The following is a 144179-nucleotide window of genomic DNA, read 5'->3' as shown; positions in this document are numbered from 1 at the left end:
TGCTGATGGCAGTGTCTGTGGAAGGCTTTGGGTTAGTTTTGGGTGCAGGCGGATGGTGTCGGGAGACGTGAAAAGAGTGATGGGTAAAGCAGTATGGGCAGGCAGGGACTACCAGGGGCAAAACCTGCAGCTGCCTGGGGAAAGGATGGAGCTATCCGCCGAGGAAGAACTCCAGGCTGGTGCTGGGTGGCGTGGTGGATCATTGGGCATCAATTCTGGTTTGGCAGTGGAGGTCTCTGAAATCTGCCAGACACACCCAAACAACTAGAGATGGCTCTGAACAGAAACCCAGGCTCCCAAGAACAGACCCCATCTGCCAAACCCCCAGTGCCAAGACACTCAAACGCGGGGGTTTGAAATCTGGCAGCAGGAGATGCGTCGTAACCCTAAACCAAAAGGCAGTGGGTGTGTGAGATGCATCGTGGCTCCTGGCTTGCCTGGCCTCTCTCTTAGCTCTACCAGGCTGTCCATGGCTTCGCGTTGCTCTTATCTGTAAAAGCATATGGCACATGTGCCAGGTGCAGAATCTGAGATGTAACTGACTCATTCAGCGAGACAGTGGGTGCGAGAGCCAGTGGGACAAAGTGCAGAACCCAGATGCCTGTACTAAAGACTAGACAGCTTGATATTCTCAGCTTGATAAGGTGCCATGGAAAGTGGGAGCTCTTTGAAACGGGGAAACTGAGGCTTAGCCATCTTAGCAAAGCACTTTGAGATCTTCAGAGGATGAGGGCTGTGTAATGGCTAAGGGGCTATGTAGCAAGTTACAAAACTTACTTCATTTTCGCAGCACTCCTGTTGAGGGGGAGGCATTACCTGTACCCACTTTGTAGACTTTCCCAAGGTCACAGAACTGGTCCATGGCAGTGCCAAGGTTAGAACCCAGGAGTCCTGGCTTTCACTAGACCTCACCCCCACCCTCCTATATGGCTCTGACTCTGATTCTAGAGTCCAATCGAAATTGAGGGTTATGGGACAAGGTCAAGAGTTACTGAGCACCATGTGATCTGAGCACGGACCTAGGACCTGAAACAAGCATCTCCCAAGACGATTCAGCTTCTGAGTTTTAATTCTGGCTCTGACACCAACTCCTTCTGTGGCCTTGGGCAAGTCTCTTCACCTCTCCCTGCCTCTGTTTCACCATCTGTGAAATGGTGGTGATCAGACTCCCCTGCCTCACAGGGCTGAAAGGACTGTTGCAAAGAGCTTTGGAAGTGACAAGTGGTCACTTAGGGCGTGTTAAAACCCTGCAGCACTGCGTCACAGAGCCTGGGTCAGCTGACTCGGGCTGTGGGGCTATCAAATTGTAGTGTTGACATTCCCGCTTGGACTGGCACCAGGTCTCTGAGCTCCCCCCGGCCCTTTGTGGGGTTTCAGAAGCTGGGCTCCAGCCCAAGCCCAAATGTCTACACTGCAGTTTTATAGCCCCACAGCCTGAGCCCCGCACCTCAGTGTTGAGTGTTATGATCCAGAGAGGTAAAATCAAAGGCAATAATCTGCTCTCCAAGGATTTTATCATCATCCCTGTATTGATAGAGCTGCCTATTCATTTTTCGGTTGTACAGTATGTGCCTTAGGCTCTAGTCACTTCAATGGATAATTCCTTGGAGCCTGGAATTAATTTCAAATTCCCTTGGCTTTAGCTCCCAGGTTGCTTTTGCAGTCACTGGATGGCAGCACAACCAGCCTCTTCGGTTCTCGAGGCACAGCAGTTATCTACTGTAATACTTCTGGCTAATAGTATAAGCATGTAGTGATAACAAGCACGCAGTGCAGGGCACCCCAAGTCTGAGTGCTCAATTTATGTCTACTTCACTTTGCATCCAGTTGAACCAAAGGCAAAATACATGTAATGGGGAAGTGGAAGTAAACATCCTTGGGGAGTTGTGTCATTGCATTTTGGTGAGAATAGTGTGCGTGCACGCGCGCGTGCGTGTGTGTGTACACAAATGCTACATTAAAATCACATTATTAAGGTTGCAAAGTCAAGCACTCAAAAGTTAGGAAATGCCACAACTTTATTTCCTCCCCTTTGTGCACAGTCTTTAATTCCATGATCACATACTAGTTTTTCCCCAGGACCCCATGCCTCATTGGGTTCATATAGATATGTGGGTGGGTGGATGGGGAGGCACTGTCCTTTACTCGGGGCGATCTGAAATGTTCAGCTGGGTATCACAGCCCCTGTACTGCTCATCTCTAGTGGGGGCTGTCCTTTGGCTAGAGCAGGTGGAGCTGAGTTGCTGCCGGTGTGAGGTTCTGACTTACCACATAGGGACAGATGAGAAGTTCTAAGTGGCTGTGTTTTTGTTGCAGTACATTGTGGGAAGTTGAAATTATCCATAAAACCCTGCTTCTTTTTTAGCAATTTTGCCTCCCTTATACTAAAAATAATTTATTCCAGAGTTGCCAGTTAACATGAGATTTATTCTTTCTTTCTTTCTTTCTTTCAAAAAATGTTTATTACTGAGAGTAATAATACTGTTTTTGCTAGCTGTTTGATACCGCTCCTAGACAGGAAAAGCACAGACAGTTATTTGCATACTTTATGGTACAGGAATCAGAGAGCTAGACTACTTCATTTACAGAATTTTTTGACTGTATTTTTAGGGACAGGGAACACGTCTCAGTGGTATTTTTATATATGACTTTCTCCTGCCTCTTCATGCCCTGCCGTGCCCTGGAGGTGGAGTGAAGCCAGTGCTCCTGTATGTCCTAAGCCAGTGGTTCTCAACAAGGGTACATGTACCCCTGGGGTACGCAGAGGTCTTCCAGGAGGGGTGCATCAACTCGTCTAGATAGTTGCCTACTAGTTTTACAATGGGCTCCATAAAAAGCACGAGCAAAGTCAATACAAACTAAAATTTCATAGGACTTGTTTATACTGCTGTATATATTATCCACTGAAATGTAAGTACAATATTTATATTCCAGTTGATTTATTTTAGGATTATATGGTAAAAATAAGAAAGTCAGCAATTTTTGAGTAATCGTGTGCTGTGACACTTTTGTATTTTATGTCTGATTTTGTAAATAAATAGTTTTTAAGTGAGGTGAAACTTGGCGTACGCAAGAAAAATCAGACACCTGAAAGGGGTATAGTAAGTTCGGAAAGGTTGAGAGCCACTGGCCTAAGCAACAGTTAAAGCATTGGATTTAACAGCATCCTAGTCTCATTTGTTTCATTTTCGGTGGGTGCAGAATTAAGGCCTTGATCCTGCAGGAATCTCCACACAAGTGGATCCTTGTGCCCTCATGGAGCCCCATTGAAGTGACTGAGGTTCCAGCCATTGTATTCCCTGTGTGGAGCTTATTACAGGACGGGGACCTAAATAGGGGACCTTGTTATTGTTACAGTGGTGTCTGGATAGGCATTATACAAACACTGTTAAAGACTGTCCCTGCCCTGAGGAGCCTACAATGTAATAGAAAAGATGAAGGGTGGGAGGGGAAGTGACTTGCCCAAGGTCCAGCAGGTGCTCAGTGGCAGAGCCAGGAACAGAATCCAGGTCTCCTGATTCCTAGGCCACTGCTTTAGCCATTAGGCCACTCTAACCCCAACAAGTAGACCTTGGGACTATTTATAGTAAGTAACATAAATCAATAGAGTAGGACTTACTATATATATAGCAGAGGACTTTTCAGTGCATTCATGGCCTGATTTTCAAAGCCACTGAGCATCTGAACTACCTCTTTGCTTCAGTGGAGTCGGGGGCATTCAGCATATCTGAAAACCAGCCATTAACATCCACTGCGGGAAATGGCGTCTTTTTGAATGAGAATATTTTGAGTCATTGCGGGAGACAGTTTCACTTCACTGTATGGAATAATATTCATCCACACCATATAAGTGATGTAGCCTGGAGGAAACCTGTAGGTGATGCCAAAAAAAAAACCATCGAAAAGTCTCTTTTGTTCTTCCTTTTGAAACCCTGAAATGCTGAAGGAGCTTGGGGTGCCCAAGCCCAGATTGTGGTGCAGTGACTTAAAAACCATCAGTGACGTTTCAATAATGAAAGGCCACTCTGGAGAATTACAACCTTGTCTAATGTTAATTTCATGAGAAAAGAGAAGGGGCATCAAAAGCCGTGACACGTGAAACCCGGGGCTCAAATTGTTGTCCATGGTCAATAAGATGAGTGGGTGTCTTTTCCGCCAGCCACGAGAAATTGGTACCATAACACACTGGACATGACGTGGCTAAGTCCCTGATGCTGCAATGAGATGCATGTAGGTGGACCCCCATCCCCTACACAGAGCCCCATGTAGCTCTTCACGGGTGCAGGGGTCTGCCTGAGTGCATCTCATTGCAGGATCAGGGCTGTATACAGCGAGCTGGTCCTGCTCCTGTTGAAGCGAATGGAGGTTTTGCTGTTGTTTTCAATAGGAACAGGCCTGCAGCGTACAACATCAAGTAAAAGGATGTTTACTTCTACCAGGAGCAGTTCTGTTGCTTCTGGAGCAAACTCAGCTCTCAGATCTGTCTGCCTACCTCCCATGGAAGTCAACAGGAGTTGCCTGTGTGGAGGTGAAGGCAGAATTTGGTTCTTTCTATTTCCAGCAGGGCCTGTAATTCGCCCTGAGTCAAGAAGTCCCCAGAACGGAAGGAGCAATTTCATCTTCACTGAATATCCTCCTAACATCTTCACCGAGCACAGTGGTCAGCTTCATATTTTCTCTAACCTCCACATAAATGTATGTGGGCTGCATTATGATCTGCTGGGGTTAGTTCTGGCTCGGCACTGCCTGCCTTATATGGCTTGTCAGATGGGGACTACATGCTTGGCTCGTTTGTTTAACCCTTTCGGTGGTCAGGGTGCACCGCCATTGTCACTATTCTTAAAAATCACGTACAGCCCCTAAAATGACACGGTGCTTTATAAATGTATAGTGAGACCCGGGCAAAGGGCCGGCATTCTGAGGCAGGTAAGGCCAACAGATACGGGAGAAATATTCCAGGAAAGGGGCGGCATGGGGAATTCATAGCAAGAGAAGGAGGTAGGAAGGATTATTTTAAAAATGTGTGTGTGTGGGGGGGTGGCTTTGAAGGTGGGGAGGCTGGTGAGCAAGAACAGGGAACTGTTCCAATGTAGTGGGCCACATGAGAGCTAGAAAGGAACCTCAGGCAGAGAATTCAAAGTGAGAGGGGACAGAGGAGGGAAGGAAGGCTGAAAGTGAAACTGATGTAGAGGTGTTCTCTTGCCCCCTGTTCTTTCCTTTGTGACTGTTCCTTGCTAACCCTGCCCTCCTTGCAGGGCCTATCCTCTTATAGGATCTTTTTTTCCCCCATCATGCTTTTCTCAGGCTGGGCCTTTAAATAGGGCAGAGCCAAACCTGCACGGCCCTAAAACTCCCTTTTGCACCTGGCTGCTGCTTGCAGCACCTTCGTCCTTTGCAGTGGGTGAGCGCTCTCGATTCCAGGCCCGGCTTCCTTCTCCGGGGGCTGAGGAGATGGCATAGCCTCCTAGGATGATGCTGGGGAGCCTCCAATGGGATGCTGGGGAGATAGAATTGGATGTGGCAGGAGACGTCATGAGGAGTTTATCAGCAGAAGGAGATCGATAGAGCTCACCCAATAGACCAGCCTGTAGGGGTGGTTTGTGGAGTCATAGATTGCAAGGCGACAGGGGACCCCTGTTGTCAGTTGAGTGTGCACAACACAGGCCATAGTGTGGGCAGGTGGGTGAGAGGCAAAAGCAAACCAAGGGAAGAGACGACTGCCCTGGGGAGAGGCTGGCTGGTCATGTACATTGTTGTCACTTGGCCCTGCCCCTCAGCATGGGAGTGGACCGTGTGGAGGGCCAGTTTGGGGGGGGGGGGGGAGTGAGAAGACAAAGGCTGAGGGGGGAGTCTGAAGGAGGAGGGCCAGCGAGCGTGTGGGGGTAGGGCAGGGGCGGAGTGAGCCTGTTTCATGGATCCACCGACGGTTGCTGGTGATACGTCATCTGAATTAACCACGCAGGGGAGAAATTCACCGGCGTGCAGAGGGCCAGCTCCCTCTGCCTGTGCGGTCACCAAGCCAGGACTAGGCCGATGGCCCATTGCCACTCTCTTGTGCTGCCACCCTACCTTCAGGGCTGAGGGGGAATTCCTCCATACGGCAATAAGGGAAAACCTGTCTTTTGACTATACAAATGTCCCCCTTTAATGTATTTGTCCCTTCGTTTTGACATGTCTCCATTACAGGCCACATTCCGGCTGTGCCTTAAAAAACCTGTAGACCCACCCAAAGTCACCTTTCCAAAACGGGGGTGAAGGAACGTGCCCTAATAGTGGATGCCATCGAACCTTGACACAGGTAACCCACCCCCCCACACCCCCTGGTATTGAAAAATAGCCCCACCCTCTCAGGGAGAAGAGCTTCACAGAGAACACCTCCCGGTACAAGCTTTCTGTGAGGCTTCATGTGATGATTGCAATATAAAGGGCACGACAGATGCATCTCCTGTCTGTTTCCTCAATAATAATAATAATAATTAATAATCTGTTTTGGTAGCACACAGACGCTCCAGCTGAGCAGGCTGGGGAGGGATATGAACACAGAGAGACAGTCCCTGTGCCCAAGAGCATATAGTCTCAATCAGCAGTGCCCAACCTGTGACCAACGGGCCTTTCATGGCTCACCAGGGCATTTGATAAGGCCTGCGGCTTGCTTCATCACAATATATTGGTGGCCGATTCATTAGCGTTTTGCCGTCATGTTGTCATCTTTTTAGCTTACCCAAGTGTATAAATAGAGAACACTGTACAAAAAAACAACCTATCTAAATAAATACGAAACAAGCTGAACTTAAAATATAAATCAATACAGGTGATTTTAAATCTTATTAAAATATGTAGAATCTCTTTGGCCCCCACAAGGTTGTGCTTAAGTTTATGTGGCCCTCCTGTGTAATAAGGTTGGGCACCAGGGGCTAAATGGCCAAGATAGACACAAGGTGGGTAGGAAAACAGAGGAAGTGACTTGCCCAAGGTCACATGGGACGAGAACATAGGTCTTCTGATGCTCAGGCCAGTGCCGACTTAGCTAGCCCATACTAATCGCTACTGTTGGCACTCCCCGTCTGATACAAGTCCAGCTGCCACACGCTCACTGTGAACAGCAGTAGTAATGCATTCTGATCCCTACCCCTCACCACTGCCTTTGCCGACTTCACCCTATTTGACGCTGCCAGCGTCCTCCCAGTCTGCTTTGCCCCTCTGTGTGTTCAGCTGGATGTCTTCAGGGGCAAAGCATGGCCTAATTGTGATGGGTCCGTCGCCAGTTCACAAAAGCAGCGCGGCGGTACTAATAAGCCAGGTCCAACTTCCTGAGCTCTTCACTGGCATGAGCCGGGGAATGTACAAAGAGGACCAAGTCCCAGAATTCAGCTCTTTGGTTCCACCCACTCCACTCCCTGCAAAAACACAGGCCCGGAGGAAGGCTCCTCTGGCTCTCTTGTGGATGGAGATGAGCGAACATGCTGCAGAGCTGGCCCTAACACACAGACACGCCACCATGCTCTGCTAGATCTGACTCCTCTCCACTCGTGGAAGCAGGGGTGGGAGCGCATGGCCTAGTGTTTGTCTCATGTTTAGAGTTAGTGGTTTCCTGTGGCGCACTGGGTCTGATGGCAGCCTCGCCAAACTGCCTGCTTCTGAGCTGCCCTGCAGCAGCCTGTGACTTGACTTGCCTGGTTTTCTGACAGGACGACATTGTTCTGTTTTTTTGCTCGGCGGAGGAGAATGCATAAAAAATTGCTTCTTCCAGACAGCCCGCTCCTGAAGGGCAATGTCAGCTCTTTAAAGGCTGCGTGCAGCCTGTGGGTAACTGCAGACCTCCAAGAGGCTGCGGGGTTCTCTTCAGATCTCCCCTCCCCCTAGGGAAGGTGGTTTTTTCAGTGTGTGAATGGGGCTAGAGCTGGTAAATGCAGCTTGGTGATGCACAAAGTATAAGTGAGGGCAGAGAACAGGGGCCTTTGCATCTTTTCCTGCTGCCAGCAATCGATAGGCTTGTGCAATTGGTTTTCCAAAGTCGGCTTGTTGTTATTTTTATTTGTATAATCGTAGCCCCTAGGAGCCCCAGTCATGGACCGTTTGTGCTAGGGGCTGTACAAATACAGAACAAAAAACTGTCCCAACCCCACAGGCTACCATCTCCAAATGCATTCGCTGGTTTTGAGGGTTTTTGGGGCTCCAACTTTTGTAACACCAGAAAGGGGCCTGATCTGAAGCCTGCTGGAGAACTTGGAAACATTTGACTTCACCGGGCTTAGGATCCAACACGTTTCAAAGGTGGGGAGCATCCAGGGTTCCACCTGAAGTAAGTGGGACCGGGGGGTGCCCAGCATTTCTCAAAATCAGCTTCAGTTTGGGTCAAATATCCGTGGCCTCGGTGACTGCAATACAGTGCAGCTATTTAATGGGTTCAACTAAAGAAAAAACAAATGCAGATCCCTTTTCATCCGAGTCTCCCAGAAGTGTTTAAAATCTCAAACTGTGTGTCCACTAATGAAGATAGCTGTAGCAATCTTCTGAGGAGCAATCCTAGAGGAGCTGTTACTGAATATTCATATTGCAACAGTATCCAGAGAGACTAATCAGAAGTGGGACCCCATGGTCCTATGCACTGAACCAACACCTGTGAGACGTGGTCTCTGGCCTGAAGAAATGTGCTCATGTAGGAGTATATAATATCTATATAGCTAGACGTATCTCTCTCTATTGGGTGAGTTGTTTGATCTAACAGTTATTAGCATGGACATCTATAACTGTTTTTTTTTAAATACACCCATTCCACCAGACTTTGGGCACATGTACATACCCTTAATGATGGCTGAGTCTCAAACCAAAAATCCAATTTAAAACAAAGGAATAATTTTAGATTCTTTTGTACTTTTTATGAGCTCACCGTTTTACCCAATTTTGGCTCCATTTCACTTCACAGCTCTTAAGCTAACAACCTCCTCCCCCACCCAACCGTTCATAAACTGATCTAATACTTTTTTGTCTTCTAAAGTTTGTCAGAAGTTCTTAGAATGTGGGATAGGTGCTTCGTATTTCCATGTGTAAATAGTCATAAATAAATAAAATATATCAGCCTATCTGTTACACACTCATAGATGCATATGAATGTACATAATGAAATGCAATGCCTAAACTAGTTGTTAATTTCCTTGAAACACACTGTAAGCTTCTGGTACAGTATATAGATAACACATGGAATACCCATCAATTTCTAGACCACATAATGAGCCCTTGCATTTGACTGCATGAACAAAATTGGAGTATTTAGATTTAGAGACACACCCATGGGAAAAATGCAGCAATTTAAAGCAGGGGGAATTTTATCATAAAGAAAACAGCTGGGGATAATTTCAGAGATGAGTATAACAAGGAAAGCACTCAGGGGCAGGAGCCTTGGCTACACTTAGGTTGCTTTGCACCACTTCTGGAGCAAAGCAATTGTAAAGCCAACTTATCTGTGCCCCGGGAGATTAACGCAGTGCAGAGTAGAGTAAACCTGGGGTAGCAGCTTCTGCTCCACCTTGGCTGGTGAGTTAGGGGGTGTGGCCCGGGAAAAGGAGGTGTGACCACTTTTCTCTGCACCTTAGTGATCCCCAGCTGGCCTAATGACCTTAGGGGACATTTGTAGTTGGTGTAAATCCGAGCAGCTGCGTCAGGGGTCCAGCCCGGCATACAAGGATCAGGGATAAGGAAGGGGACTTAAGTCATCTCTGCTCCTTGTCTCCACTTTCTAAATTGCACTGTGTGCTCCGTGGGCAGGGTTTTCCAGAATGCGCCTCCTTGGCCTAACTCTGCTTTCCATGAATTCAGTGGTTTTGAAAGTCACAGTCCTTTTTCCTCAATGAAGGATGGGGGCCAAGGAATCAAAAAATAGCATCATGGCACACGTTCATGCCACGTACTTTTAGTCTTGTTGTGTCAAACATGAAAAATGTTGCACTATAGGAAAAATAAGTCTATTATCCACCGTTTGCACATGCATCAATGACTTCAGTAGGATCAAGGCATGTGTAGAGAGAGGAGACGAAATCCCTGCTTTATAAAGCGGGGCAAGGTTTGAGGAATCTTCTGTCCCCTCCAGTTCACCATAGACCCTGACGTAAGCCCTGTCAAAGGACTCGTGAAAATGGCCAGCGGTCCTGGAGCTTTGCACGCTTATAGCACTGCAGGGCCAGCCGGCAACACGCAAAGTGGAGAAGTGGGGTCTGGGGAAAGGGGAGCGTGTTGACATTGTGGTCTGAGAAGATACAAGGCGATACGTTGTCCTTACTCCACAGGCCCTGCAAGTGATGGCTTGCGTTGAACCTTTTAAAAACTCATTTGATATTTCCCCCTTCCTTTTGTGCTGCAAAATGATCAGCATACCTTCCCCTCCCAGCAACTTTGTGTTATCACCCTGGAGACAGGGGTTCTTTTAGTTAGTCAGAAACGGATCAGGCACTGGCTGCTGTCAGAAGATGAGATATTGGACTAGATGGACCATTGGTCTGACCGAGTATGGCCACTTTTATGAAGGGCAAACAGAGTCCCAGGGTTTTGAGCCACAGTAAATGAGATCAGCTCTCACACATCTCAGTATTAATATTCCGGGAGTCCGTAATGTCTAATACGTCCAATACCGCGGCACTCTTATGTGAAAGCCAAGACTGGGGCCCGCAGGTACGTGCAGCAAAATGTGGTGAATGCCGGACTGTATAAATGCTGTTAGATCACACTTGTATGCCCTGAAAATACCACAAACCTTGGTACTTTTTGCCTGCAGATTTCATTCAGACTTAATTTACTATGAGTTTCACTTCCTCAAATGCCTTTTTTTGGAAGAAAAATCTCTCCGCGTTTTAGTTAGTCACTTCTCCACCTATAGGGCCCCAATGAAACTAATTCTTAACCTGACATGATAGTGAGTAGGTCTCTGCAAAAAACACACAGAGAAAGGATAATATTTGAGTGGTGATTATCACCAGGACATGATCACATGTGCCCACCAGATAACACTGCAGACTATAGGCATAATACCAGCCTTGCGTCAACTTGGTTCTAGAAACTAATGATGACTCAGAAAAATAAAGGGCCAAATTCTGTTCTCATGTAAGACCCAAACTAAAACCTCTTTCAAACCAACAGCAAAACCCCCATTGACTTCATTGGGCCTTGGATCAGACCCCTAGACTGGGATAAATATGGAGGAAATCCATCGGTTTCAACAGAGTTACTGTGAATTTAGTATACCAGTGTAGTGGAGAACCGAATTTGACCCAATGGGATTTTTGCCTGATTAAAGAGAGCAGAATCTGATGTGAGTGGAGTTACTCTGGATTTACACTGCTGCCAGTGAGAACAGAATCTGGTTAACATTGACTAACTGACCACTAACATGGAGGGACCTAATAACCAATTGGGAATACCTGAAGGGTGTAAACACTAAGAAGAAACAGGAAATATTAAGGTTGGTACAAGGGGCCTTTGTCTGGGTGTGTACAGTGGGGACATTACTGGAAACCAGTAATAATATGGGGGATTGACTGAGGGCAAAGAGGAGAGCATGAGAGGGAAATTTAGGTTCAATATCAGGAAGTTTCCTGACCCTGAGAACAGTTAAAGTGGGATGCTCTTCCAAGGGAAGTGAGTAGAATCATAGAAATCTAGGGCGGGAAGAGACCTTGAGAGGTCATGTCGTACATCCCACCATGCTGAGGCAGGACCAGGTACACCTAGACCATTCTTGACAGGTGTTTGTCTAACCAGTTTTTGATGGGGATTCCACAACCCCCTGGGAAGGCTATTCCAGAGCTTAACTACCCTCATAATTAGAAAGCTTTTCCTAATATCTAACCTCAATCTCCCTTGCTGCTGAGTAAGCCCATTACCTCTTGTCCTGCCTTCACTGGACAGTGAGTGCAGTCGATCACCGTTTTCTTTGTAACAACCCTTAACATATCTGAAGACTGTTATCAGGTCCCCCCGCAGTTCAAGCACTTGTGGTAGTTAAAAATCGTGCTGTTCAAAGGATTGGGAAATGGACTGTAGGCACCAATCGGACACTGGCAAGGGAGTGAACTAGATGACCTAAGATTGGTCTTTCTCATCTCTGATTTCTAGGATTCTCTGGGCGGAATTTCGAAGTGATGTGTCATTACTTCAATTTGCGGGAGTGTGTGTGTGTTTTTCACCTTTGGCGTGGGCATGTGTATTGGGCCAAATCCTCAATAACTACTCACACGAGTCAATACTACTCGCTGTGAGTAAGGAAAAAGGTAAGCCCAAAACTTACGAGTGTAAGTGGAAAATTAGTTATTGGTAAGGTAGTAGCTCTTAAGAGTCCCAGTCAGGAACCAGGCCCCCTTGCACTATTCAAACACAGAACTAGAAGACGGTCCCTGTCCCAAAGAGCTTATAATGTAAATCTAAGACAAGAGACACCAGATGGATACAGACAGACCGACACTGGAGCACAGGGAAACTGTGAGACAATATTGGTCAGCATGACTGGCGGTGGTCTCCGTGCACCAGCTGCCTCATCGTTGTCAAATTTTCTGTAGGCATCAAGGCAAAGGAGAGTTTTAAGGAGGGATTTGAAGGCCTTGCAGATGTTGACGCTATCAGTTCAGAAGGATCTTTAATTTATATTTTTACTAATAACCCTGCACCATCTAGTGCCACAGGATTTTATGCAGAACTTCCCTGGGAAACCATTGGGGAAGTTTGCTTAAAATGTGATGGCCCAACGTGCATCTCCCAGGAATGTTGTGAGGTTTATTTCCTGACCAGGGGAAATTTACCCCTTGGAGAAGGCCAGTATAGAGTCTATGTCCCATTTAAGCCTTATTTTGAGGGCCATGTAGCCAGATCCTCAAAGGTATGTAGGCACCTAAAGATGAAGATAGGCACCTAGTGGGATTTCAAAAAGGACCAAAGTGGGTTGGGCACCAAACCTGCTTCGATGCCTAAATACCTTTGAAAATCTGGCCCTTTGCACGTACCCACCCGTGGATATCAAAGCATCGTCATTAATAATCAGCTGGTGACTATTACTCCTGAAAAACAAGGTGCCAGTCCCCGCTGTTTTACCCAGGCAACACTCACGTTTAACCCCCAATGAATAAGCACTACCCAGCATGAGCAAAGGCTTCAGACTCAGGAGCCTGCAAGTTTGATGGCCTTCTCCTCCCTGGAATGCGATTCTGCACCTTTAAAGAATGATGGATGGCTGTAGTTCCTCCTCTTCAGCTAGCAGTGTTTATTCTGCAGCATGTGCTTTGTGTCTTGCTTAATACTAATTCACATAAAATCCCAGTGAAGAAGAGCCACCCATCTACACATATGGAAATAGTCTCGACACGCAGTAACAATAATCATCCAAGAGAGCTGGGAGTTAGAAAGCTATGAACAGCTAAAAATTATGATACAGACAAGTGGTAAATGTGGGAGAAAAGGCAGTTAAAAGGAGAAAACCACTGAATGTAAATGGGTTATTACTTCAATCAACCAATTAGAAATCTGAAGTCTCTCTTCTGTCTCTTCTAGGGCAACAATATAATTAATTAAAAGGAAATGTCTGAATGCGTCTAAGTTCTGCTTCTGTATGTCATTCACCATAGGGTCCGGGAGAGTCAACCAGGCCTCCCATGAACTAATAAATATAAACCATAAAAAAAAAAAAAAAAGAAGAAGCCACAAAGATGTTTCATGCCCCGTTGACATCACGGGTCAGCTGACTCTTCTCTTCCACTCAGTGAATGACTAGCTGGAGTCTTTTCTGTCTCAGAACCGGGGTTGAGTTAACACTCTTTCAGGCCTCATAGGCGACCACAGAACCACAAGCAAACTGCAATCTCCAATTTAGAAGAGTACCTGTACCTCAGCGAGGAGGTTTTTCCCCCCCACCCCAGTTGTTAACACCAGCTGTATTTTTGTCTGTCGAGGGTAAGTTCCATTCATTCATTCATTTTGCTCTCCATACCTTACGCCGCCCTCTGTCTATCTCTTTGCAAACCCTGTTTTCTTCTCCCCCTTTCGTACTAATGATCCAGCGTGCATATGCTTCTGTTGAAAACCTTGTGGCTAAGCATTCCTGTGGCACGGCAAAGCCAGATTCTTGGTTACAAACAGGCACTTAGCTTCCTTGTGGATTTCTCTCTCTCTCTCTCTCTCTCTCTTTTGTATTTCAGTTCAAACTTATTTTTTCAAGACTAGCGGGGGGAATATAAACAAACCACAAGGACTGGCCGAGGAATCATCTTGGGCTGGGGTCATGGCTTCCAACAGCATCTTTGACTCGTTTGCAACCTATTCGCCCACCTTCCTCCGTGGTGAGTAGAACCCTTGTTTTCATCTCCTTCAAGGCAGGAAATGTTGTTGTTTGTCGCTGAAGAGCGGCCTATTTTAATAACGTCGCTGGCACATCTTCAGTTGCATGCTAGCTGCTCACACAGGGGGGCTGTCATGGAATGAGTTTTCTGTTGTGCGTGTGACCCAGGCTTAGAGCACTCCATTGCTGTGTGAAATGATGAGCTTCTGGATCTTCTCGGCTCTTCTGTCCAGGCCCTGCCTTTTCCTTCAGGGTGACTTTTTCACACGGTTGTTGACTCACCAGGCGTGGCATGAAATCGGTTGTAGGACCATGAACATTAACTGAGTGGTAATTTGTCCAGAGGGCATTACTTGGTGCTAGATATATGCTATATTTCTTTCAGTCCTACTCTGCCTGCATAGCCCCATGTGAGCCAAAGTAGCTAGTATCCAGGCACTGTGGGGATGGATGCCTTAGAATAGGCATAACCAGCAGGTGAAAGGAAAGAACTTAAGTCATCAGGTAAGAACTGCAAAAGTTAATAGCACTCAACATTTTCCATTTCTAAGGGGGAAGCTAGCTTTCCAGGGCACAAGAGGGTTTGAGGATGGTTGCTTTAAAGGTAGGCTTGAAAGACTTTGCTATAGTATGTGTGAGCATCTAGTGTTTCACTGTTGAAAGGTACTTCAGAAATGTAATTGCTTTGGACAAAGTTTATTCCACCTACTCTTTCTGCTCCAACCCTGCAGCAAATGCACAAAGATGAGACTTTATATCTTCCTGTTATCACAGAGGAACCTTACACTTCTGACATTCAGCATGGATGTTTAGCTCCGTCCTAGAGCATAGCTGAATTGGGTCTTGTTTACAGAGAGCAAACGTCGGATCATTTTCCGCTCTTTTTTTTCTGTATCGATATAAACTGGGGACCACAACTGAGTTGAAAGCTTTACTAGGCCAAACAATGAACGTTTTATTTGTAAATTTCAGTACTAACATCCAAAAGAGTCTGGTTTCAGAGTAGCAGCCGTGTTAGTCTGTATCCGCAAAAAGAAAAGGAGGACTTGTGGCACCTTAGAGACTAACAAATTTATCTGAGCATAAGCTTTCGTGAGCTACAGCTCACTTCATCGGATGCATGCAGTGGAAAATACAGTGGGGAGATTTTATATACACAGAGAACATGAAACAATGAGTGTTACCGTACAGACTGTAACAAGAGTGATTATGTAAGGTGAGCTATTACCAGCAAAAGAGTCAGAGTGTGAAAACTGTTGCTTGAATCTGAGTGCCCTCACTTCATTTTTACTCAGCACTTTTGCCTGCGTAAAAATAAAGCACAGCGCCTAGGGTTTGACCCAATGAATTTAAAAACTAGACTGCATTTATGTTTTGTTGTATGGGGAAGGCACCTTTTTCTGCAGTGCATCAGTATGGAAGCAGGCTCCAGAATACCATTCTGTCGCTCTGTTACTTGGGAGAATACTGCAAACTGGGACTGTGCCATTTTTTCAACCTATTGGTGTAGAGGGACCACCTCGTGCTCTGTGACATATTGCTAAAATCGGGGGTGTTTCTCAGCGTTACCTGCTTTTGTAAATCCAGTAAACTGCACAAAATCAATTTGTGCTATTGCAAGTCCTGTTGTCTGGGAGGCTGGTTACAGAATACTTTAAAAACGCAACTCATCAGGACATAAAGAATGTGCAGATGGTCTTCTCGCTGACTTATTTTGAACTGGGGAGCTTGGCATGTTCTCAGTTCTAAAACATTTGAATGAAAACCAGGATGGACTCGATCTTTCATTTCTTGCGCAATCCAAATAATCCCTCATTAATTCCCTGAGAGTTGAAGACGCCTCAGGAATGCAGGATTAGACCTTAACATTAGAGTACTACAGGTATGCCAGAACACTGTAACTTGTGGGGGTTTGTTGGATTTTTTTGTACTTGTTTTGTAGCTGTATTTCCAAAACAAGATAAAACATTCAAGCTGATTCCTAAGAAAAAGCATAAAAAAAAAAAGAATTCTCAAATAGCAACTTAACACAATATACTGAAACTAAATGGATGAAAGAAAACGGTGTCAAAATCAATCAACTTGATACCCATCTACTAAAATGATTGGGGATAAATCTTAAGTTGAATGTTATCTAGAATTAGCAAAATACTACAGAAGTTACTGGACCATATCAGGGTTTTACCAGTGTCAGAGACCAGAATTTGGCATAGTCCTTCAACAGTCCAAAAGGTTACATGATATTAAATGGATTAACGTGATTATATCTGTCCCAGTACATTTACTGTATTTGAATTTTCTTCTGAGCGGAGTGTGTTGGAAAGTGAGAATAATGAGCCAAATTCTATTTTTAGTTACATTGGTGTAAATCCAAAGTAGTTTCCTTGACCTCAGCAGAGTTACTCAGGATTTACAACGGTGTAAATGAGAATGGAACCTAGTCCAAGGTTGGCACTTATCAAAGTACTGGGGTACAGTGTGAATATTCAGCAATAAATACAGTAGATCTTTATATCCTCCGCTATGAGATGGTGTCATTATGCATCCTTTGTACTCCACAGAGCTAATTAAAGGCAGTCCTATGGCAAGAAAATAAGAGAAGTTTATAAAAAACATTTGCACAGTTCTTTTTAATCTGTGCTTTTCCCGCCACAAGCCAGATGAAGAAATGCTGAGGATCGGTCATAAAAAAAAAAGAGAGACAGAAATATCACATCTTGAATTCAATTTCCATACAAATAGGAACTTATAAAAGTAATAAACATTTCTGTTTCAGACATAATTTTATTAAAAGGGGAGAGAGAAAAAAGATTACACTGAAGATGAAGAATAGCTAAATTGGGAAACATTTGTTTACAATTAGGACAAGAAATCCTTGTTTCTTTAAGAGATTAGATGTGTCTTTTCCAGTGCAGTTGGGTGCATAGCTGGATCTGGGTGATTACTGTTTTCATTTGAATTCCAAATAGCTTTCTGATTCAACTACATTCATATTGTGATTGCTTTTCTGTGCCTGTCCATGCAAATGGCTATTTGTTTGCACAAATATTTAAGGAATGAAACAAACAAATCCAAAAGCTATTCACTCTTCAGACTGGAAATGCTTCCCCCCCTCCTTTTTTGCAGTATTTTTCACTTACCCAATCATGAAGCAGAAGCAATGCCATGTGATTTAGGATAACCAATCACAATCCAAGTAACTGGCAGAGGCTGAAATGTAATTGCATAAAGTGAACAATTTTGGATATAAAATCTAATTTAGAAAAATGGGCTGTTTGAGGGGAATTTGAGACCAGAGAACGACTGACTATATAGGAGAAACTCTTTGCCTACAAATAATTCTCCCAGCTCTTCACATAAATGCAGAGTGAAATGTAATGAAGGTGCAGAACACTCCTACAAAGTCGGAGAATGCCTCACTCTTGCTTAGAAGGGAGGAGTACGCATGTAGGAGAGATACAGCCAAATTTTCATAAGTGTCCTGGTGCCAAGATCCTCAAATGCCCACTGATTTCAATAGGTGTTAGGCTCTTACATACCTCTGAGCATCTGAGCCTCAGCTCCCACACAGTCACCAAAATAAGTGACACGTTGGGCTATCTTGAAAATCTGACCAATACTACAGGGCCAAATTCTGCTCCTAAATTTGCTGATTTAAGTTGGGAGTGACCCCACTGATGTCTAGTGCTTAATGCTTCATTCCTGCACACCATGAATAATCAACGCTCCCAGTGAAACAAGGGGAGGTGAGGGCATACGGGGAAGACTGGATTTCTTCGCCCCCGCAGATACATTCTCTTCCGTAGGCGTCACATGATCACAGAGTATTTTCCATGTCTTCCGTGAAGAAGAGAAGTTATTGAACTGTGCTGGAGGGAATCTTTCTCCAATCTATGTTACTCATCAAGGCCGTTGACACTGAGGACTGTGGCTGGTTGCAAGAACTGTTGCCCACTGTAATTTGCTCTTGAACTGCTTGAAGTAGAGCCATTAGGTCAGGCTTGACAAAGCCCTGGCTGGGATGATTTAGTTGGGGATTGGTCCTGCTTTGAGCAGGGGGTTGGACTAGATGACCTCCTGAGGTCCCTTCCAACCCTGATATCCTATGATTCTATCCCGTTGGCAGCTCAGTCTACCTCTCTGAGCATAGCTCATCCAACCACAAACGTCACATTCATTAACCTAACTTGTGTCATGCCAGCCAAGGCTTGAGAAATGATCACCTGGGCCTAATTTCTTCCCAAGCACCCTCAACTCCACAGGAACTTCAATGGAATTAGTGCCCACCGGGCAGTTTAAATATAGACTGCGAAACAGGTCATAAGCAATCGTCCATGGGGCCGGCAAAACTCCATTGCTTCACAGAGACGGGTCTTAAAGGTAGTCAATTTCACTCTATCCTTAATCAGACCTTTCACTGGAGATCCAATTGGGAAGGGAACTTAGAGAGATGGAATGAAATTACCTGGGTTGAAATTGGGCCAGGGCAGGGGGTTTAGCAGCCCTGCTGTTTCAAAAAATACAATGGGATCTTTAAGGGCCACAAGGACACTAGCAGACACATCCTCATCCCCAGTGCTTTAATTTGGTGAGGATGGTTTTGCCAGACTCCAACTTTTCACCTGAAAAAAGATAAACTTTCTCCCCTAATTCAAGTATTACCCCTAGCACCCTGCTGGTCAGGTACTGTCTCACTGAGGAGATTCTCTCTTGCTGAGCTGTGTGGTCTAGTAGCTGGGACTCCTCACTAGAACTGAGGAGACCTGGGTTCTATTCTTGGCTCTGCCCCATGCTGTGTGGCTGGTCACTTCATCTCCTATGTCTTGCCTATTTACTTGTAGGAGGCAGGGACTGTCTCTTTCTGTGTGTTTGTACAGTACTTCATGGCTCTGATCTCCATTGGGGTCTCTCAGTATTTCCATGCTCCTAATTATTAATGGTAACTGACACCTCATCCTGGAGATGTTGCTTATAGGTCTCCCATCCAAGTACTTAACTAGCCTAACTTGTGAAATAGGATTTACGGAAGCTGGCATGACCGCAGCACACACGAAATTGTAGTATACGAGAAGTCCTTATGGATACTTTAAAACAGGTGCTTGAGGCCAGAGTTTGCCTGCGGTTGCTCGTGAGTGCTGACTTCAAGGATGTCAGGAATGTGCTTATTCACGCTGTTTCTTCTTAGCTCACAAAATTGTCAGTAGCTCTACATATTATTGAACCAATGGCTGCCTGCCATCCTTGGCTTCCAAGCCGCCCAGCTCCGAGCATGGTATCCCTGCAGCATGCTCTGTTGCAAGCCATCTAGGATGATCCTGAATTCACGAACAGGCTTGGGTTTCCGATCACTGACATTTTATATTTTTCCAGTAAATGCCACTTGGGCCCCGTAAATCTAGTAACGCAAAGGAGTGGCTTGTCAAACGCTTCCATCTGTACGTTTCCCAGTGAAAAGAAAATCATGATTTTTCTTTCCATCATCATCCACAGCTGCAACATGCCCCCAGTGAGTCTACTACATCTCAGCAACATATTGTGGCTTACCTTGGTTCCTTCTACACCGCAGGCCCAGTCCTACTGCTTTTCCCCGGGAAACTCTCTATGACTTCAGTTTCAATGGGAGGTCTGCCTGTGTGAGGAAGGCAGATAGGGTCCTCTGCTGGGAGTTTAAGGCTGGGTTTTATCTACGCAACCAAACCTATGCAAAATTTCAACATTAGCTGAGACAACGTGGTCTAGTGGGTAGGGCCTTAGAAGAGTTGGGTCCTACTCCCTGCTCAGCCATTGATCTTGCATAAGACATTTCTCCATTCTGCACCTCTGTTTCTCTTCCCACCTGTGTCTATTTATATTGCCAGATCTTCAGGGCAGGGATGTGTTTTACTTTATGTATGTACATCACCTAGCACAATGGGACCATGATCTAGGGAGAGGCCTCTAGCTGCTACTGTTATATGAATAAGAGTCATCAGCAGTGCCGTACAACAGAGCTCTTAAAAATACAGCAGCCAACAAGAGGGAGACAGGGATCAGGAGATGAGGGTGCAATTTTCAAACTTCCTGTTTGACCTTGACAAGTTCCTTAATAAGCTCTCTGGGCTTTAGTTCCCCGTCTGCAAAATGGGCCTAATACTGACTGAGCTTGTAGGGATGTTCTGATGCTAAATAGATACCTAGATAGACACAGAGCTTAAAGCAGAGAAGAAATGCAGGACTACAGGAGACACAGCATGATATTCGGTACAGAGAACTTCCCACTCTAAGACTGTTGCATCCATCTCCTTGGACCACCTCCTGGTCAAATGGGAAGGTCCACTCTGATTAACTCCCTAGGCTAGGACAACCCTTTACAATCAGGGCACGCTCCAAACCAGAAGATAACGCATGCCTCCTTTCACCCCTGTCTCCATCTCCAGTGATATTTCTCACGCTGCATTCCTAGTTTATGTGGCTCTGGTTTTCCAGAGACTTACAAGTCCTACCCACCCTCTACAGTATTATCCATTAAAATGTCCTGTCTAACCTGGGAGAAGTGGAACACCCTCCATGAGCCAGCGCTTGCTGCAGAGAGTGATAATCCACAAACAGACTGCATGCTCTGTGTGATGGGTTGGGTGTACCCCAACCACCGTGCTCCAGCGGTTAGTGTGTGCTCACCCCTCTCATATGATAGAGATCAGAGACTTCTTAGCAACCGTGTCCCATGTCATGTGACTGAAGCCAGGAAACCAAGATCTCAGTCTTTTACCAGCAATCCCGTGTGTCACACTTTTATTACACACAGATTGGCAGAGAAGGGGCTAATCCTTTCCCTCTGGCTAGAGAAAGGCTCAGTGATGCCTGCCTTGGCTGTAGGATGGCAGGGCTGGGGAATTAATCCCAGCTGGGTGTGCTGTGGGAAGCTGCAGACCATTGCAGGCATTAGGGAAGGCTGGCCGCTGGGAAGAAGGTTGGAGCTGAGAGAGGAGAACCAGGAGAAAGGGTCTTTGGTTCTTCTTCCTGCCTGGAACTTTGAATCATGCTTTAGATCTTCATTTTTCCCTTAGCTGAAACAAACTGGCCCTTTCCCCTCTTTTACTGCAGACTTGGGCTGAGGGAAGCCCTGCTGACTCTGTGTTAGGGAGACTCCTTCCAGTCACGTCTGTTTGACAGTAAAACCCACTGCAAAGCGATCTAGGCGTGCAGGCTCCTCTTCCACTCGCACCGACCCCATCGCTGGCTGTTAACGTTGGTCACCTAGGGGTTAAAACCCTTTTCTCTGTAGAAAGAAATGGAAAGAACCAAAGATGAGTGAGCCCCTGGGACAAAGAGGCAACTGACTTCCTCACAGGCATGTCTTACCAAGGTGTCCACAGCGTTTCAGGTCTGCTGCTATTCTGAAAGGAGACCACTTGAAAGCCAGTAAATTGGTTCCAGACTCCAGCAACATGTTGGCCCTAAGAGAAGCTTGAGACGCTCCCCCCTCCAACACCCTCCCCCAATCAAAAACCTCAGCAATTTAAAGCTCTGGCCCTGAATCTAATAACTGCTTGTTGATTTTATTTCTAAACGGCTCCTAAATTGTCCAAGCTGAAAGACCACCCTATTTGACCAAAGCCACTACCCTGGGCAGGGGGGAGAAGGTGCAGAACTGTAATATTCCTTGTGATCACTCTGTTCACCACAATCCTGGCTGAGTCTCTTGCGTTAGCATGAACACTTCCGCCCTCTCAACACATCTGTAAACAACTAGGGTCTATGTCAAATGCCTCAGGAGAGAACAAGAGCGACCTCCCTTAACTGCCTTATCCTTATGAAATGCGAAGGTTATGCCTTGGAGAGACCACAGAGCAACAGGCACAAAAAATCACGACCCACCAGAAGGATCTGACAGAAACAGATCAAATGGGCAGCCAGTTTTGATCTGCTTCCAAGCAACTTCTCCTGCCCAGGCCAGGAAACATTTGCAATTTTTTTTTGAAGTGTGAGTGGTGCCCAAAAATATCTTGGTTTTGCTGTCTTGATCTGTTTTATCCCTTGCCCGAGGAAGTCCGAAGGCACTGGCTCCAGCCCTGCACAAAGCATTCTTGACATTTTCAGGAGCATTTTCTGGGACTTTTCCAAAAAAATTGTCTTCCCCATAACTGAGGCTAGAAGACAAGACAGTTCTTGAGCAGCTATCCAACTCAGTGACTCAAATAAAAGAACTGACTTTGCTAGACCCCCTGAACATCTCGCCACCAGATCTTCCCCACTGATGACTCTGATCAGGAAAAAAAAACTTCCTTACAACAAAATCTACTCGACTCTGGAATAGCCCCCCAAGGAAGTCAGGGAAACGCCATTGTACAATAGCGATTCTGCACTTGCTTGGAAGAAGGACCTATCAGATGACCTGATAGGTCTTTTCTGTCTCTAATTTCTGTGGTTTCATTAAAATACAAGGAGACAGGACTGCTGAGGCAGCAAATAGCAACAAGCCCCCAGGAGCATAAGTCAGCTGTATTGCTAACCACCAGAGATGAGTCTGAAATGGAGCAATGGGTCTGCAGATGATGAAACTTTGCAGCAGTTTTAGCTGCAGATCCAGATCTGGATCCGCTTTGTAGTACAAGCCGAGCTCTATAATTACCCAGATTGGAACATCCAAAGCAAACGCCCCTACGTTTCAGATTCAATCTCAGATTCAAAGCCAGATCTGACTTCCACAGCTCAGGTCTCTCTTGTGTTAGCAATATATTAGCATGCTCGTTCATTCCCTTCCCTTGGGAACAGGTACAACCGAAAGCACCAAGATGAGCCATTATTTCTTCTTCTTTTCTCTGCAAGTTCAGAAATGTCACTGAACTTGGAATTACACCAAGGAACAGACCAGAGCAGATTAGTCAGAGGTTTCACAATGACTGTTTTCTAGAGATTGTGGTCTCGGTCATTCAATAAACACTTGTAGGCCAATGTGCCACATGGTTTGGGCCACATCCTGCTCTCAGTTACATGGGATGTAAATCCAGAGTAACTTCGCTGACTCCAGCAGTGCTACTGTGGATTTCTACTGTGGTAACGATGAGCAGACTTGAGCCCTGGGTCGTTGCGTGCAACTCAGTCCATGGTCTCCTTGGAGACGTCAGAGCAGTATCCGTGTGGGTGTCGCAAAAGGGCAGAATTGTAAAGCCCAGGAAAGCAATGGGAAGGCCATGCACAGGTAGAGATGACAGCGATTCTCTGTAATGTTCCCGTGGATGAAATTTTAGCCCGTCTATTTTTGGCGGCAAACCAAAGGCAGAGCCAGGAACCAATAATGCCTATAAAACAGCGGTTCTCAAACTGTGGGTTGTGACCCCGAAGTGGGTTGTGACCCGGTTTTAATGGGGTCATCAGGGCTGGCGTTGGACTTGCTGGGGGCCGAAACCAAAGCCCAAGAGCTTCAGCCCTGGGTGGCGGGGCTCAGGTTACAGGCCCCCCGCCTGGGGCTGATGCCCTTGGACTTCAGTTATTACCCCCCGTGGCCCAGGGCAGTGGGGGTTGGGCTTTGGTCCCCTAGCCCAGGGTGGTGGGGTTCGGGTGGGCTCAGGCTTTGCTCCCCTCCCCCAGCCTCGGATAGACACGATATCATTCTCGAGGTGTATCCAGGCAGCACAGCCTATCACAAGCACCAAGGTCCACCTGAAAGGACACTTTAAAAACCGCTCCGTTCAGGGGCTAGAAAACAGCAGTCCATAGGCCAAACCACACTCCAGATCCAAACTAGGAAACGATGGAGGGAGATACCAATCAGCATTCATTATAGGCCCTAGCATGGGCAATGATGAGCATCCTTAACTCTCTGGGAAGTCCCATAATAACCATGCATTGGTATGGTCCTTGTGCCAAGATGGGCCCCCCCCCCCATGTCAGTTGCTGTCCATGAACCTAGTAACAGACAGTCCCTACAATCTGAGCAAACAAGACTGATGAGCCTCATTTTAGAGATGGCAAACTGAGGCTCAGGGAGGGGAAGTGTCTTGCCCCAAGGTATGCAAGGGGTCTGTGGCAAAGGGAGATCTCCTGACTCACACTCCAGTGCCTTACCAAGGCCATTCTTCTTCTCCCGATGGGCCAACAAGCTACCGGGCTCCCAAGGTCATTGCAGAATCTCTCTCCTTCCCATGCCAGCGTACCACCCTATTCCCCAAGTCAAGTCTAGCTGAGTGGTTGCTTGTTTTGAACAGAACTCTTTGCAGTTTCATGGGACGGGCACTGTGATAAAATGCCCCACTTGTCTCATTTGTTGTAGGCTGGAGGGAATGTCCACTTCCACACAAAAAGAAAAAAGAAAAGGAGTACTTGTGGCACCTTAGAGACTAACCAGTTTATTTGAGCATGAGCTTTCGTGAGCTACAGCTCACTTCATCGGATGCGATGAAGTGAGCTGTAGCTCACGAAAGCTCATGCTCAAATAAACTGGTTAGTCTCTAAGGTGCCACAAGTACTCCTTTTCTTTTTTCTTTTTACGAATACAGACTAACACGGCTGTTACTCTGAAACACTTCCACACAAGCAGAGGTTTCTTATTTTAATCTTCTCGTAATTCACCACCTCAGGATTCCCGCTCTACAAACTTTTCCTTTTAATGGATTTCTGTGTTGCTTTTTAACCACGGAAAACTGTAACCCTGACAACATTTCTCTCTCTCTCTCTCTCTCTCTTTCTCTCTCTTCTGCCGTGTTATGTGAAACACCACATCTCAAAGTGAAGGAAGATGGGAGTGTAGGAATGACTCATCTTTAATGCAGTGTACGATAGGAGTAGATTCCAGGCGAAAATGTCTATGGTTTGATCCAGTCTTTCTGGAGTATTGCCGTGAACTAAAAGAAAGGAGAATATTTTTCCACATTCTAAATAGTACCTACATTAATCTCCTCATGTGGCAGAGCTAAACTGGTCCCTTTTCTCTTCTTGTTTAATTTATGTCCTAAAATCCTGGAAAGCATTGTTTATTATTTTACTGTGGTTGCACTTAGAGGTCCCAACTAAGAGCAGAAGGAGACAGGCATTCCTGGATCTGAGGCACTTACAATCAAAGGCCCCGGTCCTGAAATCTGATCCCCGTGGGCAATATTTATTAGTCTTACAATAGTACCTCGTGGCCACAACTGAGCTCAGGCCCCCTTGTGCTAGGTTCTGTACAGACACGTAATGAGAGACCGTCCCTGCCCTGAAGAGTTCATAATCTAAATAGACAAGACAAAAGGAGTGTTATCCCCATTTTACAGCTCCTGAGGCACTGAGAGATTAAATGATTTGCCCAAGGTCACAAAAGAAGTGGGGAACCCTTTAAATGACAGAGCCCAAATGTATGTTTTGATACCATGCTACCAAAGACTAATTCAGTGGGCCGCATCTTGAAGTCTTTGCTGTTTGTTTAACAAAGGGTATGTCTAGACTGCAAAAGCTGTGTACAAGTTGCTCCCCTGCGCTAGCTCGAATCCAGCTAGCACAGGGAACAATAGCAGTGAAGACAGCACATACGATGTAAAAAGTTACTGGGTTTCAAGGTAGAGGTGGTTGCAATTCAGTGTTGGGCAAAATGACTCCGATGCGTAGGTTGTAACGCTCTTTGGGATGAACGAATCGAAGGCCCTGATTCAGCAAAGTACTTAAGCATGTGCGTAATTCTTAGACCATCAGCAGACTTATTGAAGTCAGCGTGAAGCTGATGGGAATCTAATTGCACATCCTGGGGTCGCTGCACACACAGGACTGCCTCAGGCATTTAGCAATCTGGGAGGCAGATCAGAGAGAAGATTTTTGCCTGGAAACTGAGCTAGATTTGGAGAAAGGAGGAGGAAAAACTGGGGTGTTCACTAAGGCGCCATGGGGTCCCATTTCTACTCCTATTGATGTCAACAGTGGAGGATCAGGCCCTTAGTGCTAAGGGGTGGGAGGGTCCCAGAGCCCGATCCTGGAAGTCTACAATGCAATGATACAGTCCTGCAGCCCAAGCCCCATGAGCCCAAACTGTCTGGCACAGGCCAGCTGTGAGTATAGCTACTGGAAAGTGGTTTCCATTATATCCAGGGTTTGCAGTTTGGTTCAATGGGTCTCAGCACCCCCACTATACAAACTGTTCCAGCCCCCTGGCTCCGTGTGTCTAGTTGAGTTTTCCACTTGTGATTAATGAGAGCAGAGGCAGAGAACATGCCTAGAGTGGTGATTTAACCCTTCACTGACTGCCATGCATGCCAAACAGCTACTTGCTGTGAAAGCTTTCATGAAACAAACATTCATCTGACATGAACAATCCCTTAAATGACAATGCAGCTCCCATTGTTGTATGCAGTGTTGCTGTAGCAATGTTTGTCCCAGGATATTAGAGAGACAAGGTTGGGGAGGGAATATCTTTTACTGGACCAACTTCTGCTGGTGAGAGGGACGAGCTTTCGAGCTTACACAGAGCTCTTCTTCAGGTCCTGAAGCTCTGTGAGCTCTCTGTCAGCTCAAAAGCTCGTCTCTCACAGCAACAAGTTGATCCAGTAAAAGATATTAATTACCTCACCTACCTTATCTCTTTAATGCAATTCCCAGACGGGCTACTGCTCTCGTAAACCTTGCATGGGCCGGTCACTCATGGGGCAAAGGGCAGAGAAGGAGAGGTCACTCACTTGCATGCCTGTAGTTCCTTTCATCGGAGGCTTGGAAAATGCTCAACAAAGACGGGTGCCTCCTCCATTTTACAGAGGGTGACACAGAGACACAGAGTGTTTGAGAGACTGAGGTCAGACAGCAAGTGGGGGCAGGGGATCCTGACATCAAACCCGAGGAAGATCAACCAGTCATGCAGGGCAAATGGCCCATGAATAACGCCACTCTACTGGTATCCAGGACACGTTCCCGGGACAAACAAGAGTGAAAGGATTCAAATGGCAATTTGCACAATCCGCCTTCAATTTGGGGGACCCGCCCATTTGAATCAAATCCCCCACCCCTGACTCCTAAGGAGAGCTGAGCAAATAACTGAACTTTCAGAATGGTGGGCCAAACTGAAAAACACCCGCAACAGCAACAAAACCCCGTTTCATTTCAAACAGAAATGGAACGTTTTCAATTCTCTCGCTGAAATGAAAATCCAAAATCCATTCGGTTTGAGGCAAGATGTTTGGAAGGTTGAATCGAGTCGACATTCTCAAGAGGGCTCATGGTAATTTTTTTTTAATGAACTATTTTGACATTTCGGGGGGGCCTCTCTTTTTTTTGGCCAAAATTATTAGTCAAATTCGACTCAGATTTACAAATCGTTTCGGAGCCCCCCGCCGTGTGTTTGGGCTAGGGCACTAGAGCTAATATCTAGTTGTTTTTTAACAAGAGGCCCATGTGATCTTTAATTATTATGGCCAGCTTCCTGGTTTTAAGTCCCAGCCACAGATGGGTCTTTAGAAACCAGATACAATCAACATCACAATGGATAAAGTGTAGGGTATTTTGCTACTGGGAGCTGCTGTTAAAGAAGAAACTGATCTGGTTATTATTTACAGAAGATCCTAAAGGCCTGAGTCCGTGATTTGGACCCCACGGTGCCGGGTTCTGGACAAACATGTAGTAAAAAGAGAGGCCCTGCCTCAGTGGGCATACAATCTTGGTTAATGACAAGATGCAACAGGTGGATAAGATAAATAACTGATGGGAAGAAGGCAGGAGGTGGCTGCAGTAGTAGAAACATGTTGCTACATTTCTCTTTGCATGCACAATGGAGCTCACTTCTGCCTGCATTAGGCTGCATGTCAGATGGGAGTACTAAAGAGGGATTTGAGGGACGTTCTTAATTTCACACATCATAATATTCTATCATGATGTTGTTAGGCCAGGGAAGCAGTGTCATCTCATCAGAGGCATGGTCCTTTCCCTGGGTAAAATCTGCCCAGGAGGCATTCAGATTTCATTTAGGTTCTTACAATGATTTTATGGATAATAAATTGTACTAGTTCCTTTAACGCCAACCTCACTGAAATGTAACCACTCTGTCTGCTGCTTAACACAGCCTGAGACACGTCAGCTTTGTGTTTCGCGTCATGCAGACAATACGAGCTGTTTGCTGTGTGCATGTTACAAAAGGGGATATAGACAAGCAGAACCTTAGCCAGTAAGCTAATGAAAATGGTCTGAGAGGCAAAATACCTTCAGCAAATGACTCAGCCGAGGATAAAAGCTCAGAATGTGGTCAGTGAATCAATTCTCTTTAACCTTGCCTGCTTCTTCATGCCTAACGGATGCTACCATGTTACCTGGAAGCCATGTTATCGTAAAAGTTGAGAAAACATGACCTACGAGGGAAGATTGAAAAAATTGGGTTTGTTTAGTCTGGAGAAGAGAAGACTGAGAGGGGACATGAGAACAGTTTTCAAGTACATAAAAGGTTGTTACAAGGAGGGGGGAGAAAAATTGTTCTTCTTAACCTCTGAGGATCGGACCAGAAGCAATGGGCTTAAATTGTAGTAAGGGAGGTTTAGGTTGGACATTAGGAAAAACTTCCTAACTGTCAGGGTGGTTAAGCACTGGAATAAATTGCCTAGGGAGGTTGTGATATCTCCATCACTGGAGATTTTTAAGAGCAGGTTGGACAAACATCTGTCAGGGATGGTCAAGATAATACTTAGTCCTGCCATGAGTGCAGGGGACTGGACTAAATGACCTCTCAAGGTCCCTTCCCATCCTATGATTCTATGAAAATAACATGTACAAGGCAGGCAGAAGACCTGAAGTAACTACCCCAGCCTGGATTCAGTGCACATCTTTAGAGTGTGATTTGAGAGCGTTGTTATTAGAGACAGGCATGAATTGGAGCCTCCAGCATCTAAACTCCCTGGAAAGTCAGATCTGGCTCTGGATCCAGACATCTTACCTCATCACATCAAACCCCAACTAGCTGGGTCAAAGGAGACTCTCCATTAACTGCTTACAGTGTAGAGGCTCTGATGCATAGCTGAGCAGACCTGGCTCCATCATGGACAGCACAATGGGTGACTCTAGCTAGTTCAGTAGAGGCGCTAATCATTTTCACCTTATGCAACATATTTCCATTGTATATATTATACAAAATATCTTCTAAATTATACCACCAGCATATTTTTACCCATTGCAAATATCATCAACCTTACGTGTTACTAAAATTACAGTATATATATTTACTGCTACATATATGATCAATATATATTAGAATGGACAATATGGGTGGGATGCACTCAGCTTTGGTCTAACTGCTCCCACTGAACTCATTGGGCGTTTTACAATTAACTTCAATGGGGACAGAGTTAGGTCAACGCTCAGGACTTTTAAACATCTCTCCGCCCTGCTGTGGCTCTCAACCCTTCCTGGCTACTGTACCCCTTTCAGGAGTCTGATTTGTCTGGCATACCTCAAGTTCCACCTCGCTTAAAAACTACTTACTTACAAAATCAGACATACAGATACAGAAGTGTCACAGCGCACTATTACTGACGTGTTGCTGACTTTCTCATTGTTACCGTATAATTATAAAATCAATTGGGATATAAATATTGTACTGACATTTCAGTGTATTGTGTATACAGCAGTATAAACAAGTCATTGTCTGCATGAAATTTTAGTTTGTACTGACTTCGCTAGTGCTTTTTATGTAGCCTGTTGTAAAACTAGGCAACTATCTAGATGAGTTGCTGTATCCGTTGGAAGATCTCTGCGTACCACCAGGAATAATAGGTGAACCCCTGGTTGAGAACCACTGCTGTAGACTTCCAGTGTGTCCTCGGGCAAGTCATTTAGTCTCTCTGTGTCTTGGTTTCTCATCTGTGAAACAGGAATATTGTGTTGTTCTCTACCTCACAGGAGTTTTGTGTTGACAAATATATTAATAATGGTAAGGCCCTAAGAGATGACACAGTGACGGGTGCCAAATATGTACCACAGACAGACTGAGCTCTGGGCAGAGCTGAATAATAATAAATAAATAGAAATGAAAAGTTAATTTGGCTTTCACCTCCTTCACGTCTGACCTACCCCTCCAGGGTTTTCTGCCCTGCCCATCCCTGTGGCATCGGCCCACTGTCTCACACCCAAAACATGTCATGAACAGGAGATATCGGAGGTGTAACTTCTTACAAAAACACTCCATGTACAAAGGCTGAGATTTTCAAAAGGGCCAACTGCTTTGGAGTGCCCAGCTAACCACACCCCAGAGGAACCGGTGTTAAGCCCTTTCTGAAAGTCAGGGTCCTTGAAGTTGGGCTCTAAATGGAGGCTCCCAAAATCACTCGTTGCTTTTGAAAATCTTAGTCCAAGGGCCCAGTCCAGTGTTGCCCCGTTCCGTCTACAGCAGTTAACATCAGTGCAAAGTGATGTGGGGGTGTTTCACACTCACTTTGCATCGGCATAAATGGCTCCCCAAGGGGCATGGCCACAAAGAATTGGGCCTGAAATTTCCAAAAGATTCCCAGGATAGAGGCCCTTCAATCCACAGCACTGCCTGTCCAGAGCTCAGTCTGTCTGTCTACGGCGTGTAGATGACCCCGCCACTGTGTCGTATCCTGGGGCCTTACTCTCATTAATGTCTTTGTCATCACAGTACCCCTGTGAGGTAGGGCAGTGCTGTCATCCCTGTTCTACAGACGAGGCATTGAAGCCCAGAGAGACTAAATGACTTGCCCAAGGTCGCACTGGAAGTCTGTAGCAGAGCAGGGAATTGAACCTAGGTCTGAGGCTAGGGCCCTAACCACTGAACCATCCTTCCTCTTTTTGATGCAGAGACTGTCTCTTCCCCGCTGTCTGCAAAGCGCCAAGCACTTCCTGAGTGCTACTGCTCTGTAAATACAAATATTCTTTTAATCAGTCTCTCCACATAGATGTCATCCTCGCCCCCACTCCTCCCACACAGCTCTGACCCCAGAGAAAGCCTGGGGATACAGATGTGCCTTGCAGTGTCCTAAAGATGGCCAAAGCCAGGCTCGTTGCCGTGGGGTGAATGAAAAAAAGGAGAATGAGTGAGGTCCTGTTATGGATCAGGAACATTTAAACCTGTGGGCCAGAGCCTGCAGTCCATGCCTGGGCAAGACACCAGACGAAATCAATGGAAGAGGAAGTCTGTGGGAGGAAGGATGGTCCAGTGGTTAGGACCCTAGCCAGAATCTTGTGTTCAAGTCCCTGCTCTGCACAGACTTCTGGTGTGACCCTGGGCAACTCCCTTAGCCTTTCTGTGCCTCAGTTTACCAAAATTGCCAGAGTAAAGACTAGGTAAAACTCAAAGGGCTTTAGGGTCCAGCTCTATAAAATGTAGAGTCCTGCTCTGATCTCTGTTACATACATGATTTTCACACCCCCTCCCCACAGAGAGAGGGCTGTCAAAATGTTACCAATCGATACTCTGGAAATGTTTCTCTCTCGTCTCACCTGTTTGGTAAATTTGTCTCCTCTGTTTTCCCTCCCTCCCAGTCCCAGTTCACAAGTCAGACAAGCCAATGAGGAAAGAACACGGTATCGTGTGCAAGAGTAACTTTCCAAATGAGGTAGCTGCTCTTGCAGACAGAGGAAGTGGTTTCCCAGTCAATGGGAACGATGTGAAAGTTCTCAGAATAGGTCCCATGTACACACAGGTCAGGCTTCCTTCTGATTGAGCAGTTCACACATCAGTCTCTCACAGGAGAAGCAGACAGTGTGAGAACAGCAGATGGGAAGAAGGGGCCGTCTGAAAACCCAGGTGTTGGTTTTTTTTATTTCTGTTGCACACGACTCCCACACAGGATATTGAAAAACTCCACTTATACTGGGTTCTGAGAAAAACAACAGGGTGGCTAACTCCTGGCATTGTTCATTGCTCAAGTCGGGAATCCCCCCTAAGTTCAGCAAGGGCATCGCTGTCCCGGCCGAAAGCTGAACCGGGAATTTTTCTTCCCACCTGAAAACCAGTCCAAACTTCCCTAATTTAAGGTGATTTATGGCCTCGTGGAGAATCCTCTGTCTAGCCCATTCCTGAGTAGCCTTGTATTTCGAATGCTCTCTATAAAGGCCCAAAACCCGCTGCCCGGATGAATGCATGTGGCTCATTGACTCCAATAATGTTAGGAATTCATAGGGCCTGAGTCTGATTTCACTCTGGTGTAAACCCATTGAAACCAGTAAAGTTACACCAGAGTAGATCAGCAAGAGAACAGAATTTGGCTCGTCTCTCTTAAGGCCAGGAGGGACCATTATGACTGTCTAGTCTGAACTCCTGCATAACACAGGCCAGGGACTCTACCCAGACTTCTGCGTCTAGCCCAGTATCTTGTGGTTGAACGAGAACGTGTCTTTTAGAAGGGTTTTGCTGCAATAACTTCAGCATCCGCAGCGGGTGGCTTTTGTCTTTTTTTTTTTTTTTTTTTTTACAATTGCTATAGAACCACTTGCAGGTACTTTGGTTTGTGCCTGGAAGAGAACGAAGCCACAAATATAAGGTTTGCTCTGAATGGTTGGTTCTTGACACTCACCACATGGCTCCCTTGTTGTGAGCTGACTCTGTTTTATACTAAGCTCCAGTAGTAAGTGCTGCAGGCTTTGTGGCTCACAGGCTTTGGCAATATTAGAGCCGCACATTGAATCCCCGTTCATTAAATCTGCGTTGCTTCTTGCTCTAAAGACACAAGCAGCAGAGCGGTGTAGCAGGCAAGAAGGGACTCTCTCTGTGCATGTCTGTAGTGTAAGGCCTCCCATTCAGTGACATATACAATCCACTCCAGATATTGTTATTTAATGGGCACTCCCATTATTTACTACCGCCTCTCTTCCCCTTCACACTGCTCATTTGGGCCTATTGCCATTCCTTGGTGAATGATCAGTTGATGTAGGGTTTGATATTGCCACCACTGAAATCAGTGATAAACTCCCACTGATTCCAGTGGGAACAGCAGTCATGCTGTTAGGTCTCAATCCTGCACACACTAATATGCTTAACGTTAAACATATGTGTAAGGGTTTGTTGGAGCCAGGTCTTATACTGTAAACTCGTAAGGGTGGGGACTGAGTCTTCTTCTATGTTTGTGTAACGTGTGATGCCCATCAAAGGCATTAGATAAATAATAATGAAAGGCAGGCACTGATCCTGCAAAGAAGTTACTACTCTTAGTAGTAAATTTAAGTACAGCAATGTTTGCAAGGTGGGGATCTAACTCTGGTTGCAAAATTAGGATCTGGATTTTGAAACCACCCCCGCCCCAAGTTTTGAGAGTGTTAGCCCCAAAACAACCGCTTTCCCTCAAGAGCCTATCTAATAAGAATATGACTCCAGACTAATTGTCTAGTCAACTGGACTATTTGCAGTTTGCACTGATTCGGTCAGTTACACAAATCACCCACACAAGCGTAGTAGATAACAGGAATTTGCAAAGCGTTAAAATTTCCTCTCAGCCCAGTCCCTTTGGTTTCTGCCCTTTGGAGACGATCCATCGCTCTCTTCCTGCTACGTTCTGGTTAATGTCATTTGCACAGTTGCAATGCAGCTAAAAGTCTCGAGATCGTGGAGGTCTGAGAAATCTGTTAAAGCCTCTGAGTGTCAGGCCAAAGACCTGGGGTTAGGCAGGTAGCCGAGGGGAGCTACAGGCTACACCTGGCTTTGCTCAGCTAATGAGCCCAGGCCCCGATGCTCAAAGATATTTAGGCATCTCTCTCCCATTGATTTCAATGGGAATTAGGCGCCTAAACACCTCTGAGGATCTGGGTCACCGCACCGTGGGCCAAGCAGGGAACCAAGCAGCAAGGTAGCCGTTTATGGACACCTCACAAGGGGAGAGGGAAAAGGGAGTTGCTGGGTGTCAAATAGTGGTCAGCACTGAATAACCGAGGTGTGATATCGTCGTTTACTGTTATTGCCGGTGCCTGACTGTAGCTCAGTGTTTGCAAGCCTGTTTTGGAGAGGAAAGGGGCGTGTCTCAGTTGTGCTACTTCTGAGCAATAAGTCCCCTGGCTGTTCTCCTGTACCTGTTCCTCTCCCCCGCCTTCTTCCCATCAGTTCCTTTCCCACAGAGGCTGCAAAAATTGATCCACCCTTAATTAGTGGGCTCTTTTGAAAACTTGGCCTTAGCCCTTTAAAGCCCTATCAGGGTAGATTTCTCACTTGTGCTACTTCTTGGCTATAAATCCCGCCGCTCAACTGCCGTCCCTGCTCCTGCTCCATCAACTACTTTGACTTGCTCCTCTGGGTCTACTCTAACATGGGTTTAAAAGGCTACGGCCAAGGTTTCAGAAGAATCCATTAATTTTGGGTGCCTCATCTTGAGATGCCTCAGGACCTAATTTCTAGAGTTGCTGAAGACCCCCTGCTCCATACTTTCTCAACACCTCTTGAAATCAAAGCAAGGTGTGTCGAATTGGGCTCCTGAAAACGAAGGCCTTCTGTACCCCCAAATGAATGGCCAGTTTTGAAACTGTTGGCCTTAAAATGTGGATAACTGCTCTTCGCGGGGTGACAGTTACGCAGGTAAGCTCTCACTGAAGCTGGGATAAGAACTCTCTGCCATTTTGATTCCAGATATATCCCCCTTGCGATTTTAAAGTTTAGCATAAACATCGGGAAAAACAAGAGAGAGACAATAGTGCGAATTAGTAATGAGGGGGATGGATTATACTGAAAGAAACAAGACAGGTACTTATGGGATCATTAGTGCAAATAAATCTCAGCAATATGTAGTGACCAGGATGGGGGCCTCCTAGTGTCAGGTGCTGTACAGATAGACAGTAAGAGACAATCCCTTGTCCCAAAGAGCTTACCATCTAACGAGACAAACAAACTGATTACAGGGAGTCCCAGGGAGTCTGGCAGAACCAGGTTTGAACCTAGAGCTTCTGAGTACAGCTGTACTAAAAACTAATTTTTTTGGTTCACTGGCCAATCTGAAATCCTGGGGGGGAAAAAATGTCTCAGACTGAATGAAATGTTTTGCTCAACCCAAAATGAAATGTTTGGTTTCCTTTTTGAGTTTTTTAATTGGTTAAAAAATAAAATAGAAGCAAATTTTGAAATGGTAAGTTGTTTCGAATAGGAACATTAAAACATTTTGACTTGTTGGGGATGATTGTTGGTTGGTTGGTTTTTCAACCAAAACAAGCCAGCCACTTCGATATGACATTGCAAAATGTTTTGATCGACCCAAATCTGCATTCTTCAGTGGACAAAAAGTTTCGGCCAAAAAATTTCAGCCTGCTCTAGTCCTGAATCCAGTCCAGTGCTTTTATCACTAGGCTCTCCTTCCTCTCCATTCCTTCCTTGCCTTTTTTAAAAACATGATTTTTGAAGGGAATGGGACAGTCAAAGCATCTACAATTTTCCATAATATAAACACATTTAGAAATGAATAAATTGTTTTCCATTCTCCCGGGAAGAAGTGAGCACAGTGGGAGCATGAGGAAAGTATTACTTGAGTTTTTATTAAATAAAAGAAAATATAAAAACAACCAACATGGAGTGGGGGGAGGCAAAAAGTGTTTTATTGAAATAGACCGTGAAGGGAGATACTGAAAAATTAGCCTCATTCAACATTACCCTCTGCCACAAGGCAGGAGGGCCCTTTAAGGGAATTGGGCTTCGTCTCCACCCCTTTTGCAATTGACTAGCTGCCTCCCAAGTGATGAGTTTGTGCCCAGTGAGGGTAGGTCAATGCTGCAATAAAAGACCAGCAGCAGCTGGCTCAGGTCAGCGAGGACAGCGGATCTCAGAGCCCAGGCTCCAGCCTGAGCCTGGTTGTCTACATTGCTATTTTTAGCCCTGCAACCCAAGCCCCATGAGCCCAAGTCAGCTGACCTGGGCTCTGAGACTTGGTGCCGTGGATTTCTTATTGCAGTGTGGACATAACCTGAGAGGCTGGAGCTTAGATAAGAGTGATACCTGCAGGGAGCAGGAGGGCTCCAGCAGGAGACAGGGCCTGATTTACCAGTTTGATTTATGTAGCGCTGAATTGTTTTGATTTTAGATAAATAAAACTCAACCCTGAAGAGACGGGCATGAACTATTGCTGATGGTGGGAGTGATTTTTGATGCGCTCTCCAGTCAGCTGGCTTATAGTCTCCATACCCCTCAACTTCCCGGTACCCAAGTGAGGGATACAATCACTGGGCCAGATCCTCAGCTGATGTAAACTGGTGTAGCTCCTTGTATGTCAGTGGAGCTCTGCCGATTCACACCAGCTGACCCAGCATGTGACAACCCCTCAGAATGAGGGAGATAAAAATTATTCATGTGGGGAGACTTTCAGATGCTGCGGGGATTTGTTCATTTAGGGTGAGCGACTCTCTCCCTAACGTCAGTTTCATGATTCCTTCTGATGTAAATTTCTTCTCCATGATAAAAGAGAAGAAGAGGCTGCTTTAGGGTGGAGTGCAGGCAGTTTTGACATGAAAAGAAATGACATCCCTCAGGAGCAGGCACGCCTGAGAGGTTATGCTGCCCCGTAATCCTTGGGCTTCATGGGTTATTTGGTAAGTGGCCTGTGGTGTTAGCTGTATGGGGATGTGATCTCACAACAAAACATGGCCATTGTTAAGAAAATAACTTACAAAAATCAAAACCGACTGGTGGGAGTGATAAGAGCTATGGTAATAGACCAGACTCGACTCTGACTTACACATCCTTGGTCTGCTTACTCCACATCCGCAGGGCCTGAGTCTCCTTTTTGCTGCATCCTGTTTTCCAGGCTTTTTGCCTGTCTAGGGCCCAGATCTCCTACTACTTACACTGGTGTAAATCCAAAGTAAGTCCATCAAAGTTCTACCTGTGGAAAACCACCAGTGCCAGGGAGATCAGAATCAGGCCCCTTATCTATGCTCGGCTGTAAAGTGCTGTACGTACTATGGATATTTCACAGCACAGTACTAATGACGACTGCTGTAGTTCATGGCTATTGCATAGCTGCAAGACGCTGCCGTCCTTCTCTGGGGTCTGTTCCCATCCTTGCTTCTGTCTCACTCTGTTCTTTGGGACGGATCACTTACCGTTCCTCATATGAAAAATGGGGGTGATTGTACTGACCTGTGTTGCAGGAGTGTCATATCTGGAAAAGCAGTTTGAGATCCAGGAAAAGTGCTCCCTGTGGGGACAGGATTTAATAAACAGAGCAACTGAGAACTGAGCACTCCACTCCTTTCCAAGATGTGTAATACAGTACCTGGGGCTCTTACAGATTTACAGCCTTCCCTAATTAGTCCTCACAATGCTCCTGAGGGGGAGGTAAGAAAACACCGAAGTAGCTGATAGTTTATATGGATTAATTTGCTGGAATAGCCGTTAATTTCTGTTTTCAGCTGTTTATTGGCGAACCCTCCCTGCCAAATCCTCTCTATCTGAGAGTAAGCCTTCAGGGAGTGCTTGGGGTACTCTCCAGCCCTCTTGAAACATTACAATTACCACTACAGTGATGGGATCAAAATAAACACAAGGGGCTTAATAATACTGCTTTGTGCTGGATGGTGCCAAGAGGAGCATACATGTATGGGAGGCCTGATCCTGCTTCCACTGAAGTCAGTGAAAGTTTTCCCTCCAATGGGAGCAAGGTTGGGCTTGTACAGCCTGAGCTTGCAAACCCAGCCTTGACGTTAATAACATTATTCATAGGAGGGCTGTCTCTTGTGCCCTTGCGTGGAGCACCACAGGGCCTAGACCCAGAGTTCAGTGAGGGTCTGCGCAGGTGCAGGGGACCACCTGTGTGGTTCACAACGCAGGACTGAGTTTGTAAGTTGCTTGGAGGCGAGATTGTGTCTTTCATTTGTCTGTAAAATGCTAGGCTGGCTTTGGTTACTATGTAAACACTGTTATGACGGGACTTACCGGGTGGCGCTGTTAAACATAGGTCTTCCAAGTTCTTAGTGTTGGTGCACTGATTGGGTTTTGAAGAAATGCTTGCGATGTTGTCAGTTTTGTGATTTTGTTTCTTTTTGGGGAACTGTGGCAAGCAGTAGGGAAGTTTGATCTCTGGCTTAATCTCTTTAGAGTCAATTCTTGCTCCCTGGAAACTGGGCATCAGTGTTTTGGCTGAGATTCTTGAAAGAAGGCATTGCCTGAATGCTGTTTGTGACCATCCCTGTTCAAGGACTGCTGTATGCAGTCTAAAATAAGTTGTTCTAAGAATACACCCGGATTGTGTGTCACTGATTTCTTCTCCAATGAAGAGACAACCTACAGTGCTCCAAAATCTGCTACTGCTCGGCAGAGGGGCGACAAGATAATTAATAAGCTCAAGGGCTTGCCATTTTATTGTATACCTATGGTGCACGAGGTTGAAATGAATAATGCTCTAGGAAGAAAAGTTAAGCCTTATTGATGGGATGAATCTGACTGGGGAAGAGGCTTTCCATGATCACCAGGAAAAAAAGGAACAAAAAATAATGAAAATGGGGGGGGGAGGGAATCCATTTAATACAAATATTAAAATACTCATACAAATGAATAAAAACGGAAATACATGCTAATCTTCGTTTAGGAATAATAACACCCTCGCACTCCTCCAGCACTTTGCATCCTTGAGTACTTAATGTCTTCACAAGCCTCCGTGTCAGTTAGTAAGGAGGGTTCTCCCCCATTTTGCTGCTGGGGAAACTGAGGCACGGGTTGTACCAAGTAGAGGCTGACCTCCGCCATGTGACATGGGGGCAACGTTCTGTACCCCTGCCTCATGACATGTGACTGGAACTAACCATTGATCTTTCCTAGCCCTCCTGTGTTTCCTTACACAGAGGTTATGTGATGCCAGAGGTAGTACAGGGAATCAAGATCGGAAGGTAGGAACACCTAGGTCCCAGGTCTCTGCTCAGACCCCTTCTCCACATGTCTCCCTACAAGCTCAGTGCTGCAAATGCACATGAGTCAATGGGACTAAATAAAATTATGCATGTGCCTATTTGTAGGATCAGGAACTGTAACCAGAGCTGTAAATTGCAATTCAAGGTGGCCCAGACCCTCAAAGGCATTTTGGTGCCTAACTCCCTGGAAAGACAGAGGGAGTTCATTCTGGTTATGTTATCTACAGAATTCGGATGTGTCCAAGTTACTGTGGGTCTGGGCCTGTGAAGTGTTGAGCACCCTCAACCCCCAGCATCAGACTTGTACGTAAAATCCAACTTTTCATAGCAGAGATTTTCAAACCCCTTTTCACCAACGAAAGCAGCCCTGGCCTTACTCTCCAAATGTCTGGTATAGACAAATGCAGACTGGCAGACGTTAAATTGCCTGCACAGAGTGTGCAGTTCTCTTTAAACTCAAAGCATATGCCTGGAGATAATTTAAGGACAGAACACAGGGCTGTGATTTCACTAACTATAAGTTGGGAGTAAACTACTTAGCGGAGATTCCTGAAATACCGCTGCCATTTTCCCTCATTAGGAGGAGGTAGGGACAGCACTAGCCAAAAAGCGTGAAGAATAAATCAGATGTGCCGTTCCAAAATTAAGCCCTTACACTCAGCTCCTTTGTACAACGCTGGGTTTTATTGGCCGCTTTTGTGCCCATTCGCATTGAACCCTGTAATTAAACACCTTTTTTTTATTAGGGCTGGGTAGGTTTGGAAAATCTCGCCCAGGGAATGAGCCCTCCATTTCTCCATAAAACTCAGCAAAGCTGCCAACCTTCAGAGAACCAGCAATGGCCCCAACTCCTGCTTCCATTGAAGTCAATGGCAGAACACCCACCAATTTCAGTGGGAACCAGGCCCAGAGGCTTTAAATATGCCTGGTCTCATTGCTAGGGACTTTGCCATACAGATTCATCTGGTATATGGCACACAGAGCAGTTATTCTCTGCACACCTTTCTAACATCAGACGGGTGTCTGTATGTTATAGCTACATACCCATATCAGAGTGTGTTATACCCTTATTAATAATCACATGAACATATTTTAAAACTTCCTTATCTGTGTCTTAATAGGCACCTTTTAAACTGCAAGAATTTTCAGAATCTGATTTACTTGTCATTTTTAATGTAGTTTATTTTCTTTTTGCATCTAGTTTGGGCAATGAAGCTGGATCAGTAGGTTTCACTTTTCTGCTTTTTGTCAGTTTCACATTAGGGTTTCTTGTCAGTTTCACCTTCCTGGTTCTCCTGTGGAACAGCTTGATGCTGCCATGTTTAGGTTGCAAACATCAGAAGGGACTGTTTAATCTGTTTTTTAAAATTGTTTTAACTGAAACTGTGTTTTGAAAAAATGTCTGGGAGACATTTGGAAGGATGGACTCGGTCATGCCTCTCAACCTGCTAAAATCTAAATGAAGGGCACAGTCATTGCGCCTGATGGTTAGCTGGTGCAAATCGGCAAAACTCTTGTTTAAGTCAGTGAAGCTGAACCAATTCAACCCAGATGAGACTCTAACCCCAAGTGTGGCAAAGCCCCAGAATGAGGGACATTAAAAAAATTATTCATACAAGAAACTTCAGATGCTGTGGGTATGCCTTCATTTCACATAAATGGCTCTTTCTGAAATCTCAGTTTCATGTGTCTTTATTTCTGATGCAAATAATTTTCAATGACAAAAATGAAGGGATGCCACCACTGTGTGGAACTTTGGGATGAAAATTAGTGATGTCTCTTGAAAGGAGGGACACTGGAGAGCAATGGGCCCAGTCCTGCAACCCTTTCAGAAATGTTCCTTTCTTGCATGACTGAAGTTAATGGAACAACTTGTTTGAGTGAAAGTTTTTCAGGGTTAGTCCCAAATATGGTAACTTTTTGAAATCAAAACCTATATGTTGGGTTTAAACTCCCCTGCCTTAATCCCTCTAATCTCAGTTCTAGAGGTGCTCAAGGATCATCTCTGTTCATTCTGAAAGAACGTTATAGAACATTAGGGTAATGCATAAATGCTGTTTGAATTTATTAGAAGGGGATTAGGATTTTATGGCTAGACCCCAAACTTTCTCATGTGTACGTTCTGAAGCAACCTAGCATTCAGCTGAAAAATGCAAACGCTTCCTTTGAGAGCAAAGCTCTTACGCCAGCTGTCAAAAAATCTCTTTTTCTCCACTTCAAACAGAGCAAGAATTTGCTTTCCCTACAGCTGCTCATGGGTGTGTGTTGATCTGGTACAAGGGCCTCTTCTCCATGGGCAATTTTTTCCCATCCCAGCTAAAACTGGCCACACGTTGGTGTAGCTGGACCAGCGCAAACCTCCAATGTAGACCAGGAACACTGTGATCTTCAGTGATGGAGCTCACCCAGTATTGAGCAGGGATGCAAATCATGGCTTACCTTGTCTTCATTGTGCACTGGGCCAGCTATGTCAGTGTCTGGAACTGGGGCTAATCCCCAGTGCAGACAAGACCTAGATTTTCCTGTGATTTGACCTGCTACCAGAGCTTGTCTGGTTTGGCCTCAGACTGGTGAGAATCAGAGATGGGCTTAAGCTTTAAAAATCTAGAGCCACATTTCCATCACCCCAATGTTTGGTTGTGTTTAGATCTGGGGGCTGAGAGGGGGATGGTTTGGACCCCTTTCAAGTTAGGGAGCCCGCTGCAAAATTTGAATCTAGATCTGGGTTCAGATTTTGAACACCCACAAATACTGGAGGTGTTTGGATCCGGAGTTTTAGTTCAGACCAGTGTCTAGGTGGCTCAGAGCAGTGAATTCAATGAACCTAATGCAGGGATTGGTTCGACAAAATGCAAGGCTGCCCCCATGCATGGTGCACTCAGCAATAGCTCATGTGCCACCTGGAACATTGCAACTTGCAGGAGGAATATTGATCAGGACCCTAGGATGATCCCCTATTCATTTTGAAAAGCATTCTGGGATTTCTGTTTTCCACCTGGACAGCCAATGGATATTACAGAATCATAGCAAGGTAGAACTGGAAGAGACTTCAAGAGGTCACCGAGTCCATTCCCCAGCACTGAGGCAGGATGAAGTATTCCTAGACCATCCATGACAGGTGTTTGTCAGAAGACCGATTGGTTTAATCGGAAGGGTGGCATCTCCAACAATACTGCACCATGGGTTTGACACTGAATATGTCATTTTTCACAAGAGTGGGGATGTTAACTCAGGTGTCCTGGCCAAATTCTATAAATTGGGAATGACGGTCTGTCTGTCTAAACTCCCCCAGTGGCTTTGGTAGAACTGACCTGTAGCTGCTAAGGTTTGAATGAGGAAGACAGCATTTCAGCGGTGTGCAAAGCGATTCCTGTCTATTTATAGATACAGGGCCCAATCCTGTGAGAATCTAGGAAACTCAACTTCCCACTGACCGAAGTGGAAGTGGAAGTGAAGTTCAGGGTCTGGCAGAGAGGGCTCTGAAATGTTTTAGTTTCATCGTCCCGGGAATTGAAATGTCAAGAATGTAAGCATGGCCTATCTTGAACACTGTAAAGTTCTGTGAACCTAGTGCCCAGAGTCCCGCACTGAGATCAGGGTTCCATTGTACACACTGTTGTGTGGGAAGCAACTCGAGGGCAGATCACGCCAATGAATTCTGGAGTGTGGACACACCCTAAGCTGTCCTTGCTTTGAAGAGCTTGCAGCAATCAATAGACAAGAGAAATATTGTCCTGGTGGCTTTACAGAGGGGGGAATTGAGACACAGAGTCCTTGGGAAGTCTACGGAAGAGCTGCAAATTGGACCCAGACCTCCTGAGTCCCTAGGTCTGTCGAGACTGCAGGCCGGAAGCGTGATGGCAGCGCAAGGAGACGTATCCAAGCGAGCTTTGATCCAGCGTGCGTAACAATAGCAGCGGTATTGGGGCAGCGCAGGGGGCTGCCCGGGCTAGCCCCACCTGGCCAGGACCCAGAGTACATACTTGAGTGGCCGCTGCCCATGCTGCTTCGCCGCTCTGGTGACTAGAACTAGCGAGTTACACTGGGTCAGGTGTGTCTACATGTGCTGCAGTCACGCCTCCCGCCTGCAGTGTGGGCATAACCTCTGCCAGTTTCCTCACCTTCCTCACAGGGAGCAGCCCCCCCCCCTTCAGTTTTAGTAGAAAATCTCAAAATATCCTCAAAAACCACATTATCGCTCCCAGCTTTTGAGGTTCAGACGAGAACTTCAGACAGATACAAAACTCAGCTTGAGAACCCAGGAACCAGCTGGGGCTGTACTTTACAGATAAGATGCAAACTCTTACCGCGGCGTCACAGTGCTCACGCTAGACCAAAAAAGCCGCTACCATTTGGTCTGGACAAGTTCTCCATTTCTATCCGCTCCAGCCCTAGCCCCCTGTCTAGGCTGAGGCTGGGAGTCTGAGTTTTAGCCGTCGTCTCAGACAGCTGACCAAGGCAGACAGACGCCTCCTGTTTGCACACAAACTTTATGAGAAACTTCTGCAAAATGAGTTCATCCAATCAGATGATCACAGGGCTTGGGAACTTTGAATGAAACAGGCAGACCTGAATCCCTCTTTACGCTATTAGTTAGAGCTGGGTAAACAAAACAAAATTGATTAACGAGTGTTCACTACGTAGCTGTGCATTTGATTTGTCTGTGTTCAAAGCCACCAAAACACTTATTCACGTGCGTAACTTCAAGCATGTGAATTGCTCCTCGAGGCTGAGGTCAATGGAAACATTTCTGTGCTTCAATGGATGCATAAGTGCTGTGTTAGAGAGTGGCCTGAGTCCCCTGTGCAATTGCTTTCCACAAATATTTTAGAGCAACCAAGCTTGCTGGCACAGGTGTTTGCTGAACCAGCTCTCTTTAGGGAGCATTTAGAGCATAACAACTTTTGAATGGTAAATGTGAGCATTTGTACCGGTAACCGGATACTAAGAAATAAATTCATCCAGTCAGGGATCAGAAGCAACACCATGTGACCTCTGCCTAGTCAAAATGCAAGACACTGCTCAAACTTTGAATGCCGGTAAAAAATCTGCAAGCCAAGAATTATTCATAGAAATGAAGCTGGTCAGTAATTCCAAAAAACAAATCAATCAAAAAATCTGAAGCACTGGGAAGACAATTTACAACCAGAAAAAGAGGCTACTTGTGTCAAATAAATTCTCTGTGAGTTCCTTCACTGAGCTCTTTTAGGAGTTGAAGATCATTCCATGTGTCATTGGAAAGGTAATTTATTATTATTTCTATGTATTAGGCTAGTGTCTGGAGTACCCCGGTGAGATTGGGGACCCAGGGTGCTAGGTGCTGTACATATGCGTAGCAAGAGACGGTCTTTGCCCGAAGATCTTACAATCTAAATAGGCAAGACAGACAGTGACTGGAAGTAATTTGCACAAGATCACCCAGCAAGTCAGTGGCACAGCCAGGAATGAAACCGAGGTCTCCTGAATCGCAGACAAGTGTTCTATCCACTAGACAACACTGCCTTTCCCTTTGGGCTGTGCCCAGTTGTTGAATATTTATCTGGAAAAAGGTGTTTCCAGTGCAGAGATGATTCATTCACAAGCAAATATGCTAGAAGGAGCAAAACTGTGGCAGTGCTCACAGGGTAAGGCAGTACTCAGGTTGAGAAAGGATGTCAGAATCTGGCCCTTGGAGGTGCTCAGAGAGGTGATGCTAGAGAAGAGCCAAGTGTCGGCAATAGAAATCCCTTCTGAAAAAGTTTTTCCCCCTGTGGTTTAAAAGGGGAGGATGGATGGACTGAGTCAGACATCTGGGGAGTGCTCCATCAACTAGCAGCTGCCACAGCAACTTTTGTGTGCTCAGGACACACTTACTGCTGGCAGCTCGAGCTAGGTTTTCATGTGAAACTGAAACCGCTTGACCTCTGTGTGATGTTCTTACAAAAGGGATCTCTGCTGTTCCTATCAATGCAAACTGTCAGAGAGCCGTGGCCTATAAATAACTAGTCATTTCAAAAGTTGCACGTGGAACATGCTGGCTAAGTGTGTCATATTCCCCTCTACTGGCTGGTGCACCCAGAGACTAAGAGCCTACTACTGCTACCAGGCAGTTAATGGAGTTGCTCCTCTAGCTTGAGTGGAAGGGGGCTGCTTGTTGTGCTGAAGATTCCAGGGGCTATCCTTACTGGCAACAAAGGAGGACTTGTTATGTAACTGTATACCTGGCATGCACTGTCCCTCGCCAATACAATGACTGAGAGTCACAGGGGGCTTAGCACCACAAAGGAAAAGGCCCCAAATGACTGCTTTTCCAATGTGCCTTGCTCCTGACCTGGAGAAGCCATCTTCTGGGATGAGAAGCCCTCCCTGGCCCAGTCATTTGGGGGCCATTCTGGGGCGGTTGCCAACATTTGGTTCCAGTTGCGCTGATGTCTGTACCGTGGGCACTATGAGCTGGGCCTGACCCCCACCAAACACATTTCACAAAGGCCACGTGATGGTAACAATTCGGGGTCACTATTGACTAGGGCTGGATTTGAGCAGGCCACCTAACCAGGAGACCCCCTATCCCATTCCCCTGAGCCATCCATGTCACCCAACCTCCTACGGTATTTTTTCCTAGAGTTTAAGGCCGGAAGAGACAGTTAGTTCCTCTCGTCTGACCTCCTGTCTAGCACAGGCCATTACACTTCACCCAGATCCCCCTGTACGGATCCCAATGGCTTTAGTTAAAGTGGTTCAGTCTTCAGGAGATTACACTGTTGTGTGCCACAGGCAGAAAACAATAGATACTGATTACCAGTGCCTGGGAGTGGCCCCTGCAATGGCAGGGAATCGATTAGGTGAGCTGTGCCCTATTGCGCACACCCGCAGGTCTTGGCCTGTAGAAATGGGTAAGGATTCAAATTATGCCCATTGGAAACGTGGTCTGTTCAGTTTCAAAGCAAAGCCGTGCCTCGTTTTTGCACAAACCTTAGTTTTATTTATGCCTACATCAGTGAAAGGCGTTTGCTGACAAATTGCCTGTTAACCATCCGTGCTCTAGTCACTGTTAAGGTCCCGATTAACCACGGCCTTGAGCTGCTATGTTGCGATCTGTTAGTCGAAATCAACTATTTGGACAGGAAACTCTGTGCGCAAAGGGAAATTAAGCGGGACTCCTGAGCAGAGCAAGCTTTATTTAAAAATGGAGATTTTATTTTTAAGTGTGAAAAAGGACCAATCAGTTACAGTAAGTGACACACTGGCAGTGGAGTCTACTGTGGTTACAGGGCCGGGGTGCTGGAAAATGGTTTCCCAGCCGGGCCTAACTAATGACTTTATTTAGCTCTTTCTGCCTTGTGCTTTTAGGCAGAGTTAATGAGCTGTGTTTGCTGGTGATTTCATGCTTTAATTTGTAACTTGTGTGATCATTGTGGAACAGTGGTTGAGTGCCTGGAAGAAAACAGTGAGTCTCGGTGCACATGCAGTCTGCTCATGCCCTGGGACACGGAACCAGATGCAGGTTCCTGATTGCTTTCCTCACAGGTGTAGCTACTGATCTGAGACTTTGGGTGGGGGCGGGGGGGGGGGGCAGAATCTTTCATCTTGACTCACACTGAGTAGTAGCTCTCAGCAGCTAGTCCCACTGATTTCAATGAGTAAGATACTTACTAATCAGTAAAAAGAAAAGGAGGACTTGTGGCACCTTAGAGACTAACCAATTTATTTGAGCATAAGCTTTCGTGAGCATCCGATGAAGTGAGCTGTAGCTCACGAAAGCTTATGCTCAAATAAATTGGTTAGTCTCTAAGGTGCCACAAGTCCTCCTTTTCTTTTTGCGAATACTAACACGGCTGCTACTCTGAAACCTTACTAATCAGGTAAGGTAAGGGCATCTGAATTGGCCCACTGCAGTTAGTGAAGGGGAAGACCTGTTCAGCCCACTGATCACTGATCCCACAAGCCAGCTACCCTGCCTGTGACCCCTCAATAATGCATCTAGCCAATTGCACAATGCTACACGTGGGGCCACGAATTCCTTCCAGGCACCTGTGGCAACAAGTTTATACCCAAAGTAGGAAGTATGGTTACTCTACTAGAAGGCTCAGATCTTCAACAGAGAAGGTGATTTACCATTGGAACAACTTCCGAAGGGCTGGAGTGGATTCTCCGTCACTGTCGATTTTAAAATCAAGATTGAATGCTTTTTGGTTTTTTTTTAACGACCTGCTCTAGTTCAAACAGGAATTCATTCAGGGAAGTGCTCTGGCCCGGGTTATACAGGTTCGCAACGGTTCCATCTGGCCTTAGAATCTGAAATGCAGGAACCCCGTCCAGGACCAGTGCAAGTGGGAAACGTTGGCTAATGGGAATTTAGAGGAGCCCTTTGTGCCCTGGAGAGTTTTGTGGCCACATGTTGCCCTTCGATAAAAATGCAGCTGCCTTCAATGGCATCAAGTGGGAATTCTGCTGTCTGTGAGTCAGGCAGCGTGTCCAGCCCCGACTGGAGCTAGGTTAGATTTACCCTGTGTTCTAAACTTACAGTAAATGCAGGCTATCCTGTTGAAACTGGGCAAGACTTTTGCATCAGAATCCCAGTCCTTCTCCCTTCCTGCCTGCCCCAAAGGCCTGATCCAAAGCTCGTTAAAGTCATCTGGAGGCTTGCCATTGATCTCTGTGTGTTTTGTGGCAGGCTGCCAAGTATCTCTTTCCATTTTGCCACACACCGTAGAATTCTGGACACTCAGTGCTACTCCCTCCCGGAGGCTTTGCTCTGGCCTCTGCGGGTGCAGCCTGTCCTTCCAGAGTGGGTGCTGATCCCATGCCACAGTGACCAGGAATAAAATCCCACCTTTATTCCTACACCTGGAGCATGTGTGTGAGCATCAGATACTAACGACAAATGGGTCTTGTGGGTTAAAACAAGGAAGGCCAGTTAGAATTGTCTCTGATCCAAGCAGCAACATTCTCTTCCGTCAAGTCTCTGTCCATTCAGGACCGCCCCATTCGCCCATGCTGCTGAGTTCTCTCTCTCTCTCTCTCTCTCTCTTTTCTTTTCCTTTATTTTCCCATTCTCTCATTCATTTCTCTTTTGGATCAACCTGTGCAGTCTTTTCTGCTTCTTGGTTTCTCATTCTTTCTCTGCCTTATTTCCCTCCTCTCTTATGCCACCCGCAGCATGGCCGTTCCCCATATCTGAGTGGGGACTCGTTTAACTTCCTCCTGGTTAATTATGGGTCTTGGCTACTCACTGCCTCTTTGCAATCTGCACTTGAATGGGCTTCACAGTCTGGGGCACTTAGAAGGCTTCCCCCAGGATGGGTCTTTCATCCAGAAGATGAAGGAGGAGGTTCCATTAACAGCTGAGAACAGTGCATAGAATTGGGATGAAGGCACGTGTCCTCTCACAGTGACTATATTTGTCAAAGTGGGGCAGTGCCCTATTCCCTTTGAATACAAACTCCATTGATGTTACCCCTCTCGGCCCCGGCTTTGTCTTCATCTCCTCTCCTTGGTTCTCTACTTTTTCACCTCCCTTATTCCAGTCCCTTTCCCCACATCCCCACTCTGTTTAGATCAATTTCCCCACTCCATCCTACTCACCGGCTCTCACATTAAATATCACAGGGGTCAATGACAATGACACATACACAACATCTGCTCTCATGGTATTTTTTCAGTAGAAAGCACCCCCCCCACAAACACACACACGCTCCTGGCCCAGTGACCCATTCCTTGCTCCAGCAGAATGGCCCAGAGATCTGTGCAGCAAAGTGAACCAAGTGCATTTGAAACGCTCTCTATGCAAGCAATCCCTAGTGTGGGTCTGGGCTATCTTGGGTCTCCTAATTCCTCTAGGGTTGCTTTTGGAGTCAGTCAGTCATTTTACATTCTATCTTTTTGTTCTGCGCTTATATTGCACCCGGGCTGGGTCTCTAAGAGGAGTGACTAAGCACTATCGCAGTGCAAAGGAGAAGATCTAGCCCGGAATGGCTCATTTTGGTCCTGCAGCTTGCCTTGTTCTTGTGCCATTTTCTCTCCATTCTTTCTCTTCCTCCTTTCTAGGATGAACCAGAGCACAGATTTTTGCCTGTAAGTGTCAGTTTGCAAGTTCTCTACCGGTCCTTCCTCTGCAGAAGAAATACCAGCTGACCCGAAATCCCTTTGCACTGCAAACTTTTTCTGAATTTAAAGGAAATGCTGAAAAACCTACAGACTAACACGGCTGTTACTCTGAAACCTCCCACAGATTAGTGCTCATAGGCTGGGCGATGTGACAAACCACATATACCAATAATAAACTCATTGTTATTTATACAGCACCCCTTCCACTCCCTTTCCCCTCCCCCCAATCCTCGCGGAGGTGCTCAGGGTTCTGCACAACGGTTCAAAGGCGCTAAAACAATGTAACCATGTTAATAGAAACCGCCCTCTGTAAACAACAGAGGAGATTAATCCAGTGGAGTCCAATGCAGGAGGGAAGGGGATGGGAGTGGAAGGGGATAAATGTGGGGGCCTGTAGTCCCCAAATCAAGGGGGTAGTGGGAGTGGTTTTAATGTGGGGCGAGTTGGGCTGATACAGATGTCAAGAGGGAGTGGTCGACTCACCCCTGAGCTTGATTGGCTGCTGTCTTGGGGTCTTGAGAGGTACAACACTAGTTATCTTCACCTCAGCTCCAAGGACCATGGCCCAGACCCTCAAAGATACTTAGGAATCAGCGAGAGTTAGGTACCTAAATATCATAGAGAAACTGGGTCCACGTCCTGAAGACACATTGGTGGGATTCTTAAAAGGCAAGCAGTATCTGGGCAAAAATACATGTCAAGGATGTCAATGGCAAAACTCCCATTGATGTCAGCGAGGTCAGCGTTTCGCCCAAGGTCCTTAAGCTCTCAATAAGTCTCTTCTCTTGGCCTTCGCACCCGGGATTAATTGAACCAAAGAATTCCAAGCATGAGCTTCTCCTGCTTGGGCTGCAGAGCCAGCCTCTATAGCCAGGGTCTGGAATGGACCCACATCCTCTGGATTGGGCACAGAGGGGAGCACATCATACACACTGGCCGAGGGGGGGACATAGGGACTTGACAGAAGTGACAATATCCTTATAATAGCTGCTTCTGTTACTGTAGGGCCAGATCATTCTGGCACATCCAGGGGTCAATATCATCCAGCAATATCCACAAGGTAGAGACTGATCTTGCAGAATCCACAGGGCATGAGATGTCTAGTTATCTATAGGCTTCTTATGCCGTGCTCATCATCAGTGCAATGAGAAAACTGTACTGCTTGTATAAAAACGATCTCCCGCTTCTGGCTCTGCACAGGGCCCAGCTGAGCCTGTGCTTCCCATTCACCCATTACAGCAATTGGCAATGGGTCTCTGTGTCGTTCGTGTTCAGAGCTGATGTACAGAGCTGCAAGAGGTAGCAACTTAAGTGCAGAACAAGTTTTACTGATCCTGCTAAGCCCAGGAACTGAGCTACACAGACTTGAAAACCAGCTCATGAGACCTTATCTATTAACAAACTACAGCTATACAGGAACAGAGCACTCCTGTAACGATAAGTGCCAGTTAGTGAGCTTCCGCTCTCTCGCTCTCTGTATCCATCTAGCTAGCTCTGGCTTCAGTCGCTATATGCATAATGGTTAGAGGTGAGCAAAATGTTTGTAATGAAACCTGAAACTTTGCTTGGTCCAAGGTTTTGTTACAGACCCAGCACTGGCTGAAAAGCTTGTGAATGTTTGTGACAGCTGATGGGGGGCTGAGTAACTAGGCCTCGGTTTGGGAAAGCACTTAAGCACATGCTTACGTCCACCCTGCTTCAGAAAAGCAATGACACACGTGTTTAACTTTAAACACCTGCTTGAATCTCATTGGCTTCAATGGGACTTAAGGACATGCTAAACATTGAACACTTGCTTAAGTGTTTTCCTGAACTGGGGCCCATGTGATTCTGGACCTGCTCCTCGGTGGTCTCTGTTCCAATTTAGGGTTTGGGGAAAAAATCCATGCGACCCTTTGCTGAAAGGGGCAATATAAATTCAAAATAGTCTTAGTATTCAACTGTGGTTTTATCCGAACTCCACACTTAAAGCAAAACTTACGAGATATGAATCCCTATGGAGTAATAAATAATACTTACATTTGGCACATTCCAGCTGTAGATCTCAAAGTGCCTACAAAAGAGTGAAAAATATTCTTGTCCTCATTTTATGGATGGGGGAAACTGAGGCACGGCAAGGTTAACTGATTTGCCCAAAGTCACACAGCAGGTTGATGGTGGAGCTGGGAATAAAATATACTTCTTCTTATTCCTTACCCTGTACCTATGCTAACGGAACCTGATGCCTTCCTTCTTAGGAGTCCAAAATGGCTGAGTTTCACACAGCTTCCCTTTTAGCACCCACATGGCTTTGAAAATGATGACTGTTTCTGACTATGGGGGTGTTTTGATGACTGACAGGAAGGTTGGATGTATTGATATTCACTCTTCTGCTACCCACTGATGCTGCAGTCATCCTTTCCCCTGAAATCCCATCTCTCCTCTCCCCATCAAGACTTCTGATTTGTAGTATTGGATCCAATTACTGTCGGATCCTAAAATGCCTTTCCCAGAAGCATCCTTGCCCAGATCTGGTATGATAGCGTCCCCTTTTGAGAGCTGATTTACCCAGGTGGCGGTTCTAAATAATCTGAGAATACCTGTAATTTAGGACACTTCTTTCCTGTCTCCTTTCTACTCAAAATTTCAAACATCTAGATTAGGATGCTGGGGACTGAATTGTTGTTAACTTGCATATCAAAGACTTTTTGTATGATATTACAAGAGCAAGGTATGGGTTTTGTTTCCTCATTTTTGACTCTGATGGTGCGTTGGCAGCTGCATGATTTTGGCTGAACCCATCAGAAGTTGCTTTGAAAGCTCGCTGAAACATTTCTTGGGTGGTTCTGACTTTTAAGTGTCCTGTCATCCACAGACTAGTTATATGAATATGGTGTATTCACACATGGTTGCATAGCTGGTTTTGTTGGTTCTGTGCTGTACAAATACCACAACGAAGACGCCACAACATATGTTCGAGATGCCGTATTAAACTATAACATCATGAGTTATTTGAGTTTCCTGTTCGATACTAATAACGGCAGCAGGTTACCACAAACCCGAGCCAAGGTTTTCAGAAGTAACTAGTGATTTCAGAAGCCTCCGTTGTGGGGTGACCCACTTGAAACACCTCAAAGGAGCCTGATTTTTAAGAAGATGGGTGCTTAACATTTACTGAAATTCAGGCCCCTTTTCAGGTATGTCAAGTTAGGAACCCAAGCCGAAGCCACACAAGAACACCGGTCGCATCTCCAAATCTTGGTCATACGGAGGGTTGCATAGGAGCCTAGATGATTGCACTGGTATTTACTTTCTCGCCATGCACGAATGACTCTCTCAGAGTTCACTGTCTGGTCAGGATGAATGTGAAATCAATGCATCTATAGGGAGCGGACGGTGGTCTATGATGCAATCCCAGACTTGTCCTGTGACCTGGATGAGAATGAGTCATTGGTAGACACTGAGGCAAGGTGTCTCACTAGTGCTGGTTTCCTTAGTCCTTCCACGTTCTCTTCCCTCGCCCTGTCAGCTCGGTGATGTTACTATGAATGAAGACCAATGTATTTTATTACTGTACGTGTTGATAATCTGGTCTAGAGGAGCTTTCGTCCCCAGGGGCTTTACAAGTTTCAGATCGCCCACAGGGGTCCCTCCCTACGCCACTGCAGTGCAGCCACCTCTGGGACGAAATATGGCCGCTGGTTAGTAGGCAGTAACACCACGCAACAGCATAGGTGCTGGAACTAGGGGTTCGGGGGGGGCTGCTGCATCCCCTGGCTTAAAGCGGTTTCCATCACATACAGGGTTTACAGTTGGTTCAATGTCTCTCAGCACCCGCACTCTATAAATTGTTCCCGCGCAACAGTTTAGAGCAGGCTGTAAAGAACGCCGTGTCCCAGGGAAACTGTGGGGGGGGATTTGGGGAGGCAGAGTGGGATTATTTAATTGGAATTTGGCCAGAACACTGGGATTAACTCCCATTGCTCTTAGGAAAAGTGCCTGAGTGTGCAATGACCCCACACAGGCAGGAGCCTGGTTTTTACCTCCCATTATGGACATAACGTGGCAGGATTGCCTGATGATTAGAGCTGGGGATGGGGAATCAGGGGCATGGAGGCTGCCATTAATTTGTTGTACAATCCTGGGTAAATCCCTGCAGTTTTCTGAGCCTCTGTTTCCCTAATCTGGCAGATGAGGATAATGGCACTGGAGTAGCTTTGTGTGGCTATGGTAGATCTTCTGGCGAAAGGTGACATGTAAGTGCAAATCACTGTTACAGCTGTCAGATGACGTCTGCCACAGCCCCTTGTGCATCCTGGGGTGCTGGCTCAGTGCAGAATCACAGGGGAGGGCACCCCCTACTAAATGACCAACAATTGTCATCGCAGCACCTTGGTGTTCCTTGAGGGTCACCTGACTAAGTAATGACCCAGCCCAATCCCGCCTGACTTGTGCCCTCTGACGAGATCACCGTCTATTGGAGATGGCTGCAGGCGCTGGTAGCAGATGTTCTGCTGGTGGATAGCATCCAAGACACCTGTGCCAGGACAGTGTCCTGAAAGCCATAGCGACCACCTTGTACAAGAATTGGCTTTAGGTGTCCTTTCTGCATCCAAGATTATCACCGTTATTTATTCGTATTAGCGTAGCCCCCAGGAGCCCTAGTTATAGACCAGGACCTCATTGTGCTAGGACTACAGATTTCCATATCAGCCTCAAATGGTGGCCCGAGATCTTGCCCCTCTGCTGCACTGGATGCCAGGGGCACAGACTTTTTGATCTGTGTTGCTATGGCACCTATCACAATGGGATCCTGATACGTGATGGGAGCTCCTACGTGCTACCAGATTATAAATAATAAACTATAACGCTGTTTGTTTTGACTCTGCTGTACTTTTTCGTTGCCATGTGACTTTCACTTCCCTTTCCGTCATCCAGACGTTTCCTCTTTTTCTTTCCTTTGGAATTTTTCTTTCTTGCCCTTTTTGGAGGGCTCAGCATATTGCCTTTGCAGCATCACAGGTCCTCGTCTACAGTGTGGATTTTAGGGACATCTCCCAGCATGGCTCTACTTCCAGTGCTAACAACCCTGGAAGCACTAATATAGCCTGGCTGCCGGTGAGTTGACTGTTGGGTCGACCACACCTGCTGTGAACAGAGCTAGACCTCATTGGGTTCCAAAGGCCAGTGGCTGGTTGACACTAGCACCCTACAAAGCGACTGTAATGGCGGGGGATTTGATACAACCTTGACTGCATCCAGAGTCACTGATACTCAGGTTTCAGAGTAGCAGCCGTGTTAGTCTGTATTCGCAAAAAGAAAAGGAGGACTTGTGGCACCTTAGAGACTAACCAATTTATTTGAGCATAAGCTTTCGTGAGCTACAGCATCCGATGAAGTGAGCTGTAGCTCACAAAAGCCTACGCTCAAATAAATTGGTTAGTCTCTAAGGTGCCACAAGTCCTCCTTTTCTTTTTGATACTCAGATGTGGGGGGAGAGAAAACCTGGATTTGTGCTGGAAATGGCCCATCTTGATTATCATACACATTGTAAGGAGAGTGATCACTTTAGATAAGCTGTTACCAGCAGGAGAGTGGGGTGGGGGGAGAAAACCTTTTGAAGTGATAAACACCCATTTTTTTCATGGTCTGTGTGTATAAAAACATCCTCACTGCATTTTCCACTTTTATGCATGCGATGAAGTGAGCTGTAGCTCACGAAAGCTTATGCTCAAATAAATTGGTTAGTCTCTAAGGTGCCACAAGTACTCCTTTTCTTTTTGCAAATACAGACTAACATGGCTGCTACTCTGAACGATGTATCTGAGAGTCAGACATATCACAGTGTGCATTTCAAGGACACTGGACTTACACCAGTGTACCTGGGAGAAAAATCTGGCATATGCATTTCGGGTTAGAATGCGGTGTTACTTATGATAAACCTTTGAGGCAAATGGAGTCTCCACCCAGTCGTGAAATTCACCACTTTCACATAGGGCCCAGCTCAAGACCTTATGCACCAGTTAAATTCCACTTAAATCCATAGGGAAAGACACCCATTGACTTCACTGGGCTTTGGATCAGCCCCTAAATTCCCATTTCCATTAGCAACCCTTGATCACTTTTGAAGGGGCTGTTCTGTCTTTCGGTGCTTTATAACCCTTCAACACAAATAGTTCATTTTCTCTTCATAAGCACATTCCTAAAAGAAAGTTGGGATTTCATTCTTTCATTATTTGAACGGCCTTAGCCCTGCGCTCACTTGTTTAAATCAAGCATAAAGCTCTAACTGTTCTTTGAATATTTATTACTAGTTTTTATCTCATGCCATGCATACAAAACATACTTGATTCCTTTCCTAAAAGTTTTTTCAAGTGCAAAATTTTAAAAACATGTGGCTTTTATTGCAGGCAGGAATGGATAACAGCATTCCACACGTAACCACATTAAATGGAACAGTAATATTCATGTGCGTAAGGGCAAAAGCTGCCTTGTTTCCTATTTGCAATTGAACTCTGAAATTAATTAAGAACTAAAAAGGGACTGACAGTCATTAGGGTCTTTTAAAAAAGAGTGGAAGAAGCAGATGGGACCCACACTCAAAAAACCCCTCAGCCTCACTGTCAGTTGTACACGGAGTATAACCTTAATTGTTATGTCGTGAAGGGGGAGGGTAGTTATGATGACCGGGCCCTAACTGACTTAAAAGCACAAGTCTCAAGTAGTGGAACTTAGGCTTCTAAGTCACTTGGATGCTTTTGAAAATCCCGCCAAAACGATCATCCATTTTGATTGGGTTTCAGATAATCTTAAACATTCAGTCTAGGGCAAAAGGCAGAATGCTCATTCATGTGACCGGTGTGAAGAAAGTGGCACATTCTGGGCCCAATTCTCTTCGCCCTTATTTTACACATCACCTGACTTCTGTGGAGTTACTCCTGATTTATACCAGTGTCTGTGAGTAAAGAATTGGGTCCCAAATAGGCACGTGTGTGTACATGTACCTGATTCTTCTGTCACTGCCGTGGGTGTAAATCAGCAGTAGCTCCACTGAAATCCATGGAATTACACTGGTGTAAACGGGAGGAGAGCCAGGCCCAGGGACACAAAGCAAGTGTATAAGCACGATAAAGAATAGAAAGTGATTCTTCTGGCTCCCAGACACTCATTTTAACCACTAGACCAAAGAAGGCCTACTGGTCTTGCAAACGCCGATGGTGAAATTCTGGCTCCACTGAAGTCAATGGGAATTTTGCCATTTACTTTTGGGGCCAGGATTTCACCCCTATGATCTTAAACTCCAGCTGGAGGGAGTCCTCCTGCTTCTCACACTGCTGCTAATTATAAAAATCCTTCATTTGGAGCCTGGCTTACGATTCTGTTGACAATGCACCCAGCAAAATGGAACTGAGTTCACTCTCTCAGAGGCCTGCTGGCTTCTGAAGGGCTTATGGGAGCAAAGACTTGGTTTTGATTGTCAGAAAAGCAGGCCCGATGCATGAAAAAAGGACCATTCCCACGTCAGCATGTTTTCAGGTGTAATCAATCACACAAACGCTCACAGTCAAGCCGATTAAGACTCTTTGGGACATCACTGCAGTTTCTGAGCACCATACAAGTTCACTGAGTCAGTGGAGTTGTACATGGAGCTAATCCCAGCCCAAGAGCTGATTTCTTATTGTTTGCCTTGCCTAGACAAACTCTCATTGACTTTTGCTGGGGGCAGGGACCATCTTTTAATTCTGTGTTTAGGTAGCACCTGGCAAAGTGAGGTTCTGATCCATCCCTGGAGCCCTTAGGCACTACCACAATATGAATGTTAACAGTATCTGATCTTTCAAAGAGTGAGGCACTCTGGGGTTATAAAATGTCACAGCCTGTTCCCCATTGGGCCCAGCCTCTGTTGTTTGATTTATGAATGAATGGCATGTCCCTTTCCCCACATGCTGCTCTCAGATCCCGTCCCTTAACTGCAAAACAGATCCAGACACCCGAATGGCCCTGCTGAGAGATGGTTGCTCCTGAGAGCTTTGGGACACAGTTTGCAATGAATTTTTAATGGAAAGCTTCCTATAGACCATGCATTTACTTCCTTGATGTTAAAGCGAATGGATCTGTTGCTAAATACCAGCTCAATTGAATTAAAAACTACAGAGGATATTGTAAGTGAAGTAATCCCAGCAAGCAGTGATTTAAGGGCCTGCTGAACTCCCTGACACAGGAACAGTAGCTTTAAAGTATTAAATATTTTAGAAGAGGCACATGCAAATCCTAGGGCTTATTCACTATTAACCTTTTCTAAAATGCACTCACTACCAAAGGGGAAAGCTTAACTATTAAGAGCTCTAAAACCTATTTCCCACCCGACGGTACTTACTGATTTGCGAAGGAATAAAGAATGTGCTCAGAGGAGAGCTAAGATCAGAGACTAAATGAGGTCTGTGATAGGTCAGGTGTTGTAGCTCCATTCCTGCCATTCCCACCACAGCCTCAAGAAAGAGAGCTTGGAAAATTCAGTTTTCCCTTGCAAAAGGAAGGACTAGGTTGAGTTTATGAAAGCTGCGTAAATTTCTCCCCACTGTAAAACACACATGGGGCCTGATTTTCCTCCCACTTCCACTGGTATAAATTGGGAGTAACTCCACTGAAAAGAATGAGGACATGCTCTTGTGAGTGGAAAGGGAATCAAGCCTGTAAGCTTCTTTCAGTGCTGAGGGTCTGTTGTGCCAGGGGTATTCTCTGGGTTGGGGGTTTGCTTTGCATCCCCTTTGCAAAAGGAGCCACCAGACTACCATGAATTGGGCACTGCGTGTCTCAGGATGGGCACCCAGATCCACTGGCCACGTTGTCGATCTCTGGGCCTGATCCTGCACTGTTTTGCACTTTGTGTCATCATTCAGACCAGGGCAACCTGTGTGTAAAAGGCTCCCAGATCAGAGCCAGAGCATTTGACACCCTGGTGCACTCACTTGGCATGGGTGCAAATGAAGACATAAGGTGCATGGCAATGGTGAATTAGGCTCCTGGGACCCACGTCTGCCCTCAGTTACACAGGTGCAAATCAAATGTCACCATCTCAGTTCTGCATGTAAGTGTAGAACTGAGTCCATAGGGTCTCGGGGAAAAGGACCAAAAGCAAAAGGACAAGTTGCATTAGGAACACCTAGAGCATATGGTTAGATGCCCTTTTTAGCATTTGCATAAAGCTAAATCAATAAAGTACCAATACACTTCCAATGAAAACCCTATTGTTGTTTATTATTTAGATGGTGGCAGCAGCTCAGATGCTCAGTCATGGACCATGACACCCATTGGGTTAGGTGTTGAACAAATGCAGAACCGAGAATTTACAAGCTAAACATCTGCTGCATCCCATTTGTAACTATGGACAGAAGGTAGCCCATTGCCCTACAGTCCATAGGCATAACTCCCATTTCTTTCTATGGTAGATTGGTCTGTGGGATCACCTAGTCCAAAGTTAGGAATCTGGAGGCTATTTTCAAGGTGCTTCTCTGCTTTCATTTTGCAGGTTTCCCTTTAATCTCCCCACAGAAGCCACCTTGCCTTTCCACTTGCTCTCTGAGCTCCTACTTCCTTAATTCTGCATGTGCCCATGAAACCTGATAAACAGCTCTGTTCATCACGCTTATTACATGTGTGTTCTCAACAATATGGTCGTGGTTGTACAAAATGAACGGCCCTGTCCCTTGTAGCGTCTGTAAACCGGAAAACAGAACTGGTCACCTTTTGGTTATACTTTATGTCTTCTGGGGTGGAGTGGTTTGTATATGTTGTTTGTTTGTTTTGGCTTTTTGTCTGTGTGTGTCACATTTTAGGAATAATCCCTTTACATTATTAGCGGAAACTTGCCTTTAAAGAAAACAGAAGGGAATTTAAAACAATCAAATAAACCTCAAATATCAGGATTTTACTTCTGAATCAGATAAACAGACACCTTTTAAAATTCTAATCTACTAATTTTTCTTCTGGAAATGCTGAACAGGCTTTAATGGTCAGGTTTTCAAGCACCCACAATAGAAGACAGATTATCGAATGTGCTCAGCACTCAACATCCCCCCAAGGTGTTCTGGTCTTTTGAAAATCTAACCACTGGTTTAGAGGCCTAAATGTGAGCTAAGCTCCTTTATAGATGGACTCTAAATGCCATGATTTTTTTCTTTAGCTTTACCATTCACCCAACACAATCCAATGATATCTCTGCTGATGTCCTTAAAGTTTTAAAATAGACCTTCATTCTTAAGGGTAAATATTACTTTAAAACTAGATGATACAGTATTTGACAGTGCACACTCAACCTTAATTTTCATATAGTGACCACCGTTGAAATCACCAATAAAGGGCAACTAATATTTTTTAATAACTTATTTAACTTGGCTGGGTAATTGGGATTTGTATCTGCATAATTTTACCTGAGCTTAACAGCTCTTACCCTGTTCTCTGTCAAGTCATGGTCCTTTTGCCATTAACTTCAATGGGACTGGCATCTTCTGATCAAACTTTGAGCATCTTTTAAAGCTTCATAGTGTAAGCATGCAGCATGACAAAGGAATACAAACCTGACTGCAGTGTAGAAGCAATGATTTAAGACCCTTAAACCAAACACAAAGTCAAAGAGAAAAGTGGGGGAGGTAATATCTTTCATTGGACTATCACCTGTTGGTGAAAGAGACAAGCTTTGGAGCTACCCAGAGCTCTTCTTCAGGTCAATATCAACCAGTCCAGAGGCAGCCCCTTCCTGGCTATTTTGGGGGCTGATCTATGAGGTTCAGTGTTAAAATAAGGGTTTCTACATTACGCACAATAAAACAAATCTGTTTCTCTAAAAGGATCATGCACAGATGTGTCCTAGAGCTCAGGGAATTGCCCCTTTAAGATGACTCTCTATCTATACTGAATTTAATCAGCTCTCTCTGAGATATGACAGGCTGGAGGCTTTCAAAAAACAGCCAATGAAAAGGCCCAGAGACAGTGACGGCTTCCATCTCCGCAGTCAGCCAGGCCAGCCCTCCACCGCCCGGCCCTAAAGCAGGACACACCCTCTGCGAGAGTGAGCGTGTTACCCAATGTCTCTTCATGGGGGTGGAGAGGGGGATTTGTGCACTGGGCAGAAAATGCCTGAATAATCTTTCAGTGTAACTGACCCAACCACGTTTGCAGCCTGGAAAATAATCTTTCAAACCGATCAGAACCTACAGCCCTGGATGGGTTTAGCTAAAATCAGTGATTTCATCTAAATACCTTCCCATCTATAAAACCCATCAGGCTCCCACCTTCAAGCAACTTACCCACAGAGATCGTTTATTGGGGGAAAAAAAACTGTTTAAACTCTAAAGGAGTGTCGAAATATGTTAACGCCAAGATACTTCTAAATCGCTCCTTACCTGAAAATAAAATCCATCGAGTGCATTCCTCGATAGCCAAAGCAACGGGACCGAGTCAACCAAACGAAACTCCCGATGGGTCTAATTCCGAACTGCACTGAATACCGTATAAACAGATCATTCGGTTTAATCGAACCCCATGTGTGTATATAATGCCGGCATGCAACCGGTAGAGGTGGCCTGCAAGAGGTGCATTATGTAAATGGCCAGATAAATTCAAGAATTTCCCCTGCCGCGAGTATCAAGATGATGGCCAATATGTTGATTTCGGTTGCAGAATAAGTCAACCTCTTTATTTTAAACAATAATGGTGCATTCGGTATGCAGCAACTTGTTACTGAATAGAAAATTGTTTTCATGCTACATTTATTCTTGGGGGTGGGGGGTCTGATTTGTATTACATTATTTCTCCATAAATACGTGCTGCTTAAGGAACGCGTTGCCTGAAGGAGTTGGCCGGGGGGGGGTGTATAATTGGCGATCAAACCATACGAGATGAACCATCCCACGTTTGCAGATCGTAGGGCTACAAACAGGATCGCCACGCCAAGCATTGCAACTCGGAGAAAGACAATGATGCGCATGGACAGGGGAACTACGGAGTTAGGAATGAAACAAAAGGGGTGGGCGAAGAGTGTGTCTGGTTGCAGGGGTCAGTGGAAATCGCTTTGGCTTTTGCCATGCACGTGGTAGCGTAAGGGGATGAAGGTGATTTCAGTCCATAGGGCATTTTAATAAACGAGGGGGAAGAAACTTTAAACACTATAAGATCTGGCTCGGGGGAAAGCAGCTCTGTGTTTATTTCAGACTCGTATACAAGAATGTCGGTGGTGTCCAGGTTGCTTTGGGGGAATATGGAGGCCATTATTTCGTCCTCCCCTCCTCCTTTCACTTTCAGTCCTTCTCAAAACACCCCTGGCATGTACTGGGCTTAGCACCGTTTAGCACCGTGGCTCCTGCAGAGATAAAAAGAGAGCAACCGTCTGCCCCAAAGGCAGCTGGAGGGGTAGATCGCAAAGAATATTTGCTCCCCAAGCAGAAAGGGGGTCGGGATTGCAATTTGGATGGGAAATATTTTGGTGAAAGCCTCCGTTAGCCGGGGTAAAGCGGTGGAGCAACCGAGAAATGCTGGAACAAGCGGGATCACTGGAAAAATTGCTCCCTGCAACTGACTATCTGCGTTCTTTGCCATTTGGGGATGTTGTATGTAAGAGCAGTCTGCCCTGTTTTGTATACAGTGCAGTCTGGCGAACTCTCTGTGTGTCTACACACACACACACCATATTGTGTATGGATTACAGAGAGAGAAAACCAGCATTTATCTCTGGCTTCTCCATTCAGGTGCTTTAAACCCCTGGTGAAATTCTCTTGAGCTGCAAGTGTAGTCTGGGGTATCTTATCTTTTTTTATTATTTTATTTTAGGCGTGAAGTTAAAGTGCAGCCAAACTTTTGAGCTGTTGAATTCGGGAATGCCCTGGGGCTGGCATTGGGAAAGTTTAGCTGTGAGATTCGGCGTAGTCAATCCCCTGGCAACTTTTATTTGCTCAGATTAGCAGATCAGAGCCGGTTACAATCAGTGAAAATATCCGCGATCGTTTGTGATTCACGCCACTTTAGATCTGGATCCTTCGAATCCGTTTCCACTGACACGTCGTTCCCACGTTGTACCGGCCATTTTAAACCGCTTCCTTTTGACGCGAGGAGTTTAAGTAGCAGAGTTCGATCATTGGGAAAAGATGGAAATGTTAGACATTTATTTTCTGCTTCAGTCTCTAAAAACCAGGTGCTCCAAAGAACCCGGCTTCTATTTAGGCAGCTAAATAAACCAGCCAAAGATTCTCCCCTGGCAGCTGCGGAGTGAGATTTTGACAATCTGGCAACTTCTGTGAGGTCAAACCTGCCCTGATCAAAAAATTCCTGTTAAGAAAGCAGCTCAGCTCGCTGTAAAGAGACCCCCATCTCCTTCTCATCACATTACCCGGGAATAAATCGGGGGGGGGGAGGGGTAAATGTATCTAGTTTAACTTAAAAACAAAAAGAAACAAACAAAAAACCCAGGCAAATCTAGTTTAAATGTCGAAATAAATTCTGAACCCCTAGGAATGTTCCTGTATTTCCCCTCCCGTGAGGTTGATCCCAAAGCTTGTGACACATACAGCCTGTAACACGAAGTTCCCCTTTGGGAAGTCGATGGAAGCTTTCAACCGGCAGATGCTTCCCTTGAGGTGAAAGGGAGACAGTGTCTCCTCAATGGGGAGACAGGGGTCGGTAACAGACGGACCTTTCCCGGGCCGCACCTCCGGATCTTTGGGGAGCACGTTGCTTTTAAAGCCCGGCGTCTGAACAAAGCTGGCTGGGTACAGTGGGAACCCCCTGGCTGCGGAATGTAGCAATCATCCTGTGCTTATTTTGATGGGATTAATCGAGGGAGCCAGGTTGGGGGTGGGGGGGGAGGGATTGTTGGGGAGGCGTGAAGGTGCATGTGGGGGGGGCAAACGGGGTGCGTTGATTCTGCGCAAGATAGAAACCGGAGCAGCCCCAAGCTGGCAAAGCAGCTCCCAGCTGTCCGGGTCCCTTTTCTCTTTGCACCGATCGCACCAAAGGGCCGCTCAGAGACGTGGCTAAAGCGCCAACTAGCGGCTGAGTAAAATCACTTCACTTCCTCGGCCGTTCAGCTTGGGTGTGGCTAAGCCGTCCCTCCAGGTTTTCCAACGCGCAAGCGTGGGTGGGGGGGGTGACAACCCCCCCCAACATCTGTGAGCGCCCCCCCCCAAAAAACCACGCCCTTTAAGTGGAGCCATGGAGGAACTTAGCTTCGTTTGAAGATACCCCTTCAAAAAAAATCTTTCCAAGAGATAGAGCAATTGGGTCCCATCTATCCGCGCCCTGCTGCCAGGGCTGTATTCTTCCCTGTTTTCAAACCTCTCCCCAGTTACTGTGTGTGTAACTATAACCAGACATTGGGGCTTTCTGCGGAACATGGCTATGTCGATCTCTTTTGTTGTGGAAAAGAATAGGAATGATTCTACGGACCTCAGACTTTCACCTAAAAAGGGAAGGATTGCAGTATTGTTAAGAGTTTATTAGACACACACACGTACATTAAAATCACAGCTGTGAGACAAATAGAAATCTGTTATTCTGGATTTCTCCCTTTGTGATTTCATCCAGCCGTCCGCCCCGTTCCTTCCTCCCTCCCCCGTCCCCCCCCCCCCCATTATTTTCCATTATTGTGTTTCAAGATGGTCTAAGTTTGAGGTTTCTTTTCATTTAATTTTCATTACGGAGGAGTCTAAACACACACACACGCACAGAAAAGCAACTTTCAGCATAAGCATGTTTGGATCCGTTTTAATACATCACCAAACCATTCACAGATATTTGGTTATTGAAAAATCATAAATCGCCTTGGAAAGCACAAGGGGAAAAAACGTTAAGCTTAGTGAAATTGACATGGGTTTCTTCTGTTTAACAAACATTGCAATGTTGGCTCCTTCGTCAATTTCCTATATTAGAATTCTGTAGGAAATGATCAAAGTAAACAACCCTATAAAATGATATCGCTATAAAGTTCCAGGGAACAGATAGAAACTGGAGGGATTTGGAAGACAAAAGCCCCTAATCGAGTTCAATGTGTCGCAACCTCAACCTTCTTTCAGGATCTACGACCTCAAAAGAAAAGTGTCTCATAACCTGTGTTTATTTATTATGGGGTATTTCTTTTTTTTACATAGTCCAACGAACGATTTACCCCGCCCAGAATCTACACAGTTTCTGATCTGGTGTAGACTGAATGGCTTGCTATACAGAACATGCCATGTCCCATAAAGGAATTTGTAAAACCGACCAGCGAAGCTGTTGAAGTAAAGCAATCGATCCACCTCCCTGGACATGATGGTGCAGAAAAATAACTTCCTTTTAGAAATAAGTCAGCAGTTAAACTGTGTGTGACGGTACTTCCATTTCCATTAGACCCGTTGGTAATATTTGTGTTAAAAATGTGACAAAAACACTCTTTGATTTTATAGACCATTCTGCGGTGCATTTCGTTGTATCAGTTTTTATATTTTATTAGAAAGACGACTCATCTGTAAAACAAAATTGTATGCAAACATGAAACAAAAACTACAAACGATCAATTAATTTTATTCTCGCAGAATCAGTATCACTTTGCCCCCTACAGATTTTCTTGTTAAAATTCCATTTTGAAAACACGTGTTTCCCTGGTTTTAAATCCAAACAAATGCATTGGGAAGGATCATGACTGGTATAAGAGTTGCTAAAATAGACATTTTTTTTTAAAAAAGGATAATAGTAAACAGGACTTTGTTCTGAAACGATCGGCATTTCTATCTGTGCCTCTGTCGATTTCATTTTGGGAAAGTAAGACGGCGGAGGCAGCATGTTAATAAAATAAAAGCCCCCCAAACTCCTCTGCACACTGTATTCTTAGGGTCAGGTGTCAATTTCCCTCTGAAAATACATTACACAGTGGCTAAAGCTGTCCGACTTGTTGCAGGTATTAGACTAATCAGGAGGGCTGTCGGTTGGGATCTTTTGATACACAGCAGGTTAGTTGATAAGTAGTAACTAATCCCTAGATTCCCCCCCCCCTTTTGAGGCTGGACCATTTTAAAAACTCCTAGCAAATCTGTCAGCCTCCCTGCCACCTCGCTAGCGCTTTGCGAAGGTACATGGGATGGCATCGCTCTGCGGTGTCTTGGCGAGGTCGGTTCTTATTCTGACCATTTATTTTTGGAATTGCTGGGCCCTTTCCGAGGCGGCAGGGCTGCGTCTGGGCTTCAGACACGTCGAGCTGGTGGGGGCCGCCATTTAGCTGCCTAGAAGCCGCGTATTCAGGCGGACATCTAGAAGCACTCTCAGGTTAAGAGCCATGTGTCTCTGCAGCGTGTGAAAGTTTGGGGAGAATCAGGGACAACTGCCGCCTGGGGCGTCCTTGTTGGCTCTTTCGCACTGTGCTCCGTCCCGCAATAGGTGAGGCTGTAAAGCAACGTTTTAATTGGCTCCAGCCACTTAATGAAGCCCCGCTGAATGGAGCGCTCTGTCTATGCGTGTTTTTAATATGCCACCGGTCCGCTAGGTGCGTCCTCCTCCCAGTCTGGGGCTTGGGGGCGGGGCTTCCCGCTGAGATCCCGCCTCCCTCTCCTCCTGGCTCCGCCCCCTCCTCCCCTTGCTTCTATCGCTTTCCCAGGCAACGTGTGCATATGTGGGGGGGGGGGTCCCAGCCCGTCCTGGTCCTCTCCATTGGCGCTCCTCCCCGTCAGTCAGTGGACAGCTCCGCCCCATGGGTGCTTTGAGTAAATAGGGTATCTCAGAGCCTGCTGCGGACACTTTGGGTTGGTGTCAGAGCTCCGCAGGGCTCTCTGGTGACAGGGGGCCGCGTCTGCCATTCAAAACAGCCACCACCACCTGGGAGCCACAGGAGTGGGGGTGGGGGAGCCAAGCTTTGGGGGTCCGGGCACTGGTCAGGATTGGCGCCCCGCACCCAGCGAGGACTGTGTTGGGAACGGGCAGGAGAGGACGTCGGCGCTGTCGCTGGGACCCGCTTGGCATCCCCTCCTGCGCGGGGCCGGGGGGGGCTGGTGGGGGCGCGTCTCCCCCCAGACTGGGTGGCTGGGCCCCCGGGTGTCCGCTCACGCAGCTCCGCGGGCAGGAGTTTGGCTGGAGGAAAGGCCCCGCCAGCGCGCCCCGCTTGGCAAAGCGGCTTCAGCACCAGAGAGGAAGGAAACCTCCCGGGACCCGGCGTGGGCTCCGGCCGGCTGCACGGAGACCGGCCCCCTGCCAAGGGACCCGGGCGCGCCCAGGCTCTGTGTGTGCCCCGAGCCGGCAAAGAGGGGGACTCGCTGCCTGACTCCGGGGCCGGCTGCTGCGGGCAGGGAGGGAGGAGAGAGCCCAGGAGCTCGCCACCCGAGCCCTGCCTCCACGCGACGCCAGCCCGGGGCAGCGCTCTCCGGGGAGAGGCCAAGTGACTGGGGACGGCGCCGGAGCCCACGGGTGACCCTCAGGATCTGGGGTCCCCCTTCGCCCCAGCTGTGACTCGACCTTGTCCCCCGGCTCCTTTGGTCTGCGGGTCCCAGCCCCCGGCCGCGGCGGAGGCGCGTTTCCTGAGCGCCGGTCACACCCCGGCTCCCTGGGCCGCTTCTTCTTTTCCTGCTCTCTGTAAAGCGCTGCCCCGCGAAGCTGCATCGGACCCGGCCGGCCCCCGGCTTGGAGAGGGGCAGCTGTGCGCTCCGGGCGCCTCTCCGCAGCTCCGCGCCCCTCGCTCGCCGGCTCTCTAACGCCCGCTGTTGTGATGCGTATTCCCGTAGACCCCAGCACCAGCAGGCGCTTCACACCTCCCTCCACGGCCTTCCCCTGCGGTAAGATGGGCGAGAACAGCGGGGCGCTGAGCGCGCCGGCGCCGGGCTCCCGAAGTCGGCCCGAGGTGCGCTCGGTGGTGGACGTGCTGGCGGACCACGCGGGCGAGCTGGTGCGGACAGACAGCCCCAACTTCTTGTGCTCGGTGCTGCCTTCACACTGGCGATGCAACAAGACCCTGCCGGTGGCCTTCAAGGTAAGCCAAGGGGCTGGGAGGGGGGGCGGGGGGGGATGTTTCCAGACCAGCCAGATGTGGCTTCTTCCAAAGGGATGAGCTAAAACCCTGTCTGATCCCCCTGTGCAATGGCTGGGGACGGGAGGAGAAGGATGAGAGGCTTTTTTAGTGGGGAGGATATGTGGGGAGAAACTCACCCACGAAAATAAACCTTAATATTGACACCCCAGCTCACCCCCCCCCTTTCATTTTAAATCAGTTCTGCCTTCACTTTCAGTGCGCGTATTTATTTTTAATCAAGCTTTTGCGTTGCCCTGCGGTTATAACATCTCCGATATAACATAGGGTTAGGAGCTCTCAGGGAACTTTGAAGTTTAATGAGAGTAGAGGCTAATTACCTAAGTGGGAGGGGGAAGATCTGCTCTGAAATAATAAAGGGAAGAAGTGAACTGCAGAGACAACTGGGCTACATTAAAGAGCAGCTTCTTTCCTTTCCATGTTGCTTCCTCGTTGCTTTTGTCCCGGTTGTAATTAACTCAGTCAGTTAGGTCCTGTGGGATATTTAAACATTAAACATCGACCGGGTTTCTGTGTCTGGAGGTATAGACTGAACGGAGGAAAAACTATCCGAGGAAGAAAGATCGCAAAAATAAGTGACAGTCACCTTACACAGATCCAGGCGAGCTTTCCCCACGGATCCAAACTAAGAAGCCACACAAGTCTGACAAAGGAAAAAAATATTTTCCCTTCTTCTGGATACATGATCAGGCCAAACAATAAAGGCGAACATAAATCGTTCGCAGTCAACTTGAACGCGAATCCTTTAGGGATTTATGGAGTTTCTCTTCAGTTTCTTAGGAAGAATGGGTGTTAAACTGTAGACACGGGAAAAAACAAACAAACCAGGAACTGAAGGCTGGAATTAATAAAGAAGGACGAAAGTCTTGCAGAGCACTGCTTTACAGCGACTGTAGGCTAGCTAAGGAAAGGCGACAGAGAAAAGTTTCTTTATGGGGGACACATCTGTAAATTTTTTGGCTATGCACACTACACCGAATGTATTGCAAAAAGTAACTGTGTGTGTGTGTGTGTTAGGGAGGTGTGACTAGAAAATGTATCTGATCTGAACGTATGGGGAAGGGAGTTAATATAAAAATGATATAAAGAAACTGAAAACCAAACCCAGCACATTCAGACCGGTGTTGCTGTGTTTCGGGGGCGGAGGGAAGTGATGAATGCTATTTTAAAACTCGAGTTTAATGTCTTTTGCTCAAATGATAGATCTGCAAGAAAGCAGACTGAGCAAGAGCAGTAGATAAACCTAAAGGGGCTTGACACCATTGATGCAGATGATCCTTTAAGAGCACAAACGTTGAGCAAATAAGCCCGGGGAAAGGATCAAAGTAAGAAGATACATTTCAACGAGAGGAGTGTAAATATAACTTTTGAATGTTGTCTCCCCTCTCAAACCAAGAAAAGGCTGAAAACGAAAACAAAAATCCCTGCTTAAAAAAACCCCGATGGTCTTAAAGAGTAGGGAGATCTCTCACTACAAGAGATCTTAAAGGACAAATCTGGAAAGTCGATGGGGAAATACGAGTTCCTTTATTTCTGAGAGTCTCCGTTTTCCAAAATTCTAAAGCTTAAGAGCGGTACATCCAACTCCCCGCCCGCAGCTGAAATCAAAGGAGAACCCTGGTAGGTTTCGATCCAAAGTGGTTAGAGGGAAACTGTCTCTTTGCAGAACAGCAAAAGTGAGCCCTCTTCGCTTGAGGCTTTCAGGATGTTGCAGCCCCTACATTCAATGGCTTTTAAAATATTCTTCAGCTCCAGCGGTTTATTTGAACCCTTTTACAAACAGGTATTTATATAAACTAGCGTGGGGGCAGGAAGACTCCCTTCAGCAATTATTTTGAAACGAATACAGGCCCGGCTGTATGTCGTAGGACTGAGGAGGATAGTTTGTGTTGGCTTCCGTAGCTGTTTAGAATAACAGCTGCACCTGGCCCTTTTAAAGAATGAAATCTTGACAATATTTGCAATGATTCTGTGGAATTGTCTGTTACAGCTGCGTGTGTTGTGGCGTGTATAATCGGGAGCTTAGCTTCTGAAGTGGAAGTTAAAGATGAAATCCTAGAGTCTGTAACTGCGTGACATACCATGAAATTCTTGATGTGTAATTCTCTTCTATTCTCGGGTAGTGCTCTGAGCGATCAGTGCAGGTGGATTATATAGAGATCGATCTCTTACGAGAGAAATCCTACCATTTTTACATAGGCAAAATTTTCACTGAAAATTGTTCGCATTTTAACAATATTTCGACTTTGACTTTAAAAAAAAACCCAACAACCCAGGGATTTCAAAATATACAAATAGGCCAATTAAGAAAACAGGGGGATTATTCAGCTATCAGGACATAATTTGCCAGATTTATTTGGAACTAGAATTTGGAAAGGAACTAGAATTCTTTTGAATTTTCTTAAAGAAATATTTTTCAGTTTAAATTTTTTTAAAAAAAAATATCAGTACTTTTTTCTACTCAGAACGACAATTCCTCATGTTTGGTGGCAGAATGATGAGCCTGCTTTGATCAGCTTAATAATAATATTACGAATAATGAATAGTATAAAATAACCTTGTTGCACTGATCCCTAGGTGGTAGCCCTTGGAGATGTACCTGATGGGACTGTAGTAACGGTCATGGCTGGAAACGATGAGAATTATTCTGCAGAGCTCAGAAATGCCTCCGCAGTCATGAAAAATCAAGTGGCAAGGTTTAATGACCTGAGATTTGTTGGGCGAAGTGGCAGAGGTAGGTAACTGTCACCGACGTAACTGTACGATGCTTTGATTTTAAAGCAACTGCAAATCAGCGTGGAGATGTCTCTGTAGCTGTGGAATGGCCTCCTAAAGCGTGGGGGGGAGGGGAAATAATTGATAACTGTGTGTGATTTCATGAGAGGCACCACAATTGCCAGCTTTTGAAATGAGTGATGCGGGACTTGATCATGCTTCCGATGAAGTCAATGGAGGTTTTGCCACTGCTTTCAATGGAATCAGAGTTGGGCCCATTCAATTATTATTAGGGTCAGTAAACGCTGGATTCCACTGGCTTGCATTACAGCTATTCTTTTGGGCTTTACCTACATTTATGCACAAACGTCATAAGTGAAGAGGGAAAATAATCTATTTTTAACATACAAAGCTGTTGATTATTGTAACCTAAATCTGCTCTCTTTTGTCTCTCACCCTTTCACACTAAAATTGCACAAAAAGACACGTATCCGTTTTTACAGACTGCAGGCCTGATGCAAAGCCCATTAAAATCTATGAAAAGATCCCCATTGGATTAATCCCTAAATGGATAGCAGCATAAAGGTCCAAATGTCTCTTCAGTACCACTTTAAACAGTCACTTAAACTACATCTGTTCAGGATTTATAAGAAGGGAAGTAAATATTTTCAGTGACTGGACATCGTCAGCACAAGCTTATAACTATTACTAGTGTTTGTAGACGGAGAGATTGAAGTGTGACTAATACTATTCCCCTACCCGACCCTCACCCCTCAGAGAAAAAGAAGTTATGAGTAAAATATATCATTGACTATTATAATCCATTTACGGTCCTTCCAGGTTAAATGCTACACTTATTAGGAGACGAGTTAAACAAAAAAAGATTTGAAACTCTTTTGTGAGAAGAAATTCCAGAGTGAAGTATATACCTTGACATAGTGTCATATTCTAAAGGTGTGAGACTAAACTAATTTGTTAAATTGAATAGTTATAGGACATTAAAGCAAGACAAGTTCAAATTAGAAATAAGGCACAACTTTTTAACTGGGAGGGTGATTTACCATTGGAACAAACTACGAAGGGAAGTCTTCAGAGCAAGACTGCATAGAAGATATACTTTAGTCCAGCATGTTATTAGTCTTAATGCAGGACTAATGGGATATTCTATGGCCTGTGATATACAAAAGGTGAAACTAGATGATCTAATGATCCCTTCTGGTCTTAAAAAGCTATGACATGATAATTTAACCTTAAACGAATCATAATGCAGCAGACGTACAAGCCAACTTTTCAAAACAACCATCAATGAAATGACATTGTGCTATATCACTATCTACAGTTCTACTGTGAATCCCCTTATCTATACTGCAGGCCAGACAACTTTTGAAGGCAAGTATTATATCCCTTACTGTCATGCATTATTCATAACAGCCATATTTGACATCAAATTTTAAAATTTCATCACTGCAGATTTAAGCAGTTCGTTCTTCTCAAAAAGTTAAACCCAATATTTTAGTGGCAGTGTTTTCTCTAACTTTTCAAATGAATACATACAAATGTCAAAGATAGTTTGACTTCTTGGCATTAATTAAAACCACTGATGTTAAAAATTATTTGCATGTAATAATTGTTTACTTGTTACTCTTTATGAAACCTGAATAGTTTACATTCTTTCAGACATTTCCGTTTTCCTGTTGGCTCCTTTTCCAAGTTGCAGATTTTCTTTAAAACTCTCCACTTAACTGGTTGCAGGTTGATGGATGGAAAATGTTTTTCTTTTATGAAAACAGCTTTCATTTCTGTAGTCAATTATTCTCTGAGGCACTCTCTTTTTTCCATCTTTCTTGCACAAATTTCCAACCCAAATGAGTAAATGGTGGATTCTCTGTAACTTGAAGTTTTTAAAATAAAGGTTTGAGGACTTCAGTAGCTCAGCCAGAGGTTAGGGGCCTATTACAGGAGCGAGTGGGTGAGGTTCTGTGGCCTGGGATGTGCATGAGGTCAGACTGGAGAATCCTTCTTGCCCTATGAATCTAACCCAATCTCAGCCTGACTCTTGAATTCATTATTAACTTTCCTCCCCTGGGTCCCCATGTTCATGCTCGGAAACATCAGGAGTTCACTGTCTCTTGAAATCACTTAGGTGTACAGTCTGTCTCCCAAATCATGGACGTGATCAAAGCCCATGAAAATCAGTGGAAAGACACCCACTGGCTTCAATGGGCTTTGGATCAGGCCCCATGTGCACTTATGACTTAGGCCTATGTCAAGACTGGACCCTAACATATTCATCTTGTGCTGAATAATGGGGACAATCCTGCTTTCCTTGAGCAGCAAGGAAGTCAATAGGAGTTTGGGGGGCAAGAATGCACAACCTGGGCCCAATGGTCCAAATTCTTCTCTCTTCGATCTAAAATAACTCAGCTGAGCTCAATGGAGTTACTTGGAATCTGCACTGGAATGTGTGTCTGTTTTCCAATTTATCTATACATCACTTATCTGTAGGTATGTGAAAGTACCTACGTACATGCTTAACTTTAAACATGCGGCTAAAATTGAGCACCATGCTTAAGCGCTTTCCTGAATAGCGAGGCTGAAAGCAGAATTTGGCCAAATATCTTTTTTAAAAAATTAGTGATAGAAATGATTTCCGTCAGGTTTCTGCTTTCTCTGTCACACATTGCTTCCTCCTTTTTGAGCTTTTAAATCTCTAAGAGGGCCAGATTCTGCACTTGTCTACACCAATAGAAATCTGGAGTGTTGTACATGAGCCGAATTTGGGCCTCTGATTCATATATATTTCCATATCAGCTATATATAGATGCATAAATTGTATGTGTAAAACCCGATTAGAATCTACTCCAAGATCTCATCATACTAGATTCTGGTATATTATTATTGTTATTAAGGTAACACTGATAGGCACCAACTGAGATCGGTGCCCCATTATTCCATGAGCTGCACAAACACATAGCAAGAAAAAGTCCCTGCCCCAAAGAGTTTACAGTCATAGACGAGACAAAGAGTGGGCGGGGGGGAGAAAAATATTCTTAGCCCCATTTTACAGATGGAGAACAGAGGTACAGAGAGATTGAATGACTTGCACAAAGACCCATTGAACATTATCTTGCTCTGGGAGCGGCCCCATTGAAATCAGTAGAACTCCTTATGGAGTAAGGTACTATTCAATGTGAGTAAGAGCGTTTGGAATCTGGCCCATAATTAGCAATTTGCCCAAAATAGGAAGCTTGGGACTTGAACTGAGGCTTTCTTATGCAGTCAGACTGCCTAGAATGATTGATGTGCATAATGGTGTGTTTGGGGAGGGAGATGGGTTGAAATTACTCAAGTTGTACTTGTTCTAGTCTGTCACCAAAGAAGGATGGCAATGAGTACATTGATGCTGAGTAATAATAATAATAATAATAATTTGCACTGTATAATGCAATTAATCTGAGGATTGCTACTGTGCTTTAGAAACACTAAGCATCACATATTGTTATAAGAAGAATACAGGTTGCTCCCACTGAAGACAATGCCCCCAGTGAGGGAGGAAAGTGTTATTATGAACCCTGTGTTACAGAGAGTGAAACTGAAATTCAGAGAAGTCAAGTAATTTGCGTAAAATAGGCAGAGCAGGGAATAGAACCCAGGGTTTAAATCTCCTAAATGTCCAGGCTATGCATTAGACCAGACTGATAATCTGAACGTTATTTTTCATGTATTTGTGCTAAGCTTCGTAACAAATAATGTACTGGAAGACTTTTTCCTCCTGTTCTGTTTGCGAATTGCACGCAAACAGACAGAAATTGTCTCTAATCGTATTGCCTATATTTGAACTTGCTCTATGAATAAATTCTGCTAATAATTCCTGATCTGTAAATTGTTTCACTGAGAATATTTTGCTATGGGATGTTCTCACTGTGTTGGCTAGTTCTGATTGGATGCAAAGGTCACGTCACGTTATTTGTGTTTCCTAGCCTGCATAAATGGAACTCTTAAACATAGGATGTGAGTGCAAATACTTTGCATTTGATACTGAAATTTACTTTGGGGAAAATTCACCTCTATCCAGAAAGCCACTACAAGGTATTTGCTCCATTTAAGTCCTAATCTGAGATCTTAAACTCTGTGCTGGCTCTCTGCATCAAGGTGAATGTCACCCTTTACATGAATATTCTCTAGTATCCATTTAAAATTAGCCATTTTCCATTATCCTGCAAGGAAATATTTTCAGTAGAACAGATGTTGGAACGTTAACCCACGGGGAGAGACTCCATCTTTTTAAATTTCTATTTGATTTTAGATGAATAAATTATTTAATTGTAATGTTTGTTTTTGTCACTGGTGTCCGGGGTGCATAAAGTTTTTGGATAGGGCATCCCTTTAAAATGATTGTAGACATCTAAAAAATGATATTGGAATGATTTTTTTTCTGTACAGTGTTTGCTCAGCTATAGTTAATGACAACCAGTGAAAACGTGAGTGTGGGTGTGTGTGTGTAATGAATGCACAAGGACCTAAGGGCAGTAAAATGGGATTTGTCCAGACGAGATATATGGTAGCAAAAATGCTTTGTGGCTGGTAGTCAAGGTGAAACAGCTACAAACTCATAACACAAGCAGTCCAGAGAGCTGGCAAGAGTAGTGTCCATTATAAGAATGGTTTTGTTAAATCCTGCATTCATGCTAGACAGTGAGTCTGGTGATAATATCAATGAGCCAACACTGGTGCTGAGCATAGTCCAATCCAGAAGGGCAGCTGTGATCTAATGGTTAGGGCGTAGGGCCTGGAATCAGGACTCCTGGTTTTCTCTTCCAAGCTCTGAGAGAATATAGTCTAGCAGTCAGAGAAGGCAGTCGGGAGGCAAGATTCTTGGAGACACATCTTCAGCTGGTGTCAGCTATGGCAGTTCCCACCCGCTGAGGATCTGTCCCTTGGGTTGTATTCTTGGTTGTAGAGAAGAGTATTGTCTAGTGGTTGGAATGATGGGGGAGGAGTTTGGAGACCTCATTTCCATTCCTGGCTCTGCTGTTGATGAGTCACCCCGTGACCTTGGCCAAGTCATTTAGCTTCTCTGTGTCTCTGTTTCCCCCTCGGCAAAACAAGGATAAGGATAGCGCCCCCCTTGGCAAAGTTCTTTCAGAGCTCTGGGTGAAACAAAGTGTGTCTATATCAGTGCGAAATATTGCTACTGCATTATTAACAAAGACACAGACGCTCCTCGGGCCGTTTCACATTGTCCCTATCTAAAAATAAACGCTATTAACTTGAAAAATGTAATTTAACCCCTCATCCCTAAGACTGGTATTTTAAATCATTTTTCTGTCAGCTTGTCTCTTGATCTAGGTCCCTCACCCCAGTACAGCTTAGTGCTGTACAGACAAGTAAGCAAATGAGTACAAGCCCACAGTCTGAATAAGGCAGATCTTCAGAGCCTCAAAGCCTCATTGGTCTGCTTTTGGTTTTGCAAAACTGAAAGCAAGGGGCATTGGTCTGGATCCTGTTTCCTTCTTATCTTTGCTCCCAAAGTTCGGGGCCATTCAGATGCAAGGTTCAGCTCTTTCGGCCCCTGTCTCCAGATAATGAGGCGAAGAACGACAACAGAACAAAGAAGGGAGGGAGGGTGGGGAAGAACAGAAAACAAGAGGCAAGAGAGGTCTGCTCAGAGAAGGACGTTCGTGACAGTAAATTAAAAAAGAATCAGGGCTTCATCATGCAAATATTGACTACTGGGTGCAGTGCCAATGAAGTTAATAGAATTACACATGGTAGTAAGTACTACTCTTGGTAGTAAGTGTTTGCACAATCAGGTCTTTACTATCTATCTATCTATCTATCTATCTATCTATCCTTATCATCCAAATGTATGTATCTAGTATTTGAAAAATACTTTATTTTTATGGGCCCAATTCTGGAACCCTGACTCATGCTGAGAAGTTTGCTCATGCCCTGAGCTCTTTCTGGGACCGGTGGCACGAACAATGGTTGCACAGTTGGGCCCTCGGTGCCCAGCCACTGGGGAGTCGAGAGCTCCAGGTCTGCGAGTAATGACGGGAAGTGAGCTGACAGCATTGGGTTTCGAGGATTACATATGCATGGGGAGGAGGAAATGCCCTGGCACATGGGAAGAAGGAAGCTGTTCTAGGTAGAGGGGGAAAATAATGTACAATGTTATAATGCACCAAAGAGGGCTCTGGCTTTGATTCTGAAATGGGCCCAGGTCTCTCAGTGGGAGGTTTGCCATTGACTCCAGTGGGACCAGGGCCAATTTCTTAGCACCTGCCAGCAACAAAGGGAGCCTCGCAAATTTAAATATATGAATCCCTTAGTTTCATTTGTACAGCAGCATTTGCGGCTTCATGATCATTTCTGAAATCCGGGCCTAGGCTTTCCAGGCCTAAGAACGCACTCTGCTTACTGAAGAAATCAACCCAGGTGCATTGCCTCTCCTCTTTTTCTCTCTCCCCCTTTAGGAAAAAGCTTTACATTGACGATCACAGTGTTCACAAACCCCACACAAGTCGCTACCTATCACCGAGCCATTAAAGTGACTGTGGATGGACCCCGGGAGCCAAGAAGTAAGTTATGTATTTTATTTGGAAGTGGGTGAGTAGGAGTGTGTGTGTGGACCAGGCTGACATTACCGCGTATATGTGTGTGAAAGATGCTTCCTTGCCAGTGCACAGCCCAGTCAGGTGGTTACGGTGCAGGTTGGCACAAAGTGCTGGCCTTTTTATTGGTTAAAGTGCCTGCCAGTGCTGGCATGTCATGAGAGCGCTCGTAAGAGAGGATGATTTGCAGCATGTGCAGGGTTTCTTTGGGATGGTGAATGCTGTAAGCACACACTGAATATGTGTGTTGAAAGCTGCCTGTGTACAACCCTGTGTGCTTACTCAAGTAGCACTATGAATCTGATTGGTGGGATATGGTTTTACTGCTCCGTCCCTGATAGCCATCGGGATGCAGGCAAATGCTGTCGGCTTAAAAAATAACCACTGGCTCAAATCCTGAGCAGTGCAGAGCATCTGCCAGTCTCATTGAAGTCAATGGTGCCCACCGCCACTTAGTAGTCGGACCCTAAGCAAGTCCATTTCTTTACGTGTTTTTCTGAGATTATTAAAACAGAAAGGGCTTTATAAGTCCCGTTTCCTTTTCATGGTTCATTTTCTCTATGCATTTCTCTCCATCAGAGTCATGCAAAGCACTGAAGCCAGTTGCCCTCTTTCGTTCCCAGTCAGTTTCACTTTCAGGTTCCCAGCACTGCAGCGTTTGGTTGGCATGTGCTGTCCGTTTGTTTCAAACTCTCCGCACTGCTCAGTCATGGAACCACCTTTGTTGCTTTTAGGTTTTGTTTTGATCAAATGTAAATTCTGGACAGAGCTGAGTTGAGGGCATCTCAAATTTGCCTGCCCCATGTGACTTGAACCGAGCTGGTTTGGGCCTTCCCAGATTTGCATGGCTGCTCCGCTGGATTTAGGAGCGCCAGGAAAGTCCTCTGCGTTAATCAGTTGGAAGAATTCTTCCAGCATTATTATTTATTTGTACTGCAGTAGCACCAAGGAGCCCCAGTCATGAACCGTGTGTGCAGAGGTGATGCGTGTGTGTGTGTGTTTGGGGGTGTCATGTGCTTCCCCACCCCCGATTTGTTAGTTGGCTTGTACTGAGCATGCTCACACGGACTGAGCATGCTTAGTAATATCTGCTGAAGCCACTGCCCTCACTCTGCCCTCCCCCTCCCCCACGGGTTGTCTCTGGCTGAATAACGCTATATAGGAGCATAACCCCCTCCCCACCATTTACTTTGCATCACTTCTCGTATTTGCAGATCAAGCCCTTTCTTCCGCTCCTTAGCTCCCAGTTGCCGTCTTTCTGCTTTCTGCCTGGCAATGAACTGGAATGCTTTGCCCAGACCTTACATTCCTTTATTGAGGATTACACAGTGCTACCCTCCTGGACTATAAGGCAGAATTTGTTCTCTTTGGCTGTAGAGCTGTCAGTGTCAAGATTAAAGGGGAACATTTTGATCCTTCTAAATATGCTTTAGAAAATATTTTCTGTTGATGCTGTGGCCATATGTTCCTCTTAATGCCAGACCAGGATCAGAGCGTAACAAGCATCAGGGCTCTGTGTGAAATGGTTTGACTTGGTTTAATTTTTGTATGTGTGTGGGCGGGGGCGTTGGTGGTGTTTTTAAAAAATTTTGGACAAGAGCACAGAGGTTTTGAATGTTGGGGCTGGCTTGATGTGGTAGTTATTGTTTGAAATGGTCAGAGGCCAGGGGATGCAATTTTTTTAAGCAACAATGGGGTTTTTTCCTATTACAGTAGTGCTCGAGCTGAAGTTGGGGCCCTGTTGTGTCTGGCGATGTACATATACATAGTAAGAAACAGCCCCGGCCTGAACAATTTGTAATATAAATAGACAAAAGGTGGGAGAGGAGTTTGGATAAGGTCATCGTCAGGTTCAGAACCTAGGTCTTCTGACAAGCCATTCCCTGTACCACGTTCCCTCTCTAACAAAAGCTTTCATAGTTCATATTTTTACAATTTGGTTTTCTTTGATTGACTTCTCCAATAATCAGCACTTGCCAACAATCAAACTGAATCATTTCCACTCTTCCTTTGAATTTCAATATGGAGAATTTACATTAAAGATTCTTAATGGTCTGAAGGTAACTTTGTGGTGTGTGGGCTAAGATTTCCTAACCGGCTGGGTTACTGTGGGCTTCAGCCAGAAGCAACCTCTCTCCTTGGTTTGTTTGTGTGCGTACATTGCAGTTACTTTGCTGTAAAACTGATGACTTGTTGTCATGCTCCTCCTCTATGGGAGGTCGTGTCTAGTGAGTAGAATCATGGTTGGGGACTCAGAAGACCCGAGTTCTATTCCTGGTTTTGATGCTGGGTGACCTTGGGCAAGTCACTTCACCTCTTTATGCCTCAGTTTCCCCCCTATAGAATGAGGATAATGATATTGACCTCTTTTGTGAAGCAGTTTGAGATGTATTGATTAGAGCTTAGTATTCTTCTTCTTATTAATCCCCTGTTTCTGGCCATTAGCTGATCACTGCAAGGGTAGCAATGGTCTCCCCACACCCGCCCCATCTCCAGCATTATACAGTTGGCAGAAAGCTTTGTCTTTGTCTTTTGCAGCACCAGGCGTCAGCCAGTGGTGGAAGCGGGGTTACAGGGCTGGGAAGGCCATTGGGCCAGCTGGGTATGGAAAGAAAGCCATCTTTAGCACTAAAAGAATCAGCCATTTGTATCATCTTCTGAGATGGAGAGAGGTCCACATGCAGATGTTTTTGTAGGGTTTTCAACCAGAAATACACCCCAGCCCCTGTATACAACATCATCACCAGCCTGCAGGAATGGGTGTGGAGTACCTCTGAGGCCACGCATATAGGCTGGGACTGAGGTTTTGATTTTTCTTCATCCCCAACCCCCATGTCTTTTGAACATTGAGCTTTGTCCTGGTCTCTGCACCTGTATCCTCAAGCATCTCTTTTAACTAGAGATGTGGTCAGATCCCAACCCCAGATCAGAACATCCCTGCATTTTAAGGAGAGGAATCTGCATCCAGGGGATTTCATGGAAAATTGTGAAAGTGTTTTTGTTCCAATTTGGAATGTAAACACGTTTTGAAATGTCAGAATTTCCAGCAGAACTGAAATTCCGTGTTTCAGCCAGCTCTAATATGTACATATGCTCCTATGACAGGTTTCAGAGTAGCAGCCGTGTTAGTCTGTATTTGCAAAAAGAAAAGGAGTACTTGTGGCACTTTAGAGACTAACCAATTTATTTGAGCATAAGCTTTTGTGAGCTACAGCATCCGATGAAGTGAGCTGTAGCTCACGAAAGCTTGTGCTCAAATAAATTGGTTAGTCTCTAAGGTGCCACAAGTCCTCCTTTTCTATATGCTCCTATATCTACATTAGGTTAGACCAAAACCCGGGAGCTGCGGGTTGGGCTGGAAGTTGAAATCTGGCTTGCGGGGTGAATGTTGCAACGGACGTATCTTCATCTGCTCTTTACCTGTTTAAATCCCGTAAGAACAAAAGAGTCAGGGCGATGTATTCAAGTCATCAAGGCTCTCATTTTCAGAGGGACCTTTATCTGGTCCCTAATTTTGCACAAATGGCAGGCACAAATAACAAGAGAATGTAGTAACTGATCTAATGAGATGCAGCCAGGAAGTTGGATTGGGCAAATCTCTCGTTTGCTCCTGCAGTTTTCCCCACCAATCAGTCCTGTGTGCAAAAGTGTGTGCGGGAAATGTGATGGGGTGGGTTTTGAAAAAGAGGCCATTCAACGAACGTGATGGGAGCTTTTACAGCATGTACCCTCCCTCAGCATGCCAGATCATGTGCTGTTTGCAACGGGAAAGAGTTACTCTGAAATGCTGAGGTTGTTTTCTTTTTCATTTATTACTTTTATTACTGCGCTAAAATTTGTTGTGGGTTAGATCTGGAAATAACATTTCTTAAGCTGACACCTGAAGTTCTAAACAAATTGCACTTCAAGTGCCAAGTGTTGACATGCTTGTTCAAACAGGAAGTAATAAAATATTTGAACTTCCTGTGGAATTTCCTTTTTTGTTTTTTTCTTTGCAAGCTCTTTATTTAGAGAGAGCCCAAACGTCGGTAAACTGCAGCTCTTGTGCAGAACTTTGAATATCCACAGCAGCTAGCAACCCACGGGAGGCAGAAAACTGAAAAATCCATAGTCTGAAGCTGTTTAGTAACATCAAATTCAACCCTGGAGTAAATTGGTACATCTACTATTGACAGTCCTGTTCACTGTACCTGCTTAAATCGGTGCTGAATTTGGCCCATAATATTGTTCTTAAACCAATCGCTTTGAAACCTTGCAGGGACTGGGCGTTGATAGTGATGGTAATGGTATAAAAACCTAGAGAGATGTTACGATTAGATAGCGGGAGAGGCAGTGAATTGTTTAATTTACCCTGCAAAACATAATGCCGAAATGTGAAAGCGGCCGTTACCCTGAATTTTGCAAGCGTGTGTCTGAAATGTACCAGGGCAGTTCCTCATTCTTCATGTGCCATTCATGGCACTGTTTAGCTGGCCTGTAAACTATTTCAGGCTGGGGAAAATGTCGCCATCTCGCAACCTGGTGTCACAACATGCATTTTTGGCGTCGTGTGATCACATGGTGTCATGAAGAATCATGACTGGGCAGAAAAAACGTCCCGTTTAGATTTTTTTTTTTTTTTCAGTTGAAAATTCTATTCTTAGGGAAACTCCTTCCTCCTGGTATGAGTTAGACGACCCATGTGTCAGTGACTTTTTTGTTTGTGTTTGTTTGGGAGCAGCTGAGACGTTTGACTTTTTTTTACTTTTGTCAAATGTCATCAGAATTGCCAACTACCACCCAAACACTCCAAGTGGGGAGGGGCGGGTCACATTAAGAACAGTTCACACTGCAGCAGGAGGCTGGAGCAAACTCCCCCCAAAAGCCACCAGCTGATCCCACTTCTGAGCAACCAAAACCCTCCCTCCTCACCTGGCACAGCTCCCTTCAGCATCCACTGCCAGCCCCACAGATGTTAAACATCTGTAGGTTAGCTCTTCTCCAAGAGGCAAGCAAAGTTGCTTCCTTGGGGCCGGGTACGTGCAAGGGCCTTGTGAATGAATACTTGATTTTCCCTTTGGGGATATGGAGATGATTAAGCCCTGCCCTCTTTCCTTATTGTCTTATAGTGTGAGACACTGGCCTTCAGACTGGATTCAGCAATGTGAGGGTACCCCCTAATCCCACTTCACCCGAGCCATGAGTCATCGGCCTGAAGCATAGGCTGTAGGTGGAGCTTTACATACAACGGGTGCTTACGCTGTCACCTGTGTAACCCACTTCAATTCACCAGGGTTACATGGCTATAACTGAAGGCAGAAAAGGGGCCCACATCTAATCCTCACAGCCTGCCCTTTGTGGTAGATGAGTACCATCACCCCCCTTTTAGGGGGGCAGAAACTGAAAACCAGCTTCCCGCTCTGAGTTACGCATGCTCAACCCCAACTGACTTCAGTGGGCATGCACATGTGTCACCAAGCTTGGCCTGGTGACGTTAAGTGATTTGCTCAAGGTCACACAGGAAGTCGGTTTCAGAGCAGGATTAGCGTCTAGTGCTTTAGTCTCCCACTTCCTTTCCACTAGCCTCCACTGTTCTTGAGAACTCTGCCCCTGAGCTATAAGAGTTGGTGCAGCCTTTCCACAGCACCATGGTTGTTGGTGGTTATTATTTACCAACACTGCAGTAGTGCCTACAGCCCTGTCCAAAGTCCCGGTCCAATTGTACATACACCGTATAAGCGATAGCTCCTGCCCTGAAGCGTTTACAATCTAAATAGACATGGCAGAGAAAGGAGGGGAGAAAGTAAGTGTTATTATTCCCATTTTACAGGTGAGGCACTGTGATGCAGAGAGATTAAATGACTTGCCCTGGGTCACAAAAGAACCAATAATTTAACAACTAGAGCTGGCTGGAAAATGGAAATTCCATTCGGCAGGAAATGCCGACATTTCAGAATCTGTTTTTGTTCCGAGTTGGAGTGAAAAGCTGACATTTCCTGTGGAATGAAAGTTAAAAAAAAAAAAAAGCCAATTTGGACCTTTTTTTAATAGTGGCAAATCATGCTGAATCATTCTAATATTAAATATAGTATACGTAAATATCCTGTCATCTTAATATTGGGATATAATTTAAAAGTCTAACCAAAATGAGAAATGAAATGTTTTGACTTTATATACAAAAAATTTCAACGTTATCGAACCGGGAAAGCTGGAATGATTCATTTTGACCTTTTCCCATCAAAAATTCCATTTTCTGACAGAAAACTGTTCCCCTGAAAATTTTTCAGCTCTATTTCTATTTCTATGAAATTCAATAAGGACAAATGCAAAGTACTCCACTTAGGAAGGAACAATCAGTTGCACACATACAAACTGGGCAATGACTGCCTAGGAAGGCGTACTGCAGAAAGGGATCTGGGGGTCATAGTGGATCACAAGCTAAATATGAGTCAACAGTGTAACGCTGTTGCAAAAAAAGCAAACATCATTCTGGGATGTATTAGCAGGAGTATTGTAAGCAAGACACAAGAAGTAATTCTTCCGCTCTAGTCCGCGCTGATTAGGCCTCAACTGGAGTATTTCAGGAAAGATGTGGACAAATTGGAGAAAGTCCAGAGATGAGCAACAAAAATGATTAAAGGTCTAGAAAACATGACCTACGAGCGAAGACTGAAAAAATTGGGTTTGTTTAGTCTAGAGAAGAGAAGACTGAGAGGGGACATGAGAACAGTTTCCAAGTACATAAAAGGTTGTTACAAGGAGGAGGGAGAAAAATTGTTCTTCTTAAATTCAGAGGATAGGACAAGAAGCAATGGGCTTAAATTGCAGCAAGGGTGGTTTAGGTTGGACATTAGGAAAAACTTCCTCCCTGCCAGAGTGGTTAAACACTGGAATAAATTGCCTAGGGAGGTGGTGGAATCTCCATCATGGGGGATTTTTAAGAGCAGGTTGGACAAACACCTGTCAGCGATGGTCTAGATAATACTTAGTCCTGCCTTGAGTGCAGGGGACTGGACTAGATGACCTCCCAAGGTCCCTTCCAGTTCTATGATTCTATATGATTTACCACGGTTAGGTAGCTGTCCGTCATGCTGATCAACATTGTCTCATTGTTTCCCTGTGCTTCCCCATCTGTCGGTATCCACCTTTTGTCTCCTGCCTTATATTTTGGTTGTAAGCTCTTTGGGGCAGAGCCTGTCTTTGTGTTCTTTGCCTGTTCAGCGCCTAGCATCATGGAGTCCTGTTCCATGACGGGCTCCTAGGCAATACGATCATACGAATGAATGCTAATCATAACCATTAATGGAGCCCATCGAACCCAGCTCTCCCAGAGACCGGCCCAGTGTCTTATCACAAGACCATCCTTCCTCCCGAAAGGGGCTGGTAAAGAAACCCCGAGGAAGATTGACTTTTCCAGCCCTGAAAGGAGAACTTGAACAGGGACAAAGGGATTTGCCAAAGGTTTCTTCTGGGAAGTAGAAATGCAATGCAGCCGGTGCCTGTGTGATCTGATCATTGCTCCAGAGGAACAGGAGCAGGCAATGTTCAAAGCCTTCCCTATTTGCATCGTGAGGGCTAAGACAGCTCCAAGCGTCAAGCCTGTTTCTAATGTTTACAGTCACAGTTGGAAAACCTGTTTAAAATAGATGTTCTCCCTCCAGCCAAAAACCCGAGTAGACAAGCAAGCAGGCTACTGTAATGAGAAATGCACAAAAATGGCCCAGCCTATATATTCATCCCAGGGAAGACTCTGTGTGATCCATTGCTCATTCTAGGCTAATGTCGTCTGAGTGGCCATAATGTTATTTTAATGCATGAAGTTCATTTCTTTTCATTTAGTGGTTTGCTTTTCTGTTACTTATTAATTCTGGTCCAAAGGTAAAGGATTAAATGATATAAGAGGAAAATATGAAATCCTTCCAGCTCAGAATTCTGCTCCTGTAGAAGGATCTTTCCTCTAACACCCCAGACTTCCAGCAGGTCTGTTGTAAAGTCCACAGGTCACGACTTCATTTATACCTACTGTGGGGCTATTAATAATCAGACATGTTGAAAGATGAAATGATTTCTGTCAATGTTGCAATACGTTTCCTTTGCAAATTCAATATTCATGATTACTTAATGAATTAATTAATATTGTGCCACTTTCCTTGTCCACTGGAACACTGGCAGGAATGAACTCTCTCTTATTATGAACAAATAATGCATAGTAATGGCTATTTGTGTAAAATGGGCCTGATTCAGTGATGATATTTTGCAGCTCCCGCTGATTTAATATGTGCATGTAATACACCGACTTCGTGCTTGCGGTCATGTTTCTGTTAATGGCTTGTGATGGCCACTCTAATAGCCTGAGTCTTACATCACGGGCAGCTCCTGGCGTACAGGCCTGAGTAACATGTTGGGTTTTTCAGTCATGACATGATCTATGGAAAAGCTATTTTTAGAAGTTTGTGAAATTATTATTAGTTTCTCCCTTCTTCCACTAGTATGTTTGGATTCAGGTGGCTTAAGGCACTCTCTGTGGGTCAAGCTTTAGAACACTGTGAGGGGATTACAGAGCTATTCTGCTGACTCACCCTGGCAGCTGGATTAGATGGGTCACTTTAGCTCTGACTCAGGGCTATAGAAGGCAGAGAGGAACTCCGAGAGAGAGAGCTACAGGGGTAGGAAATCCAGCTGGGAAAAGCCCCTTTATGTTTGTGAATCAGCCCTGATTAGGACTTTGTTACTTCAATACCTATCTGTATGGCAGGGGGAAGGGATCGGAGTGGGAACTCTGCTTAGCCAAGGCAGCCTAGCCCTGCAGATGGATGGATATAGCACATAGCACCATAAACTTCTTAAATACCTTAAATATCAGCACTCGCTTGGGATGGTCTACATAACTAGTTTGTGGCTTTGCCATCCCAAACCCATACCGATTAAAACCCTTTATATCACACCACCCCATCCTGCCGTATATTTATATCAAAGGCAGGCACGCCTCATTTCTTGCTGCCCACGCGCTCTGTATCTTATCTTATCTATCTCGGTTCTCATACCACACCCATTGTCATGAAATCTGAACACCTCACTGAGGTTTCTAGCTCCTTCTCTTTTGCCCATTCTTGCACATCTAAGGGCAGAATCCAGCCTGATACCGAAGGAGATTCAGGAACTGGTGTAAAGGTCTCTTTTTAAAAAGAGCTATTGAAAGGTGTATTTTTTCTTTAAAAATTCTGCATGGTCCAGACTCTCCGAGTGGGAAGCTCAGCCCTTAAAGGCACCGTCCCCAAAACAACATGGCCATTCCACTTTTCTAAAGAATATTCTTATCTGAGTCTTATACAGCAGTGATCCTCCATGAGCCACATTAGGAGGGGGAACCATCCTGGGACTTATGTGGCTGCAAAGGGTTCTGGGATTTGGGTCACCGAAAGAAAGGCTTGGGAGATTTTTGGGTGCTGTAAAGTGGGGGGTGTGGGTCGCATTGTACACAGCTGATTGAAACAGTCCTTGTATATTGTAAAGCACCCAGTGTGAGGTTAACTACACGATTAGGTGAGAGGAAAAGCTTCAAAGCACAAATTCACCTGACCAATACATCATACAGAACGTTCTGGAGTAGGGGGATGTTTAGAGCCAGAGATGCTGGTTGGTCTTTTGAATAGACATGAACCACGAAGTTTAGGGATGTTTGTATCCTGTTTTGGTTCCAGCTCCTACAAGGACAGTGCTTAATTTGTGCCAGGGCTGAGTCCCGGCACTTGTAGGTTTGGCTTTCATTACAAATGAAGCACTGCATAAACATCCGTGTTGGTGTAAATCAGGCTAGCACTGTTGGCCTCATTAGATTTACACCAACTGAGGAACTGGCCTGTAGAAGTGAGGTGAGAAGTTTGGACTTGGAGCTGCCTGGGAGCTGGGGGGAGGGGTTGGAGAAGAGCTTCATCCCTCTAAGTACTTGGTAGAGCTTTGATAGTGATGCACATAATTATCCGTTTTATTGAGCATGTGTCCACCCAGCACCCACTAATCTCCTGCTCCAGGACTCAGCATGAAACCTGGGAGAATTTTTCTGGGAAGCCCTAACAGGTTCTTAAGCCATGCCCATCTGCCTGCTGCAATTTTCACAGCTTCGCTGTCTCTTTGTGCAGGATTAGAACCCACGATTTTTGCAGCTCCAGGCTAGGCTGACAGGCCACCCGCCCTTCTTTGAGTCCCCACAGTTCCAGGTCAGGTCCTGGGCAGGCTGTGTCCCCAGATGTTACAGACTGTTCTCATTTCTTTTTTAAACAAAGAAGGGTTATATGTTTTTTCACTCTAACCTGAGAGAGTTTTTAAAAAATAATCCCTCCCCCCCCCACCCCTTTCCCAATCTATTAGCCCTTCTCACAAACGTTCCACCACATCGACAGGAAATGCTGAACGGAGACAAGGGCCATTGTTTTATCCAGACCTTTCATCTCAATTCTGTTTTCTGAATCTGAGCTCAGCACTGATTCATTCCTGCTTGGTGTCTCTCCCGAGAGCACCTGATCCACAGCCCCTTGATGCTCTCTCCGTCGATTTCAGTGGGCTTCGGCTCCGTCAGTTTCACACCATGTGGTTTTACGTTTGCTTTTGGTTACACCGGGAGAGCAAATGCCCTCCACCATGTCACATGGCACCTGCTTGCCAAGCTCTGGTCGTGTTGCTAGTAAAGCCAGAGTTCGGCTTGGGGAGGTTATTAAAAGGCTCAGGCCTTGCAAAATAATTCTTTGACCAGCTTCATATTTTCATGCCTTAATGGCTTAAACACCATAACACATATGAAACGACTTGTTTAATAAATTGTAGGGTTGGTTGTTTCTTTGCCAGCTTTGGGCTTGTTTTTTTTTTTTTCTTTCTTTCAAGAAACGACAACAATTATCAAGTCTGGCCAAATTTCTGACTCCTCGGTAATTACTAGTAACAAAGAGCAGCTTTTTAGGGCTTCCTTTATTTGCACTGTGTAAAAAAAAAAAGAAAGAAATGTTCCAATTACCTCTCAGAAATATGACTGCATGGGGGTCAAACAATTAAATTAAATGGTGCATGAATGCACTCATTACATTTCCCCCCCCTTGGTAAACTGCACTTCGTTCAAGGTAAATTGCTAGCAGTTTTGAGAAACTAAGACCTGAGAGCCACACAATAGGTAGAGAAAATTTCTCTGTGGGGCTGCTTACAGAACTCACAGTGCTTTAAGGAAGCTGTTCATTATTAGAATAGTTCTGCACTGTTTTCCACCACAGTATCAAACCTCCTCACATTGAATGAATGAAGTCTTGCTATACCCCTGGGAGGTAGGTTATTTTCCCCCAATTTACAGGTGGGGAAACTGAGTCACGGAGCAGAAGTGGGACTTGGGCCTGAGTTAGCAGCCACTGCCTTAACTGTAAGGCCACTTCTCCACACATGATGCTGCAGCTCTGATTAAAGACAACTGTGTTTCTTCCTCTCTTGAACCCATGTTAGACTTAATGGGCTGGATCCTCGGGTGATGTAAATCACAGTAGCCCCATTGCAGTCAAAGCAGCTTCACTGACTTACACTGAGGTCTGGGTGACTATTGACTCACTGTGGCAGTCTTGCAAAAATAATTAAAACAAACCAGGCCAGTTATAAAATCTACCCACCCCTGGGTAGACTGGGATGATGACAATCTAACGATATTTTGCTTGCCCACCAGCCCAGGTGAAGAAGCAAGTAGTATTTTGGGAGGGGCGATCAAAGGATATTTTTATCACGTTGACATGCATTGCGGGCAGATTTGCATAAATCCACAGCACACTTCCTCCTAAAGGAAAACAGAGTAATTTCTATAGTGATTTTATTACAGTTGGAAGCAACTTCAGAACAGACACGGAACTCAATGCAGGGGACTGGACTACATGACCTCTCGAGGTCCCTTCCTGTCCTGCAATTCTATGATTCTATCTCTGTAGCATCTGGGCTCAATACAGGGTAAACTGGTGCAATTCATGGCCTGTGTTACAAAGGACGTCCGACTAGATGATCCAATGGCTCCTTCTGGCCATAAATTCTATGATATGAACAATCTCTATACATCTCTGGGATGGGGGGAAAGTAATGTGGCTTATGAATGAACAGCTGAAAGTAGCTGCTTGGAGAATAAGAGGATTGTAGCAAAGAATCTAGGCCTGGGGGTCTGGGCAAGGGTTACTGGTTTGGGAAGCAGGGCCGGATTAACTCTCTTGTGGGCCCGGGGCTATTAGATTTTGTGGATCCCCTGTATACAAGTCTTTTTCCTGGGAGGGAGTTTGGTGCAGGAGGGGTCTGGGGCAGGGGATTGGGGTGCAGGAAGGAGTGCGGGGTCTGGGAGGGAGTTTGGATGCAGGAGTGGGCCGGGAGGTGCTTACCACAGGTGGCTCATGGCTAGCAGCACAGCAGGGCTAAGGCAGGCTTAGCCCCACGCTGCTCCCGGAAGCGGCTGGCTCCTAGCACATCTCTGTGGCCCCTGGGAGGAGGGGGACAGCATGTCTCCGTGAGCTGCCCACACCCGCAAGCGCTGCCCCCGTAGCTCCCATTGGCCGGTTTCCGGCGAATGGGAGCTATGAGGATGGTGCTGGGGGCGGGGGCAGCGTGTGGAGCAACCTCCCCCCACCCGCCAGGGGCCGCAGAGATGTGACAGCAGCCAGCTGCTTCTGGGAGCGGCGTAGGGCCACAGCATGCACGCATCCTGTCTGAGCACCCCGCTGCACCACGGGACTTCTAGCAGCCCAGAGTTGGAGGTCGCTACCTGTGATTTATTTTTGTGGGGCCCTCCTTGAGCTGGGGCCCTAGGCTGCAGCCCCTAAAGCCCCTACCTTAATCCGTCCTTGTTGGGAAGAGCAAGAACTTCCCTGAAGCTTCACTTGTGTTTAAACTAAACCTTGTTCTGAGATGCTCTTGTTTGTTTGTTTTCCCCACTCCTGATTTCTGGCTTGGGCTAGGTAGTGAAATACTGTGGGATAGACTGTCATCACTGTAATATTTTTGCATGCAGCATATTATTCAATCACTAGATGTCTCTATATGCTGTATGGAGTTCTAGACAGGGTGTGGTTCCTGGTAAACAAGGGAGACAAAGCTGGAACTCAAGCCATGTGGAAGAAGCCTGCTTTGTGGCTTCTGTCTATTTTCTTTAATAATAGCCTCCTGTTTAGGGTAGACTGTGATCCCGTGTATTGTGTTATGCATGAGCTTGCCAGCCTCGCTTTTCCAGCCAAAGAGATCCTGGTCTGAAAGCTTATTCCGAACCAAGCTGGAGTCTGTGGAAAGGCCAGGAACTCACTCACAGTTTCCTGCAAATTGTCCCCCCATCACACCCCACACAGGAGTGGGGAGGGAATGGTACCTACAAAACCTGTGGATGTCCTGAGATCCATGGGGGGAATCCAGTGGTGTCCTAGGGCCTTTGCTTTACTCTATGGACCTATCACCTCCCCTGTCCACAGAAGCATGGTTCCTCCAGCTGCCCCAGCTACTGCTCCATCACCCCTCTCTGGGAGCAGGGGTTGTTATCAATGTGCTGAGTGGGATTTTGTGAAAGATGATGCTGATAAGAGCTGCTTGGCTTTTCTACAAGGAAATATCTGCTTGTTTGAAGATATTGTTTGAAGGGGCCATAGAGAACAGTCCTTGCCCAGCCCAGCTGTGGATACCCTTGATCTGTGCAGCCCCAAATCCATGGACTTGGGGTGGATCCGGAGGAGGGAGAGAGGATGCTGTAGTGCCAGTTGCTTCCCCAGTTGCTTTCCGCCCGGTTTAACGCCTCCCTGTTGGTGTCAGTGGTGGGGCGAAGATGGGTCTTTCTGCTGAACACACCCAACTGTTTGTGTTATGCCCATAATCCATGTACAGCGTAGAACCATAGCGTGATAACCAGGAGCGTTTGCTGCCACTTTCACCCGAGGAAATTTTATGCCACGTTGGTACCGTACCAGAAGACGGGATAATTAATACAGGAGGGGGCTGCTTCTCAGAAGCCTGATTTCAGACTCAGGATACAGGATGTATTGTGCCAGGGCAGTACATTTCAAGATCTTTATCTTGGCAAAAAATAGTTTCTCAGGGGGATGAATTAAACTTGAACTTGAGATGTTTATGTATAATGTAGAGCAGGCCAGTTGCTGAAATGCTCCCCCGGGGTTGCAGTTTGGGGTATTATTAGGGGTTTTCTTTTTCTTCGTACCCTGAGCCAGAGAAAAACATTCCCCAGTTTGGACGGGAATTGTGAAAAACGGGAAATGGGGGGGAGGGGGGAATCAAACAAACAAAATGAAATTGAACAAAATGACTGAACTCTTCATTTCGCAGGCGGCTCTTTGTGGATAGAAAATTGCTACAATTGGTTCTAATTTAAAGTATGTAAAGTATTTAAAAATATGCTGATTTATCATTTGTTGGGACCCATCCTCTTCTCAGGGGAGGATGAAAAGGAAGCCTTGAATAACAGATGCTAGCTTCCCTGTTAATTCTTAGCTCTGGGAGGTTCTCAGCTACGCTGGTGAAGGATGTTAGGAGAGAATGTTGTGATTCTCATTTCTTACCCAGGCAAAGCATCTGTTGAAGAGAGCTGGTTCTGAAGTAGTTTTCCCATCTTGCAAGATTTTTTGAGATTTGGAAATTTTTTCACCCTCTCTAATCAGAACAAAAAGCTCGAAAATTTTCACCAACTGACAAGCCAAAAAAAAAATAAATAAATAAAATTCATTTGGGTCAATCGCAATGTTTCATTTAGAATTCGATGTTTCATTTCTTATTTCAAACTTTTTCTTTTTTAACCTTTTCTTGATGCCACATTTACTAAAATTTCTAAGCAAAAAGTCCTTTCTCACTCCAGCCTTCCCCCCTCCCCCCAACTTTTGCTTTAGAAAGGACATTTTGACAATTATGAAACCTTTTCCCAGAAATGGTTGGAGCTGGGAGATTTGTCAGAACTGACCCTGTTTCACAAACAAGTTTTGGATTTGACGATTTGGCGTTTTTCAGCAAAAAAAAAAACCAACAACAGTTCTCCAGAAAAATTCCTGACCAGCTATACTACTGAAGTCCTGCTGTTACTCTTTGTCCGCCACTGAAATGCGGTCATCTCTGGGGTGTAACACAATATTATCATAGAATATCAGGGTTGGAAGGGACCTCAGGAGGTCATCTAGTCCAACCCCCTGCTCAAAGCAGGCCCAATCCCCAATTTTTGCCCCAGATCCCTAAATGGCCCTCTCAAGGATTGAACTCACAACCCTGGGTTTTAGCAGGTCAGTGCTCAAACCACTGAGCTATGGCTCAGCAGCTCATAGTAGCACTACACCATGGTGTGGGACAGAGGAATAATTTGTCAGAATGGCAGAGAGACTTTAGAGTAGTTGAATCTAAAAATGTAGATTGAAATTTGGCTAGAGGCTTTTTCACATGGTCAGCAGCTCAGTTTGACAGCTCTCCTGAATGACGGGACCCCAGCAGCATAGTGCCCCCTAGAGTCCTGCTGCGGCACTGATCTCACACTGACCCTAAGGTGCATAGATTTCTGTGTAGCAGCCTTGGTAGTCTGTATCCGCAAAAAGAACAGGAGGACTTGTGGCACCTTCGAGACTAACAAATTTATTAGAGCATAAGCTTTCCTGGGCTACGTCTGCATCTGCCAGATTGCACAGTAGCACTAGCCCTGCTGTGTTTAGAGCTCTCCATATCCATGCATATTGGGGACAGGATCATTGTTATGCACATTTTAAACAAAATCCATGGCAATCATTCTGTTGCCCATCTTTAACAGCTACTGACCTATGCCCCTTTCTCTGGGGATTCGCGTTGTAGCTTAGGCCACTGGTAATGGTTTTCTTTTCATTAATTTTTTAAGTCGTATTTTGCTTTATTTAATAACTAAAATCTGTCCAGAGTAAACAGCCTTTACAGTCTTTCTGTGTACCAGGGAGCATTCTTTATGAATGTAATGCATTACAGAGCACATTCTCTCCAACTGGGGGAAAAGTCGGGTGCTTTTTGTAACAGTAGTTCCCAATCACTGGTAAATGAACAGGGACTTCAGGCTTTTCTGTCTGAGTCTCTAGACTCCTCCGCTCCACCTTAACAAACATAATAACTAGGGCTGTCAAACGATTAAAAAAATGAATAGTGAGATTTTTTAAAGATCACAATTCATCGCAGTTTTAATTGCACTGTTAAATAATAGAATACCGTTTATTTAAATGTTTTGGGATTTGAATATTTTCTACATTTTCAAATAGATTGGTTTCCGTTACAAGACAGAATACAAAGTGTACCGTGCTCACTTTATATTATTATTTTTTATTTCAAATATTTGCCCTGTAAAAAAGATAAACAAAATAAATCGTATTTTTCAGTTCACCTCCTACAAGTACTGTAGTCCATTCTTCCATGTAGATGACGGGTTCTGCTTGATAACGATCCAAAGCAATGCGGACTGATGCACGTTCATTTTCATCGTCTGAGTCAGATGCCACCAGCACAAGGTTGATTTTCTTTTTTGGTGGTTCAGGTTCTGCAGTTTCTGCCTTGGAGTGTTGCTCTTTTAAAACTTCTTACATCATGTTCCACTCCTCGTCCCTCTCAGATTTGGGAAGGCACTTCAGATTCTTAAACCTTGGGTCGAGTGCTGTAGCTATCATTAGAAATCTCACATTGGTACCTGCTTTGAGTTCTGTCAAATCTGCAGTGAAAGTGTTCTAAAATTGAACAACATGTGCTGGGTCATCATCCGAGACTGCTATAACTTGAAGTATATGACAGAATGCGTGTAAAACCACAGAGGAGGAGACCTGCAATTCTCCCCCAAGCAGTTCAGTCACAAATTTAATTAACGCATTATTTTTTTAACAAGTGTCATCAGCATGGAAGCATGTCCTCTGGAATGGTGGCCGAAGAATGAAGGGGCATATGAATGTTTAGCATATCTGACATGTAAATACCTTGCAACACCAGCTACAAAAGTGCCATGCGAACACCTGTTCTCACTTTCAGGTGACATTGTAAATAAAAAGTGGGCAACATTATCTCCCGTAAATGTAAACAAAGTTGTATGTCTTAGCAATTGGTTGAACAAGAAGTAGGACTGAGTGGACTTGTACGCTCTAAAGTTTTACAATGTTTTGTTTTTGAGAGCAGTTAAGTAACAAAAAAATCTACATTTGTAAGTTGCACTTTCACTAAAGTGATTGCACTATGGTACTTGTATGAGGTGAATTGAAAAATACTATTTCTTTTGTTTAATCTTTTTTACAATGCAAATATTTGTAATCAAAAATAGTAATATCAAGTAAGCACTGTACACTTTGTATTCTGTGTTGCAACTGAAATCAATATAATTGAAAACGTAGAAAAACATCCACAAATATTTATAATAAATTCCAATTGATATTCTATTATTGTTTAACAGTGAGATTAAAACTGCGATTAATCGCAATTAATTTTTTTAATCAAATTAATTTATTTTGAGTTAATTGCTTGAGTTAACAGCAATTAATTGACAGCCCTAATAATAACACCCCTTTCTTATAAAAGCGCCAAAATTTCCATGAAAAATGTTCAAGAAAAATGGATTTTTTGCAGTGGATGTTTTTCATGGGAACTTCTCTTATCAGGTTCCCAACTAACTCTAGTCAGAAGGCATGAAGTTCATGGACAGGGTTAGAATGCATAAAGAAAGGGGGAAGTTCTTTCTTGAAAAGTGACTGCATTTGACAGCCAAATCGGCTGCCTCAAAATGTCTTTACTAAGCAGTCCTGCTTCTTCTGGATGGAGGCCTGGAAGTTCCTTCCTCACGTCCCTGTCCTGTTTGCTCTTTTAATGAAGACAAATGACGGGCAAAGAGAATGCTTGGACTGAGCTTTGCTGCCTTCTCCTCATGGTGTTTGCATCAGATGCTGTGCGGTTGATGGGCTGCGTAGGAAACTTAAATAAAGAAGCCCACAAAGGCCAAATCTGCTATCATGACACTGCCTAGCCACTAAATCTGCACTGCTTTAGGCCCTGATCCAGCAGAGTACTTAAGCATGTGCTTAAATTTAAGCATGTGTATAGTCCTATTTACTCCATTTGCTTAAATGAGTCATGCTGAAGTGTTTTGTTGAATAGGGGGTCTTACTGAGTAGCCGCTGTTACCATCTTGGGCATATCAACCTAAATGGGCCCTTTCTTCAACAGAGATATGCTGATTTACACCTGCTGAGGATCTGCAATTTGCGTTGTTGTGGACCTCAGTTATGGAATAAAGGTAGCGGCCTGGTTCTCCTCTTGAAAACAATGGTGTAAATCAGGAGTAACCGAAGTCAGAGGAGACTCTAGCTTAGGTTTCGGGAGCTTCCAGGTTAGCACAAAAGTTCTTGCAAATCAGTACTTGCTGGAAAGCACCATTCCTGCATTTGTAGTCCCATTGCTCCTGTGTTTCGATCCCAGCGGGTGGGACTCAACCTTCGTGCATGGCTGGCCTGGACAATGCATTGTATTCCTACAGAGGTAATTTTGGACTGTTGTTGATACATGTAACTTGAGAAGTTCTGTTAGCTGCTATGGGCCTTTAATTTCTTATGTTTCTGAGTCCAGGCTCCATGCATATATATTCATTTAACCCATTATGGGCCTGACTCTGCAAGGTGCTGAGTTCCCTCCAGTTTTAAGGAAAGTTGAGGGCAATATCCTCAAGAAATGAGCCCTAAGTAACGAAATGCGAAGAGAAGTAGAGGGTCATGCATGGAGTTTAAGGCCAGAAGGGACCCCTTGATCATTCAGACTGATCTCCTGTATGTCACAGGCCACCAACACTACCCAGCACCTGCACACTACACCCAGCAACCAAAATTACAGCCACAGGAGACTAAATTATTATGTGCCACAAGCTAAGCACATGAGAGAGAGAAAGCTGGGTGTGACCTCAGAGCACTTGCTCAGTGGGTTCCAGATCCCAGCTTCAGCTGTGGCCAGGAGAAACTGGGGGAGAAAATACCCCTTCCTGACCCCTGCAGGTGACCAGCTGTAGCCCCAGGGGTGAAAGTAACTTAAAGGATTTACCAGTACACCGGAGTCCTGAGTAGGGGCGTGGCCTCAACAGGAAGAGGCGGGGCCTTTAAATAAAAATTTAAAGGCCCCGGGGCTCCGGCTGCAGCTGGGAGCCCTGTGGCCTTTAAATCACCCCCAGAGCTACCAGCTGCAGAGGCGGCTGGGAGCCCCAGGGGTCAGGGCAATTTAAAGGGCCCGGGGCTCCGGGCAGTGGAGCTCCAGGCCCTTTAAATCGGCAGGGCTTCGGCGGTGATTTAAAGGGCTGGGGCTCCCCGCAGCGGCAGGAGCCCCTGGCCCTTTAAATCACTGCCCGAGCCTGGCTGCCGGAGCCCCGGGGTAGCGGCAGCAGGGCTCCAGCGGTGATTTAAAGGCCCGGGGCTCCCGCCGCTGCAGGGAGCCCTGAGCCCTTTAAATTGCCAGCCTGGGGAAGCCGGTCCAGTCCGGCACGGCGTACTGGCTCTTGCCGGTACACCGGACCGGACCAGACCGGCTTACTTCCACCTCTGTGTAGCCCTGAAGCATGAGATTTTAGAAATGTCAGACATACACCAGAAGAGACTGTCAGAGCTGCTCTTCACCATAAGCAAGACTGCCGTACAGCCCCTCTCAGAAATTTGTCCAGCTCTCTCTTAAAACTAATTACGTTATTTTCCCCCAAAGCTCCTATTGGGAGTCTGTTCTTGCACCTCATTCCTCTGATGGTGAGAAACCTTCTTCTAATTTCCAGCCTAAAGGTGTTCATGCCCAGTTTACACCCATTTGTGCACGTGCCAACATTATCTTTTAACATAACATTTCACCCAGCCTGGTGCTTACCCCCTGATATATTTATAGAAAGCAATGAGATTCCCCTCTCAGCCTTTGTTTTGGCTAAACGAGCCAAGCTCTTTTAATCTCTTTTCATAAGACAAGCCCTCCAGTCCCCAGTCATCCTAGGAGCTTGTCTCTGGACCTGTTCCACTTGGAATGCCTCTTTCTTGAACATGGGTGACCAGAATGGTACACAGTATTCCAGATGAGGTCTTACCAGTGCCTTGTACAATGGCATTAATATGTCCTCTCTTCTCTTCGCTCATACATCCGAGGATCCCATTTGCCTTTTTTGGAGGTGCATTGCATTGAGAGAAGTGCAGTCTAGTGTTTAGGGCCCTTGATTAAGTGTTAGGACTCTTGGGTTCTGTTCCCAGCTCTACCACTGACTGGTTATGTGACCATGGGCCTCAGCTTCTCCACCTGCTAAATGGGCATAATCATATTTGCTTACCTCAGTTAAGTTAGTTTTTTGTAGTGTGCTTTGAGATCTTTGTGTGACAGGAGCTCTACAGGTACAAAGGTTTATTATTTCTATGCTCAGTGCTACAGGGCCTCTTCTGAACGTGTATTGTACTGGTCCAGGGTGTAATCTCAGTTTTAACAGAAATATTGAAAGACCATGTTACGGGCTCCAGTGATTTCACCCCTCTAGGTATTTCATTTGCTGCATGGAGTCCATGTAGTAAATCCCAGCTTCCCTTTTAGAATCACTAGCATATAGCTAAAATGATTTCACTTAAAATTACCATCCTAAGCAACACACTACAACAGAACGAGAGAGAAGAAACAATGTCAATTGTGCAGTACAAAACCATCTTTCTATGGAATCCATCTGATTGCAACACTTCCCGCTTGAAAGCCTTTTGGAAACCCACAGCCAAGATCCTCAGCTGGCGTGATTTGGCATAGCTGACCTACTCCATCAGACAACCTGTCCTAATATTCTGTTAAGGAGGGATTTAAAGGAACACAAGGTGGTGACTTGACACATTTAGGCTAAGTCTGCACTCACACTTTTGTTGGTAAAATTTTTGTCGGTCGGGGGTGTGAAAAAAACCTACCCCGACCGACAAAACTTTCACCCACAAAAGCACCAGTGTGGACAGCGCTGGGTCAGCGGGAGACGCTCTCCTGCTGACATAGCTACCGCTGCTCGTTAGGGATGGTTTAATTCATAGACTATCAGGGTTGGAAGGGACCTCAGGAGGTCATCTAGTCCAACCCCCTACTCAAAGCAGGACCAATCCCCAATTTTTGCCCTAGATCCCTAAATGGCCCCCTCAAGGATTGAACTCACAACCCTGGGTTTAGCAGGCCAATGCTCAAACCACTGAGCTATCCCTCCCCCATTATCCCTCCCCCAATTATGTCAGCAGGAGAGCTCTGTGCCGCTGTAAGGTCCATAGCGTAGACATAGCCTTTGATGAGAAGATTTCCCATGCAGAGGTACTTGAGGGAGAAGCCTACAAGCAAGACTGGTGTCACTGATGAGCGAAGAGTGGGGTCGATGGTTCAATAAGACCAGGTCTGAATTTGACCCAATGTCTCTGTGCTTTGGTTTACCCATCAGGGTATTTACTTACCTACGTCTCAGAGGGTGTTGTGAGAATGTAATGAATGTGCATGAAGCACTGGGATGCCCCCAAAATGAAGGCTGGTGTAGAATTGAAGGGAATTATTCAGGCCTATTTGGGAACGCGTGTCCTAAATTACTAATAAGGTTGTCCCGCCTTACGTTTGGCAGGATTAGCAAATCTGAGAGGATAATGTGAGAGCTGCAGAAAAAAAAAAGGTGGATGCTAAAAGAAAGGTTTCGTTTCGGGGAATACAACAGCTCAAGTGCCTGCGCTATCAAACAAAACCACAAGAGCATCACAGATCTCAGGGCTGCACCACGTCCCTTGCGCTTCCAAGAGTGTAGCAGTTTGACCAATAACTTCAAATGATGAGGCAGAGAAAGGAAGAGAATTTGACTCAGAGTGCGATTAAGTTGTTCCCAGGGCCCTGCTTTTCCACTTCAGGATACCAGAGGCCCCCTTTGAAATCAACTGGAGAGAAATTGTATTCGGTAGAGGAAGGTGCTTCAAAATGATTTTGTGTTATTTTGTGTTCCTCTTTCCCATGAATCAATACCACGCAGAGAGGGGTGCAGATAAGGTGTCAAATCCCTGGGACTCCCCACCTGCCTCTCTTCTTCGTCCCATAAAGACCAGGATCAAGGAATCGCGTGGGTTAGGAAGCAGAGATGCTGCAGACGCCGCCTGCAGATTCCGATGGCACAGCAGGGGTATGGCCAGCGGGTCTGTGAACTGCACAGATCCGCCTGATCCCAGCCTCCTACATGGGAGTGCACCTCGAAGGCAGCCTCTGGGCTGCTGGAGCTACTGGGCAGGGGTTCTGTGCTCTGCCCAGACCGAAGGTGGAGGTTCCCATTCGTCACACCACCGACATAGTTCCCCTGGCAAAGTGCTTTTATTCTGACTTGCGTCATCAGTCGATGGGACTGAGACTCTTAAGTGCCTAAATCCCTTCTGAACACGGAATGTCACTTAGGCCCTTTTGAAAATAGCAGCCTAGGTGGACACACAGGCACCTGCAGCAGGGACCTGTTTTTTCAGGGTATTAAATAGGTTTTTGGATCTGAGGAGATAGACTAAAACACTGCCAGCGCAAAACCAGCCAGAAGAGTCTGCTCCATAAACAGCCACATCAGTCAGCCCGGTGGGGGCGGGGAAGGCTGGAAGGAGCAGAGAAAGAGTTAAAGGGCTTCCCAACCACGAAAGGAGAGTAAGGGGGCGACGGACCAGTCGGCTGGTTTTAAATTCAGCTAATCAGCACCAGGCCGTGTATAATGAACATCTCTCCCACTGTTCTGAGTTCAGACAGTAAAGACCTACTGTAAATGCAACATATCTCTCTCTGCTCCCTGCCAGCTGGACTGGAGCCAATCTATTTCCTTCAAAAAGGGATATTTATTTTCATCCCTTTATAGGCAGCCATTCATCACAGACCACCACAGGCTAAAAAATCTTTATAAATTATCATCAACCTCTCCCTCCCGCCCTTCAATATTATTTTCCTTTGGTTGTTAAAGTCAGTGTAAATCTTCCGACAGAACAGACGGGCTGAAGGGTGTTGCGACACTTTGCTCTTTCTTTCAAGGCTGGGAAAGGACAGTAGCGGCAGTGTCTTGAGAAGCCAGGAGGAAGCCAAAGCAAAGACTCGGCGTGACTGATTCGCTTTCCAAATGGCGTAAGCAGGCCAACTTCAAACATGTGCATAATCAGTTATCTGTGGTGGACTTTGTTAGGCCGGCGAAAAGACGGGTCCTTCCCTTCCCCCTCCCTTTAACGTCTGGGCTTCACTTTATAAAGCCAGCCCAAACAGCTTGCCATTCGCCATCCTGCACAGGTAGGCTGACAGGCAGAGCCCTAGCTGCAGATGTGTGGACGGCGTATGTGTGCTCCTTCCAACAGCAGACGCTATGGTCACGGCTGAGTTCCAATTTCCGTTCTTTCCCTCCCGCATCTCTTTCGGTTGCTCATACCTCTCTCAGCCCAAGCCCTCGTAGCGTGGCATCTCCCACGCTTCGTCTCAGCCCGCAGGTAAAAATCAGCAGTGCCATTTTTAATTGATGGGAGCGCGCAAATAAACTCCCTTTCGCCATCTGTACTGATTGAGACGGTGGAGATCACATAACTCAGGCCCTACGGAGGCTAGTCATTTCAAATCCAGCTTGTGTCTACACAGGACACACTGGGGACCTGATTGTACAGCCAGTGCTCAGCTCGAGGTGAAGTTCACACCCTGCAGAGGCCCAGCGCAACATCTGTGACCCACTGAAGGGCCTATATCGAGGTGTTAAGTGGGACATAAGCCTTGCTGTGGCTCTCTGCACAGGAATGAATTTCATCCAGCGGTGACCACTTACCACGTGTAATAACGCCATTGAAATCAACAGAATGTCTCATAGAACAAGGAACTAACCAGGGGGGGTAAGAGAGGCAGAATCTGGTCCTTACTTTGCCATTTTCATGTCTAACCATTAGAATTTGCTGTTGGTATTTTAACAATGCCTTTGTTTAAGGGCATCTCAGATGAGAACACCTCTGATGGGGTTTCCTTCAGCGCAGTCTCCATTTAAGGATGGGTGAATTAAGAACTTATCCACTGATGATGCCCCAGTTAAAGCCACTTCAGCTGAGGACAAACTAGTTAAGGGGGCATTGCAAGTTAGCAGGATTTTTTTCTTACCTCCCCCTTCTTCTTAGAGGAAACCAGGCAAACGAAATGCAAAAGTCACGCGTGCCCCTCCCTTTCCTGAAAAAGCCAAACACCTTTAAAAGTTTACACTGACCAACTTCAGCGGTGACGAGTCTTGGCTTAGAAAAACTACCTCCCCCGACCACCATCGCTGTGCCAGGGCCAATGCTGATGGGGAGGTCGCACTAAATGACTGTGACATCTGAATTCCAAAGTCACTGAGAGAAAAGAAAAGTTCCCTGCCCTTCACAGTGATAGCTGCACCTACTGTTCGACTGGGGTGTGGGCCAAAACCCCTGAGCTGAGCACTCAAGCTTGGGGATGCATAGCTGTATTTTGCAAATGGCTCCTATCTTCCTAATGGGCCAGACCAAACACTGCAGAGCTGAACTCTGGAAGCGTTCAAACCCCGGATGGAGATTTTGGACCTGGGGGTCTATTTCTACCTTTGGTCTAACACAGAGTCAAGTCCTAGCTAGGCTCTGCAGTCACGCAGACACGTTCAAAACGATGGTGATTTGGCTCCTTAGCAATCTAGGGAAATGAGATGCTTGTGTAGAACCCTGGGGAGACCCCCCACAGGCACATGAAAAGTTCCAATCAGGGAGTTTCTGAAGCCTTGTCAGTTTCCAAAGTTCTAACAGAAAGAGAAGGGCCTATTTTGCCTTTGAAATGTTTTAAGGCAGAAAGCCTGTCTTTAAAGCATAGCTTTGAGGGCTACAGTTTCATTGGCTTGTGTACAGTATTTCACTGTCGCCATTCCAAGGAAACACCCAGAACTTCCAACGTGCTTTTTATTATTGATCAGAGTGTCAGATTCACATCGATTCTTTCATATGGAAAATAGTCAATGGAGTTGTTTTTGTTTGATGTAGTGATACCGATCTTGGTACATCAGTGATATAAGGTGACCTGTCATGGTTAATATCATGCTGGATGTCAAAGTTACCTGACTGGGAAACTGTATCTGTCTTTAAAAACTTCTTCCTTGTTGACAAGAGGCAGATCAAGTCAGTAGCTGTCTGTGTTTTGTTACATCAGGACTTAACATTTCCATAAAGACATGAGTCACCATTTACTTGTATTTGTTTCAGAATGTGACTGCTAAGCTGGAGGAGAGACCGCTGGGTGACATCTGAGAGCAAAATACTATAACCTTGCGGGCTATCTGGTGGCAAAAATACACCCCAGCAGTGCAGTGATGGGTTCCGTATGCAAAAGACTCAACACCTCTTGGGATTGGGTTCTTGGGACTTGAGCCAAGACTCTTTGAAGTCAATGGAAAGACTCTCACTGACTTCAATGGGCTTCAGATGAAGCCCAGAGTTTGCAGAGCTTGGAAACTATCTTCCTTTTCTTTAGGGTGCAGCAGTCATGTTAATTTGTCCGTGTGGGTTTCCTCTGTGTGTTGAGTGTGGTTTGATGGCGAAGGGCTTTAATACAATGAGCCGCTGCAGAAATCAAAAGCTGGGGACGTTCTCATGAAAGAAGCACATTAATAGTGACTCCGCTCTTGCATGACATAGTCTGACGTTCCCAGCTCTAGAGAAAAGCGACAGGAAGTCTCAGCAGCACAGGGTGTGCAAAAATCTGTTTGTTATTTGTGGAGGCTGGGTTTTTTTTTTAACTTATGTGCTTCTTTCTTCAATTTGTTTTGCACAGTTGGGCCCTGCCTATAGGAATGGCGCTAAGCCACCTTTGAAACCCTAGCTAGAGGGTCAACAGGCCAAACAACAGTATAACAGAGTTGGTTTCCATTCTGCTAAGTCACCGTGCTTTACCATTGTCAGTTTCATAGGGTAGATGGCCCCTTGGCTTCAATTTTTCAAAAGTGACTCCTGATTTTAGGCACCTCCATCTGGGGGGGCTCAAGACACCTTAAAGAGGCCAGATTTGCAGAGTGCAGGTGCTCTGCACTGTCTGGAAACCAGCCCTTTTTAAGATGTTTAAGTGAGGAACCCAGAATCACTAGCCACTTCTAAAATACCAAAACAGGAGACTTCACTGCATGCGCCACTCCCCCTGGCAAGAGGACGAGAGACCAAACGTGACAGATGTCAGTCTTGTTGCTTAATGCACAACTGGAAGCTGATGCCCACAGTATTTTGGTGGTGAGCATAGTATAAGGACCTGTACAGACTAGAATAGAGCTTTTCTCACTTCCACATAGCTTGGAATCCATTTTTAACCATTTTTGCTTTCTGGTTCCCATTACTAGCCTGGTGTTGCTATGTTTGGGTCTGCAACACATCAGGAGAATGAGGGGGCAGAGAAAGAGAAGTGGGAAAGAGACATTGATTTAAAAAATGGAAATATTTTTATTCCTCTTGTTGTTATTTTGTTCCTATCCCTGATATGGATAAAACACCCAGATGCCCCTTTTATGACAAATCTAAGGAGGGACCTTCTGCCTTTCGATAGATTGGTGCCGTTCCCACTGATTTCAGAGGAAGTATCAGCAAATTTATTCATTGGCTGAATTTGGAGCTTTAAACTAGTCGACAGTGTCCCTTGGAATGCAAGGTTTGAGTTCAATAACTATGATGAGCAATAAGAGAGGTAGGACTATAAATTTACAATGAGCTTTACAAAGTGAGGTTCCGATCTCGCACTCAGACCCCAACAGGATCCTTCCCTCACCTACATGCTTGTGGAGATCCATGCACAGGGCGACTGCAGAATGCAGGCGTGAGTGAGATGAGACGAACCAATGCAAGATAGTGAGACAGTGGTCAGAAGATCTGTAAAGCGGAAGTGTGGGAACTACTTTCATTCTACTTGGCTGTAAATTGTAACTTGAGATACTATAACCGTATGTGTGGGGGGAGGGAGGAGCAATATGGAGCAGTTAATGTGGGGCCTTTAAGAGCTGAATGTGTCCCTTTTTAAAAGCCAGCTGAAGTTGCATTTCAATCCCTGTACATTATGTTATTTGGTTGCATCAGATAACATGCAGCTGTGATCTGCAGTGAGTCAAAAATCCTCCGCTTCTAACTCCTCGTGTTGCCTTCCCCTTTGTTGCCCCTCCTTTGAAACTGGGATAACGTGTTACCCATCTTTGCTTTGAGGTCCTTGGATGACACGTGCTGCAGATGTGCAAAGTGTTGGTCCATCAGGCGGACTTGTATACTTCAGCCCGAGAGCATGTGAAGCGTGCAGATGTAAATCTGAAACAACTCTGCTGGTTTCCCTGGAGTCACTCCAGGTGTGTGCTGGTGTAACTGAGATTAGAATCTGGCCCAGAGAGAGAGAGGACGTTTCATGTTGACTGAGACAGTCAAATGTGAAAATGGTGTGGCAAGTGCATTCCATGCTCCCTTTGCTTCAGGCTGACTGGCATCAATTGAATGATTATCCCCCTGCACTAGCAGCGTCTGTCTGAGGATCTCAAAGTACTTTACAAGCATTCCTTGCTTGGTGCAGTACCTCAGTGAAGCAGCTGAACATTCTCCCCATTTTACAGATGAGAAAACTGAGGCCGAGAGCGGCACAGTGGATGTCCTAGATCGTGCACACAGTGACTGTGTCAAAGCCAGTTCTCCAGACTCCCACTGCTGTGGCTTAGCCATCCCATCTTTCCTTCCTAGTTCTCTGTGAACAGTTTGACTCCTGGGGACTGCAGTGAAATACTCTGTCGTTTGTGCAATGAGCGAGGAAAATGAAGATATTTTTAATTCAGCTTGTCCTTTACTTATTTCCCAGGCGTGTAGTGGCTGTGCCAAGAAATGGCATTTACAATCATTTGCATCTGTTTCCATTTCTTTTCCCTAATGAATTAAGAGCCGTTGTAGGGCCTGGTGACTAGGGCAACATGGAGGGCATCAGGACTCAGGAGACCTGGCTTCCTGTTCTCACCCTGGCAGTCGGGGAGCTGGGTTTTGCAACCAGGAAGGTGGGGGTGGGGGCTGGTTAAGACACGAGGGGAAATGGGTAGCAGGATCCTGGAGGGTTAGAAGCAGAGGGGGTGAAGGTAGGGCTTGGGGGCTGTAGCGGGGTGGTCACCCGCTTCTGCCCTGAAGGACTTGAAATCAGCCCTGGGAGAGGGCTGAGGCTGCAAGAGGGCTGCTGCTAGGGAAAGCAGCTAGCCTCGGCTGATTGGGGAAACAGCCACAGCTGAGGCCACTCCCCAATCAGGGCCCAGCTGGCCTTTATAAGAGGACATAGTCTTTCTCTAGATGTTGAGAGGGAGGGGCCATCTGGGCCAGGGCCAGGGCCAGGGCCAGGGCCTCGGCCTCGGCCTCGGCCTCGGCCTCCCCTCCTGCAGCATGGTCCATGCCGAGGCCTCTGCGCGTGTGTTAATGCATGCAGGGTGCACACTGTCTGCATTCTGCTGACACCTGTTAGCAGTTTGTTAACATGCCTTGATCTGGTCCCGTTTCAAAAAGGACTAGATCAAAGCACACTAAGGACCTGTGAATGAGGGTCTCAGTGCCCACGGATAGCTATTCTGCACCGCGACAGGCTAGTACGGGACAGCTCATGCTCCAACTTGCCTCGGATCTGCTACCCTAGGCAACTGCCTAACTTGCCTATGCCTAGAGTGGCCTCTGTGTATAATATGCTGGAAAAGGCACCACCCATACCACTAAAGGGGGCAGTCACCCCTTCCCCAGTCCCGATTAGCTCCGCCACTGACTGCTGGGTGACCTTGGGCAAGTCACTTCCTCTCCTCTGCCCATGCCTCAGTTTCCCCTCTCACTCTTGCTGTTTAGATTGTAAACTCTTTGGGACAGGGACTGTCTCTTACTATGTGTCCGTACAGTGCCTAGCACAACAGGACCTGATCTCAGTCGGGGGCCTCTACATGCTACCGCAATACAAGTAATACGACCAGACTGTAAACTGTTGTACCAGTCTCACTTTTTATTGACAAGGGCTCTCTAGCCAATGGGTAATTGATTAAATCTCGGATTTTCTCACAATGTTTCAGGGCACAGACAAAAGCTAGAAGACCAAGCCAAGCCCTACACAGACCGTTATAGCGAACTGGAACGTCTGCGCCAGTCTATGAGAGTTACCCCAACAACTCCCAACCCCCGAGGATCCCTGACTGCCCCAGGCCACTTTGGGTCACAGACTCAGACTCCAATACAAGGTAACCGGGTTGGGTTCATTAGCACTCACCTGCCTTGATACTTGAGTCCCTTAGGCTGACTTGGATAATGTGTCCCAGATTCTGCCAGGAATCTTCCTTGTGCAGTTCATGAGAGGTGGAATTTCTCTCGCTCTTCCCAACCTTGAGTGTGCCAGATGATGTATTAACCCTGCCCTCCATGTGGGAGGGGCCTAAGGTCCCCATGTGGGAGGGGTTAAACTGCTGTTGGGGAGATGGCAGGATTGAGAGTTCAGAAAGGAGCCAGCAGGAGTCGAAAGAGGTTGAAACAGGAGGAGATCTCTCTCTCACTGCACCAGCCAAGTCAGAGGGGGCGCCTTCAGATGGGGCGGGGTCTGCACTCCCTCTAGCTCCCCTTTGAATTCTCTCATGATGGGAGGTCACATTAAATGAGAGAGGGCCCCTGTGCTGGGAGCTAAATCCTAGCACTCCATGGGTTTAATTCAGTGTGTTAATTAACAGTTGCGGGAAGAATACATTTGCCTACTTAGGCACCATATCTGTGCGGGAGATCTAGGCATGTACTTTAAACTGAGTAACTTTTTTAACATGAATGCACCTGTGTGTTTAGGCTGTTAAGCATAGACCAGAAAGGGTATATTATACACCACAGGATAATCAGAACGGTGTCTCGTCTGCTTGCATGGTGCTTATCCCAAGTCTGCAGACTGACTAACCCAACAAAAACAGCTCCCCACCCAATACACATACACAGAGTTTTCTGCAACCATCATTAATGAGAACACAGACAGACCTCAAGGTCTTGCACATGAATTTGCATCCAAGGTGTTTGCAAGTGAAAATGCACAAATCACTACTTATGCCTATAGATAATTAACCTGGAGATGTCAGTGTGTTCTTCCAAGCATGCACAGGGTTCGGATTTCATTGCTAGATTGGGCTAAGCATTTGAAAATAGACTGTCCTGCATTGCAGCGACCTGTCCCCTGAGACTTGCTTGCTTAATGTTCTAGGTTTTTTTATCCCACCTCTTACTTCTGTGATTTATAATCACATCATTTTCTCCCAGTGGAAATTAAGTATAAAGTAATAAAAGGGTTGAATGAGAAACAAAATTAAATTCTCAGCTATAATTTTGTTACTTTTTTTTTCAAAATTCAAATTTTTGATGAAAAAATTGAAATTTCACATTTTCTTTTAGTGGGGTAAATTTTTAAAAAGTCCCTAAATCCCGTTTTCAAAAGTGACTTAAGTTTTTAGGCCCAGACTCTAAAAATTAGTTAGGTGCCAAACTCCCTTAGAAACCAATGGGAGTTAGGAGCCTACATATCTTTCAGGATCAGGGCTTTAGGAACCTACGTCGTTGACAGTCAATGAGACTTAGGTGGCTAAGTCACTTAAGCACCTTTGAAAATTATACCCCAGCTCCAAAGCAGGTAAATAACTACAACTAAAATTCAGTGAAAATTTTATTTAGATTCTTTTAATTGAAATTATCATTTTTTTTGACGAGCTCTCCTGGGAAATTTAATTAAGATTAGTATCGCCTATTAAAGGGATGCTGCCAACTCGTTTTACAACCATTGTTTAAGTTTTGTTTAGAGGAGGGAAATTTTAGAGACCTCATAGACGTGCTCTTTCATGATTTAAAAAGATTCACTTTATGCATATATATGTATTTTAAAAACTGACATGTTCCCCTGCTGAAAACCTACATAACGGTTTTGGGCAAGTGCCTGAGACTCAGGTAATGATACTGACTCGAAATCAAAGTGAAACTGGCCAGGATAATTTCACTGAAATGCAAAAGGCCAAGCAACAACAGAAATGGTGAAAAGCCAATTAGGTGTGTAACATTCTTTCCTTTTTGATAATCTAAGGTATCGGGAACTTTAAAAAAATACAGGGGGGCAAATTCTGTGCCCAGTTACATGGAGTTACTGCAGTAAAGTTAACAGAGCTACTCTGGATTTGCCCCAGTGTAAGCAGGAGCTAAATCTGTTTTATAACGTTTTATCTTGAGAGTGTCCTTTCGACTTAACACAAACTACAACCAATAATAATTATAAAACCCCTCACAGACACACATGTGATTCACAACTATCGTAATTTTTGCCCAGGCCATTAGAACTCAACCCTGCCAAGAATAATACAAGAGTTAACAGGCCTGTAATTTTTCTCATGTCTTGGCACGTTCTTAGGTAACACGTATAAGAAGACGATTCGCTCTGAAGTGTAAAGAGATGACACAGGTTGGGAGAGCCAAGGGGGAGATGCTGGAAGCTATCTATGGTATTTAGACAGTTCCCATTGTCGTAGCAGCTCAGAATCTTCAAACTAGCCTCACAACACTGCTGTGTGGTAGGGCAGTGCCATTATTCCCATCGGCTAGATGGGAAACAGGGGCACAGAGAGACTAAATGAGTTGCCCAAGGTCATACAGAGAATCAGTGGCAGAGCCAGCATTTGACCCCCCCCAGGTCTTCCCAGTCCTAGGCAAGCACCCTGACCACTGGGAAATCCTTCTTCTCTGGGATACAGTTTGGCTACCCATGTGCGTCGCTGCAGATTGTCAATAGGGATTGAGTGAATCTTCTTTCTGGAACATAAATTGTTAATGGGCGCCTATGGGCTATGGCCCTATTCTGGGCAATGTGGGGCAAGTTGTGTGACCGTCACCAGCAAAAGAAAATGGGAAGCAATATGGACTAGAAGAGCAGCATTCGACTGTAACCTGAGTGGGCCTACACACAATCCCCTCGGGTGGGCAATGCCTGCTTGGAGTTGCATAGGGGACTTTTGAGCTGTGACTCTCACTTGCTCTAGTCACTGGAGGATCAGTGTTCTGGGCCTGCCTATGTACGTGCCAACCCTTTTCCTCATTCTCCAGGCCTTGCGCAAACCGAGACAGAGCCAGCTCCAACTTTGGCCATGTGGAAAAACCCTCCCACCTGCCTCCACGCTGCCTGCCACCGCCGAGGCTTCGGCTCCGGTCTGTAAATTGCACAGAAAACGGACATACTGGTCCAGACCGTACTTTCCAGCTGAGGTTGATGGAGTGACTCTGGCGTTAACGCTGGGGTAATTTAGAGCAGAATCTGACCCTCTGCACAAGCCTTTCACTGAGGCAGCCTCTGGCGTTTATAAATAGCCTCCCTCTTCCTCCACCCCCCACACCCTTCCCATAAAACAATCATCCTGAGGTTAAATCTAAAAATGAAAAACCTCCCAGGAAGAGAAAAACCTGATCATTTCTGGTGGGCCGGTGAGGAAGCCCATAAGGAAAGTTTACCCATGCCCAAGTTCAGAGCGCCTGATTGTCTTCTCACTTCCACCGGTTTCACACCGTTAAATGCCATTCATTTCAGTGGGGTCAGTCCTGGTGTACACCAGCATTAGTGAGAAGAGAATCAGGCCCTTCATATATCTGCATGCAACTGCAGTTTACTCCTGTTACCATCCCTCGTCAGGCCACAGTCTGCTTTCACTTGGCACCAGTGTAAATGCTACTGGAGATAAAGGGGTTGCTCTCGATTTACACCAGAGAAACTAAGGTCAGCATCTGGCTCTGTAGTGTGTTAAATCAGCGAGGCAAGATCATCAGCTCTGGTACATAAATCAGCATAGCTCCACTGACTTCAGCAGAGCTGAGTTAATTCTAGTGAACCTCTGTAGAAGATCTGGCTCGACATTTCTCGAGCAAGCCCTGTGAAATCTGAGGTTTTAAAAACCTGGCTCTCCCATGCACTGTGAAATGCCAAGCTATCATTAGAACGGTTTGAAAATTTTCCCTTATTATGGGGCGTGCACAGACACAGCTCCGTGCTGCTAAATTTCCCATCTTTGTTTCTTTTTTCTTTTCTGTTTGTCTTAGGTCCTTACCTTGCGGGTTTTGTCTCTTAACTAGAATAGTTGATCAGCCTCCAAAAATTAAGCGCTATGTTAAAGGAACATATGTCAGACTCCCTGAGGCTGTTCTGAGGTCACGTTGTTCAGTGAAGGCAGTCTGAATGGTAGCAAATAGCTGTGGTACTAGGGAAAAATGTAATTGTCCTAATAATTGACTAGCTTTCCCCAGGATTCTTTCTTTCTCTCTGTCCAAAATATGGGCCTGGTTCTGCTCTACTGAAGTCAGTGGGAACATTACCAATAATTCAATAGGAGTGAGGCAGGGCCTGAGATACTATGCAACCCAGCATTCTAGAGTACTAAGGGCTTGTCTACATGGAGAGTTATTCTGGGGCAGCTATGCCTGGTTAACTGTGTGTGTGGATGCTCTTAGTCCGGAATGTGAGTGCCTTCATCCCTGGGTTAAAATAATTCAGAATAAGGCACTCTTATTCCTGAGCAAGAGCATCCACACATGGAGTTAATCAGGAATAGTTAATCTGCTTTAAATTCATACTTTACTTTATTCTGGATTAATGTTCATGTGTGGACAAGCCTGAAGTAACACAAAACAGACTCAAAGCCAGTGGATCCAGATGTGAGGATTACGCTGTCATGGGGGATTCTTCCTGTGATATCAGTATGCTATGCCAGCCCACCGGCTGTGGATGTGTCACCATGGTCAGGAAAAAGGACATCTCAGCACTTGTGCAATCCCTGGCTGCAGGAACAGGTCTTGGGGGCCATCGGCATCTTGGGGAACCAGATCAGTGCAGAATCAGCCCGGGGACTGGGGCACAAACGTCCGCCCACCTCCACCTCCCCATGCCTAGAGGGCAGCTGAGAACAGGACATCTTGTTTTTAGAGCAAACCACCCCAAAATGGTGGCTTTTAAAAATAGCGATGTGTGTGTGAGCGATGGATTTCAAAAACCCAAACTGATGTCTCTTCCAGCAATGGCGTAGCACAAGTGGATGGGGCGGCGTGCCTTTAGACCGGCAGAATTTGGTTTTCTCGTGTGGAATTTTCCTACCTTTTTAGAATTGAGACAAGATGCGTCCTTACTGCAAACTGCCAATCTGACCCAAACACATACCAAACCTCAAGCGCCCTTCTCCTCGCGCCAAAGACGGTGACAAAGCAAAGTGTGACATGATTTATACACGCACTTGCAACATGTTTCCTCTGGCTGCCGTCGGGGCCCCTGGGCTGTAGGGGCTTCATGGATGACTCACTGCCACATAACTGACATGGGTCTCGTTAATATCAGTTGTTGCGGGGGTGGGGCGGGGGGAAAGGGAGGGAGGCTCCTTTGAAAACAAGAAACGTTGTCACCTTCCTGTTGGGTGTTTCAAAATTGTTTCCCTGGATTGGCTGGCCAGTTGCTGGAGTGAACCCAAATGCGGAAGAACCTGATCCGGCTCTCATCCCATTGTTGCTAATGAGAATCTTTCCGTTGACTAGGGTGGGTGTGGGCTCCGGCCGTATGCCAGTGGTATTCCACAGAATGATGGGGCGTGATTTTTACAGGCACCAAGCAGCCCCCCCGCCCCCAGCTCCAGCTGATGTCAATGGAAGCCACTCAGCACCCGTGAGAATCGGGTCCGTGTCACCTAGCACCTGACGTTTAAGAAGGCCAGTAAACCCATCAATCCTTATAAGCAGCCCTGTGAGCTCATTACTATTAATGGCTTGTGCTGGGTGGGAATTCAGAGTAGATAATTAGAGTGGTCCCTTCCAAGCTTATTAATAGCCTTATTTTATAGCTGGGGAAACTGAGGCATAGAGCAATGTAGCGATTTGCCCAAGGTCACCCAGTAAGTCAGTGCTGGAGCCAGGACTAGAACCCAGGTCTCCTGAGTCCCAGGGCTGTGCGTAATCCATAAGGCCATTCTTCCCCAAGACCAGGCTACTGCAGGTAACCCAGTGGGATTCGCTTGGTGATGACTTGTAAGCCAAGAAGGTAGCCTGGTTAGAAATGAATCCTGGGCAAGGCCCTGTGTCCAATTGCAGCCCACGTTACATAGCAGGGACCCCTGGATTAAGCATCACAACCCCCTGCAACCCCACTCATCCAGTACAATCCCAGCGGGGTCCCCTGTCATTTTTCTATGTTGCTATTCAATTCATTTAACGTACCCTCCCCACCTCACCCACATTTTCAGGGTGCTGCAGAGTTTGGCAATGACAAGGCACGACGGCCTCGTAGAAGCTACTAGGAAGAAGGAGGATGTTTTGCCCATCACTGCAGGGGGGCTTCGGGTTTTCAATCCCCAGGGGAGTCCATTTTGGTGTCCTGGGGACTGTGGGACAAGGGAGGCTTTTGGGACATGGGGGACGTGGCTGCATTTCTTCTTCCTTCCCTGGTTTGGGTTGGGAATGGAAGCGACTTTAAATATGGTGCAGGGGAGTTTGCATTCCTCATGCCCCAGCCCAGAAACTCTCAGGAGCTGCTCCCCCAACACAGGCATCCAACAATAGTTCAGTAGCTTGCCAGTTCTCCTAAAATGGCCAGCAGTGAAATAATTAACAAGGGTGACTTTTAAACGAGCCAAATTAGGGTTCAGAGTCAAGACCCCTGGGAGGATCCTGGGGGTAGCTCACAGAGTTATTGTTTCAAACTGCCCGCAGACTCAGGCAGACAGCGGTAGCAGCCAAAGGCTCTAGTTGAGATTGGGGACCCAGTTGTGCGAGGTGCTGTTCAAACACATAAAAGGAGACAGCCCTCAGCCTGAAGCGTTCACAGTATAGTGTAAAGACAAGGTTCCGTCAGGGAGTGCGAATATCACGCCTGCAGCAGGGCGTGCGGTGATACCAGTCAGAGGGACATGTGGTAATAGAGACTACCTGTATGCACAAATAGGATGCTTTTTAAGGATCCAAAATAAAAATGAAATATAAGTCACCTTTCTTGCAAATCCCCTGGAAAGGACCAGGGAGACGCGGGTCTCTGCTACATTAGAAAAATTGCACTGGTTTAATTAAATTGATCTCGTTAGAACCAGTGCAGCACCTTGTGTAAATGCACTTCAACTAGTTTAGCCCCAGCTTAAATTGGTCTGGCTTATTTGGGCAATTTGCAAACCTAACTTTGCTGCCTAGCATCCACTGACTTCAAAGGAAAGAGGGCGAAGCCAATGCTGAAAGTCCCGCTCATGGTGCAGCTGCATTAGGGGTTCACACCAGGTTGATTTTAGATCGATTTAGTTAAGCCCAGGACAATTTGTCAAGTACAGATTAGGCCACAGAAGAATGCTTTCCCATATTCACTTAAAGAAAATCTTCCTTCCCCCTCTTTTTATGTTTGTAAAGTACTGTATTACTTTTAATAGGTCTCGTGGAATAGCCTGCTAGTACCCCAGTGTTTCAGGCATGGTCTACATTTCAAAATTAGGTTGACCTAGCTACATTGCTCAGGGCTATGAAAAATGTTGCATTCTGAATGGTGTGATGAGGTCAACCTAACCCTCTCCCCGCCCCAAGTGTAGAGGGGCTAGGTCAACTGGCGAATTCTTCCATTGACCTAGCTCCCGCCTCTCAGAAAGATGGATTAACTACAGTGATGGAAAACCTCCTTCTGGCAAGGTAGCAAGTGTCTACATTACAGCTCTGCATGATCACAGCTGCCGAGCCATCGCTGGGCCATTGCAATGACTGTAGTGTAGACCTGGCCTCAGAAACGCAATGTGGCTGTTCTAAGGTTAAATTCTAAATTATAGACCTAGCCAATACTTTTCATTTCTGCTCCCTCGTCCTCCAGGAGCCCATCCAGATTGACTTATAGTCGCTTTAAAATAGCTGTTTCTTGGGCAGCTACTAAATTGTTTCCAAAGGAAGTTAGGCAAGCATTAGTGGGAAGAAAATAAAATGTGGGCTATAATTTTCGCCTCAAAGGAAGGAACATACCAAGATGGGTTTCCTGCCTTCTTTCTATCTCTGAGTATTCCTCTGTCTTTAAATTGCTCTTCTGAGCCAGTGAATTAGATTTGCACATTGGACAATACTCCCTGAAATGAATTGAGTTTAAAAGGTTTAAAGATGGAATATAACCTAGTAAAGAAATGCAGCATCACGATGAGACACAATAATAGCACTTAAGCACTTTATTTCATAAAGAGTATGCAAAGGAATCACTGATGTGCAGCCACCGCTGGATTAGAGCATGGCAGCTGTTTACCAGCAACAATTTATGAAGTGAAACAAAACACCCTCTTCGTTTGCACCTACAATTTGGCATCGATACTAGGGTTAACAGCTCTTCTCTTGCGGGTGGGTCGTGGGATCTTTAGTGGTCAGGATCTTGGTTTTCCTTCAGTCCACACTGACTGAGCTCTTGATGCTTCACTGACATCATCTAGCCCAGACCCCCCCGGAAGAAGATTGCACAGTCGGTAGGTCTCTGCCTCGTTGCACAGGTCTGTGCTACTGTGTTCTGATGCAGGTTTGGGGGCCATAGAGCAAACTAAGTGCTGCATACTGAATCGCCATGGCGTTCCTTAAGGGGTCTCCCCTCTCCAAGCTTTGACCTGACACACAGCTCGCCAGGTAGTCGGGCTGCAGGCTGTCAGTCTCACCGAATACCAGCCAGCCAGGGCTTTTGCTGCTCTTTGCAATACAGGTGCATAGTGAAATGTGGGCTAGAATGCTGCTAGCCTAGGCCCCGATTCACAAAGATACCTGGGTACCTCACTCCCATGGGAGATCCAGGGGAGTGAGGCACCTAAATAGCTTTGGGAATGTGAGCTCCAGTGCCCAGCAAAGCTGAGGTGTGTCCATTTAAGGACCTGGGAACAAAGAAGCTGGTTTGGGTGGATTTTGGTGAGTAGATCGGAGGGCTCTGTGTGTGTTCATACAGCTCTAAATTTCAAGACATTTACAAAAACAGAAGGTTTCAAGTCGTAAATGTTCTTTACACGCTCGAGCAAGTGCCCCTGAGATGCTCAGATAAGCTGTATGGTATTTCAGACACAGCAGAGGAAGTAATCACATGTAGTTCATGAGTTAGTTATATCAGATACAGAACAACCGCTTTGCTGGTTGCAACGGACGCTGTTCACACCTTGGCTTTTCAATGCCCCAAAATAAACTCTGTTCTGTTTTCTTTCCAGAAACATTCACCATTTTTTTTTTCTCACCTTCTTTGTTGACTCTGACTTGAAAGTAAATGCACTCTCTCACAGATGTGAGAGGTGACAAGTAGCCATGAGAATGGGCGTTTAAGGGAGGGTTTGGACTCCTCTCTAGAAAGCAGGAGGATTTGATATTCCAGAGAACAAACTGTCTCTCTCTGTGGACCACCTACTGCCCATACGCCCAGGTGGACCAGCCATTAGAAGTACAAAAGAGCAGGGAGAGAAGAATGTTGGATGACAATTTAGGTACAAGGAGAACAAAAACTAGAAGGGACGGGGGGGAAAAGAATCAGAGGCACAGAGAGATGTAGAGATGCAGTTTTCTCCCCCACCACTCGCTGTCTTTGACACACACACATTATATACAGAAGTGTAAAATATCATTCGTGTTTACATTGTCATCAATCATCATGCCATATGGCAGGAAAGTAGTTTTTTTTCCCCCCCTGGGCTGGATTTTTCATGTCAATTTTGCAAGGCATGTACATACACACATCACACAGCTATAGTCAAGCTGAAAAAAATCTTTTAAAAACATTATCAAGTTTTCTATTTACTCTCTTGCTCTATATATGTATCACCTGTGTTGTGTATGTGTGAAAACAGAACGTGTATGTGTGTGCCTGGAAACACACACACACACACACAGTGCTTTGCTGCTGACTTACTTGGGGAAGACATGTTACCTGTCTGTGCCTCAGTTTCTCCATCTATAAAATGAGGCTCATGACACTTTATGGCGGGCAAAATTTTCAAAAGCACCACAGGGTGGGATTCCCGACAGTGTTGCGGCACTTAACGCCCACTGTTTCAGTGGGAGTTAGGCACTTAAAGACCCTTGTGACTGCCACTCTCCATGCCTAATTCACGCTTGGAAATGGGACTTGGGCGTCGAAATCACTTCCTGGCGAAGCTGACAGTTTTACCCGGTCACGGTGTGGAGCACTTTTGATGACGGGCCGGGCAAAGCGTCGCTGCTTTCCCACTGGCTCTTCGCCTTCACGGGAAGACGTGTTGGCTAGTGTTCAGCCTACACTTTCCTCTGCCCCCTTTCCTCCTCTGTCCGCCGATATTATTTATACCCCAGGGACTTCCCATGGCCCCCAAATAAATCCATCCTCCTTGTAACCTAAGCCAGTCACCTATTCATCAGTGGATCCCCTGTTCCCCCCCCCCGGCTCCTCCCCCCGGCCCATGTGCCCTGAACTATGGCTACTCTTCAGTCTGAGGGGTGACTGGAGCACGTGCAGACGTCACCGAGCTCGCTAGCGCCAAGAACAATGGCAGGGAAGCCGCGTGGGTATGTACTCGAGTGGCTAGCCGGGGCTGCTGCGACCCGAGCTGCTGTGGCTTCACCGCACCGCAATTCACCGTTGTTAGCGGCTCTTGCCACTTCCACGCCAGCGCAGGTATCGCAAGGCGTGCTGCAGGCCCCCGTGGAGGCTGGACCCCCCCCCCCCGTTCCCCAGAGCGTCCCTGCTCGGCAGGGGATCAGGTCCAGTGGGAACGGTGCAGGCCCCGAAAGGCAGCGAGGCTCGGCTTTGGGTTGCCCAGCCCTCCTGGGACAGCTAGCAGCTCTTCGGCGAGGAGGCAGAACCTTCTTCCCCACGTCAGAGACGCGCCTCCCTCCTGCTGCGGGACACAAAGCGTCCCCATGTGGGCGCCTCGTGAGCCGGCAGCTCCCGCTGCTGACCCACGCGGGCTTTGCTGCCGTTAATAAGCAGGCATTCGGTACAGCGCTTGTCCTTTAGCTCCTCAATGCCAGAAAAGGCCTATATGGGCTCCCAAGCTGGTGGGACACTGAAACCACTCTGTCACTTGGGCTCAGCTGCTTTAGCTGGAAAAGAGCTACATGGCTTTGAAAGCTGGTTTGTCTGAAGCGTGGCAAAAGCAGGGGGGAAGGGGGGCTTTAAGACGTGCATATTGCACTGGCACAAAATAGGGTGTCTTGCTGGCCTGCTCCTCCACACCATCCCGATGCCAGAACAAGCCCAACTACGAGACAGTGACATTAGCAGTCAGGGCTTTGACCTCTCCATGGCTTTTATTTAATACACATTCCACGCTTCCCCAATCTCCCATCCAAAACACTGACATTTCCGCTGGGCGACTGGGTCAGATTTTGGAGTAGTTGGGCACTCGAGTCAATCTTACAATGGTTAAATTCTTACATCTAAATGGGCTTATTCAGTTAGTGCAGCAGCTGGTGTGATTTCGAGAAGAAAATAAACATTTCCTTCAAATATTTTGATTGGCAACTGGACAGCTGAAATACTCAAGCTCAAATTGCCAGGGTCTAAAAAGCGAAGGGGCTGGACAGCTATAAACCAAGTCAAGCCATCGTAAATTTGCAGATGCAACGCGTTGCAGATGCGTGTGTTGGATGCAGTGGATTGTGTGTGTGTGTGTGTGTGTGTGTGTGTGTGTGAGAGAGAGAGAGAGAGAGAGAGAGTTTAAAAAGCAGCTCTGATTTCAAACGGAGTGAAGGGCTGGTGAGGAGAGTGTAGATACAAGGTACTAACTCCGACTTTCCTGGTATGCGCTGAGTTGGTTGTGCAAATGGTATGTTCACTCTAGATTTGCCCCTTGATCACTTGTTTAATGTGACAGAAGGTTCTTTTGCTGTTGCAATAGGTGGTTATGGAACACATTAATACAGCTATTCTATTTGGAACTTGTCAAGTCTGTTATGATTCAGAACGTCAGGGGTGACTCTTCTGAGAGCAGCAGGAGCAGACTAGGAACTCGGGCAAGATGAACATGCTTCCAAATTTCATTAGAGGACAATGATGCCCAGCAAATACGTAGGGAAAATTTTAGCTTGGTGATGAATTCCAGTTCATCGTTTGCGAACTAATTGTGCTTATTACTTGTGTAAAACTTCAGGCTCTGTTGTTCGGTTTGTTCTTGTGGGATAGAGTTGGCTGAATGCTGCAGAAACACAGGTTCACCATTATACATATGACAGCGGGGCCTAGAGCCCGCAACTGAGAGCAGGGTCCCATTGTGCTAGGCACTGTACGTACACATACTTAGAGAGAGTTCCCGCCACACAGAGCTCACAGTCTAAACAGACGAGCCTGACCCTGGATGGGGGAAATAATATATTATTAGTATCTCCATTTTATGGGGGACACTGAGGCAGAGGGAGACTAAATAACGTGTTCACAGTGACACAGAGAGGCTGCAGCAGAGTTGGGAAGTGAATCCAGAGCTCCTGGACGGTGTCTTTGCCACAAGACGATCTTTTGTCTCCACTTGCAACCTGTGTGTCGTTGTCTAAAAGTGTCCGGCATGGGGTCTGTGTGCACCACTGCCCTCTAGTGGACAGAATGTCAGCTCTCGTCCAGGTGTTGATCACTTTGCAGTGGTATTGCCATCTGATGGGCGCCGCTTGGAAAAGAGGCCTGACATAAAAGCGACTAGTGCTTCACAAAGAGATGGTCACCCAGCATGGGAGAGCTGCAGGTTTTGTAGCCGAGGGTCCTTTGATCAAGTCCAAGTGGGGCCAGAGTCTAGTGTCCCATGTGAAAGTAGGAACACTCTCCCCGCAGTGGCCCAAACATGCACCCCAACATCGCATTGGTTGGCGGCTGAGTGCCGCTTGGCACAGTCCACAGAGCGGCCTGTGCAAAGCAGGTCTGGTGCCAAACGCTGCAGCGTGGGAAGAGCATCTAGGCACAGGCCTGACCCAGTCTCAGGGTGGGCTCTGGGTGCTAGCCACGGGGCTGTCTAGCCACATGACGCATGCCAGGCTTACGGGATGACTCTTACTTTGGCTAACACACCACAGGTTGGATAGGAGCCTGCCGGAACGAAAGGCAGGAGCGGCTACGTCTGGCGCACCAGAGACAAGGTTCCCTAGGCAGGGGCCGGAACATAGCGGCTCATATTATCTGTGGGGTGGCAGAGTGGGGGGACGTGTAGCACGCAGTCGCTGATGTGTTACATCTGCATTGCTTTAGCTTCACTAGACCAGCCCCACTTCTGTCCAGCCCATGTCCCATTATGTCGCTAGGGGCTGTCGCTCATCCAGCAGCTGCAGTTTTGACAGCCTGGGGCAGGGTTTGGCTAGCACGGTGGGGCAGTGGCTTGCAGGCGATATTGACACATGTCCCTTACTCAGTTACCCCTTAGTGTGGCTCTCGGTGAGGGACAAAAAGCTTCAATCGGTAAGGCCTGGCGGGTAATGCCTTTCCCCTCCGAAAACCTGAGCTTAAAGCCCAGGGTTTGTGTTAACTCCTTGTTGGAATGAGTGCTATCACAGCCGTAAAGGCCTGATGATACCTAGTCATACACGTGGCTGTGCAAAGCGGGGCCTTGCCCGGTCCGGGAGTGCAGGCAACGGGCACCCAAGCAGTCGGGGATATTCCGTGGGAGTGCTAATCCGCAGCACACCCGTTCTGATCCCTGGGAGGTTGTTATACAACCCAAGAGTGGCTATAAACAGAGCTACCACTGGTATTCAGCACACTAGAAAACTTTTTCCCAGCCTGTCAACCTCCCCCATCTGCCCTGTTTGGGCAGGATCTGCCCTAAGGATATTTCCCACTTTCCAGTTGGCTGGCGGTGTAAAGTGTCTACAGCTCCAGGATGGCGCCATTTCTCCCCCTTTGTATTAGAAAGGTGGGTGGGATGGGGGAGGAGTGGGGAATCAGAACACAAAGAATGCCATTATACAGGGAGGCGGTGTGTTGTTCCGTGGCCACTGTTTGGATTTTCCTGGCAGGACAACGCCCCCAGAGATGAAGGATGAGAATTAAAAAAACAAACAATCAGGGCTAGTTTTACGGCTGCTCTGTAAAAGCTGAAACCTTCTTCCGGCTAAGACGTTAAACCCAGGTCCTGACCACTGTTTGCAAGCATGATGTTAGCACAGGTCTCCTGGCTAAATTCCAGCGTGAGGAGTTAGGTCCAGCCCCTCCTGTTCCTTCCATAGTTTCAGATGGCTAAGATATTCGTCTTCACTTCCTGCCTTAAACCGCTCTGCACTGTGGCACGCCAGCACTGAGGTGGCAGTATTTCGGTGGTCAGAGGTGTATAGATATAGACAGTTGTCTAAGAGGTGTAGGTGTGTTGCAGCGAGCCTGCAAAGTGTACACTGTAGTTTAAGTTGAGTCAAGATGAGACTTGATCCATTGCGTCTGGCTCATTATCTCTGTGTCACTGGCTTGTTCTGAGGTGTAAGAGCTGACACCTGGAAAGCTAGCAGTGTTTGCATGCCGTAGAAGGAGTTTCCATAGACCTATCTATGGGGGAGGGATAGCTCAGTGGTTTGAGCATTGGCCTGCTTAAACCCAGGGATGTGAGTTCAATCCTTGAGGGGGCCGTTTAGGGTTCTGGCCCAAAATTGGGGATTGGTCCTGCTTTGAGTAGGGGGTTAGACTAGATGACCACCTGAGGTCCCTTCCAACCCTCATATTCTACCCATGTCCTTTTCCATAGAGCTCCCTGCACAGGGCCTTTAATTAACACTTTGATACTGTTGCATCTAAATAGTAGCAAGTATGGATTCCCAAGTGGTGCAAGTACAGACCAATAAGAAGTTGGCTTAAAAATAACCCCCTTTTGAGTATATTATAGAGGCAAAGGGAAACGTGCCCTGAGAACTTATCTTTTATTTCAGTTTGCTTTTTATGGAATGTTATTTATGGGTATATGAAATATAATGAAGGAAAGTAACTCCCTCTTGGCTCAGCTGGTGGTACGTAGCTTGGTGGGTCTGCTCACCATTTAAAGTGAGATGGTCATCATCTGTATTGGACGATCAGGTGAAGCTGAATTCCCAGGGATGGCCTAACCCTGGAAGAAATGTAGCAAATTTGGAGGCTACTTCCCTGAGAAGAGGCCAAAGATGACAAATGAAATTGCATGTGCAGGAAGCGATGGGGAGGGGGGCCCCACAGGCTGTGATGCAATAGGTGGTGCTCTTCCCCTTATCACAGAACGGCTCTGTTCCTTTTACGCAGCCGTACCATCTTCTTGTGTTGGGAACTTATCAGGTGTCAAAAGCTAAGCAGTTCTAGACAGTCCAATGCTCGAATGGGAGATCTCTTTTGTGGATTCATGGCTTTCTGGGAGGATATTGTGCTGCCAGAGGTCCTACCTTTAGGATGAGATGTAAAGTGAAGGTCCTTCGGTCATTTGCAATGGTTAACAATCGTACAGTGCCTTTCCCAGTAGCATAAGGGTGTTAGCCAGGAGATACTGGACAAATTCCAACATGAATAATTCCCTTCTCCTGCCCTAAGATTCCCCCCCTGCATTCACGGTAGGACAGGGCCCTCTTCTTCACTTCCCGTCCCAAACTGCTGAGTAACATTGCTGGGCTGTATTTTGGTGGTGGATGGATGGATTTTGTTCTGCTTTACAATATATACATATAATTTGTAAAGCATTTTGGGTTGAAAAAGCACTATCAAGGTTGGGCTTTATTTATTAGCCTCACATTTAAGAAAAAGGCAGTGTACCAACACTGCACCTCACATCCACCCCGGGTAGCCTAATCTATCTGCTCCCCTTTAAAATAAGTCTCCGCTCCTACCCGCTTGCAAGGATCTCATTGTTATAATTCTGCTTCTGATACAAAGCCACAGGCCAGCTCTGATTGTGGGCTGTAGCTTTAGACCAGCTACTTAGACCAGTGCAAATCAGGAGTTAAGCTATAAAAGTTAGTCGAATAACACTCGTGTAAGGCAGATCAGAAGCACAGCTTCTAACTGTATTATTGCCCTCCTTCTAATCCATTAACGTCATTCTTTGGCGATCAGGATGCTCATATCATAGGGATACAGTGCAACCTACAAAGCGCCCTCTGTGTAGACGTGTATGGAGAAGGATCCCATCACTTGTATTTTGTCATGACAGAAAAAAGCTACAGTAAAAAAACGATGGTGTTCTGGTCCAGGGATTGAGAAAGAGCAGCCAGGGTTGACCCTATGGGCCAGATTCAGAGCTGGTGTAAGGGGGTGCCACTCCATTGAAAGCAGTGGTGCTAGCCAGCCTGTGGCTCGGGCTGGGACTCTAAGGACATGTTGCATGGAGACCATGGGTCTGAGGAGAGCTGCTTTCCACTATAGTCTCCCGCGAAGGTGGTGTTTGGAATGGGGCTGAGGGAAGTCCCTTTCTTGTACCTCCTTTGGCCAGCTCCATTCTCCTGCTGCTGCTCGGTTAGAACAGGAATAGGTCAAGGGCCCAGAAGTGGAGATGCTGGGAAGACGTCTTGCCCACTCTCTGACCCACCCGCAGGGGCTGTGAGGTTTTAACTGGCCCAGCAGCAGCTTTCACCATTGTGGCAAGAACCATGAGGCTAACTCTTGCCCTCCCCACGCAATGAACTGCAGGCGGGTCAACCCAGGGTGGGCAACACTCGGCCCTTGAGCGCGTGGGCTTTGCAGTGACTCATACCACCTCGGCTCATCTTTGCTTTGTAGCAGGTCCCCCAAGCCCACAGACGTGCTGGAATCCAGGGGGAGAGGCCACAGATGTTAAGGCAGCCGCCGAAGTCTGGCACAGTCATGAGAAGGACCAGTGCTCCCCTGGGAACCATGCCATCTTGGACTCTCTTTCCTAGCTTGGTCTGCCTGGGAAATCCTTTGGGTTTGCAGTGGTGGACAATTTCCTTGACCTCCCCCCAAACAGATGGGGGCTGCCCCAATGTCTGAGGGAATTAGAGGGGACGCCACTTTATATTGGCCTCCCTGCCCCTCCATCGGACTTTTGGCCAGAAGGAGCAAGTTTTCCACTCTTTTTATATCCCCTCAGAGGCAAAAAGCAGCAGGGACATGGTGGCTCAGCCTGGGAGCTTTCAGCTGTGTGTTTATCAGCTCCATCCCCTGATGCTATCAGCATGAACAGGCCACCCACACGAAGGCTTAACGACCTGGCCTAGACTCCGGCTTTCCCTCCCTGGCTCTGTTTGTGCGTGTGTGTACACCAAGGGGGCCTGACTGACTGGCTCAGGGACTGGCTGTCTGGGGCCCTGTGCCGGTTTATTTGCTACACAGCCCACGCAATGGCTAAACAATTTTTTTGTGTTTATAGCTTTTTTTTTTCTGCTGGAGACGGATAAACCGCTAGAGAAATAAGCTTATCCCCGTTCTTTCGTGGATAAGAAACAACAGCTTTTAGGGCAGGAAACCGGACTGGCCTAAACAAATGACTTTTTGTAGCTTCCACAACTCCGCTTAACTGCAGATTTAGGACATGCCTCTTACTGTGAATTTTATTTCTTGTGCTGGAGACGCAAGGACGACTGCACCAACACTAGGCTGTGTACCATGCTGTAGAGTACCATACAGTGCTCTGCAGAGTATACAAGCAAAGATACCTCACCCTCCCCATCAGTAGAACTCAAAGAGCTTTTACCAAGCACATTGTCCCCATTTTATAGATAGGGAAACTGAGGCCCAGGGAGCTGAAGTAACTTGCACACGATCACTCAGCAGACCAGTGGCAGAGGCAGGCATAGAACCCAGGTTTCCTAAGCCCCTGTCCAGTGCTCTAGCTACTAGGCAAAACGACTTTGTTACACAACTGCTGATTGGTGTTAGATCCCTACTTTGTGTTTTGTTGTTCACACTCCTAAATTGTTTATTTATGAGGCATAGGTTAGAATTTCTTCTGTTTCACGGACTGATTTGAGTAAAGGCTGCAATCCTCTCGCCATTGAGAAAGGATAACGATAGGCCTAATGCTGGTTGCGAGGGCTGGTCTGCACCCAATTTTCGTATCACTTTTGTACCCGGTTTAGAAACCAATACAGTTAAGTCAGTGCAGTCCCGTAAGTGTGGATGCAATCCCTTTATGGAGACAGTGCAGTCCCATGGTGTGGATGCAGTTCTATCCGTATAAAGGTGTTTAGATCAGTGTGGCTTTTTCCCTGTTGCAGAGGCAGGAATAGACCTTTGGACTTGTTGCTCACAGGACCCTGTTTGGACAAATCACTCACTCACTCTCCCGTGAAGTGTCAGCCCCAAGTACACCCTAAAGCTGCGCCCGTCAGCTGTGGTCTTTGTTTTCCAGCAGGAAAAGCCTAACCACCCAATGTTCTTTTTTCTTGCAAATAGGCACGTCGGATCTGAGCCCCTTCTCTGACCCACGTCAGTTTGATCGCTCCTTTCCCACACTGCCGACCCTGACCGAGACCAGGTTTTCCGACCCCCGGATGCATTACCCCGGCGCGATGTCAGCGGCCTTCCCTTACCCCGCGACGCCCTCGGCCTCAGGGATCGGTGGCATCAGCATGACCAGCATGCCCACCACGACCCGCTTCCACCACACCTACCTTCCGCCACCCTACCCTGGCTCCACCCAGAACCAAAGTGGACCCTTCCAAACCAACCCCTCCCCTTACCATTTGTACTACGGTACGTCGTCCGGATCGTACCAATTCTCCATGGTGGCGGGGGGTGAGCGCTCACCCACAAGGATGCTGTCCTCCTGCACGAGTGCCTCAGTGGGCAACAACTTAATGAATCCCAACCTTGCCAATCAGAATGATGGCGTTGATGCGGATGGTAGTCACAGTAACTCGCCTACAGCCATGACGACTACTGGGAGGATGGATGAATCTGTCTGGAGACCCTACTAGGAAGGACTCAAGGAGGCACGTGTAACTTGAACCAAATAAAACGCCCATCAATGTGTTACTCCTGTCAATCGCAAATAGATCAAAATGAGGCCTAGCACGGGACGTCTCCCAATCTGAAGGCAAATCAGGATCCTTCCCTCACCAATATAGGTAATTGGCAAGCAAAGATGGACCAGAGCTGTATACAGTTCAAAACACACGTCCACAAGGCTTGAATTGGTCACTCAGTGAGGTTCCTTTGGTCACTTTGAAATGGGTGGATTGTATATAGGAGTGTGTGGAATCAGATGTTTGTTAATTGCCCAGCTGTGGCTATGTTCAGAATGCCTATCCATCATCTCGCTCTTAACCAAAAAAACCCCTGTCCTCCTGCAGAATCATAGGTGTTAGAGAAAATTTTAAAAAGGCCCCAGAAATCAGCCAGTCCATCTCTCTGCAAATGCAGGAAGAATGAACTAAGAAGCCTTAGCCACTCGCCCCCTCCGGAAAAGGGCCTTTAACCACCAAACGAACCAGAGCTGCCCGCATCAGCTGAGACGTGAGTCTTGTTTACAGCAAAACAGATGTGACTGGCTCTCGCTGACGCAGTTAAGGCTCTGAAGAACATTGCTAGCGAGTGAGCAGGTATCAGCCATGTGAACAAGTGCTGTGATATGATTTTGAAAGTGGTTGTATTGTGATTTTTTTTGTTTGTTTGTTTTTAACAGTAACATGGCTGATCCCACGCTTGACGACCTCCCCAATCCCCTTCCCATATGTTTACATGAGATGTAATTTTTTAACACAATGTGTTTTCCTTTCGTCCTGACCTGGACGTTAATTTCTTGCTACTTCTAGTTAGTCTCGATGGTTGCGTCCGAGACGAAGAAGGCGTTTGGGACAATCCAGTGTGTGAGGTGCACTTACAAACATGTTTGCTGCAAAGAGGACTCGGAAGCCTTTGGAATTATATGAAATCCAGCGTAGCGGCTTCTCCTCGCTCATTTCCAAGTGGCACGCAGGCAGCTGCGGCAATACGTAGTATTTATTTTATGATTCGCTTCCATTTTTACACCCAGAGTGGCTCTACACACCATGCCTTTGTGTTTAAAGAAAAGAGATTGTCAGCTGATTCTTAAAGTACTGACTGAGATTTGACTGACCCCTCAATTTTAAATAAAATGTAACCCCCTGGCTTTCTTTTAGACAAATGAAATCATAATATATAGCACTTCTCATCTCAAAGTGCTTAGCGTAATTATGCCTCATATCACAACCCCTGTGGTGATTTAGGGCACTGTTATTATCCCCATTTTACAGACAGGTAAATTGAGGTAGAGGGATTTGTCGAAGGCCACATACAGTGGCACTCCTGACCCACGCTTACCACTGGTAACAGAGCAGCAGCTAGAGGCCTCAGCTGAGATTACGGCCCATCGTGCTGAGTGCTGCACAAACACATAGTGACCATCTTCCACAGTGATCTTACAACTGAAATAGACAACGCGTAGGGAAGTAAACAGGGGACATCACACAGGAGCTCTGTGGCAGAGTCTGGGCTAGAAGCCAGCATTCCTGGGTCCTTGGGATCTCCCTGGACCACGCTGCCCCTCCGCATTGCTAGCTGACATAAATTAGTTCCCTCTGCTTCAAACAGGAATTAGGGCCTGGTCCTAACATAACCTTACTCACACTAGTTGTTCCATTGAAGACGATGAGACAACTCCTGTGAATAAGGTACGTTTGCCTGCATAACAGTTTGCCACTTCAGCCTGCAGCTGGGTTGTAAGAGCTCCCACTCTAGGTCACTGAGTGTAGCACACCAGTGGCAGGGGTGGGAACAGAACCCAGGACTTGTGTGTCGCAAGAGCTACGTTAAGCAGAGGGGGGTCCTGCTCCTGTGTTAATGGATACAAAAGGCTACTAAAGCGGAAGCATTTTCCCCTCACTTTGCACTGGTGTAAATGACTGCACACGGCGAAGGGTGATTGAGAGTCAAGGCTTAGAATTAGATTCCCAGTCCTATTAAATAGGAAGACCCCGTGGGAGTTAGGTGCTTCAGGATGTGAACAAGAGGTCTCCTATAGTTATGTAGCCACTTCAGAGGAGATATATTAATAATAATGCTGACGCATAGTTCTAAATTCATAATAACCCTGTGAGTATTTAACAAAGCCCGTGGCTGGCGGTAAGCATCCCTCCGGCAGGGTGATGTAGAACAAGCCAAGCGGTAAGCATCCCTCCGGCAGGGTGATGTAGAACAAGCCAAGAGTTGCCCCTTTTTTTCCCTTAACCGATTATGAAACTACTGCTACTCAGTGGGTTTTTTTAAGTTATCATGAGAATTATTTGGCATCTGGTTGCTTATGTTTGAGTGAGTTAAGGATGAATTTCAATGAGACCTTGAGCGCCTTTGAAAATCCCATCCTATGCACCACAGCTAAAGCAAAGACGGTTGGCTTGTCAAATCTCAGTGGGTATCTTTCCAGCAATCAAGTGACATAAAATGCATTACCATTTAAATATGGGATTGAGACATCAAATCGTATGTACCTGGATTTAGTTGTAAAGCTGCAGTGACCACTCATGGATTTAAAAACTTGCCTTAGCAAACAGCAAGCCCATGCCTCTTGATTGCTATCTGTCTGTCAGACTGGACTATGGCAGCCTGTCTTTTGATGCGTTCAAGTTTATCAGTACAATAGTTCCACTGATAGAAAGCACAAAGAAAATAAGGAATTCTTCATACCAATTTAATGGTGTTCGTGGAGTATTTAAAACCAAAAAAATATATATATATCTGCAACTATGTTCCTTTATGACATATTGTCATATGAAGGTGTAAATACAGACACCTCAATTTTATGCAAATGGTCGCAAGACTGGCCAAAAGAATTTGCTTTGCACTATCATTTGCTTTTTTGTTGTTTTTTTTTAAATGCACAATCGCTTGTACAGTAAAACCTTTGTCTGGCTTATGAAATATTTAACTGTAAAATCTAATTTTTTGGTCTTATTTGTTAGAATAATATAATTCTTAAATATGTTGAAGGATCCAGTTCTTAATAATGCTTCCTATACTTGCGTGTGCAGGGTCAAAACCAGAAACAACCAAAAAAATGCGACTAGAAGAATGCTCTTTCTGTAGCTAAAGATGGCAGAGATTTGTTTTGTTTAAATGGAATTTTATGATGGACATTGCAAAAATGCTAGTAACACCAAATAATGTGGTTATTTGTGTAATATACCAGCCCTACTTGAAGGTAACTCCCTATATTTAATATGTAGCCCATCTTTTTACCTGTAGCACTTGTCACTGGGGAGGGGCGGGGGTCTGCTCCCACTGAAGTCGTTAGCAGGAGTCTGCTGCTTTTAGCTTCAGTGAGCGCAGGATCAGACCCCCTCTTCTTAGCCTATTTTGTGAATAGGTGGACTCGAGTTTGTAAGAAGCCATAGCGAAGTGGCCAGTTCTGCTTTTCTATTATAAACGTCGATGTTCTTATCAAATGTACGTGATTATCTTGTCAGGCATCTGTGTAATCATTTTAAGGCCTTTCCACGTGGAATAATAAATGTATGGTTACAAGTCTCTGTGGTGCCTCCCGCCTGTTCGATTTCCTCGTGCTGCTCACCAGTGTTTGTGCAAATACACAGACTCAATCCCAACGCTTCCCCCGGCCCCAGTGCCTGACCCCTGAGGAGCTACAAGCATCTCAGAGACATGAGGTCAAGTCCTCAGCTCGTCAGCGGAGCTCTGCTCATTTACACAAGCTAGAGGTTTGGCCCACTATGGCATTTAACTCACACCCTGAGGGCTGTGTAAGGATAATTGGCTCCATTTTACAGATGGGGAAACTGAGGCACAGAGCATCTACTTGTACTGAATTTGCATTGGAAAGCAGAGGGTGCTCAGCACCCAATGTGATCAAGCTCTACTCCAGATTGCCCCCCCCCACACACACACCCTTTATTTTAATAGTCCCTTTGGATGGAGTACGCGCAGAGAATGTATGCAGTGGATTGACTGGCGCGAGAGGGCCTGCGCCTAACGGGTTTTATACTCATGTAACACTGACTCCAATGGTGTCAGCCCTGCTTCACGCCGGTGAGAAAAGAGAATCACGCCCAAGGAAACGTGCCTGGCGGGGCATAGTGCTGAAAACCGCCCCTTTTTCTCTATCACCATCCTCCCAAGAGAACGCATGGGCTAGGGGGTATCCCCCCCATGCCAAACAGCAGACCCTACGCATTGCCAGAGAGACCAAATCAATCTGGTTTTTAAGTGACTCTAGCCCGTAGCTCAGCTCCACACAAATTTGTTTCAGAGTAACAGCCGTGTTAGTCTGTATTCGCAAAAAGAAAAGGAGTACTCCTTTTCTCTTTACACAAATTTGTGTGCACCGCAAAAGAGCTGAAATGTCCCAGGCTATGTAAAGACAGAGTTGCTGAGACAGGTCCATACCTCAGGTGGAAACTGGCTTCTCGTTAAAGGCCTGATTTTTTACCTCCCCCTTTGCAGAATTCTGAGGTGCTGGACATTTAGGATCGGTGTGTTTTCATAACCCACCGGCTCAGGAAATTCTACTGCTCTTGAACAGCAGACAAAAATTGGGCCAAGCTCCCAATCTAAAATAAGGTGGTGTAAATCCGGAGCTATTCCACTGAAATCCATGGCATGACTCCAGATTGACACCAGCAATTCTGAGAACAGAACTCAGCCCCTTTATTAACGGCACCTCACACATCTGCTGTGAAGTCAAGCCGCATGATCACTGCCTGACCGATGGGTAAACTGAGGCACGGGGCCCATTCTAAAGCCTAAAGAAATGAATGGAAAGACTCCAGCAAAATGCGTAGCAAACCCTAAATGAATTGGCCAAGGTGCGTGTCAGTTGCAGAAAAAAACGAATAGATGTCAGGGATGCCGGTGCCTAGCAGATGGCTGGACCCACTACTCCCAAGCCTATTAAACAAGAACAAAGTCCCTCAGCGTCCACAAACACTGTGTCACAATTACAGCTGGAAAGCAATGCCGCAGATTGCAGTGAAAACGTCGGCCTAGCTTCCTGGGGCTCGGGAGGCAGAGGCCCAGAGCCAAGGCCCGCAACGCTTTTTATTTATTATTTTGCGTCCCCGCCATGCCGAGATGCCAGCTGCATGCTGCACAAACGCAGCTCAGAAAGCCAGTCCCTGCCTGGAGCGCTAAGCCACTTGCACACAATTAGGCACGCAGCATGTGAGAGAGTTCTGATGCTGAGCGAGTCTTCAGATGTGCCTTTGCACCCAGTTGCATGACTTTAGCCCGTGGTTGCATGGGCGGGGGGGGAAAAAACCCCGACGCAACCACAAGAAAAGCTGATATGGGTGAGAACTCAGCTTCACAGCCTCGGCCAACGGAAACGCGTTTCAAGTGAAGCCAGAGGCGGAACTGCCTATTTTCCCCACAGCTACTGGAAGAGGAAGCACCCAGAGATGAAACTCTTCTTTACAGGAACTTTCCATTCCAAACGGAGCCGAGCGACACGCAGCCCCATTGAAAGCCATAGCGACAAAAAGAGCGAGGGGCCCTTCGTCATGCTGGCACAGAATCACCAACCAATGGCCAAGCGAGAGAGACAGCTCCCAAGCAGTCTGCAAGGCTTTTGCCAAGCTGATGTTGTCTCTAACCTGCCCCCCCCGCCCCCCCTTGAATGGGCTTCATGCAGGTGCTGCGGGTGATACTTGCAGTCATGCAGGGTTTGTCAGGGTCCTAATGTGAAACAGCAGTTCTGAGGCATGCTGGTTAAACCTGTATCAGGTGATCATTTTTGGAAGCCTCTGTGCCAAGCCGTCCCAATCAGTATGGGGAAATGAGGGAGGTAACTAATCAAGTAGATAACAGAATAGATTGGAGATGTATACAGCACATGTCAGCCAAACACATTAATAGATTAATTAAAGGGACCACTGTCATCATCTACTCTGACCTCCTGCTTAACACAGGCCACAGGACTTCCTTGAAATCAGTCCAGTTTGATCTTATTAGATCCTGCCACTGCTTATTATTATTTATGGAGGCCCCCGCCGGAGATCAGGACGCTATTGCAATCGGCAGTATTCAGACACAGAGCTCGGATGGGGCTACACAGGTTTGTACCAATTTAGCTAAACCAGTAGGGGGAAAGAAGGTGTACTTTGGTCAAAGCAATCCCCTAGTGTGGGTCTAGTTATCCCTCTAGGTGCTAGTGTAAAAAGGGGTTGACTACATTGTTTTTTCTATCGATTTAGTTAAATCGCTGGGACAGATGAGGAGACAAGCCCTAAGAGACAGACCTTGCGTGGAAGAATTTGCACTCTGAATAGACGAGGCGTGGGAGAAAAGGAAGTATAATTATTCCCATTCAATAGTCTGCAGCAGATGAAGGAACTGAATGCAGGTTTCCTGAGTTCCCAGCCCCGGGCTTTAACGACACCCCACCCACCATCTCAAAGTGCTTTCGTACAAGCTCTGTATGCTAACTGTATAAAGCTACCCTATAGAATCACTTTCCCCATCCCGGAGGGTAAAAGCATCACACAACAGCAGAGGCTTGGACTGGAGGAAGAACACTCTACCCAATTGAAACTAGAGCAGCCTATTAAGTCCTGGGATGGTGGGTGGAGCCTACCAGAATAACAGAAGGCCAGCCCCTCAGCTGTGGGAGGGACCACAGACCCCAGAATTTCAGAGATTACAGGGGGATGATAAAGGGGGATGGGGGTTACAAATAAGAGATCCAGTGGGGAGACAGCAGAGAACCCTGGAAAATGATCCAAGAAGGAGTCCCAGTGCACACTGCCTTGAGGAACTCTGCCCAGGTGCAAACATGAGCAAGAGATGGGGAAAAGGCGGCACAAGGCAGCACGTAACTCACTTGAAATTAAATTTTCCCAGGAGCTACTAGGTTATTGTGAAAAGTGCCATCAAACCGTTAAAGTCCCAGGCCAGCAGTTTTACATGTCAGCCAATAGACCACACCTTTCACCATGTAGCACCCCCTAGCATCATGTTGCTGTAATGGGGCATTGTTGAGTCAGCCGGAAGACTGCCCCACTGAACCTCAGACATGCACGTCTCACAGGGGCAGCATTTCATAGATTCCAAGGTCAGAAGGGACCGTTGTGATCATCTAGGCCGAGTTTCTGTAGAACACAGGCCATAGAACATTCCCCAAATTATTCCTAGAGCCCGTCTTCTAGAAAAACAGCCAATCTTGATTTTAAAATGGTCAGTGATGAAGAATCCCCCACAACCCTGGGTAAATTAGTCCAATGGTCCATTGTTAAAAGTTTACATCTTATTTCCAGTCTGACTTTGTCTAGCTTCATCTTCCAGCCACTGGCTCCTGTTATACCTTTCTCTGCTAGCCTGAACAGCCCATTATTAAATATTTGTTTAACCCACTATAGACTGTAATCTAGTCACCCTTAACCTTCTCTTTGTTAACCTAAATAGATTCAACTATTTGAGTTTTTCACTCACTATGAGGCAGGTTTTCTAATCCTTTAATCATTCTCGTGGCTCTTCTCTGAACCCTCTCCAATTTATCAACATGAAGTTAGTTTGACAGGATCTATTTTTCAACTGTTTACCCCCTTTTCCAGATCATTTATGAATATGTTGAATAGGACTGGTCCCAGTACAGACACCTGTGGGCCATCACTATTTACCTCTCTCCATTCTGAAAATTGATCATTTATTCCTACCCTTTGTTTCCTATCTTTTAACCAGTTACCAATCCATGAGAGGACCTTCCCGCTTATCCCATGACAGCTTACTTTGCTTAAGAGCCTTTGGTGAGGGACCTTGTCAAAGGCTTTCTGAAAATCTAAGTACACTATATCCACTGGATCCCCCTTGTCCACATGCTTGTTGACCCCCTTCAAAGAATTCTAGTAGCTTGGTGAGACTTGATTTCTCTTTACAAAAACCATGTTGACTCTTCTCTTCCCCAACAAATTATGTTCATCTAGGTGCCTGACAATTTTGTTCTTTACTATAGTTTCAACCAGTTTGTCCGGTACTGAAGTCAGGCTTACCAGCCTGTAATTGCCAGGCTCACCTCTGGAGCCCTTTTTAAAAATTGGTGTCACATTATCTATCCTCCAGTCACCTGGTCCAGAAGCTGATTTAAATGATAGGTTACAAACCACAGTTAGTAGTTCTGCAATTTCACATCTGAGTTCCTTCAGAAGTCTTGAGTGAATACCATCTGGTCCTGTTTAGTTTATCAGTTTTTTTTCCAAAATCACCTCAACTGGGATAGTTCCTCGGATTTGTCACCTAAAAAGAATGGCTCAGGTTTGGGATTCTCCCTCATATCCTCAGTCATGAAAACTGATGCAAAGAATTCGTTTAGTTTCTCCATAATGGCCTTATCGTCCTTGAGTGCTCCTTTCGCATCTCAATCATCCAATGGCCCCACTGGTTGCTTAGCAGGCTTCCTGCTTCTGCTTTACTTTAAAAAAAATTTGCTATTACTTTTTGAGTTTTTGGCTAGCTTTCCTTCACATTCTTTTTTGGTCTTCCTAATTATACCTTTATACTTCATTTGCCAGAGTTTATGCTCCTTTCTATTTTCCTCACTAGGATTTAACTTCCACTTTTTAAAGGATGCCTTTTTGCCTCTCACTGCTTCTTTTACTTTGTTGTTTAGCCACAGTGGCACTTTTTTTCGTTCTCTTACTATGATTTTTAATTTGGGCCTTTATGTTGAGCCTTTATTATGGTGTCTTCAAAAAGTTTCCATGCAACTTGCAGGGATTTCATTTGGGCACTGTACCTTTTAATTTCTGTTTAACTAACCTCCTCATTTCTGTGTAGTCCCCCTTTCTGAAACTAAATGCTACTGAGTTGGGCTGCTGTGGTGTTTTCCCCGCCACAGGGATGTTAAATTTAATTATATTATGGTCACTATTACCAAGCGGTCCAGCCGTAGTCACCTCTTGGACCAGATCCTGTGCTCCACTTAGGACTAAATCAAGAATTGCCCCTCCTCTTGTGCGTTCCAGGACTAGCTGCTCCAAGAAGCAGTCATTTAAGGTGTCAAGAAACTTTATCTCTGCATCCCGTCCTCAGGTGGCATGTACCCAGTCAATATGGGCATAGTTGAAATCCCCCATTATTATTGAGTATTTTATTTGTATAGCCTTTCTAATCTCCCTGAGCATTTCACAGTCACTCTCACCATCCTGGTCAGGTGGTCGGTAATATAGCCCTACTGTATATTCTTATTATTCGAGCATGGAATTACCGTCCATCAAGTTTCTATGGTACAGTTTGACCCATTTAAGATTTTTTACTTCATTTGATTTTATACTTTCTTTCACATATAGTGCCACTCCCCCACGAGCACGACCTGGTCTGTCCTCCCTTTATTTTGTATCCTGATATTACTGTGTCCCATTGATTATCCTCATTCCATCAAGTTTCTGTGATGCCTATTATATCAATATCCTCATTTAATACGAGGCACTCGAGTTCACCTATCTTATTACTTAGACTTCTAGCATTGGTATATACGCACTTCAAAAACTTATCACTTTTTAGCTGTCTGCCGTTACATAATGTAATTGAATGGGACTCTTTTTCATTGGACTGGTTTCAGAGTAACAGCCGTGTTAGTCTGTATTCGCAAAGAGAAAAGGAGGACTTGTGGCACCTTAGAGACTAACCAATTTATTTGAGAATAAGCTTTCGTGAGCTGCAGCTCACTTTTGCCACAAGTACTCCTTTTCTTTCATTGGACTGTTTCTCATCAGATCCTGCCCGTATTTTATCACTGTGAGCAATCAGAAGTCCTCATTTTACTATACAGACTGTTTCTTTCTGCTCGAGGGTGACCAGATGTCCCGAATTTATAGGGACAGTCCCGATTTTGGGGGCTTTTTCTTATATAGGCACCTATTACCCCCCACCCCCTGTCCTGTTTTTTAAGACTTGCTATCTGGTCACTCTATTCTGCTCTGAGTCCCTTTATTTCCGGCATCTCTTCGCTAAGGGCTATTGTACTCAGGACCTCTCTAGCTCAAGCTCCTACTCACTGATCTGCTGGTGCACAGACTGAGTGCTCCCCCTAACGGAAGGAAGTGCTTGCTGCTCTCCTGATTTCTGAGGCTCCAGCAGTAGAGGCTGCTAGCTTAATGCGGAAGGACAATTTCCTTCAGACAGCAGCAGGCCTTCTGCCAGCTTGTCGCATGTAGCTTAAGCCACCGAATTTTGGCTTGTGGGGTGAGCGCATGTCTCGGGGCTTTGTGGGAGGTCGGTGCAAAGCTCAGTGCTTTGTGGAGGCCGTGCAATGGCATTTTAGGGTCACTGCTTTGTGGGGTCAGTGTTTGGCTCCATGTTTTGGGGAGGGGGAGGGTCAGTATGTAGCTGCGCCTTGTTTTATTTGATTTTACCTGCCATAGCAGAATGAAACCAGTGCACAAAGGGTATAGAACTGCAGTGTCAACGTACCCTCAGGGCTGAACCTCACGGGCCTGGGATGAATTTTCATGCTTTTGAGGATGAGGAAAATTCCTGCTTGCTAGGGAAATAACATTTCCTACACAAAGCAGCATGCGCATTAGCTCTGTCACTCGCTTTCTCCATTCCTTCCTTCCTTCCTTTCCAGCTCGCTCCTTTCTCTCTCTTGGTCCCCCTGTGTAAGCAGCTCCCAACAGGCCTGACAAACTCGCTACACCCAACACACTGCTTTCATGGTATTTAGCCCTAACTGTTGTCATGTGCGGTGACTGATAAAAGCTTGTGTCCGACTGGACACATAATATTTAAGGCCATCTGTGTGTAGGTACTGAAAATATTGTTTTAAAATCTGTGTTCTCCATTCACTGAGGAAAGCCTTTGAAGAACAGGGTGTGTTTATGAAAGTTTGGTTCCTGATGGACTGAAAACCAGCTATCTCGGCAAAAGACTGACTCCTTGGGGGTGGGAGAGGGGGGAAATCTACTTTATTATATAGGAGAGGTAACTATTGATAAATGTAGCCCCAGATTTGCGTTTTATGTTTTTGTTTTATATGTAACCATTTCTGTTTCCAGTACCTGTATTCACTGTCTCTTAATTCTTAGCCTTTGATAATAAACTTGGGATTGTTTTCACTATAAGTATATCTCACTACTCGGATGTTCTAAAGAACCTGATCCTGAGTTGTACCAGTCAAGCTGGATGGATGCTGTTCCCTTGCGCACAGGTGGTAATCAGGTAGTAATTTCTGAGCGTGCCCAGTGACAAGGTCCGGATTCTACAGGGGGACAATTTCAGAGGGGCTCAGGGGCACCTGCTGTTAACCTGTGAGGCAAAGTAAGGGCTGGCAGAGCCCAGGGGGCTACCAAACCGTACAAGCAAATCTGCCTCTAGCTGGAGGATAACAAGGTGACTCACAGCCCTGCCCACCCTGAGCAAGTGTAACAGACGGTACATCTACACTGCAATAAAAAACCCATGGCACCGAGTCTCAGAGCCCTGGTCAGCTGATTGGGCTTGCGGGGCTAAAACCAGCAGTGTAGACGTTCAGGATTGGGCTAGAGTCTGGGCCCTGAAATCCTCCACCCTCGCAGTGTCTCGGAGCCCAGGTTCCAGCCCAAGCCCGAATGTCTGCACTGCAGTTTTATAGCCCCGCAGCCCAAGCCCTGTGAGCAGGAGTCAGCTGACCCGGACCAGCTGCGGCCCTGCTGCGGGTCTTTTACTGCAGTGTAGACACAGCCCAAGATACACCCAACTAGACCCTGCTTCAGGTTCCCCGGGAGCCACAGTGAGAGAGACAGTCCCCAACACTTTCACTGTCTGCGGGGGGGTTAGGCTGCTAGTCAACCCGATTTGCACGTGCATTAGAGGCTGCTAATTCCGCCGCGGGGGTGTCCTCTTGCAAAAGACGGTTTTGAATACTGCCTATTTAGGAGCTAACTGGTGGCAAACATGGAAAATTCATTAAGCGTCTGGGAACGCGTTCTCTTCCACGGCATTCCCATCCACTTACTCAGCCGGACCTCACGCCTTGGGGGGAGATTGGTTTTTCGATCTGATTCACAGATAGGGATAGAGAGAGGTTTAGGTTCTCACAGGCTTTCCAAACAAGAGGCAGCCTGTGCCAGACGCAGCCTGGCATTTGCCGCTCCGAAAGGAATGCCAGACACTTTGAACTAGACAGCTAGGGCTGCGTTCTCATCAGCGCTCACCCGCTCCTCAGGGTCAGGCTGAGTCGACGGGGAGAAAGAACAGCTACTGTAAGGAGCCCGGTTGCCAGCTTGCAAGGCAGCGCAGTTGTATCCGAGTCAGCACTGCACTGGAGTGAGGGGCGGACTCTGCTGCTGGAGGTGGCATCTGCTGCTGGAGACGGCATCTGCTGCTGGAGACATGAAAGCAAGAACCTGGCAGCTTGTAGCTAATAAAGATAAAAGAACCCTTCTTAGAGGAGTATTTATTACTAGTATTACGGTAGCCCCTGCTAAAAGAAAAGGAGGACTTGTGGCACCTTAGAGACTAACCAATTTATCTGAGCATAAGCTTTCGTGAGCTACAGCTCACTTCATTGGTAGCCCCTGCATGAGCCAAGTGGTCCCATGGCCATTGTATGGGTGACCCGGAGCTCGTAATTACATTCTGCTGTCCTTCTACTGTTTCACATGGCGACTGTAATTCTTCACTTCCTGTCCCAAACCGTTGGGTACAGTTGTTGAGCGCTGTTAGCTGGTGGGTTCTGCCTTAGAGGTGGCTGCATTTCAAGAAGCTGGCAAACTTTGGAAGTGTGTCCTGGGGCCCGGTGTCACATAAACCTGGGGTGGTAGCCGGTTTCTGGTGGAAATGAAATGAAACGCAGTTGTGTTTCAGCAATGTTTTGGGGCAGAGGTGAACCCCAAAACTCAAAGGGAGCCCTTGGGGTATGGAACTGGATGGTATAAATACGGTGACCAGATGTCCCGATTTTATAAGGACAGGCCCAATATTTGGGGCTTTGCCTTATATAAGCTCCTATTACCCCCATCCCCGTCCCGATTTTTCACACTTGCCACTTTCACCCAGGTATAAATCACACAGCCTGGAAAACCTGAGCGTGGACACCTTACCCCTCGAACAGAAACCATCCCGTCAGGCAGGGTTCTCGTGTAGAAATTCAGTTCACACTGGACTTGTCTGTCCAGCCCCAGCAAGTGGCCTGAGTCTAGGACCTGTTGAGCAGCTGCAAAAGCTCAGCATGGCTCAGGCTCAAGCCCTAGATGAATAGACTCCTATGGCACGTTTAACCAAAACCATTGTAACGAGCATGAAAAAATTACGATGTGCTATTAAGACAGCGACCACCCTGCAAAAGCAGAAGCCTTGAAGAGCCTGGACAAGAGATTTATAGACCTCCGTGGGACATACACCCAGTGCTAACATTAGGGGTGGCCAGGGCCCTGTGAGAAGGATCCCCTTTCAGGAGAGCTCTATAACCTATGTCCCGCCTACCCCTCCGCTAGCCATCCCAATGGACGCTTTCAAGCTCAGTGCACTTTTCCCAGTGAATAGAAGACAACGCCGGTGTCCAGATTCCTGACCAACAATCATTCTCTTAGTGAAACAGCTTTAAAGGCTCTTGTGAGACCTACTGGATGGGTATCGACGAGGACAGGCGCTGAGTAGGAGAAAAGCAGCATTATCCCCATTTTACAGATGGGGAATGGAGGCACAGAGAAAAGAAGGGTTATATTTTCAAAGGCCCCCTAAAGGATTTAGGAGTTTAAGGTCCATTTCCAATAGTGAATTAGGCCCAGATCCTCAAAGGCACTTAGAGGCCTAACTCTCATTGGCCTCCTAAGTGACTTCGGGCAAGCTTTTGAAAAGTATTTAGGTTGATTCCAATGGGAGTTAGGCACCCAAGTGCTTTTGTAAATCCCACTAGGTGCCTATCTGCATCGGTAAGCACCTAAATCACCTTTAACATCAGGCCGTAAGTCACTTTTGAAAGTGGGCCTTAGGTTCCCCAAGTCACCTGAGCATAAAGTTTTCAAGAGTGCCTAGGACAAGGTCACACATGATTCAGTGGCAGAACCTGACTTGAACCCAGATCACCCGAGTCCCACCTTGACCCCTCCTAAGACCTGCCTTGCTTTGTGATACCTTGAGGAACGTGCTACGTAGCCTCTCACCGAAACACGAGTCTCATGCCGTAATGCAGTCAGTCAATCATTGGGAAATGCATCCTTTGATAGCAGCCCAAACTCTCACACTGAAGCTGGCTGTTGTGACAGAGTGCAGGAATAAGTCTCACATGTGTGGCAGCTATTTACAAAGCAGCTGCCCGAGGACTAGAAACCACATCTCCAAATTCCCCCGTGCGACATTTTGGGCCTTTCTGAACCAGGCTGTCATTTAATAATTTTGAAAACAAAGTCGACTGTGTAACTGTGAATTCCCTGACAGTAGCAGGGCAAATCCAGCTAAGGTGTTTTCTCATGCCAGAGAAACCTACGGAGATTTGGCTGGGTTGCCAGATCAGAAAACACAAAAGACAGCATAAATTAAACTGTCCTGCTGATCCACGAATCTTTGTTCTTGGCTTAATCTACCGACATAAAATTGAGGGAAGTGACACATCTTTGGCACCGTGGCCCAGTGTGCTAGAGTATATACTTGTCTGTATCAAATGATGGAGAATGAAAGCAAGTGAAACATCAAAGGGGCAGGTCAGGGGAAGATGGAAAACAATTATTCTCATTAACTGTACCTTTGACTCACGTGAGACGATGGGAGAGACAGATGGTTTTAATTAGGAAAACAGAGGCAAGCCAGGGAGAGAAAACACCACACCCACACAGGAGTTCTTGTGCCTGCCTAGCTGCACATGGGCACACGCAGACATGGGCGCAGGTTTGATACTCACACGTCCTTGCACCAGGTGGGCACAGACCTACACACAAATGTAGCCACAACCACCCACTTGGCCAACACCCCAGGGATTGACTCAGGGACCTTCAGGGCTAAAAGCATGTACTACCAGTTGAGCTAAAGTTACTTGGGGCTGTAACAGACTCATATCCTCACTTGAACCTGAGCATTTTAGTGACTCCTTTAAACAAACTCATAGTGAAGGACACACAAGGAAAGCAAAGCCGGACCTCTCCCGCTCAGCCCATGGCAGGAAGCCGCCTGCCTTCAGTAAGCACTTTGATAGGCTCCAGTTAAATGTTGTTCCCCTTTGAAAAGACCCTTCTGAAAACCTGTTGGTCTCTTGGGTGGGGGTCACTGTAGCTTGTTTGAAAAATATTATGAACCTATCTGAGACAGACGGAGAGATAGTGTCCAAAGTTCTCTGGAAAGAATTAACGGCCCTGCTGCTGGAGCAGCTAAGGAAGGGGATGCGGCCAACGAGTTCAGAGCTGTATGACCATATGACTGCACACCTTGGCACTCCCCCTGGGTAAGCTGGGCACCACCCCTGCTGGTCAAGTCACAGCCCTCCCTTTACTATCCAAGCACAATCTAACTCTCCTTTCTCTCCAGTCTCTGCCCCCTGAGTTAGGACGCATGCCCTCTTCTACCTAGTCAAGTAATCACCCTACCCGTGTACCAGCTAAGCCTGTAGCCCCTGTCAGCTTCTAGCCTCTCACAAAAGCTTACCTTGATGAGGTAGCATTAAGCAGCAATAACTGTTTATAGCACAGGGTGCTCACTGGAGGCCCTAACAGAAATCAAGGTCCCACTGCACCAGGCCCTACACAAACACCATGAATGCACGCCAGCCCCAAAGAGCTGACAATGTAACTAGACAAGACAGACAAAGCTCTCTGATTCCCCTTGGCTAGGCAGGGCATTGGGCACAGCGTATTAGCCAAGCCCGGAACTGGAGCCAGATGGCCCGTGTCCCACATCAGTGCGTGCACCACAAGGCTACGCTTCCCCTCTAGTAAGAGCAGAACTGGGGAGACAAGGCCCCCAGCTTCCATTTCCAGTTCTGCCACTGACTTGCTGCACGAGCTTTGGCAAGTCGATGAATGCCTCTGTGCTTGTTTCCCCAGCCGTAAAGCGAGGATCGCTCTAGCGCAGCAGCCCATGCCTGTGTTGCGAGGCCTGCTTTACAGGTGTCTGCAAAGCACTTCGAAACCTTCCACTGCACAATGCTCCCTAATTATCATTACACCCAAAACAAAGGACCAGAGAGAAAGGGCTAGATTCTGACCTCAGTTACACCGGCGTCTAGCAATAGGTGTCTAGCTGCAGGAAAGCCAACATCATTCCCCCTGCTTTACACCAGTGTAACTGAGGTCAGAGCCTGGGCCAAGACATGGGTAAATTGCAAGACCTCGTGGTCCCTAAAAGTCTTTTTAAAATAGCGATCATTTTGACGGGAGAAACCGCGCAAAGCAGAGTCACCCATGCCACTTGCACCCGCAGCGTGGTGCTAATGCTGTGCAAAGCGTCGGTGGCTTAATCCTCAACTCCCTCAGGAAGCGGTGCTGTGCAAAATCCAGCAAGCCGCATTGCAGGGGCTGCAGCCTGCCGCTCGCACTTCACCAGCTTGGCAGGTATTGTTGTTGATCTTTGCAGCCGTTGGGTTTCTTATGAATTTGGAACACCCAGGGTTGGATGTAGGCAGTGAAACCGACACAGTAATTTCATTTCTCGGTCATAAATGAAATGGTCTGTAAAGTAAAGTCGGGTGTTTAAGCCAGACTGAAAGAATTAATTGTTCCAGTGGGCAATGTTAACAAGAGGACTAAATGTGCCTGAGATTAATACCTAAGGGGTCCTTGGTCTTTTCCTTCCTCACTGTTCTGTATTTTTAATGTTCAGTGCCTGCTTTGGTCTACAGCTGTGTGGTCTAGTGGTTAGCATGTGGCAGCAGAGCCATCATTCCTGGGTTCTGTTTCTGGCGCCGCCATTAACTCCCTGTGTGGCCTTGAGCAAGTTGCTTCAATCAGTCTGTGCCTCAGTTTCCCCATTTGTAAAACAGGGATTGCAAAACTACTTCATCCCAGCCTAGGTGAGATTTAATTCAGCAGCATTTGTAAAAAGTGCTCTAAGCTCCTTGGATAAAAGGTGCTGTGGATGTGTGAAACCCAGAACAGAACCCAGCGAGGGTGCGGCACAAAATAGCATGCTGCTGGAATCACTGGGGGGGGGGTGAAGGGTTCAGACCCTCGTCCTTAGACTGCCAGAGCCTGGCCATACATGGGGCTTAACACGAACTGCCATAGGGAATCAGACCGGAGGGCCAATCTAGCCCAGTTACCCTGTCTCTGACAGTGGCCAGTACCAGGTGCTTCAGAGGAAGGTGCAAGTGTACCACAGTAAGTAGACATGAGGTAAGGTGCCCCACATATTAAGTCTCATCCTGATCCCTAGTAGATATCAGTTTAAGGCCTGAGGCATGATGTTTGGTATCCTTTCTGGAATTTTCATCATAATTAATGATGAAAACAAGACTATCTAGGGTTATCCATATCAATAGCCAGTCCCTTTTTGAATATTGCTAAATTCCGGGCCTCAACAACTTCCTGTGTCAGTGAGTTCCACAGTTTCATCCCCCACGATGTGAAAAATTATTTCCTTTCTTTAGTTTTCAAGATGTCCCTTCTGTTGTTGTTGAATGTGCCCTGGCTCCATGCCTAAAGTTTCCCTTCCAGAAGGAGCTGGGTGAGCCTCCTCACTTGATTACGTATCATGTCCTGCCAAGCAAAAGATGCTGTCCCACAATGGGAGAGACAGATCTAAAGGCCAGGACTCTGCCTTCATGGGGACATAGGAGTAGAGCTGAGAAAACAACAGATTTGGTGGTTTGGAGGCTTGAACCGGGAAAAAAAAATCAATTTTTTTCGTCCAATCAAAAAACTCAAAACAAACCAGCAAAAATCATTTCAAATCCACCAAAGCACTTTGAGTCAACTCCAAATAAAATTATTTTTTTCGAGTTTTCCATTTAGATTCAGCCGTGTTGGGTGATTTTCACCCTTTTTGTGTTTGTGTGTGAGGAGGGATGGGGTTAAACTGGCCGAATCTGAAATCGAAACAAACTCTTTTGAAATGTATTTTTCCAATGGAAGCCATTAGTTGAATTCAACCCGCATTTGAATAATAGTTTCAGGCTCGGAAAAATGCATGTTTCCTTGAAAAAGTAAAAACCAAAAATTCCCCCCGACTCTCCCCCGACCTTGGGAAGATGGCACAGAAAGATCAGGCTAGGACCTACACACTTGGTCCTGCCACCTGCTAGTATTATGTCCTCTTTAGCCTGTGTCTGTCCCCTTGGTATCTAGCCTTGCTCTGTGCTCTTACCTTTCATCGAAATGGATCTCAGTGTGCCTAAGAAATGTCACTAGCTGATGGTGCTGGTCACTGATAGGCCCCAAACAAGCCTTGGAGTCTGAACGGCCCCAAACTTTGCTGGGCTTCAAAGCCAGGATGCAAATGCTGTAGCTGCTCGAGTCCATCTCCTTAGCAGAATAAATAATATTTACTGGTAGAGTAATAATAGGACAGCAGTGCACGGAGGCCGCAGCTGAGATTTGGGCCCCTTTGTGCCAGGCGCTGTACATACACATCGCAAGAGACAGTCCCTGACCCAAAGATCTTACAGTGCAATTCAAGAGAGACAAGTAATCATGTAAGGCATCATTCCACACTTCCCAAAGAGGGAAGTCTCATTATGTCCATTTTACAGATGGAGAACTGGGGCATGGGGAGGTTAAGACCCAGATCCTCACAAGGTATTTAGGCACCTAACTCTACCAGAATCAATGGGAATTAGGCACCTAAACACCTTCGAGGCTCTGGGCCTAAGTAACCTGCTCGAGGTCACATGGGATGGGAAGTCTAAGGCAGGGCTGGGGGGCTTCTGAGTTCCAATCCAGTGCCATAACCGGCTTCTCTCACCAGTCACAAGAGCCCCAGTAGGAAAGACTCCAGGTGAACAACTCCCACTCTAGCCCAGCTCAAACAGTCAATCCTTAGGGGCCTCCAGGAGTCTAAGATCAGAGATCTTTCTGCTGGATGCAAGTGATAGCAGTTGTTGTAAAGTGATGAGTTATCAATTCCTGTATTCTGGCCCAAGTCCTAGGAGAAGCCTTTCTTCCAGACTCATCAGCCCAAGGCAGGAGACAATACCTCTTTGTGAATGGGCATACAGCTACAAAGGGCTATACGGCATCCAAGAAAAAGAACCAACCAACCAACACTGGGAATAACTGCGGATATTGCAATCTCTCCCCCTTCCCCACCCATTTAATAGATTTAATTTATTTTCCAGTGAAAAACAACTCCACTTTGATTTGGGGGTGGGGGGAAGAACTCTGACAAGTATAAAAATATGAGGGCCATATTATCCTAAAAATATATATTTTTTAAAGTAAATGGGAAACTTGGGGAAAGGGAAACTTTAGGCAAGTTCCTTAAATCAGCCCCCCAGTTCAGTTGTATTCCCTTGGAAATCCTTGCAAAGAAAAACACAGGGAATGAAAAATTTGGTTTTCATTAAAACCTTGCCTGTAAGGGGTTCTGTAGTTTTCAATGGGTCTTTGATTCCAATGGATGATGGAATGTTTTCAGAACATTTAAAAAATGTTCTCCACCTTTCTATCTTATATCTGCAGAAAACTACACTGGGTTTAAGGAAAAAAAAAAAGCCCATGTAGTAAAGTCAATAGAAGCAGAGTGTGTTAAATATAAACACGGCACCGTTGCCTTTATTTACCCTGAGGTTTTATTTAAAATATGATATTTTCTTGTGGCTTTGGAAATATGGTAGATGATCCAAATTGGGGCTCTGAGGGGAAAAAATGTGGAAAATGTGGGTAGAATTTTTTTTAAAAGGTGAATGTTTCACTGAGTGCATCAAAAGGTGCCAAGTACAGCAATGCACCCAGCCTCAGAGATAACTTGTCATTTCCAGTGCGCTGACCTCCCTTTAGTCCACTTCCAGATTCTAGTTACAAAG

The 144179-nt window shown here is 46.1% G+C and overlaps 1 protein-coding gene across 1 annotated transcript; it reads left to right on the top strand.

The window, feature by feature from the left end:
- Positions 1-66839: 66839 nt before the first annotated feature.
- On the top strand, positions 66840-124424 carry RUNX3 (RUNX family transcription factor 3). The gene is made up of 5 exons (XM_074934287.1): positions 66840-67100; positions 69735-69891; positions 76349-76453; positions 105513-105677; positions 123746-124424. Exons 1-5 carry the CDS (start codon positions 66840-66842, stop codon positions 124267-124269), a joined length of 1212 nt encoding a protein of 403 aa, XP_074790388.1. The 3' UTR covers positions 124270-124424.
- Positions 124425-144179: the final 19755 nt, after the last annotated feature.

This window comes from Natator depressus, chromosome 19, assembly GCF_965152275.1.
Source record: "Natator depressus isolate rNatDep1 chromosome 19, rNatDep2.hap1, whole genome shotgun sequence".
NCBI classification, from domain to species: domain Eukaryota; kingdom Metazoa; phylum Chordata; order Testudines; family Cheloniidae; genus Natator; species Natator depressus.
Note: the sequence above shows the minus strand (reverse complement) of the source record. Positions and strands in the feature narration are given on the sequence as shown.

Bases quoted from the DNA above. Each gene is read 5' to 3' on its own strand.
- RUNX3 (XM_074934287.1), top strand. From the start codon at position 66,840: ATGCGTATTCCCGTAGACCCCAGCACCAGCAGGCGCTTCACACCTCCC. The intron at 76,454-105,512 runs GTAAGTTATGTA...ACAATGTTTCAG, and splicing joins TGGACCCCGGGAGCCAAGAA to GGCACAGACAAAAGCTAGAA. The intron at 105,678-123,745 runs GTAACCGGGTTG...TCTTGCAAATAG, and splicing joins GACTCAGACTCCAATACAAG to GCACGTCGGATCTGAGCCCC.